This window comes from Malus domestica, chromosome 05 (assembly GCF_042453785.1).
Source record: "Malus domestica chromosome 05, GDT2T_hap1".
Lineage (NCBI taxonomy): Eukaryota > Viridiplantae > Streptophyta > Magnoliopsida > Rosales > Rosaceae > Malus > Malus domestica.
The window spans coordinates 39,005,994-39,150,172 of record NC_091665.1 but is presented as its reverse complement, the minus strand read 5'-3'; the positions used below and the strand labels follow the sequence as shown (position 1 = coordinate 39,150,172).

The window sequence follows — 144,179 nt, the reverse complement described above, 5'->3', positions numbered from 1 at the left end:
TGCCCTCAAATAAAAAACATTATTCATGAGGGTTTGAGGATTTTAAAAATCTAAACGATAATGTAAGTGTAACCATTATTTACTCGTGAATGAATAATGATGAATCACGAGTGTTTATATATTCATTCACATTTTTCAGACTTGTATGCATGTCTTCTTAGTTCTTACCTATACAAATACTATACTAGTTTATTTTAATTTTGGACAACAACATGTTAAGTAAAATTTATCCTGGTAATGATAATAAGGAACTCTTATAATAAAAATAAATAATGACTAAAACATTTTTTTTAACTTATATAGAATAATAAAAAAAAACTATATATTTAATATAGAATATATTGTATATATTAATATGGCTATTGTACTTTATAATAAATCTTTTGGTAATTAAACTTTAAAATTATCAAAATAATTTTTTTCTTAATAGGTCGAAATGGGTTACCCACGTGTATACCCGTTAAGAACCCGTTATTAACAAGTTCTTAACGGGTCACCCGATAATAACCTGATTAGTTATCGTGTTGACCCGAAACCCGTTATTTTCGTATCGTGTCAGAAACTGCTGGGTCTATCTTATAATTTGACATTTCCTTTGAAGATGGTCTAAAATGCCAGCTTTTCTCTCTCTCATTCTCTCATTTTGGTATATCAATTGTTAAAAGAGACACTGAGCATGAGTTTAATGATTGATATAATGGTGTTATGAAACCTCTATAATTAATTCCTAGCCTTTTTTGTTTATTTTCTCGTCTTATACCCAACAACTTACTAATGTACTTGCTAATGTTGTCTATGAAGTTTAACTCTCCCTAGATTTCTTTTTAGGAAGATTTTACGTTTCTACCAATTTCTTCACGCTTCAACTCTTTAACTATGAAGAATGTAAAGAGTTGGTATATGGATTTGGTGGGCATGCGCTGTATTATTTTATCATGATGGGTAAAGATTAATGCTCTATATGTTAATGGATTGGTGGGTAAAACAGTAAAAGTAATTAAGTGGGTGAATTAGTACAAGAGTAATACTAGGGAGACACATTTTTAAACTAAATTTTGTAAACTATATGACGTGGTTTTTTATGATTGAATTATTACTTAAGTATTGATTAACGTGTTTATTTTTTACAATAACATATCATATGATTTACAAATTTAATTTAAAAATTTGTTCAACCTAGTATTACTCTTAGTACAATATTCCCTAAACCAAATGAAACTCAGACAAAAAAAAAAGAGTAGAAAGAGGTCTTTTTTTTGGATGAAAATCGAAATTCATTGATAGAAGAGGTTTAAACAAGCTAGCAAGAGAAGTAGGGAAAATGTGAACAGCCTCTTACAAACTCAAACTAGAAACATCCAAAATGGCATCTGGAGGTTCCTCGAAACAAGTTTTCTCTGAGGACAAGGCCAATCCAAAGAAAGCAAAGCGAGGAAAAACTTTATTGGCCTCTCAACGAATATACGGAGCGAGAAGTTTAGAGAGGAGTATTTGAAATTTTTGAAATTGCCCAGTTTATGGAAAAATTAATAGGCACACAACCTATACAAGGATTTATACACAAAATTGTATTAATATGAGGTCATAATATTATGGCTAAATAGTCAAAATGGTCACTGAGATTTGCATAATCAATAGAAACAGTCCCTAAGATTGAAAATCAATAGAAATAGTCTCTCAGATTGTCCACCATCCATGATTTTGGTCATTCCGTTAAAAACTCTTTGGACAATTTTCAAAGCTTCATAACTCAATCGATTCTTAACCAAATTCGACTCATAATATATCAAAATGAAGATAGAAAAGTGTAGAACAAGATTATACCTATTTGGAAGCTCAATGATTGCCGGTGATGACCGGAAAATAGCCTGAAAGGTGACCGGTCCGCTGGAAAACGAAAAACTCGCTGGAAACTAGGTAAACTTTAAACGTTCATAACTTCTTCAATACTCAACGAAATCGAGTGATTCAGAAACTAAAGTCATACTTCTTGACGAGATGAAGAGAATAGTATCTTTTTAGATGGCTAACTTGCCGTGGTTTGGCCGGAAAATGGCTCGAAAGTGGGTAACTCGAAAATAGTTAGCCACTTTTGAGTCGTTTTCCAGCAAAAAAAAGGCGAGTTAGCCTTCGAGAAAGGTACATTCTCTTTGTCTTGTCAAGAAATATGATTTTTGTTTTAGAATCACTCAATTTCATTGAGTATTGAAGAAGTTATGAATGTTTAAAGTTTACTTAGTTTTCGGCGAGTTTTCGAATTTTCCCGTGGACCAGTCACCTTTCAGGCTATTTTCCGGCCATCTCCTCAGGCTATTTTCCGGCCATCTCCGACAATCATTGGGCATCCAAATAGGTATAATCTTGTTTCACATTTTTCTATCTTCATTTTGATATATTATGGATCGAATTTGGATAAAAAGTTTTTAACGGAATGACTAAAATCATGGAGGGTGGACAATCTCAGGGACCATTTCTATTAATTTTTAATCTCAGGGACATTTCTATTGATTATGCAAATCTCATGGACCATTTTAGCTATTTAGCCTAATATTATTGAGTAAACTAAATATTTGTATTGGGAATTTTGACTAGGTAGAGGCAAAAACTAATAACAGGACACTGAAGGGGGAGGTCCTCGATTACCAAAAATTAATAATAAACCATGTGGTGGTCACAGTATTTGAGAATATCAATAAGGGAAAGAGTATGTATGTATGGATTGGGGGTGGTTATTGTGGAATCTCAATTTTCTTTATGGTATCAGTGTATGTTGTCTCACATGTGAAGTTAAACGATTACACGTGCTTTACGTCATCCGATTGTGTTGTCTACATATTAGGCTTGAAAATTCGCCACACGTGTGATGGTGTGTTGATAATGAATCTCATATTGACGAAATGAGGGACCTTGCATGAGCTTATAAATAAGTTGGGCTACTCCTCATATTGCCAATTTGTTTTATGGTGGAACCTCAACTTTTTTCATTGTATCAGAGCATGTTGTCTTACGTGTGAAGTCTAACGGCTACATGCGCTCCACATCATCCCGTTGTGTTGTTCACGTGTTAAGCTTGAAAATTCGTCACATGTGTGAGGGCGTGTTGAGACTGAATCCCACATTAACGGAATAAGGGAACTTGTATGGGCTTATGAGTAAGTTGGGTAATCCCCATATTGCCAATTAGTTTTATAATTGAACCTCAACTTTCTTCATGGTATCAGAGTTAGGTTGTCCCATGTGTGAAGCCCAACAGCCATACGTGATCCATGTCACACGATTTGTCTTATCCACATGCTAAGCTTAAAAATTTGCCACGTGAGGGGAAGTGTTCAATGTATGAATCCCACATCAGCGAAATAACGGATTTTGCATGTGCTTATAAATAATTAGACTACTTCTTATATTGTCAATTGATTTTACGGTGGAACTCCAATTTCTTCAGTTAATTATGACTGTAAAATAATTAATGTGGATGTTGATGTCTTCAACTCACTCGTTTATTTTGTGTAATAGTGAAACTAGTGAATATGAGTTGTATTGTAATGAGATTTGAACTGAAAATCCTTTTTAAAGTCCGCATATGAGGCGCATTTTTTACTTATCTGAACTTCAAAGGCATCCCAAAATAATGCATCAAATAAGGTAGGGGTATTTTTTTCATTTTAACAGTGTTTTTTTAAATAATTAATTTTTTGGTGCTTTTTTTTAATTAGTACCTCACAATAGGCTAGCAATAACGTGATTCAATTTCTTTATTTTTAAACACGTTCAAAACATCTTAGGAGGCGTGTCGGTTATAAAAAAAATATTTCGCATGCTGATAATAATGTAATTAAATTACTTGTCAAATGATTGTTTTTTTTTAACAAACGATATTATTTACACTAAGGGGGAGGGGGTGGGCTTAGCCTCACAATGGACTAGCAATAATGTGATTCAATCAGTTGTTCATTCAATATTATTTTCTCTATTTTTAAACACGTTCAAAACATGACAAGAGGCGTGTAATGCTGGTTATAAAAAAAAGATCTTTCGCAAGTGGATAATAATGTGATTAAATTAGTTGTCAAATGATGATTATTTTTTTTTAACAAAATTAGTTGTCAAATGATTTTTTTTTTTTAACAAACGATATTATCTACACTAAGATGGAGGGGGTGAGTTTAGCCTCATAATAAGTTAGCAATAATGTGATTCAATCAATTGTTTATTAAATATTATTTTCTCTATTCTTAATGTAAATTCTATAGAGACAGATTTTATTATATGAATTTAGCTGCTTTAATTGGTTTATGAGTGGTTTCTTCTAACATGATCTAAGATTATAAATTTACTTCAAATATTTGACTTTCCTTTTGTCAATTTACGTACATAATTACATTTAAAATGTGTAAGTCGTCCGTAGCATGCCGTGATTTAAAAAATACCGTCGTCATTTTAATTAGTTTTTTTGTGCTGTTTAAAAAAAAATTAGTATATCACAATAGGCTAGTAATAATGTGATTCAATTTCTCTATTTTAAAACATGTTCAATACATCTTAAGAGGTGTGTAATGCTGATTATAAAAAAGGTCTTTCCACGGGGATAAAAATGTGATTAAATTAGTTATCAAATGATTTTTTTTTTAAACAAACAATATTATCTATACTAAGGGAGAGGGGGTGGGCTTAGCCTCACAATGGGCTAGCAATAATGTGATTCAATCAATTGTTTATTAAATATTATTTTTTCTATTCTTAATGTAAATTCTATAAAAATCGATTTTATTATGTGAATTTAGCTGCTTTAATTGGTTTATGAGGGGTTTCTTCTAGCATGATCTAAGATTATTCATTTACTTCAAATATTTGACTTTCCTTTTGTCAATTTATGCATAAAAATACATTTAAAACATGTAAGCCACACGTAGTACGCAGTGATTCAAAAAATGTCTTATGCACGGGTGTAAGCGTGTGCATGAAGACTAGTATCTTATATATAAAGCCGATATGCTTTTGAATAGTGATTTTTGGTGTCACATGCTTCACCAAAAATAATTGGACATAAATGCCCCTCAAACAAAAAACTTCAAAAGCAACGCAAAATAATGCATTAAATGTGATAGGGGTATTTTCATCATTTTAACATTATTTCTTTTAATAATTATTTTTTTTGTAGTTTTTTTTTAAATTTTTTATTAGGGCCTCACAATAAGCTAGCAATAATGTGATTCAATCAGTTGTTCATTAAATATTATTTTCTCTATTTTTAAACACGTTCAAAACATCTTAAGAGGCGTGTAATGCCGGTTATAAAAAAGATCTTTCGCATGCGTATAATAATTTGATTAACTTAGTTGTCAAATGATTATTTTTTTTAACAAACGATATTTTTTTACTTTCCTTTTGTCAATTCACGCATATAAATACATTCAAAACGTGTAAATCACGCGTAGCACAACGTAATTCAAAAAATACCTTTTGCACGCGTGTGGGGGTGTGCATGGAGGCTAGTTATATATAAAGCGAATAGGGCAATGAACAGTGCCAATTTGGTCTCACGGCTTCGTTAAAATATTAGGATAAAATTGCCCATCAACAAAAAAAAATCCAAAAGCAGCCCAATATAATATATCAAATAATGCGGGGGTAATTTGGTCATCATAAATATAATATAAATATAAATGGAAAGAGAGAAAATAATTAAAAAATGGAAGGATGAGTGAAAGTTGATGGTGTCCACGTGAAGGGGAAAGAAAAATATAATAAAAAATTAGGAAAATCAAGAATATTGTGTTCAAAACATCTTAAGAGACGCATAGCGCCGGTGATAAATTAGTTCAGTTTTTTTTTAATTAGTACTTGACAATAGGTTAGCAATAATGTGATTCAATCAGATTGTCACGCCTCGGATCTGAAGTCAGTAAAAAAAACTCGAATCCAAATCCGAAACGCGAGTTAAAAGTAAAAATAGATAAAAAGAAATTGACACGGGTTGGAAAATATAAACTCCTCTTATTAAATATAACTTCAAAATCCTTACAGGGTGTACAAAAATAATAAATTAAAATCCTTAAACTTCTCTTCAATCACAACCTCAGCTTTTCCAACACTTGTCTTGCCAAATAACACTTGTCTTGCCAAATAACTCATCTGTAAAATAATAGGTGAGGGGTGAACAACAACCACCGTCGCTCAATGAGTAGAATATATAATATGCCAGTCAAGCTTACCATTTTAATCACACTATAAAATAGAATAATAATATCAAAGTTTTAGGCACGTAATTCCATATCACATCATCCCTTTACGTGTCCATTATATCCTTCATAAATTGTAACTCACCACGTGACTCTTAATGGCCATCTGCCCTAATGTCCCCGTGTGCAGTTTACATTTATCCCTCAGATTAATGCAACACTAAAGTTCTCATGCTCCATGAACATTTCCAAATAATTCACACATATCACTATATTAATAATTCCAAAACATTTCAACAAATCCAACATGCTTGACTTGAATTAGATAGAGATTTATAAATAAATAAAACCCACAATAGTTTGTGGTTTTCGTTTATCAGAAAATAAGAAATAATTTGAACACATTAGATAAACCACTCACCTTGATTATCCAAGCTTTGGCAAGACAACCCAACTAACATCTCCACACACCTTAAACTCTCTAACCCTAGCTCGCTATCTCTCTCTCTACATATATAATACACACACGCACACACACACGTACATATATATGTATACATAGATATATACTATATGTACATCACCCCTACGTAATGCATGCATTGCATGTTTCTGTGGTTTCAAAAGAATGGAGCCTTTGCTCCTATTTATAGGAGTATAAGGCCGCTACCCAAACGTAGTGGCCAAGAAAACTTAACCAAGAAGTAAACTATATTAATAGAATACATATTTATAGATAGACATAGAGGATGGCTCTTATCTTGGTTATCGAAACAAAGGAGGAGGTATAAATAAGTGATGGATGTGGTAGCTGGGAAGGGTAATTACAAGCACCTCAAAATGCAAATCTAAAATTACTATAGATTACTATGAACATGGTCATGACACGTTAGACGCAATAACTTGACAAGTGTAAGCTATGAGATGGAAAAATGAGATAAGATAAAGGCAGTGAAGATAGGTGAGAAAATGTTGTAGGTTCAAATAAATAAATAAGGGTTAATCTCTGTTTACTACCCTAACGTTTCGTGGTTTTCAACATTTGGTACATGAAGCTTTTTTCATCCCAGAGTCATACCTCAAGTCTTAATTTTAGGACAATTTCATACCTCCGTTAAGTTTTCCGTTAGAATTTCTGTTAATTGATGACGTGGCGCTCACGTGGACAATAATTGAACGTCACGTGTCAATATGGACCCATTTTAATATTAAAAAATTAAAAAAAAACACAAAAATAATGAAAAAAAAGCCCAACTTGTCCCTCACCCCCGCACCATTCTCTCTTCTGCAAATCCCAGCACCTCACCCAAATCCCACCCCACCCAAATCCCAGCACTTCTCGATTTCTTTCTTTCTCTCTCTCTCTCTCACTACACTCACTTTCTTCCTCCACCTTATTCGCCGTGAAACGAAGACGACGAGAAACATCCAGCAAACCTCACCACCGCCGCCAATCTCTCTGCCAATCTCTCTGAACCCACACCTTACAAAACCCCGCAGAAACCCAGCAAATCAATCTCTTACTGTGATTCCCTAACCTTTCTGGTTCTCCATGTCCTCCGAATCGAGAGCTTTGACTTTCGACAGCAAAGCCTCTGAGCCACACCCTAACCCTGACCATCTAGATCTTGAGTGAAGAACACTCATTGTCAACACATCTAGTACGGTCGTAAGAAAAGAGAGAAAGAGAGCTCTAAGCGCCGGACTCGACAAAATGCAAGATCCGGCCAACCCGAAACCGGATCCGAGCTCCAGCTCTCAGGACTCTCACCACCCACGCATGGCGCCCGCCGTTTCCAGACACGACTCCGAGCACCCCGTTCCAGGGCTCCTACCACCGTCGAACCCAATCCGAGGCCATTTCCAGATCCCTGACGACCTGGATCTGCTCCAGGACCCGTTCGACGGCCTGTCCTGCGGCTTCAAAGAGTTGGGCAGCTCCGATGACGACATCTTCGACACCTACATGGACATAGAGAAGCTCAGATGTGCTTGGAGAGAGAGAGAGGTGAAGAGGGAGGTGTGGGAGAGATCGGGAAAGAGAAAAGGAAGGGATCGGGGAAGAGGGGGGGCGGGTGGGTTTTCTTTCTCGTCGTCTTCTTTTTACGGTGAATAAGGCGGAGGATGAGAGTGAGGGTAGTGAGAGAGAGAGAGAGAGAGAAAGAAATCGAGAGGTGCTGGGATTTGCAGAAGAGAAAAGATGGGTGCGGGGGTGAGGGGACAGGTTGGCTTTTTTTTTTGTATTTGTTTTTTAATTTTTTAATATTAAAGTGGGTCCATATTGACACGTGGTACTTAATTATTGTCCACATGAACCCCACATCATCAGTTAACAAAAATTCTAACGGAAAACTTAACGGAAGTATGAAACTGTCCCAAAATTAAGACTTGAGGTATGACTCTGAGATGAAAAAAAACTTCATTTATCAAATGTTGAAACCACGAAATTTTAGGGTAGTAAACAGAGATTAACCCAATAAATAACTATAGATATTACTTGCTCAAATAATAAAATTGTAAGTAAATATATATAATAATTAAAAAAAATAGGCAAAAGTTTTGAAAATAAGGGTCATCACACAGATATTCATGAAATATTATTTTCTCTATTTTTAAATATGTTCAAAACATCTTAAGAGGCATGTAATGCCGATTATAAAAAAGGTCTTTCCCACACAGATAATAATGTGATTCACCAATTATGAAAAAGGTTTTTCCCACGTGGATAATAATATGATTAAATTAGTTGTCAAATTTTTTTTTTTTTTAACAAACGATATTATCTATACTAAAGGGAAAGGGAATAGGCTTAACCTCACAATGGGCTAGTAATAGTGTGATTCAATAAGTTGTTTATTAACATTAAATTAGTTGTCAAATGATTTTTTTTAAAGGATATTATCTACACTAAGGAGGAGGGGGTGTACTTAGTCTCATAATGGGCTACAATAAAGAGATTAAATCAGTTGTTTATTAAATATTATTTTCTCTATTCTTAATGTATATTCTATAGAGACCGATGTTATTATGTGGATTCAGCAGCTTAATTGGTTTATGAGGGGTTTCTTCTAGCATGATGTAAGATTATTTATTTACTTCAAATATTTGACTTTTCTTTTATCAATTTACACATATAAATACATTTAAAACATGTAAGTCGTGGTAGCACATCGTGATTCAAAAAATGTCTTTTGCACACTCGTGAGCTCGTGCATGAAGACTAGTATACATAAAGAGAACACAAAAGGTGAATAGTATTTTTGGTGTCACCAAGCTTCAACAAAAATATTTGGACAAAAATGCTCCCAAGACTAAAAACTTCAAAGGCATCCCAAAATAATGCATCAAATAAGGTAGGGGTATTTTCATCATTTATCATTATTTTTTGGGTTTTTATCACAAATGGTCCCTGACATTGATCAAACACATCATTTTGGTCCCTGACATTGAAAATCAATAGAAATGGTCCTTGACATTGATCAAACACATCACAAATGGTCCTTCCGTTAAAAACTTTTTGGGCAATTTTCAAAGCTTCGTAACTCAATCGTTTCTTAACCAAATTCGACCCATGATATATCAAAATGAAGATAGGAAAGTGTAGAACAAGATTATACCTATCTGGAAACCAAATGGTTGCCGGAGATGGCCGGAAAATAGCCTCAAATGTGACTGGTCCGCGAAAAAACTGGAAAACTCGCCTGAAATGGGGTAAACTTTAAACATTCATAACTTCTTCAATAATCAACGAAATCGAGTGATTCAAAAACGAAAATCATACCTCTCGATGAGACTAAGAGAATGGTAGCTTTATTGATGGCTAACTCGTCATAGTTTGTCCGGAAAACGACTCGAAATTGGCTAACTCAAAAATGGTTATCCAAGTTCGAGCCATTTTTCGGTCAAACCATCGTAAATTAGCAGTCAATAAAGGTACCATTCTCTTTTTCTCGTTGAGAAGTATGATTTTCATTTTTGAATCACTCAATTTCGTTGAGTATTGAAGAAGTTATGAATGTTTAAAGTTTACCCCATTTCAAGCAAGTTTTCCAGTTTTTTCGCGGACCAGTCACATTTGAGGCTATTTTCTGGCCATCGCCGGCAACCATTGGGCTTCCAAATAGGTATAATCTTGTTCTACACTTTCCTATCTTCATTTTGATATATCATGGGTCGAATTTGGTTAAGAAACGATTGAGTTACAAAGCTTTGAAAATTGCCCAAAAAGTTTTTAACGGAAGGACCATTTGTGATGTGTTTGATCAATGTCAGGGACCATTTCTATTGATTTTCAATGTCAATGACCAAAATGATGTGTTTGATCAATGTCAGGGACTATTTGTGATAAAAACCCTTATTTTTTTTAATAATTAATTTTTTTGTGCTTTTTTTTAATTAGTACCTCACAATAAGTTATCAATAATGTGATTCAATTTCTCTATTTTTAAACACGTTCAAAACATATTAAGAAGCGTGTAATGCCGATTATAAAAAAAGTATTTCGCATGCTAATAATAATGTGATTAAATTAGTTGTCAGATTGTTTTTTTTTTAACAAACGATATTATCTATGCTAAGGGAGAGGTGGGTGGGCTTAGCCTCACAATGGGATAGCAATAATGTGATTCAATCAGTTGTTCATTCAATATTATTTTCTCTATTTTTAAATACGTTCCAAAACATCTTAAGAGGCGTGTAATGCCGGTTATAAAAAAGGTCTTTCGCAACGGATAATAATTTGATTAAATTAGTTGTCAAATGATTTTTTTTTTTAACAAACGATATTATCTACACTAAGGTGAAAGAGGTGTGCTTAGACTCACAATCAACTAGCAATAATGTGATTAAATCAATTGTTTATTAAATATTATTTTCTCTATTCTTAATATAAATTCTATGGATATCGATTTTATTATGTGAATTCAGCTGCTTTAATTGGTTTATGAGGTGTTTCTTCTTGCATGATCTTGTTGAATATTTGGCCAAATTCTAGGGGCCTTTATATGTAAGCCCAACGGCCCATTTAAAGGGACCTTTTTATTTGGCCCATTTGGAAAGCCACGGGAATGGCTAGGTTTTTAATTAGGGCAACTGCTGCCTTTTTGTTTCTGAGCAGGAAAATAGAAGAGCAGCAGGGCAAAACAAAAAACTGCCGCAACCCCACTTTTTGGAGAGAAGAAGAAAGTGTGATCTCTCATTGGTTAACTATCACTCCATCAAAGTTGTATTTATTGTATTAGCTTTGAGCTTTATATAAAGAGGAAATTATTCATTATATGTCATTCTCTATTTGTTTATTTGGTGAGTGAGAGTTATTGGGTGTATTGGGGTTTTGGGTTGTGAGATTGCCAATACTTTGTAAACTCTCATTTGGTTGATAGCGGATTATTGGGTGAACTCTTACTGCTTCGAGGACGTACTCCAGTTACACTGACTGTTGAGGAACCTCGTTAAAATCTTGGTGTCTTTTATATTTTGTTCTTGCACTTCATTTGATATTATCTGTGGGTTAGCTTGAGTTGGTTCCAATTGGTTTGGTGTTATCCTAGCACAACAGATCTAAGATTATTCATTTACTTCAAATATTTGATTTGTTTTTTGTCAATTTACACATATAAATACATTTTAAAATGTGTAAATTGTAAATAGTACGCTGTGATTCAAAAATACCTTCTGCATGTGTGTGAGCTCGTGCATGAAAGCTAATATATTTTATCCCTTCAAACTAAGCAGCCAACTTTCAAATATCAGCTGCACTCTCCAACAAAAAGTAGGTTGTTCCATAAAATATCTACCAATAAAGCTTAAAAATTGAAGCTAAAAAAAATCATTTGGCTAAAAGAAGAAAGATGAATCCAACTATCCAAGTTCAAACCGTTCTCAACCCCTCCATCCTGTCCAACTTGGTAAGCATAGGTCGACGCCAGTGGCAGCAGGGATGTGATATGTAATGCAACCCACTTCGACGACGAGGTGGCTATCACTGTCACGAACAGAAAGACAGACCAGTTTAACCCAAAGTGTGCGTGTTATTCGATCGTTTGATACCCAACTTGCAGTTTTAGGTCCAAGAGATCTCTCCGGATCCTCTTTATGAGGATCCGCCTAGTAATCTTCAAATCGTGTCCGTTCATTGTATATTATACGGTTAGTTTTCGTCAGGTACTATTTATATTTAATTTAAAATAAAAATATTTAAAATAACTTCTGATTACACGATATACGATAAACGATCATGATTTGAAAATCTCTAAGATTCTCACAAAGAAGATTATGAGATGATCCTCATTTGTTTTAGATTAGGCCAAGGGACTAGTCGGTCAGCCAGACAGCCACCACTCTCCGACAAAGGGACCCTTCCAAAGCTGTCAATTCACAAAAGCAAGTGGAACACTTTGTTCCTTCCCGCCCTTTTTTCTGACATCAACTGACACTATCACAAGCCACACTTTTTATTCCAGTGACACCATATGCATCTTAACCTAATTTCGGAACTGTCATATATAACAGCGCATCAAGCGTTGCCCAAACTAAAAGATCTTTTGAAATCCGTCTTATTTTTCACAAGCGGAATATATCCGTAGGATTATGTGACCACATCATCTGCTATGTTTTTTTTTAAGTGTGCGCAAACAGGTTGATACTAGCTCAATCACAAACTAATTAGTCTTACTCACTTTATGATAATTTTGTCCGATACAAAAACTGCTTTAATTAGACAATCGTAAACAAGATATGGAAAATACCTAATTAGGTGGAGATAAGACCATCTCTAACAGATCCGGCTAGAGGGTCATAGGGCCGAAAATAACCCGAAATGACACGAAAACCGTCTCCAACCGAGGGCTAGGCCAAATGGCTTGTGGGCTCAACCGGGCCAAAACCAGCTAATCAAGCCAGCGGGTTGGGCATCTCCAGCCAGCCCTTTTTTTTTTTCCTCTTTTTTTTTTGTTCTTTTCCATTTGCCTAGCCCACTTTAGGGTTTAGGGGTTTTTTTTTTTGCCTAGCCGACTTTTTTTTTTTTTGGATTTTTTTTAATTTCTAATTTTTTCCTAGACAATTTCTCACATATTTTTCACCATTCCATACTATCTTATCTCATTTTATTTCAATTTTTCACATTCCATACTATAGCCCTTTGACCCTTGGTTGGAGATGGTTTTTTTGTATAGGGCCATGTTTGGCCTATGGACCTTTGATCCCTCGGTTGGAGATGATAAGAAATATGGCCATGTACTATTCATTAAAATATTAATTTCTTAGAGGGCTATAAGGCTAAAACGAGCCATATGGCCCTCCTTTGGTTGGAGATGGCCTAAGTTTGTAGGGATCCTTGGCTTTCAAGGTGACCAAATATTATGTGTACTAATTATGAGGAGAAAAAGCAAAGTAGCTAGAAAACTAAAAGGGAGGGTAGTGATCACACTCGGTTTCTCCTTCTGCACTCTTTCTCTTGTTTTCATTGCCTGGTCTTTTTCTGATTTATTAAATCCTAAGGCTCAAAATAAAAGAAGAAAACGAAAATAAAAAAGAAGAGTGTAGAAATCACTTCACCATAGAAAATGGATTTCACTGGTTGACTTGGTGAGAATGATCCTTCTCATTCAGTTTATTGACCTGACCCATCATGCTCATTGGCTGTGCAACCAAGCAACTCCTTTCAATAAAGGGAGCTTTAAGGAAAAGTTTCCGGTACTGTTTACTTTAACAAAAAACCATATTTTTACTCTAAAAAGTCAATCCTTGTACAATTCACTTACAATACTTTTTTGTCATTTTCGTTAAAACTCAAAGTTTTCAAACTTTTTTCATTAGTTTTCATTTTAATAAATTCTTGATAGTTGAACGGTTAATAGCCAGTTCACCCACTTCATCACACTTATTGAAAGATATATACACACATTTAAAAAAAAATATTTGATATATTAGCATATAGTTTTGTTGCAGGCCGGCCTTAGCAGGGCACTTCATAGATTAAGCTAAATTAACCAATGTTTGACAAAATAATTAATTATTAAAAAAGGATTAAAGAGAATTAGTGAGAACATCGTGGGGAGGGTAAAGAAAAAGAAGTAGATGAGCATTCTTTATCAACTAGCCTTCATGCACGCGTGTGCATAATGTATTTTTTGAATTACGGTTTGCTACACACGACTTACACATTTTAAATGTATTTATAAAGCGTAAATTGACAAAAGGAAAGTAAAATATTTGAAGTAAATGAATAATCTTAGATCATGCTAAAACAAACATCTCATAAACCAATTAAAGCAACTGAATCCACATAATAAAATCGGTCTCTATAGAAATTACATTAAGAATAGAGAAAATAATATTTAATAAACAACTAATTGAATTACATTATTGCTATCCCATTGTGAGGCTAAGCCCACCCCTTTTCTTCTTAGTGTAGATTGTTGATGCATAAAACCGGAGGTCTTGGAACAACATAAATCTGACCATGAATTTGCAAGAAATGTAAATAACACAAGATGTATCGTGGTTCACCCCAAGGTTGGGCTACGTCCACACTGATTATGTATTTATTTGAGGGAGAGAGAGCTCTGAGAGTGAGAGCTTTGAGAGGGGGTGAGAGGGCCTAGGAATTGGCCTCAGAAATGGCCTCCCCTAATTGTGAGGGTGAGGGGTCCTTTTATAGAATAAGGACTCCTCACTTATTACATATTTGCCCATACCTTTATCACATAATTACATTTAAGTCCCTCAAGTATTTGTACGAGATCTAAATACGAGGCCCTGAATATGGTATAAACAGTAGTCCCCCAAGTCTTCAGTCAAGAGAGTCTTTTGGCTGGAAACTTGAAATTTAGTCCATGTGTGGGCCGAAGTAAATAGATGTTGTCTTAAACTGATGTTCGATATGAGGCAGTGCTTAATCTGAAATGATGCTCCACTAGAAGTAGCACACGCTGCGAGGCTGCTCGGCTCGTGGCTTATGTTGCCTTGGTTGGCTCGACTTGTGGCGTTTGAAGGTGAGGGAGTCATTTTTATAGAATAAGGGCTCACTCCTCAATACATGGATGATGGGTTAGAGTTGATGCTCTCTAATGATGGTGAGGGAGTCCCTTTTATAGAATAAGGGCTCGCTCCTCAATACATAAATACGGGCTAAGTCCCCCAAGTATTTTTCATGAGGCCCAGTTGAGGCCCAATATATAGTACATAATGTAGTCCCCCAAGTCTTTGGTCAATAGAGTATGTTGGCTGGAGACTTCAAATTGAATCCACGTATGGGTCAAAGTGGCGGTTGTTCGGAGGCGATATTTGTATACCCTGCACTGAGGCTTTGTAGGTGAAGCTTTGCAAGTGAAGCTTTGAAGCTAGAGCTCTGTAAATGAAGCTTTCGAAGCTGGAGCTTTTGTAAATGAAGCTTTTGAAGCTAGAGCTATGTAAATGAAGCTTTTGAAGCTAGAGCTCTGTAAATGAAGCTGATTGACATGAGTGATGCTCATGAATATTTATGTTGTTTGACATGAGTGATGCTCATGGATGTTGTCATGAGTGATGCTCATGGATGTTAACATGAGTGATGTTCATGAATGTTGACATGAATGATGGTCATGAATGTTTATGTATGATTATCATGAGTGATGCTCATGAATGTTTATGTATGAATGACATGAGTAATGCTCATGTATAATTTGGAGTATTGGGCGTACTTTTGATCACCTGGTTGGTGGCATGAAGGAGAGTAAAGGTTGTACATTTCATCACCTGGTTGGTGGCATGAATGGCTAGTTACCAAATGATATTAGAGTACGGATTGTACATTTCACCACCTGGTTGGTGGCATGAATGACTAGTTGCCAAATGATATTGGAGTACGGGTTGTACTTTTCATCACCTAGTTGGTGGTAATAGCGGCAGGTTGCCGAATAATTTTGGAGTACTGGGCGTACTTTTGGTCACCTGGTTGGTGCTATTTTGGGCTTATGGGCCTTCGCCCTTCACAACATGCCAACCCATTTATTTTGGACTTTGCCGTTTTTTATTTATTTTTATTTTTTTATTACCTTCTGATGGGGTTTATACAGATGTCTTTCGGTGAAAAATGAACACAGTGGAAATGGATCTCTCTCTCCTGGTCTTGATCGAAATCAAAAAATGGAAGCTGGGTGAAGGAAAGAAACAAAAGATGACTTCACCGCCCATGAAGGATTTCCAACTGTCATTTTGGTGTCCATCTGCAGGTTCATTGCCACCCCGCTCTGCTTCTTCAGATCTAATCTCAGTGACTTCACCGACTCCATGTCGAGATCCTGCGAGTCTAAGACTGAGACTTGGTTTTGAGGCGATTGACGAGGATGTCGAGAATGACGAGGTAGTATGGTGTGAAGTACTGGAGAATGCGTTGCCAGGTGGACTGGTCGGTGCCGAAGCCGTGGGCGAAGACGACGTACTTATCATTGGAGCCAACGACGCAGACATTGAGAACGTCGATGATGGTAGTGCTGACCATGTTTGATTGTTAAATTTTTAGGGGATGATTCAAGTCAATGGGAATTAGGTGGAGAGTGGCCTTAAAGAATCATCAGCTGAGAGATCTCGATCTTCAACGGCAAGATGGACAAGAGCAGCGTCCATGATGTTGTGCTTGTCGGAGGATCCACCCGTATTCCCAATCTGGTCTTGATGCATGCTAAGAGATCTCGATTTTCAAAAAAGGAAAAAGAATGAGGACTTAAAAAAAAAAAAACAGAGAATCTTTGGGGCTCTTTTAGGGGATGACATGATGGCTTTGTGTTTGTGGGGGTTTTCTGGAAAAGCCCAAGGAGGTTCTGGGTTTCTGCAGATTCACAGTGGAGTGTGAGATTTGATGAAAAAATGAAAGAGACCGACATAGTTTTTTGTGTCGATTCCCACAGACGGCGCCAAATGTTGATGCACAAAACCGGAGGTCTTGGAACAACGTAAATCCGACCATGAATCTGCAAGAAATGTAAATAACACAAGATGTATCGTGGTTCACCCCAAGGTTTGGGCTACGTCTACACTGATTATGTATTTATTTGAGGGAGAGAGAGCTCTGAGAGTGAGAGCTTTGAGAGGGGGTGAGAGCGCCTAGGAATTGGCCTCAGAAATGGCCTCCCCTAATGTCTTCCACGTGAAACACTTGATGGCCAAACCTTAAAGCTCGTTCACTATTTTTCATGGCCTTGTTGGAAGATTTAGATATGGGTGTGCTACCACTTATGGAATATATCACATTCACCTAGCGTTGGTTACGGTTACCCCTTGAAGGGTGAATGAGGAATTGATCAATTTTTCCTTCACGTGCCAAAGCTTCAATATGATTGTGAAAGGTGATACACTTATCACCGTCATAGCAGTTATGCTCGTGGTAGCAGCAAAACGTGCCCGTGCTCTTCGTAGGCTTGTAATCCGGGTGCCTTGGCTTTGGCTTCGGTATCAGGTGTGCTATGCTGGGGTAAATGGCCATGCATGTGGCGTTCAAAGGTGTGTATGCCTCATACCTCGGGGTAGGGGTTGTCCTGACACGTGCTTGACCCACTGTGTTGACTGCCTGGGGTCAGGGATTATCATGGTGATACCCTTGGTTATCGCGGTAGTGTCCCTTACTCCTTTTACTAAAATGAGACTGGTGAGGATGGAAATCTTTCCTTTTTCCTTAAGATTGATATGTCTGTTGACTTGGCAAAGTATTAAGTAAGGCAGGGGAAGGCACTGCTGTTGTTTGGAAGGTCGAGGTCTTCTCATTTGGTTGGATCTGGTTTCCACTCCCTACTTGCTGATAAAGGGGTGTTTGTGGGGGGTTTTCCTTGATATGTCATTGCCTCGGTGGAGGCATGGTTGTAAGCTTGTGCCATTACCTCAGATTAAGTCTTCCAAGTGTTGGTATTGATCATGTACTTGAAGAAACAATCACGTAGGCCTGCCGTGAAGGCCTTGAGGGCAGTCTTGTCATTTGCCTTAGCGCATCGAGAATACTCATGGCTGAAACGACCGGCATACTCTTGTAGTGACTCGTCCGACTTTTGGCGAATAGTGTACAAGTCATCTGCAGAATGCAAGCGATCAATCTGGAATATGTGTTGAGAGATAAACAATTTCCTCAGTTTCTCAAATGCGTCTACTGTCTCAGGTAGAAGACGGTAATACCAGTTTAGAGCTCCGCCAGAGAGGGTGAAGGGGAAGGGAAGACATCGCTCTTCGTCGGTGTGCATCCGATATGCCATGGTGGACTCAAAGAGGTTAAGGTGTTCAATTGGGTCTTCCCTTCCAGTATAGAGTTGTAAACCAAGCTTTTGTTTTGTCTTTGCTTGAAGGGGGTGTCGAGGATCCTCCTTGTGAGAGGGCCAGGCCTGGGTTGGTTCCAGTCAGGTATCTCGGCTTGACGTTCGGCATTCAACTTGTTTACTTCCTCAAAGAACTGTAGGATAAAGGGGTCCTGAGTGGAGTCATGTACCACTGAGATTTTCTTTCCTAAGTTTTCATCGCCTCTTGGAGGTAGGAAAGTTTGAGCAAAGGCGTGTGATTTTTCCTTGGACTCGCCATACTGACTTCTAGGGCGAGTCTGTCGGAATACCTCAGAGTCCCATGTACCTTCATGTTCCTCGGGGACCTGTCGTTCCTTCCCTAGATTGGCAGCTAGCCTGGGTCGTGAGAGGGGACCGAGTCTTTCAAAAACCCTTGGGTCATTGATCTTCGAGTATATGTGGAGGGGATTCTCTCGATGTTGCTTTAGGAAGTCTCGGCAGTCACGTTAAACGGCTTTCGATCCTTCCAACCCTTCTGCAAGAAGGTGTCTTCCTCCACTTCTCCTGCTTCGGGTCGAAGCAGCTGGGTTGAGAGATGTCTTATGTTGATCAATGTTTTGATGATTAACTCGCTCTTCATTAAGGATACCCATGTCGAAGGAATATGACCCTCCGTGTTGGAGGGCACCCAGATGATGGTTGATGTCCACAGGGGCAACGAGCTCGCGTGTTTCAGTATGCCTAGTTTCGTGGAGCGTCTTAAATAGCCTCTCATACTGCTCTTGGAGGACCTCATTCTTCATTGTTATCTTGTTGTTCTGAGCTTCTAGCTCATCGACTTTAGCTTGAAGAGCAACCCTTTTTCCTTCTTTCTTTCGTTGCTTCGCACTAGGTGTAAGAGGGGTGTCATTCTATGTGTTATGGCTTCCTTCGCTCCCCATGTTGGAGAGGGATGCCTGGTCAAAAGAAAGTGTACGAATGGTGGAAACTAGCCTGACAAAGCTGAAGAGAGTGGGAATAAGTGTCATTCCCACAGACGGCGCCAAAATCGGAGGTCTTGGAACAACGTAAATCCGACCATGAATCTGCAAGAAATGTAAATAACACAAGATGTATCGTGGGTCACCCCAAGGTTTGGGCTACGTCCACACTAATTATGTATTTATTTGAGGGAGAGAGAGCTCTGAGAGTGAGAGCTTTGAGAGGGGGTGAGAGGGCCTAGGAATTGGCCTCAGAAATGGCCTCCCCTAATTGTGAGGGTGAGAGGTCCTTTTATAGAATAAGGACTCCTCACTTATTACATATTTGCCCCTTCCTTTGTCACATAATTACATTTAAGTCCCTCGAGTATTTGTACGAGATCTAAATACGAGGCCCTGAATATGGTATAAACATAGATAATATCATTTCTTAAAAAAAAACAATTATTTGACAACTAATTTAATTACATTATTGTCCGCATTCAAGAATTTTTTTATAACCGACATTACACGCCTCTAAAGATGTTTTGAATGTGTTAAAAATAGAGAAAATAATATTTAACAAACAACTGATTGAATCACATTATTGCTAGCCCATTGTAGAGAGATTTTCCAGTGTGACCGGTACGTGGGGTGGTACACCACGTGTCACTAAACAAATGGTGGGATATGTGTGCTAAAAAGTTAATAACTTAAAAAATAAAATTTCCCATCATTCCTATTAAAACACGTGATGTATCACTTGTGTTCCCGTCACAACTAAAAATTTCTCCCCATTGTGAGGCTAAGCCCACCCCCTCCCCCTTAGTGTAGACAATATTGTTTGTTAAAAAAACAATTATTTGACAACTTATTTAATCACATTATTATTCGTGTGCGAATCACCTTTTTTATAACCGGCATCACACGCCTCATAATATGTTTTGAACATGTTTAAAAATAGAGAAATTGAATCACATTATTGCTAGCCTATTGTGAGGTTCTAATTAAAAAAAACCACAAAAAAATTAATTATTAAAAAAATACTGTTAAAATGACAAAAATGCTCCTACCTTATTTGATGCATTATTTTTGGATGCCTTTGAATTTTTTTTCTTAGGGACATTTTTGTCCAAATATTTTTTGTTGAAACTTGGTGACACCAAAATCACTATTCACCTTTTCCATCGGTGTTATATATAGATAGATGTATTCAAAGTAAAGAGCCGTGTGACTAATCTGATGACTATAACCCTCTTTTTTAGCATTTGTTCACACACCAGACACGTTTTTACTTATGTAAGCACATCAAAATGTATTCAAAGTAAAGAGCCATGTGACTCGTGTGACATCTATAGACTGTAACCCAATTTGATCATATATCGATTGTGCTCTCTTTGTACGTACTATCGATTATTTAGTAATGTACTTCACTATTCAGTCTCACATGTTCATTTTGTTCTTCTGAAATAAGTTCCTCTTTAACTTCAGTCGCACGTCACATTTGTAGTTTCATGTTGTGTATTTATACGAGATATATCACTAAAATTGATAAATTTCAGCTAGATTTGTTGCAGGTGTTAAAAATGTATGGGGAAATACACATACAGGAAAGATTGGCAGTGTTAAACTAATTTTCAGGAATGGAGCCTCCCAGGCTTTGCTCTAACGAAATAGATTTCTCTTAGAATGAAAACATATATCAGAAGGTAAATTAAGACTGAAAACATATATGAATATGATTTCACCTAATAACCTGAGTAACTGAACAGTGTATGGGACTTCAACAGACAAGCATTCCAAATTCATGCAAACTTTAAACTTCAGACAGATATTTCACTCATGAAGTGATCACAACGAAACCAAGATGTGTAACTTCAAGAGGGTGAAGGCACAACCTGTACAGTCACAAAAGGTGATGAAAACACAGATCAGATTGACAAAGTGACTAGAAAAAAAAAAAAAAAAAAAAAAAACCTCATATCATTGGCCTAGAAATATAAAAAGTGAAGCAACGATATCGAAAATGTGCTTCTGTAGTTTGGTTACATTTTCACTGCTTTGACAACGGAAAATTATATATCTTGGAAGGATGGTGCGTTTGCCAAATTCCTTTTCTTGTGTTTGGTTTGTCTTTAATTCTGCAAAACATTGAGAAAAATCGGAGTGAGTCCGGCCTTCATATATATTGTACCCACAACGCTTATTGCATGCCCCTTTCCGCACTAGTTGGGGGGAAAAATTATGTATAAAAGAAAGCATTTGTTGCGAACCATGAAGCATCCTTCCTTCCTATTGCTAGACCTCACTTTCATCCTACTTAATTAGGGGATTTATTTTGATTTTTTTAAGCCATAAACTACAACAAATGTCCAACAGTAATAACAAGTAAAATATCATAATTGTTGTAAAAGCAATTGAATGTGGATGGCTACAACTCATCCCACTCATCCCACTCATCCTACTACCATTCATCTCACTAAGGTTTGCCTACCACTAACTTACCTGCAAAAAGGAACTTATACCAAATGAGAGGAGAATGAGAGAAACACACGGCAGAAATTGTAGAGGAAGGAAGAAGAAAGAAAAGAGAGGAAGAAGAGAGGAAGAAGAGAGGAGAGAATAGAGAGTTATATTTGTACTCCTATTATTTCAAATTATAAATGAAAGCACCATTGTTGCCCTGAGCACGTACTCCAGTCACACTGACTGTAGAGGAATCTCGTAAATATTGCATGCCTCTTGCCGCACTAGTTAGGCGGACCAATTATGTATAAAAGAAAGCATTTATTGCGAACCATGAAGCATCCTTCCTATTGCTAGAACCTCACTTTCATCCTACTTAATTAGGGGATTTATTTTGATTCTTTTTAAGTCATAAACTACAACAAATGTCCAACAGTAATAACAAGTAAAATATCATTATATGTTAATGGGAAAATGCAATGGGAAATTGAAGATTTATAATTTATTCTGTTACATAAATCCATGTAGCTGTTGACATTCTATTTCTTCCCGGAGTGTAACACAGGGATGGTTTGTTCATCTCTAAAGAAGTTACCGGGATCGACTAGAGTCTTAACTTGAACAAGTCTCCTAAAGTTATTCTTGAAATACTTCAAACCCCAAGCGCTTGCTTGTGCATAGCTTGTATTGCAATCACCATTCCTTCCCAAGTCAAGATCTCTATAGTTTAAATAGGAAGCTCTTGGAGACTTGGAAACGTACGGTGCCAGGTAGGCATACACCATTCTCATCCCGCTAATATGTTTCTCAGTTTCTTCGGCATCACCCCAATTGTCGAAATACTGGATCTCAAACAAATTTCCTTTTCTATGTGGGAAAGGAATTTCTGAATCAGAAATCTCACTCATTCTTCCACCGAAAGGTGTCAATATCAACTGGAATGAATCCAATTCAAGCATTGTTTTCCATAAACCTTCCAAGGCAGCCCCTGAAATAGGTTTTGTAACATAATCTGATTTGGCTTTGAAGAATCTCTTAGATTGTTGAGTCCTCTGAAGCAGAACTTCTGTTTCGTTTCTTGGAATGTTAGCAATGTATAGAACTGATGAAATCCAACTCATCTCAATGAAATTCTTCCGCTCTAAATCTAACTCCGGGAAATTTTCTTGCATCCAAGGAAGAAGTTTCTCAACACTCTCGAAAAACAAGAAATTGAATAAAACTTGTATAGTTTTTCCACCATTTTTACCAGCTCCATTTGCAACTTGGATAACCAAACGCAGGAAATACTCTTCAGGCATCCTGTCAGCTATAGCTTGCCATTTAGATACAAGTTTGGTTGTACCTTGTTCTATGGTCTTCGATACCGTGTAACCTGTTACAGTTGGAGGAACAGGAACCAACCTGAGTTTCCAAGCCACAATGACTCCAAAGCTTGAGCCTCCGCCTCCTCGAATAGCCCAAAAGAGCTCTTCTCCCATGGATTTTCTGTCAAGAACTCTGCCATTAACGTCGACAATCTTAGCATCAAGGACATTGTCAGCTGCTAGACCATATTTCCTGAACAAGGGACCATGTCCACCTCCACTAATGTGTCCTCCCACACCAATAGTTGGACAGATACCTGCTGGAAAGCCATAGAGTTTGCTCTTTTGTGCAATTGCGTAGTACAACTCTCCGAGAGTAGCACCTGACTCAACCCAAGCCCTCTCCTTCTTTATGTCAATATCAATGGATCGAAGATTGAAAAGATCAATGATGATGAAAGGAGATTCGGATACATAAGATAGGCCCTCATAGTCATGGCCCCCGCTTCGTGTTCTTATTTCTATGCCCTCTTTCTTGGAGCATACTATAGCTGCTTGAACATGAGAGTATTGAGAAGGGGTAATGATAGCTTTTGGTTTCGGTGTTGTGTTCAAGAATCTGAGATTTTGTATGGAAGATTGCAAGACTGAGGAATAAACCGAACTGTTTTCGGTGAGAATGATGCTGCTCGTTGAGTTAGAGTGTATGATGGAGGAAAAGCATTGAACAAAGCTTTCCGAAATCGAGTTAGAAGTTGTGGAGCAAACCGAGCTTAGAAGGATGAGAAGTAGTAGGGGAAGTAGTTTTATGTGTGAGATCTCCATCTTTATTTGTTCTAAATATATGAAATTGTATGATCTCTGAGCTCACTTATGTAGGTACATGAGTTGGAAGAATTGAAAAGATCATGCCCTTTATGCAACGTGGTTCCTATTTTTTTTCAAAAAATAGGGATTAGGTGTGATCCATGTGGAGCCCACTCCACATTGATTTTCAACGATCTGAACTGTCTATTTTGTAAATCTCGATTCATAGATCATCCTTGCAAAACTTTAATTCAATTTGAAATCATTTGTTTATTTAATTATCAAGATCAAATATCATTGTTTCTTATATAACAAAATATTCGTTCATTTCTATGAACCCAATTAGATGTCTTAAATATTTTTAATTTGGCTAATATTTTGCAAAGATGATCTATGAGGTACAACTTGAAAAATAAACGATTCACACTATTAAAATTTGATGTGATGTGAATTCAACAACTAATTTCAATTTTTATAAAAAAATAGAAATCCTTTATCTTAAAAGCTTCCTTGAAAAGAAATAGGAGACTTCTCCTAAACGTTTGCCCACCAACAGAGACTTCTCATACACAATTATGTTGAAATCGGAGATGCAAATAATTTAATATTCTTTACAAATAAAAATATTATAATCTGTACGATCTGACACATGTAATTTAAATTAATAATTTTTCAATGCGAATCATGATCCAGTTCTATTTTTTAGTATTTGCTGATTATGGATGGATATGAGCATTTTGATCGGGGAATAGTTGTGAAACAATAATTTTATACATTTGGGTCATCAATGCATTTATTTTAAAGAAGTATATTCGTAGAAGTAATTTTCATTTATTTCAAAGAAGCTTCTGAGATGCAAGTCAAGTCAAGGACACGTTTAATTTAGCTCATCTCGTAGCAACTGCTGCGTTTTAAACTTAGTTCCCGGAAGTTGCCTAGCATGAAAAATCTGAACTATTTTTAGAATGTATGTGGGAGGCGACATAATGAGGCTTGTTTTGTTCTTCCGAGATTGGATTAAAGTACTCATAAGATTCAAGGAATACACCTTGGACTGGATTGGATTCATCATATATTCATAAGATTCAAGGTATACACCTTGGACTGGATTGGATTCATCATATATGTTGAAGAAAAAGTTAAGTAGTAATGAATCCAACATTTATAAATCGTCATCGTAGTAAATCATAAGTCATAAATTATAAATTATAATTTATAAATCTGTTAAAGTCTGTACTAAGAATTGATCATAAAAATATCATATTCCAAACTCAGAGACATGATACACCATTTAATTTTATTTAACCTTATGGCTGCATCTAACTTTCAAGTTGGATTGCCTACGTACCATCCGAAGAGATCGAACCAATTATTTATCACCATTTTGTTAAACTCAAAATAGAAATCTTGTGTTTGCAATGACTTTCAAAATTTCTTATTCAATTCTCATTTTTATTTCTTAGGTCGATTATGTTGGGGCTTAAAAAGACTTCACTACTTTGGAGATGTTTATCTCACAAAGAGGAATGTAATGCAGCAGAATTGATAGGCAAAAGAAAGAAAGAAAGAATACTCAAAGTATTACACAAGATTTTTATTCACCCACAAACTTAGTATAAGAGGAAACACTCAAACACTCAAACACTCTTAGAAGCTTTGTTGCTTCTTCTCACTTCTCACTTGGCACTCTCACTTCTCACTGCTTGCTCTCTTGGTTGTTACAAATGGTATGGATGCCTTCTCCTTTTGTAGGCATGGATGGAACCTTGGAGAAGTATGGAAGCACCATGCTAAAGATATCTAGATAATTCCACTATCTTCCTAAGTTAGAATTATCTACACTAATCTTGTATGTTGGTGGAATCCTCACCATTCTTCTAGACTCTTCTACCAACTTGAACTTTGCTAGAATTCTTTAGCATGTTCATAGATCTTTCTTTGTGCATGGGCTGGATCCATTATCTTTGGGCCAAGATAATTAAGATTACAATTCAACACATTATGCCGTAATAGACATTTGATTCAACAATAATATATCCAAACCAAGATCACGTTTACTCTTCTCTTAAGAAAACCCACTTTCTTCAAATACTTGAACCCAGACAAAATCTGATTAGAATTTCTTCATTTTTCTATACAACTCCTACACGCAAAGAACCTTAACTTTTGATTCACAATTCGTAATTTCTTATAAAGCTTCACCACCAAATCTTCCCACCATCAAACATATAGCCATCAGTTTCTTCCCCAACAGCATCATCATACCAGGCAATTGTGTTCCTACTTCTTATGTCCAACCAACTCCATTCATGCATAAAGTACAATAAAGAAACTTAATTTCTATTTAATCATCCTTATTAGCTAAAACCCAATTGCAAGTATAAAAATCCATACAAACTTCACCTATCAGTTTGTAGAAAATTAAACCAGAAAAGAAGGGTAACAAAGCAAAATTAATCCACACCTGAACCGAAGCACGACCTTCCTCCGAAACAACAACAGGAGCAATCCAAGTAATGTAAGAATGGTGCCAATTCATACTCAGATTGCAGGTGACTCCAGAAGCAATAACGGCAATTCCGTCGTCTCCCAGCTCGAAATGCTACGGGTCCACATAGATTCCATAGATAGTGACGTTGAAGCATTTCCTAGAACGGCATTCTCTTGGATTTCGAAGTTTTGGGGAGCTGGAGTGGAATTATTGAGGAAACGGCCTGAGTTACGGGCAAGACCGTAAGAAAATCGAGACCCCTTTTTGGGACGTGATGATGGAGGTGAAGGCTTGGTCGGCGACTTCCCCCCTCCCCCAAACCCAACCTAACTGCCCGCACGGAGGAAGAAGAGGAAGCTGTTGGCTTCCAGAAAATTCCTTCTAAAATTACCAAATTGCCTATTGTTTAGAAATTTCTCCTTTGAATTCCAAATTCCAATCCCTTTGCGCTCAAATGTTCTTACCAACGAGTACTTTTCAAATAAAATAAGATGTTGAGCACATGTCTCATGCTCAAAGGTTCAACAAAAATGAAATTTATCTTTTATGGGTGTTTTCCACATTAATATGAAATATTTTACTCGAAAAATTAGAGACGGGGTTACGACGTCCATGTTTATATGCATGTAACGATAAGTACATTGCAGTAATTGATGAAGAAATGTCTAATATTTCTCTTAATTATTATTTCGTCAGTTTCAGTAAAACAAGCATCCTTCATTCCCATTGCTAATTAAAACCTTACTTTCATCCTACTTGGCCAACTAATTTGATTCTTTCTAAAGCCATAAACTACAACAAACATGCAACAGTTATAACAAGTAATATCATATTATTAATTTGTAAAATGCAACTTATTATTGCGGTATAATACAATGACTAACTGAGGATTTATAATTTATTCTGTTGCATATAAGTCCATCAAGTTGACATTCTATTTCTTCGCAGACTGTAACACCGGGAGGCTTTGTTCATCTCTAAAGAAATTATCAGGATCGACTGAAGTCTTTATTTGAACAAGTCTCCCAAAGTTATTCTTGAAATACTTCAATCCCCAAGCGCTTGCTTGTGCATAGCTTGTATTAGCATCCTTGTTCCTCCCCAAATCAAGATCCCTATAATTCAAATAGGCGGCTCTTGGGGACTTTGAAACATATGGTGTCATGTACTCATACACACTTCTCACCCCGCTAATACGTTCCTCAGTTTCTTCGTCATCAACCCAATTGTCGACATACTGGATCTCAAACAAATTTCCTTTTCTATGTGGGAAAGGAATTTCCCAATCATAAATCTCACTCATTCTTCCACCGTAAGGTGTCAGTATCAACTGTAATGAATCCAATTCAAGCATTGTTTTCCATAAACCTTCTAAGGCAGCTTCTGAAATAGGTTCAGTAACAAAATCTGATTTGTTTTTGAAGAATACCCTCGATTGTTGAGTCCGCTGAAGCAGAACTTGTGATTCGTTTATCGGGATGTTAGCAACGTATAGAGCGGACTCAATCCAACTCATTTCAGTGAATGTGGACTGGTCTAAATTTAACTCAGGGAAATTTTCATGCATCCAAGGGAGAAGTTTCTCAACAGTCTCAAAAGCCACGAAATTGAACGTAACTTGAATAGTTTTTCCACCATTTGTACCAGTTCCATTTGCAACTTGGATAACCAAACGCAGGAAGTACTGTTGAGGCATCCTATCAGCTATAGCTTGCCATTTGGAAACAAGTTTGGTTGCACCTTGTTCAATGGTCTTCGATTCCATGTAGCCTGTTACAATTGGAGGAACAGGAACCAACCTAAGTTTCCAGGCCAGGATGACTCCAAAGTTTGAGCCTCCGCCGCCTCGAATTGCCCAAAAGAGATCTTTTCCCATAGATTTTCTGTCAAGAATTCTTCCGCTAACGTCGACAATCTTAGCATCAAGGACATTGTCAGCAGCTAGACCGTATTGTCTGCACAAGGTACCATGTCCACCTCCACTAATATGTCCTCCCACACCAATAGTTGGACATGTCCCTGCTGGAAAGCCATAGAGTTTACTCTTTTGTGCAATTGCATAGTACAACTCTCCAAGAGTAGCACCTGACTCAACCCAAGCCCTCTCCTTCTTTATGTCAATATCAATGGATCGAAGATTGAAAAGATCAATGATGATGAAAGGAGATTTGGACACATAAGATAGGCCCTCATAGTCATGTCCTCCGCTTCGGGTTCTTATTTGTATGCCCACTTTCTTGGCACATACCACAGCTGCTTGAACATGAGAGTATTGATGAGGAGTAATGATAGCTTGTGGTTTCGGTGTTGATGTGTTCAAGAATCGGAGATTCTGTATGGAAGATTGCAACACTAGGGTATAGTCTGAAGAGCTTTCGGTGAGGATGATTTTGCCTGTTGAGTTCGAATGTATGCGGGAGGAAAAGCATTGAACAAAGCTTTCCGAAATCGAGTTTGAAGTTGTAGAACAAACTGAGTTTAGAAGGAAGAAAAGTAGTAGGGGAACGAGTTTTATGTGTGAGATCTCCATCTTTATTTGTTGAAATGGTATGAGATCTGAACTCACTTATATAGATAACTATGAGTTGGAAGAATTGAAAAGATATATAGGTAGACTTTTCATAAGCGTTTGCCTTACAAAAGACATTTCATAGCAGTGAAATGCAAATTGGATTTTGGCTTCAAATAACCCGCTGCTCTTTTCTTATTTGCCCATAAGTCAGCATCATGTGATACGCACATGCTTAATCTGGACGGAATATGTAACAAAGTTGATGAAATTGACCATTGCTCTACATTTTGACAAGTTAAAAGACCAATGATCATAAATTTTAAGTTAATAGATTAAAGCTCCAATTGGGTTGAAAGTTTAGGAACCTTTGCTCCAATTTTCTCTTCGTTTTGTGGTGCCCTTTTTTTTTTTTTTTTTTTTGTGCTGTTGTTTTCTTTGTCTGTCATTTTATTAGGTTGTTAAAATGAATTAAGAGGAAAACCGTGAGAAGGAAGCTAAATATAAATTGTAGCATTCAATCATACTCTGTATTTTTTAGTTAAATTTGATGGGTTTTCTTAAAAAAATATATATATATACTTCAAGTATACTCTCTAGTTTAAGGAGTCATAAAACTTGTGCACCTATATGAATAAAGTTTTTTCTTTAATATTGTTAAAATATTGGTAACTCCTCTCACACTTTCCATTTTATAAGAGGTTGACGTAGTTTAAAGAGGTGGCCAGGCAATTGACCAAACCCTATCACATACCGACAGCAAGCAAGAGCTGTGTCGGCTTACCCGAAAAATTTCATTATTGTCACCCCAAATGCTACTACCTCTTTGCTAAGCACAAGAATGCTTGATCGAGAAAAGCAAGCAAAGAAGTAGCAGGATGCGGAATTGTGACTATTTAAATACGAGGGGAGGGAAGGCACGAGGGGAGGAAGGGGAGGAAAGAAAAAAAAAGGGACACAATCCTACTCCGCACTTTTTCCACTCTCAAGATTTAGGAGCTCTTAGAAAAATTCCTATGTTAGAAGATTGAGGATACATAGTTATTGATGTGCCGTTTAGCTACCCATCAGAGCCACTACCCCAATCTTTGCAACGAATGTTAGTGGTATTTTCAGTTTTTCTTGGTAGTGAATTTCAAGTTGTTCTTGTAGTGAATTTCAAGGTGTGCACCAAACTGATCAATAGAAAAGGGATGAACTGATGAAGAGGTTAGTGAATATGAGCTGACGAAGGGATTAGTGAAGTCTTTTCACAAGAGCGTGAGAAATATTTCACGTAGAGCATTGAAGATCCGACGCCTAGGTGCTAGGTGGTGAAGATCCGCCGCGATTTAGAGCAAATTGTTTCAAAAAATTGGTTTGGAGCTAGGCGGTCCTAGGCAGATTTTTTTTTTTTGGGTTTTAAAGAAACACTCTTGGTAGAACCCACTTTTAACGAAAATGACATTTTTACTCTAAAAAGTCACTCCTGTTACTATTCACTTACAACACATTTTTGTCAATTTGATTAAAACTCAAAGTTTTCAAGCCCTTTTCATTAGTTTTCCTTTTTTTTTAATTGTGTGTGTGTGTTTTTTTTTAGTTTCACGGTGGTATACTTATAGAAATGGTGTACCTAATTTGCAGAGGATGGATTGACTATAAGTTCATCCAATTGTGAAATGAATTGAAGAACTTTTGAGGGGATACATACAAAAAAAAAAAAAACAAACAAACAAACAAACAAACTAGATAAAACAACGTTAAATAATTTAGTCTATGTCCAATCCAATGCAAGGATCATGAACAAAAAGAATTTAGTCTATCATCCAAGAATACTCCTCATTATGATTATATGTTTACTGTTTTTTAAATATTGAACTTGTTTGATGGATGTACTTTGTGTATTCTTCTGCTTCTATTTTTGCATTTTATCATTTTTTTATTATCCATACAAGTATAGTTTTTTTTAAGTGTAAATATGCACTTATTTACAATATATATATATATATATATATATATTAAATTTACATAAATCCGCATAAGCGCCTGCCTAGCCGCTAGGTCCCTACCCGCTGTCCGACTAGCGCTTAACGTTTTTCAGAACCTTGATTGTTTGTTGCGTTAAAGGTTGTTTTTTTCAATATTGTCTGCAACTTTTTATTTCTAAGGGGAAACAACTTTGCTACTGAAAAGATCAGCAGCAGCTACTGCTGATGGCCTATCATACGCGGACACGTGTTTGAGCTTTTTATCAGCAGCTGCTGCGGATCTTTCAACAGCTAAGTCTTGTTCTTTATAAGGACACACATGCTCGACCTAGCTTGATCCTCTTGTAGAATCCAATTGCAACTATAAGGGCATGTTTACATATCTGTAATTGGAATCAAAAGTCGGAGTGCGATTTTGATTACTAATTATTCTTGTGTTTACTAAAATTTGGAGGAATCAAAATGAGTGAGTGCACTCGAAAGGTAGGTATTGAATTCTTGATTTTGGAGGAATGGAACTCCTGAGTAGAAGGTGCCATTTGAATTTCGGGACAAAGGAGGAATCCGTAATACAATTTTCTACCTATTATAACCCCATGTAATTCCTAAAAACTCCAACTCTGCCACTCAAATCAACAAGCCCAGACCTATCTACCTGCCTCCCCTTCACCTCCTTGTGCCCCAGTGAACCAATCTCAAGAATCCCAGGGCGTCTTTAGATGTCGTAGTGAGCTGGTTGTTCTTTGGTTGTGGCATCATGGTCGTGTGGGGATGGAGGTGCGACACGCGAGAGAGATCAATGGATGCGCTGGAAATGATGATGAAGGATCCATAGAAAATAAAATGGAGGAGAGGGAGGGAGAGAGTGGTGGCGATAACAGTTGGTGAGGACTGACGAAGGATACTGGGGAGAAGAGAAAAGACGTGAAAAATTAGGTTTCAAAAGGTAGAAAACTTGGGCTGCTGGCTTGGAAAGTTATGGGGGGGGGTGTGGGTATAAAAAATTAGGTTTGAAAAGGTCAAAAAAAATTTAAAAAATTAGTTTATAATGAGATTGAAAATTCAATCATTTATGGGGTTAAGATTGTATGAAAATTAAATTTTAACATAAAATAATTCAATCACGCCACCAGGACTCCAATCCAATTACTTCACGCAATGGTATGCTACTACAATCTACATGTCCGCAAGCTAAGGGCCTGTTTGGTATTATATTAAAAAAAATTCATCATTATGCAAAACACTTCTTAAAAACATGTCTTAAGAACAATTTTCTTTAAAATTCAAAAACTTGTTTGGTATGAAATTCGCAATTGTTTTTAAATAAAAAATACTCATCCTATAGTGTGAACTTCTAAATTCAAAGAGAGAAAAATGAGAGAGAGTAGAGAGGAAAAGGAGAGAAGGAAAGAAAGGGAAGAGAAAGAAATAGGAGAGTGGATCGGAGGAGAGAGAGAGAGAGAGAGAGAGAGAGAGAGAGAGAGAGAGAGAGAATATGAGAGGATTGAAGGAGAGAAAAATATGAGGAGTGAGAGAAATGATAGGGATAAAAGATAAGGGATTAGGTGTGAGAGAAAAGGGAAGAGAGAAAGAGTGATCTTTAAAGTTAAAAATTCTAAAAACACACTTTTGGTGTTTTTAAGAAATAGGTTAATTCTTAAGTTAGTTTTGAATCCAATTTTTTAAAAGAATCATACCAAACAAGTTTTTAACACTTAAAACTTGAAAACTGTTTTTGAGTTTAAAAAGTTGGATTTAAATAGAATACCAAATAAGCCCTAAAAATCCCAAACTAATTTGAACTGCAATGCTTGCTTACTTTTGTATTAGAGGTATAGTTTGCATCTTAATCCTATCTATCTTGCGTACAAAAATGTTAAAGATAATTTGATACACTATTAAGAGATAATTATCATGCCTAATAAAATTACAATATTACCCCTCAATCCTAACTACAAAATCATCTTAAAAGCTCTCACATTCAATGATCTAGAACTCTTCTCATTCAATGACCTCGTTGCTAAGAAGTTAATCATAACTTAAGCAATGTTATTTTAAAAAATGGCCTTGTTGCTCAATCCGATAGTGTAATATTTAGTCCAAACCGAACCATATGATCTATACCATATCATTAACAAAAAACATGTCATGTCACAATTGTCCAAGGAGTCGAAGACTATGCTGATAAATACGTTATCTTATAAGCTGACTACATTGGTTGAGGCATTGGATGAGACAGCCCAACGGCGAAACGTGCTTAAGTCGCCTATGGAAAGAGCGTAACTGACCAATATAAGCTTGTCCAAAACTTGTCAAAGTCTCCATAATTATTTTCATTAGCTTATGGCATATTTAGAGTTCAACATATACGAATCTGGTTGACGTTTCCACTTTGTGCTATGAGGGTGAAAGAAAATTGCAGTCATTGGATGCACATTGGAAAGCTTCTACGTGGAAACTTCAAAGTGAAGAAGATTCTGGTATGAAATTTAGCATATGACATGATTATGTCGTGGAGACATCAGCAAATAACTCATCGCTTCCAAGATGGCTGCAATGATCAGCTTGTCGCCTACTATTAAGTGCCGCCTTCTCACAGACCAGTGAACTATTTTCTTGGTTTACATATCTGTCCTAGCTTAACCAGAAAATCAACTAGCCGCCCTCGGCTTATTTGAGGTTTAAAGTGGGGCACTTCAGATGATGATTTTCACCTGTGGCTCAAAACGACTTCGTTTTAGACAACGAGAAAATATGCCAGCGCGTTGTTGCAGGACTTGAATGTATTAGTTGCAACATGCATGAATAGTTTCCACATAAAACAACTAAAAAAACGTAGCACCTAAGAATCAATGAACAATTGGGACATCTTACTCATATGTTAAAGAGTCTCAATCCCTATTGAACAAAAGTCCTATTTCTTCTTCAAATTGAATCGACATCATTGATCAAGCAATTAAACATTCCTACTGGCAAATAATTAACCCAAGATTTGAGCAGATATATAGGGATTGGAAAAAAGGGACGCAATTAAACTATATAATTTAACAAAAGTAAATGTCAACCGAACTCTTCGAATTAAACTATATATCTAATTTACCAGAAAACTTTGTAAAATTGACAGTTTACCTAATATAAGCACTTAATTTTCCTATTTAAAACAGTTTACCCATTCTTGATAAGTAAAATATAGCTTAAGCTTAATTTATTAACAGCTTAATGTAGTTCAAAAGTATTTCTGTTGTGGCGAGAAGGAAAAGCTACAGCCAACCCGCTTTAACTTTTTTACTTTTTCCAGATGCATATGTACAGTTTACCTGCACTGTCATACCATGTGTCTTGAGCTGTTATCTATCCTCCACTTGCAGCATTTTCGCTCTTCTGCACAGGAACCTCAACAGCAAACGATTTCATCTGTTACCGGTTAATGGAGATGTCTTCTGCATGACTAGACTACAAAGAGGGAGAAAAACAGTATTAAGAAAACACATTATACTCAAAATCATCACACTAGAGATATTTTCAAACAAATCACAATTCATTACACAAAGTGCATCGAACTGCAAGGCAAGACCAAGCAAACACACAAACGGTATAAAAACCCAATAAAAGTAAAAGTGTAACAATATTGTTATGCATCTGGATTTATTCTCACAGACAATGAATATAACAATTTGAAGATCTTGTTACTCAAGCTCCAAGGAAAAATGAAATAAAATTCAATGGTTTAAATTAATCCTTATGTAAATGTATTCCCCATATCTATATTATTCAAGTACAATGAAATTCAATGGTTTCAACAAAAAATAAATCCTGATTGACTTGAGTTCAGGATATTCAAGTACAACGTAATTGAAATCTATGCAAGAGATTCCATGAAAACATAACATACAAACAAAACTTAATTGAAAGTAGAAAGAAAAACTTGGACATGAGAACCGAAACTAATATTTGTAAGGCGTATAGTTTACTCCCATTATCATATTTTCTTTCTCTCACTGTCACAATCCCACCCACGAAATCGAAGATCCGCACGAATGGGTGACATCCTCACTCACAATTTTTCTCTCCTATCCCTATTGTATAAACACATTGTACCATAAAATGGCTTTACATCAGAGAGGGAGCGAGGGAAGAAAGAGAGGGTAGAGAGAGAGAGAGTGCGCACAGAGTCATAAATCTTGAAACATCCCAACGTTACAAAAGCAGTAGTACAAAGTGAGCACCAATGATACCGCAACAGTATAAAGAGCATATCACTCACCAGCTAATCTAGCTTGAAATAATAGGGAAAGAACCTTGAATGAGATCTTCAATCCACTGAGACAACCCAAATGAATAGACAAAAACACAATTAATTAACACGAGGACAAAGAACCTGAGAAGCAGAAACAAACTTGTATGCACAAAATTTTTATGCAAGTAAACAAACATCCAGTTGTACTGAGACTTGAATGATCCATGTTTTCTAATATAAGTTAAACCCAACCATGAATTTACAAAAAAAATAGGTAGAATTATTAACATAACTCAGAAAAAAAAGACTCAACTTTGCTATTAAATTTTTTGCATAACTTAAACCCAACAAATTTAACTAATTAGATTCATCCACAAAATAGATTTTAACATAACCTCAAAGAGTTTCTTCTAACCAAGTAAACCATTACTTAGAGACAGGGAGCCGGCATGGGGCCTGGGGGTTATTGGACATTCACTAGTGATTGTTATATATACAAGTTATGATTTGAGACAGTGCACGGCATGCTAGGTTTCGGAAAACCTATGTTTATCATGATATATATGTGTTTTCATAAAACCTGGGGGTTAGTACGTTTATAACTGTTTTAGTATATATATATATATCAACTTGGTCCACTCATGTTTGTTTTGCGCTCCCTTCAGGACTTAGAATCGAGGCGTACAATCCCAGCATCCAAGCACTTCCGCATCGGCATCTTTGAGTCTTTTCGGTGTAGGATCCATTCTTTGTTTCATTCAATTTTATATTATTTCTTTTAGTGTTCTAGTTAGTTGTATGCTCTAATTGCGTTCATTAAATGCATATTCATTATTCTTTTATATTTATAAGTCTTATACATCCCTTGTTTTCAGCATTTGCATTCAATAAATGGCTTTCGTCACCCTCGGGTGTCGGCCAGCACGTGCCTATCCTGGTATTCGGGGAATATTGGGATCGGGGCGTGTCACGTTAAGCAAACACCCATCTTATCAATGGTTCAGAATGATAGTTTGACCACATATGCCAAACTATAAATCTAAACCATTGATCAGGTAAACTTTTGCAAGAATGTGTGGTCCATATACACTGTCTGGGAACATAACCACCTATGTTGCCAAAACTTGGAAATAAAATATGGAAATCACAACCCAAAACACAGATTAACAAATGGTATCATTTCAGATTTTCACAAACAACACAGCAGATAAGGAAGAGTAAAGAAAATTAGAGAGAAATTCGAACAGAGTAAGGAAAACTAACTATGCACAGACTTACCATAATCACAATAAGGTAGATTAACAAATGCTATCATTTCAGATTTTCACATACAACATAGCAGATGAGGAAGAGTAAACAAAATAGAGAGAAATTCAAACAGAGTATGGAAAACTAACTATGCATACCATAATCACCAATAATATTCCACAATTATCAAAGAAAATCAAACATGCATGGAACAAAAATTAGAAATTAAACACTTATCAAAACTTGTGAAGAATGCTAAATCCAACTAATTCGAAACATAAAGTAACCAGAAAGTAATAAAACTTTTAAATTCTATATAAATTATAATCCTTTGGAGAAAATCTCCAATATCCATTATCCAATTAATTGTATTAAAAAACCTAGCAAATCTCCATTAAATTAAACACATTTTCCAATAAAGTATCCATCTTTTCACAGCAAAGCAATACAAAGATCATGAGCAAGTAAATCTGGAACACTACCATCAAACTTCCATCAATCAATAACCATAATTATAAATTTTGACAAACTTATAGTTGCTACAGCGTTTGACAATGATCAGGCAAAATCTGAATCTTTCGTGGAGCCACAAATGTTCTATCAGAAAAAAATGAATAATCGAATTAGTTGATTAAATTTACGGAAGAGAAAGAGAAGAGGGGAATAGAGGAGATCAGCAGAAGGAGACGAAATCAGATTCAGAGTTTGAGAGTCAATTGCTGAATTTAAATTAACTGACCATTTTAATCACAGACAGTCAAACTGGAACGCACAGGGAAAAGCGGAAGAAGAAAAAGAAGATGGTTCTCAGATCGGTACATCAGCACTCCCTTCAAAACCCCAAAATCAGAAGATTAGAAAAAGAACCCAAAATCAGTGCCATGGTCCTCGTTTCTCCATTAATCAATAGCTAATGACCTAATAAAAAAGAACCCAAAACAGACTGCTTAAATTATGGAAAGTGCTTTTAGAGCCTGCATAGGAATGGTATAGCGCAGATAACAACAGACAATAAAATTATGCACAGTATAACCTAAATCCGATATGTTACATTCCACACACACACAGATATGTCGAAAACTCGAAATTATTATAAAGTAAGGACAACTATATTATACAATCAACTTTGAAGTGTTATCCATTGGTAAATTTTCAGTATTAATTCTATTGGATTATCCATAAGAAATTAAGAATCCAAAACTGCATCAATTCTTACATTTTCTGAGCAACCAAACAGGGGATAACACAAACTGCATCAATTCTTAGTCCATCTCCACCACGTAACTAAATTGGATGGGCAATTAACTATAGTTTTTTTATATTAAAAAAATAACATTATGTTTAATTTTGATCAGGACTTTTAACTAATCTCTTCAAGCCAAGTGTTATTATTCGAAATTACAATTCCGTCCCAATCATGCCACGGTTGTGCCACGTGGACAACAAAGTGTTTTAGGAATTTTTTTTTTTGAATTTTTACAATCAGGATTAAAAAGGACCGGTGGATTTGGGAAATCCAACAGCCCAGATTCGTAGACAGGTGCAGTGCAGGCCCCGCCACCTGGATTTTGTCAAACAACTCGCACCTACACACCTGGCGCAAAAAAATTTATAACGTGGGTGGTTGACATCAGATAACCTCAAACAAGGCCTCATGCCATTCTTACCCAACTACTTGGTTTGTGAGAGATGAGCCCACCCAATCGGTGGGGCAATGGGCATGGGCTGAAGCAAATTTTGAAGAAATCGGAGGATTTAATCACTCCATAAGTGGGCAATTTGTAGAAATGGAGTTGCTCATCTAAAGAAGATTCTGCCATTTCTATTTCTGTCTAGCTACACGCTAGAAAACCAAACATGCTATATGCACGAGGCATTACCAGAAGGCATATAATGTGAGCTATCTCGGCACGGCAGGTACAAAATTATATAGAATCCGAGGCATTGTTACTGAAACTAGAGTTGTTTTGAGTGACACTTCTTATTCAAGTGACACTTCTTGTTTATCTTTAGTTCCGTTTACTCCATTTCACGCAATAATGAAAATCAAACAAATTATGAGCCAAATGAGGAAGCAAGATCAACTTAGTATCACCACAATACAAATGCTAAGAAATATGGGTATACACATGGGTACAAACACAAATAAAACTTTAAAAAATATGGGCACAAAAAGAAACTAATATATGGGTACAAATTAAAAATGAAAAAAAAATTGGTACAAATTAAAAAATATATGCAAATTAAAAATATGTACAAACTAAAAGTAAAATATATGATAAAAAATTTAGCCATAAATATAAATATACTAATTGTAACATTTTTAACACTAAAAGAATATATTTAAAAATAAAAATATTTTATTATTCAAATAATTAATGATGTTATTAATACCAAATGACCTTGATAAAAAATTAAAAAATGAATAGGATTTTAATCAATGGAGTAACAAATCTGGTAAAGTCTGTACTAAGAGCTGATCATAAAAATATCACATCCCAAACTCGGAGACATGATACACCATTTAATTCTATTTAACCTTATGACTGCATCTAACTTTCTAGTTGGATTACCTACGTACCATCCGAAGAGATCAGACCAATTATATACACCATTTTGTTAAACTCAAAATAGAAATCTTGTGTTTGCAATGACTTTCAAAATTTCTCATTCAATTCTCATTTTCATTTCTTAGGTCAATTATGCCGGAATAGACATGTGCTTAAACAATAATATATCGAAACCAAGATCACGTTTACTCTTCTCTTAAGAAAACCCACTTTCTTCAAATACTTGATGGAGGTGATGATGGAGGTGTAAAACTTAAGAACACAAAGTTTTTACTTCAATTGCATACCATTCAATGAGTGGGATGCATGTATTTATAATTACTAACAGATTACAATCAGGGTTTGAACTAATCCTATTTACATGGAAGTTCAAAATTCAAAAGATACTGTCTGAAATCTATAAGGATTATAACCAGTTCTAGTTAGAAGGATAATTAAAAAAGAAGTCCTATAAACAAGGAGATAAGACTCCTAGGCGCAGCACAAGTCTTCAAGAGACGTTGGCTACCATCAACGGTTGACTTCATCTAACAGCCCACCGCAAGCTGACTGGGGGTGGAACAACATGAAGCTTGGATACCAGCAACTGGAAACGCGATGATGACAGTCCTTTGGTAAACAAACCAGCTAGCTAATCTCGAGAACAAATGTAATTAACTAATAATTCAGCACAAACAACCTTTTCCTGCACGTAATGATGATCAACCTCGAGATGTTTTGTGGGGGAATGGAAGACAAGATTGGATGCAAGTGCAATTGAAGAGACATTATCACACCAAATTGTTGGTTGACAAAGATGCAAATGTAGATCCTTAAAGAGAGATCGAAGCCATGATAACTTAGCTGCAGAATAGGCCAACTGTCTGTACTCAGCCTCTGCACTAGACCGGGACACCATCTTCTGTTTCTTAACTCCATGAGACAAGATTGGGACCCAAATAAATACAATAGCCACCCGTGGAATGTCTGGTATCTAGATTACCAGCATAATCAGCATCAGAAAACGCAGACAACCTAGTATTTCCAGGTTTGTAGAGAAGTCCATTATTATGCATGGCTTTCAAGTAACAGAGAATACATTTCACAGCAGCCTTCCAGTGAGCAAGTTTAGGTGCATGAATAAACTGGCATACTTGAGGTACCGTTTGGTACGTGGGACGGGATGGAACGGAGTGGAACGAGGCGTTCCGTCCCATGTTTGGTGCACCTAAAACGAGTGGAACATGCTGTTCCACGGGACGAATTTTGGGTGAATTTTCGTTCCGCCTCACCCCTTAGAACAACTCATTCCACATCCGTAGAACACAAAATTATAACCTCTCAGTTTCTTTTTTCTTCCTCCTTGTTTCCATCCGAGAGCATCCTAGGCGGTGAAGTCACAGCGGGGTTGTCAGTTTGAATAGGTGAAGAGGGTCTAGGTTGTGAAGTCACATCAGGTTGGTCTGTTTGAATAGGTGAAGAAGTAGGAGCAGGGTGGGAGACAGTTTGGCATGGGTTTGCATGTGTGGATGAAATTTGTGGTGGAGTGTGATTAAGTGTTGGTATAGGAGTAGGTAACTCGGTCAAAGAAGGAGGTGGGTTTTCAGGGAAATTAAATGAGAGAGCTGGCGAAGAAGGATTACCTTGTGTTTGAACGCTCTCAGAGAAAGATGTGAGTCCTTGAAAAGGATAAAAGTCCTCATTGAATAGAACATGGCGAGACAAATAAACTCATTTCGTAGACAAATCCATACATTTGTAGCCTTGATGATTCAAAGAGTAATCTAAGAACACACATGATTTTGATTTTTGTTGAAGTTTATTTGCTGTGTATGGCATTAACCACGGAAAACATTGACAACCAAAAACTTTTACGGTATCATAGTTTGGTGGTTTATGAAATAACTTCTCATAAGGTGACAAGTTAAACAACACACGGGTTGGCAACCTATTGATGAGATATGTTGTTGTGTTGCAAGCATCAAACCAAAACTTAGTAGGCATGTGTGACTGAGAAAGCATCACAATACCGGTTTCAACAATGTGTCAATGTTTACGCTGTGTGACTCCATTTTGTTCTGGATGTTTAGGACACGAAAATCTTTGAGAAATTCCATGAAGTGCTAATTTTTTTTTTTTTTGAAAGGCAATGCTTTTGTATTCACCATCTTCATCACATTGAAGGGCTTAAATTTTTAAATTGAATATATTTTCAACTTTGGCCTTAAACTGCATAAATATTTCAAAGACTTGAGATGTATTTTTCATGGGAAAAATCCAGGAATATCTTAAGTAATCATCAACAAACAACACATAATAACGAAAACCTTCATTGGAAATAATTGGAGAACACTAAACATCAGAATGTAGAAGCTGCAAATGACAATTGGAAATAGACTCGGACACTTTGAAAGGCAACTTGGTACTATTTCCTAAGGGACAGGACTGACAAAAGGTTACATTGGAGGTACCATGAACTGGAACCAATTTATTTCCAATTAAAAACTTTATTGTAGACTTGGTAGGATGCCCCATACGTGCATGCCATTTTTTAACAGACACTTGAACACCTATGAAGGCTGTAAATGGATTTGGAAGTTGTCCACCACCACCTGAAAACGGCTATAAGCCGTTCTCAGATCTCTCTCGGAAAAGCGTCCTCCGCGTCTTGAGGTCCTTGACAAGAAAGAAGTGTGGAAAGATTAATAAATAGCAGTCATCGTCTAATGTGAATTTATGGGCAGAAATGATACTAGTTGAGGCTTTAGGGCAGTGTAGAATGTCTTGTAACTTAAATGAGCAAGCATCAGTATGAAGTTTATTAGAACCATAATGTGAAATCAAAATACCAGAATCATTACCTACATCACCAACACCATCATTACCATTATATTCCTTCGGGTTTTACCAGGTTTTGCAGATCCTAAGTGATATGCACATTAGCTCATGTGTCTAGTAACCAATTGCCATTTTGTTGTTTATTGAGAGTGATAGGAGCCGACGCCGTTGTAAAGAGTCTTTTGGTAGGAATGCGGCTTTCAAAGGTAGCGTTCATTCGCTGAAAGCAATCCAAAGCTGGATGACCAGGTTTGCCACATATATGGCAGATAATACGCTCACCAGTGGACGCACATCGTTCCCCATTTCGAGCGGCATAACGCGGATTGTTGTTGTTATTACGAAAGTTGTAACCTCGGTGAGTGGATGTACCACCACGATTTGAAGGAGATGCATTGCGCCCAACACCACTAACTCGACCTGCACCTCGACCTCTTACAACAACAAAGGCATTGACTACAGGTTGTTCCATCACATGAGTAGCATGCTCCAACATTCTTCTTTCCTTGGTCAACAATAGCGCCTCAAGAGTCAGATACGTGATAGGTGTATCACGAGCTTGAGCAACACTAACTATCATCTTGAAGGTTGGTCCAAGATTGTTCAACACAATCTGTACTAATTCATCGTCACTCACAGGTTGCCCAGCGACGGCAAGGTCGTCAGCAGTTGCATTCATGCGATCCAAGTAACCCGCTATAGAGAAATTACCCTTCTTTGTCTGTAGCAATTCATTCCTAAAAAACAAAATCCTATTCTGGCAAGAAGAGGCATATCGCTGTTCTAGAGCCTCCTAGGTTGCTCTAGCACTTCGCTTACCGGCCACAACAAACAAGAAGGACGCAGTAAGTAAGCCATTGATCCAACTGAGGATCATTTGATCCTACTGCATCCATGAGGTATAGGCAGGACTAACAGTTGTCACACCAGTCATGTGCTTAGGGGGACACACCAAAGTGCCATCAACATACCCCATTAAATATCGACTCTTGAGAATAGGGAGGATTTGAGCCAACCATAGTGGGTAGTTGGTCCTATCTGGCTTAATGTTTACCACGGTAGTCATGGAGGAAAATGGATGGGTGGGATTGTTTGGGGAAACGGGAATGGATGTTTGAGAAGAAGCATTGTTGATTTCAGCCATTGGATGCGAGGAAAAAAAAAGGATCGTTGTCGTTAGACAGTAAAGATCAATACCATGTATAACTTAAGAACACAAAGTTTTTACTTCAATTGCATACCTTTTAATGAGTGGGATGCATGTATTTATAATTACTAACATATTACAATCAGGGTTTAAACTAACCCTATTTACATGGAAGTTCAAAAATCAAAAGATACAATCTGAAATCTATAAAGATTACAACCAGTTTTAGTTAGAAGGATAATTAAAAAAGAAGTCCTATAAACAAGGAGATAAGAGTCCTAGGCGCAGCATAAGTCTTCAAGAGACGTTGGTTGACTTCGTCTAACAGGAGGTGAAGGCTTGGTCGACGGCGGCTTCCCCCCTCCCCCAAACCCAACCTAACTGCACGCACGGAGGAAGAAAAGGAAGTTGTTGGCTTCCAGAAAATTCCTTCTAAAATTACCAAATTGCCTATTGTTTAGAAATTTCTCCTTTGAATTCCAAATTTCAATCCATTTGCACTCATACGTTCCTATCAACAAGTACTTTTCAAATAAAATAAGATGTTGAGCACGTGTCTCATGCTCGAAGGTTCAACAAAAATGAAATTTATCCTTTTATGGGCGTTTTCCATGTTAATATGAACTATTTTACTCGAAAAATTAGAGACGGGTTACGACATCCATGTTTATATGCATGTAACGATAAGTACATTGCAGGAATTGATGAAGAAATGTCTAATATTTCTCTTAATTATTATTTCATCAGTTTCAGTAAAACAAGCATCCTTCATTCCCATTGCTAATTAAAACCTTACTTTCATCCTACTTGGCCAACTAATTTGATTCTTTCTAAAGCCATAAACTGTTACTGATCAACACCAGCCCATTAAGATTAGTCGGTATAAGGGAACTAGATTGTTCTAGTTCAAACATGCATGGAATTGTTCTAGAAAATTCTAGCATGCAAAGTAGGGTGGCTGGTCTAGAATTATCTAAGCTAGAGATTTGTAGAATATACTAAAAACTAGATACTAGTTCTAGTTTGTAGAAAGAACTATAAACTAGTAGAATGTCATGCCCTTACCTATAAATATGGGCGTGATTTTGAACCAAACAATCAACCAATCAAGCAAGTAGCAAGAGTAGTCTTGTAGGAGTGTGAGTGGTCTAGAGTGTGTCTCTAGAAAGAGTGAGTGTCATAACTTATAAAGAATGTCCTTGAGAGTTTGTGTGTTGTAATATTTTGTGTGTGTAATACAAATGATTTGTTTACTTGTGTTGTGTCTCCAACACTTGTGTTAGAGTTATGTACTCTAAGTTTTTCCCAACAATTGGTATCAGAGCGGAACGATCAGGGACCGTCTCTAGTGAAACTTTCGAGAATCGTGAGAAGTTTAGTACTTCGCAAGATTGTTGATTAATCTTGTTCGGCTTATCGAAGTTTTGCTGACACGATGAGAAATCTTCAAGTTGTTGGAGGAATCAAGAAGTTGAACAACAAAAATTACAACACATGGGCAACATGTATGGAGTCTTACCTACAAGGCCAAGATTTTTGGGCTGTCATCGGCAATAATGAAGTTACGCAACTGGATGAAGACACCAGCAGCACTTTGCGGAAGTGGAAGATCAAGGCAAGTAAAACTATGTTTGCCTTAAAAACCACAGTTGAAGACGACATGTTGGAGCACATACGGAAGGCCAAGACACCAAAAGAAGCGTGGGATACCTTCGCCACACTCTTTTCAAAGATGATTGATACAAGACTACAACTTCTCGAGAATGAGTTGTTATCGGTGGCCCAAAAAGACATGACGATTGCAGAATATTTCCACAAGGTAAAGTTTATTTGCCGTGAAATCTCTGAATTAGATCCTAGTGCTGCCACTGTATAATCCAGGATAAAAAGAATAATTATCCATGGATTGAGACCCGAATATTAAGGCTTCATTGCCGCTGTACAAGAATGGCCGACCCAACCATCACTTGTTGAGTTTGAGAATTTGCTTGCCAATCAAGAAGCTTTGGCAAAGCAAATGGGAGTGGTCTCATTAAAAGATGAAGAGGAAGCACTCTACACCTAAAGGCATCTTTAAGCAGCGTGCTGATGGTGGATCTAAAACAAATGGTGACAAGGCGAAAAGTCATCAAGGATGAGGGAGTTCTCGGCCAAGGGGAGTTTCGAATTATCACGGCAACCGTGGTTAGTCCCAAAATAATAAAAGGTTTGAGGAAAAATGTTACAATTGTGGAAAGAATGGCTATATGGCGAATGATTGTTGGTTAAAAAAGCCCGCAGAGAATAATGTCGCCAGCTCAAAGGAGAAAAGTGAAGATGATTGTGACGCCGTAGCATATCTAACTATAGAAGAAGAATGGGACGCTGAAGCATCTTCTTGGTGGTGCTCAGAAAATGAAGTGTTGCCTGACTCGAGAGATATTGAAGATATGTTGCAGGAGAAAATAGGAGACCAAGTTGCCCAAGTCCAATCGAGTCCAGATGAGATCGAGGAATTGCTAGATGGTGACGATGTCAAGCAAGAAGTACCTAAGAGTCCTTGGAAAACTGGTGTGTATCAACAATCAGGAGAAGAAAGACCTAGTGAAGTGAAAGTATCAACTCCACGATCACAACTAAGAAGGTCAACAGGAATACCGAAGCCAAATCCCAAATATGCCAACACAGCCATAGTAGAAGAAACAGTTGAAGCTAAGATGCGTAAAGAAGCATCACAAAATTTTGAGTGGCACAAAGCTAGGAGAAGAGGTCTCTACGTTAAAGAAATATCAAACTTGGGATCTAGTGGCAAGTCCAAGAGATGTGAAACCCACATTATGCAAATGAGCGTTCAAGATAAAGCGTTGTCAACTCAGCGAGAAGAAAAGAACGAGCTGGTGTTGAAGGGGAGTGTTACTGATCAACACCAGCCCATTAAGATTAGTCGGTATAAGGGAACTAGGTTGTTCTAGTTCAAACATGCATGGAATTGTTCTAGAAGATTCTAGCATGCAAAGTAGGGTGGCTAGTCTAAAATTATCTAAGCTAGAGATTTGTAGAATATACTAGAAACTAGAAACTAGTTCTAGTTTGTAGAAATAACTAGAAACTAGTAGAATGCCAAACCTTCACCTATAAATATGGGTGTGATGTTGAACCAAACAATCAACCAATCAAGCAAGTAGGCAACCAAGTGAGAGTGAGAAGCAAGAGTAGTCTTGTAGGAGTGTGAGTGGTCTAGAGTGTGTCTCTAGAAAGAGTGAGTGTCATAGTTTCTAAAGAGTGTCCTTGAGAGTTTGTATGTTGTAATATTTTGTGTGTGTAATACAAATAATTTGTTTTCTTGTGTTGTCCCTCCAACACTTGTGTTAGAGTTGTGTACTCTTAAGTTTTTCCCAACATAAACTACAACAAACATGCAACAGTTATAACAAGTAATATCATATTATTAATTTGTAAAATGCAACTTATTATTCGGGTATAATACAATGACTAACTGAGGATTTATAATTTATTCTGTTGCATATAAGTCCATCAAGTTGACATTCTATTTCTTCGCAGACTGTAACACCGGGATGCTTTGTTCATCTCTAAAGAAATTATCAGGATCGACTGAAGTCTTTATTTGAACAAGTCTCCTAAAGTTATTCTTGAAATACTTCAATCCCCAAGCGCTTGCTTCTGCATAGCTTGTATTAGCATCCTTGTTCCTCCCCAAGTCAAGATCCCTATAATTCAAATAGGCAGCTCTTGGGGACTTTGAAACATATGGTGTCATGTACTCATACACACTTCTCACCCCTCTAATATGTTCCTCAGTTTCTTTGTCATCAACCCAATTGTCGACATACTGGATCTCAAACAAATTTCCTTTTCTATGTGGGAAAGGAATTTCCCAATCATAAATCTCACTCATTCTTCCACCGTAAGGTGTCAGCATCAACTGTAATGAATCCAATTCAAGCATTGCTTTCCATAAACCTTCTAAGGCAACTTCTGAAATAGGCTCAGTAACAAAATCTGATTTGTTTTTGAAGAATACCCTCGATTGTTGAGTCCGCTGAAGCAGAACTTGTGATTCGTTTATCGGGAGGTTAGCAACGTATAGAGCGGACTCAATCCAACTCATTTCAGTGAAGGTGGACTGGTCTAAATTTAACTCAGGGAAATTTTCTTGCATCCAAGGGAGAAGTTTCTCAACAGTCTCAAAAGCCACGAAATTGAACATAACTTGAATAGTTTTTCCACCATTTGTACCAGTTCCATTTGCAGCTTGGATAACCAAACGCAGGAAGTACTGTTGAGGCATCCTATCAGCTATAGCTTGCCATTTGGAAACAAGTTTGGTTGCACCTTGTTCAATGGTCTTCGATTCCATGTAGCCTGTTACAATTGGAGGAACAGGAACCAATCTAAGTTTCCAGGCCAGGATGACTCCGAAGTTTAAGCCTCCGCCACCTCGAATTGCCCAAAAGAGTTCTTTTCCCATGGATTTTCTGTCAAGAATTCTTCCGTTAACGTCGACAATCTTAGCATCAAGGACATTGTCAGCTGCTAGACCGTATTGTCTGCACAAGGTACCATGTCCACCTCCACTAATATGTCCTCCCACACCAATAGTTGGACATATCCCCGCTGGAAAGCCTTAGAGTTTACTCTTTTGTGCAATTGCATAGTACAACTCTCCGAGAGTAGCACCTGACTCAACCCAAGCCCTCTCCTTCTTTATGTCAATATCAATGGATCGAAGATTGAAAAGATCAATGATGATGAAAGGAGATTTGGATACATAAGATAGGCCCTCATAGTCATGGCCTCCGCTTCGGGTTCTTATTTGTATGCCTACTTTCTTGGCACATACCACAGCGGCTTGAACATGAGAGTATTGATGAGGAGTAATGATAGCTTATGGTTTCGGAGTTGATGTGTTCAAGAATCGGAGATTCTTTATGGAAGATTGCAACACTAGGGTATAATCCGAAGAGCTTTCAGTGAGGATGATTTTGCTTGTTGAGTTAGAATGTATGCGGGAGGAAAAGCATTGAACAAAGCTTTCCGAAATCGAGTTTGAAGTTGTAGAACAAACTGAGTTTAGAAGGAAGAAAAATAGTAAGGGAACGAGTTTTATGTGTGAGATCTCCATCTTTATTTGTATGAGATCTGAACTCACTTATATAGGTAACCATGAGTTGGAAGAATCGAAAAGATATATAGGTAGACTTTACGTAATAAAGTTGACGAAATTGACCATTGCCCTATATTTTGACAAGTTAAATGATCAATGGTTATGAATTTTTAGTTCATAGATTAAAACTCTAATTGGGTTGAAAGTTCAAGAACCTTTGCTCCAATTTCCTCTTCGTTTTGTGGTGCTGTTGGTTTTTTTGTTTTTTTTGGTGCAGTTGTTTTCTTTGTCTGTCATTTTATTAGGTTGTCAAAATGAATTGAGAGAAAACCGTGAGAAGGAAGCTAAATATAAATTGCAGCATTCAATCATGCTTTCTATTTTTTTAATTAAATTTTAGGGGCTTTCATAAAAAAAAATATACTTCAAGCATACTCTCTAGTCCAAGGAGTCATAAAACTTGTGCACCTATATGAATAAAGTTTTTTTTCTATAATATTACTAAAATATTGGTAACTCCTCTCACACTTTCTAGGGAAAAAAAGAAGGGAGACAATCCTACTCCACTCCTTTCCCACTCTCAAGATTTAGGAACTCCTAGAAAAATCCCTATCTTAGAAGATTGATGATACATAGTTATTGATGTGCCATTTAGCTATCCATCGGAGCCACTATCCCAATCTGTGCAACGAATGTCAGTGGCTATTTTCAGTTTTAATTGCTAGTGAATTTCAAGTTGTTCGTGTAGTGAATTTCAAGTTGTGCACCAAACTAATGAATAAAAAAGGGATGAACTGATTAAGAGGTTTAGAAAATATGAGTTGACGAAGGGATTAGCGAAGTATTTTCTCATGAGTGAGAAAGACTTCACGTAGAGCGTTGGGTTGTTTGTTGCATTCAAGGTTTTGTTTTAATGTTGTCTGTAGCTTTTTATTTGTAAGGACATACATGCTCTCTAAGATCCTACATTGATCAACAGAGAGGCTGTGATGTGCCTTATATGTACATGCTCTTCTCCCTATAGCACGAGGTTTTTTGGGAACTCATTGACTTCCGATTCCATCAGAACTCTAAAGTTTAAGCGAGTTTGGGCGAAAGCAATCCTAGGATGGGTGACCCACTGGGAGGTTCTTGTCTGGGTTCCCAGAAACAAATCTATGAGGGAATGGTAAGCCTAAAGTAGACAATATCGTGCTACGACGGAATCGAGTGGGATGTGACATGCTCGACCTGGCTTGATCCTCTTGTAGAATCCAATTGCAACTCTTAAGAGTCTAACTCATGGAATTTCAATTGATTTGTGCGCCATAGGCTGTCATAGACTCAAGCCTATCCTATGGTTGCTTTTTGGTTAGGGAAATGGCAAGTCCTCTCCATCAAACAATTCGGATCTTTGAAATTTGATTTAACGACTAAAGTTATTATAACTTTTAAAGTGGATTCATGTTTCTAACCATTTGATTAAATTTTAAGGACTCAAATTGTTTGATTTTGAATAAGGGATCCGGAGAGGATCCCCTTCCTTTGGTTAGAATCCCTTAGCTGTTTACCCAAGGACTATTCCAACATAGGCTAAAGCTTATCACATCACCACAATATATCAATCACACCACCAGGACTCCAATCCAATTACTTCACGCAATGGTATGCTACTACAATCTACACGTCCATATGCTAAGAATCCCAAACTAATTTGAACTGTAACGCTTACTTTTCCTATCCTTTAGCTGTTTAACAATAATTTATGTGTCATAGACTCAAGCCTATCCTATGGTTGCTCTTTGGTTAGGGAAAGGGCAAGTCCTCTCCATCAAACAATTCAGATCTTAGAAATTTAATTCAACGATTAAAATTATTATTGTCACAACCTGTCCTGAATATTTAATTTTCAGTGATGTCAAATGACAATTTTACCCTTGAACGTTTCGTGGTATTGTGTGTTTGTATTTTGGGTTAAGAAATTGGGTCAATTAGTTCTATTCCTAACTAATTGGACCCAATTAGAACTAAAAGATTAAAGAGTTTTTATTGGTGTGCATTTTGGGACTACACACACACCCATACCCGTTCTCTCTCTTCTCTCCCGTACACTCTCTCTCGGACTCTCACTCTATCTCTCTTCTTCCTCGTACGGACCAAGCTTGAGGTGAGCTTCTCAGTCACAGATCGAAGATTCTAAAGGCACCATTGCATTCCTCGTGCCATTTCGAGTTGATTGGTACCCATTTCAAGTAGGAACTCGTCCGATATCACGTTGAAAACTCAAGCTCCGAGTTGAGCACTATTCATGAACTTTTGGAATGGTTATGTTTTAGGACAATCCAAGCTCACGGCAAGCTCTAGGAGGTTCTCATGAAGCTCGAAGTGCTTCGTTGGCTCGGTTTTGACGTCGGGATCATGAGGTTTGAAGGTGGTCGATTTTGCTAGGATTTTCTCGACGAGTTTTCGAGGGATTTGAAGCTCCAAAGAGGTATAACCTTCTTCCTCTCGTAAATTGTGGCATTTTGGTGAAAATTTTGTGGAAAATGGTGCAAAAATGAGCGAGAAAAAGGCAATTGCAGGTCTGCCTAGAATCCGATGTCAGCGACACTGTTCTGGGGTCTGGAGGTTGAAGGTGATGCGCGTGAGGCCATGCCCTCCCCGGCACGTGAGCCACAGAAAAATTATTTTAAAAATATCACGATGTTCGTGAGGTTGTGTATGGCACGTTGGTATATTCAAATACCAAAATTGAGCTTTGTATGAGAAGTTATTAGCTAGTTTTACCTATGTGCTTTAAAATAACATTTTTATAGTTAATTCGCATATAGGTGAGACTTATCCCGATGACGAGCGTATCCAAGGGTGACTCGGGGGCTACGACCCTTCGACTTATCAGTGAGTGGGCTTTTGGTTTTCAGTATATATTATATACTTGATATTTTCCCAGAAATATGTGTTTAAATAATAATATGCCATAAATGCCATGCATATAAGTTTATAATTCATACATGATTTGGTATGTAATGCTTTACATATATAAATGTGGTGATGTGGACGCTCAGGTAAGCTCATGTAAGTTGTGTTTGGTTATGTGAATCATCGATGATGCAATATGTGATTGAATAATGTTGAGCTCATAAAACTGCACTTAGGGTGATTGTGATTTAGTCATAGATATGGCACATGGCTATTTATTACGTCACCTCTTGCACCATATGCTTATATTGGATCCAATTTAGGTGCACAGTCTTGTCGTACAGACCTTATTTATGGTTCCGACTCGTAGGTGACTAGCAATTTATCGCCTAGCTATTAGGTGAGAGTAGTATTGAGCATGATTGTATTACACCCATTATTGTCGTACAGACATTTTTGTTTGGTTCCAACTCTTGTGCAGTATATTGCCATATAGGTCATAGTAGTGACTCCGGCTAGAGTGACTTTTGAGCTATGAATTCAGCCATACAGACTACCATAGGGGTTCCGGCTCACATGTTATATTTCTATGAAATTATTCTTACTTGAATTACTTACTCTATTATATCTTGGCATGACATACATTTGAAAATGATTATGTGAAGCATGAATGGAATTGATATGATTTCATATATATATTTATGTATATGCTTATATCTTGATTCTGGGAAAAATTATACATGTTTTACAGCGAGGGGTTAGATATGTTGTTAAATGAAATGGTTTTGTAAAACATTTGTTTTTGCCCACTCACGTTTTCTGTTTTGCGCCCCTCCGGGTTTTAAGTAAGCTTGTTGTTGGTGGTTTGAGAGCGTCGGTAGTTCTAACCTATCTAAATAATAGTAGGACATTCCTGGTACTGTATAACTGGTACTTGTCCTACTGGACTGCACCTAGACTTATTATGCTCTGATTAGGAGTGTTTACTTTTGTAACTAACTCCTATCACTTCCTGTTTAGTAGTACACTCTAGTAATTTGGTTTTTAATTATTTGTATATTTCTTATCTCTATTGCTTCCGCACTATGCACATGGCTACGTCACTCTCACGTGATGACCAGCATGTTTTGATCTCGGTCGGGGTGTGTCAATTATAATTTTTAAAATAAATTCCTGTTTGTAATCATTTGATCAAATTTTAAAGGTCCAAATTGTTTGATGAGGAGGATTTGGAAGAAGGGATCCGGAGAGGATCCCTTTCTTTGGTTAGAATCCTTTAGCTGTTTACCCAAGGACTATTCCAACATAGGCTAAAGCTTATCACATCACAACATATCAATCACACCACCAGGACTCCAATCCAATTACTTCACGCAATGGTATGCTACTACAATCTACACGTCCACATGCTAAGAATCCCAAACTAATTTGAACTGTAATGCTTACTTTTGTATTAGAGGTATAATTTGCATTCTATTTATCTTGCGTACAAAAATGTTAAGGATAATTTGATACACTATTAAGAGATAATTATCATGCCTAATAAAATTACAATATTACCACTCAATCATAACTACAAAATTATCTTAAAAGCTCTCACATCCAATAATCTAGAATTATTCTCATTCAATGGCCTCATTGCTAAGAAGTTAATCATAAACAATGTTATCTTAAAAAATGACCTCGTTGCTCGATCCGATAGTGTAATATTTGGTCCAAACCGAACCATATGATCTATACCATATCATTAACAGAAAACATGTCACAATTGTCCAAGGAGTCGAAGACTATGCTGATAAATACCTTATCTTATAAGCTGACTACATTGGTTGAGGCATTGGATGAGGCAGCCCAACGCCCAAGCGTGCTTTAATCGCCCATGGAAGAAGCGTATTTGACCAATATAAGCCTATCCGAAACTTGTCTAATGTCTCCATAATTATTTTCATTAGCGTATGGCATATTTAGAGTTCAACGTATACGTATCTGGTTGATGTTTCCACTTTGTGCTATGAGGTTGAAAGAAATTTGCAGTCATTGGATGAACATTGGAAGCTTCGACGTGGAAACTTCAAAGTGAAGAAGATTCTGGTATGAAATTTAGCATATGACATGATTATGTCATGGAGACATCAGCAAATAACTCATCGCTTCTAAGAGGGCTGCAATGATCAGCTTGTCGCCTACTGTTAAGTGCCGCCTCACAGACCAGTGAACTATTTTCTTGGTTTACATATCTGTCCTAGCTTAACCAGAGAATCAGCTAGCCGCCCTCGGCTTATTTGAGGTTTAAAGTGTGGCACTTCAGATGATGATTTTCACCCGTGGCTCAAAACGACTTCATTTTAGACAACGATTAACATAGTAGCATAGATATTATAACACATGGTTCTATATCCGAAAGTCATTTCCAACTACGCTCTAAGAGCAACTCCACCTCTGAGTGTGATAATTGCCCAGGCTATTGGCAATTGACAATTATTGCCTTAGTAAACATGAATAGTCCGAGTCCATCTCCACCCTTAACTAAATTGGCTGGGCAATTGACATTAATTTTTTTTTATATTAAAAAATAACATTATGCTTAATTTCGATCAGGACTTTTAACTAATCTCGTCAAGCCAAGTGTTATTATTCGAAATTACAATTCTGTCCCGATCACGTCATGGTTGTGCCACGTGGACAACAAAGTCTTTTAGGGATTTTTTTTTGAATTTTTATAATCAGGATTAAAAAGGACCGGTGGATTTGGGAAATCCAACAGCCCAGATTCGTATACAGTGTAGAGCGGGCCCCGCCACCTAGATTTTGTCAAACGATTCGCACTCAAGCGCCCATCGCAAAAAAATTTATAACGTGGGTGGCTGATGTCAGACAGCCTCAAACAAGGCCTCAAGCCATTCTCACCCGACTACTTGGTTTCTGAGAGATGAGCCCACCCAATCGGTGGGGCAATGGGCATGGGCTGAAGCAAATTTTGAAGAAATTGAAGGATTCAATCGCTCAATAAGTGGGCAATTTGTAGAAATGGAGTTGGTCATCTAAAGAAGATTCTGCCATTTCTATTTCTTTCGAGCTACACGCTAGAAAACCAAACATGCTATGTGCACGAGGCATTACCAGAAAGCATATAATGTGAGCTATCTCCGGCACAGGAGGTACAAAATTATATAGAATCCTAGTCATGATTATGAAAATTCTCACTACACCATAGCTATTGCTGCCATTGTTACTGAAACTAGAGTTGTTTTGATCTCCCCGGCCATAATGCCTTCTTATTCGAGTGACACTTCTTGTTTATCTTAGTTCCGTTTACTCCATTTCACGCAATAATGAGAATCAAACAAATTATGAGCCAAATGAGGAAGGAAGATCAACTTAGTATCACCACAATACAAATGCTAAGAACTAACACAGAATTAAAAATATTTACATACGAAGGATCGTAGTCTTAAGTCTTACCTAGGAAAACAACTTTCACTCTTACGGTCTTAGCAACCTCCGATAAGCAATTATATCAGTAGAGCGAGTAGCTTCCCCGTTGGTATGTTGGAAATTGACCCGCCAGTCACATTTGAACTCTAATCAGCAACCAAAGTCAGTAACTTCAGCGAAATTCATGGGGGAGGACAACAATATGTATGGGAAGATTATTGCAACTCTAACATCATTTTTTGTTAATTTCAGACTATCTAAAATCATATCTAACACTCTAATGAAGTGGGTGCGTAGGGCATCGAGAAGCTGGTGGTGGTTGAATTAAAACTGTTCACGATTTGCAGTGCCTAAATTTGGAGACCAGAAATGTGCACCGCAACTTTTCCCTTCGAGGGCAACGTATGATGATTCTTTGGGCTTAATAACTACTTCAAGTGCTAATTGGTTGCGGAGTCTTGAGTGCACTGATCAACAGAGTGCAATTCACAATTATTACTGACAGGAGGGAATCACCCAACAGTTTGACTAAACATCAATCTTTACAATTAATTACGTGGTATTATGTGAACAATGAAACATCCATAATCATAATCAGGTATGTTAACAGGTCGTGTTTGTCGTATTCAGATCGTGTCGTATCAAATTCGTTATCTTAATCGGTTCTTAACAGGTGACCCATTAACGACTAGGTTCATTAATGGACGTTTCATGCCAGGTTAACGGATCATGCAAGAAATTATCATGCTTAATGTCTAGAGTTAGCAAATAATATCTTATCAGGCTTTTAATGGATGACTCGATAACGAACCGACTCATTAATATGTTCTTGACGGTTGACTCGTTAACGACCTGACTCATTAACATGTTAACCCGAAACCTGTTATTTCGTGTTAAGTTAATGAGTCGTGCAAGAAATTATCATGAGCGGTAGGTCTCGGGTTCGAGACTTGGGAGCAGCCTCTCCATAAATGGGGGTAAGGCTAGCCGACATTCACCTCTCCCAGACCCTGCGTAAAGCGGGAGCCTTGTGCACTGGGTACGACCTAAACATACACAGTAGTGATATGATATCCCCAAAAGGAGAAGACCAAAATCCAAAAGAGTCATCAGCAATGGAATAGACTTACCTACACTTGATATGTTATTATAGCATATATACAAATTAATAACAGATTGTCATTGTAAGTGCTTTTTGAGATACGGTTACAACATCGTGCCCACTAAAGATAAATTTATAGGAAAACTAATGAAAAGGGTTTGAAAACTTTGAGTTTTAATGATAAGGACAAAATAAAGGGTAAAGTGAATAGTACCAGGATTGACTTTTTTTAGTGTAAAAATATGATTTTTCGTTAAAGTGAACAGTACCAGGTGCTTTTCGTTAAAGTTCCCTAAATTTATTCGTTTGTAAGTGCACTTAGACTATGAAAAGAAAAACTCTTAGTCGTCTCTTATCGGACGTTTTATTGTGTCTATATGTCTCGGAGTGACTTGAGACACATCACATGATGTGAGATTTTTACCAAGTAAAAAGGACCGCGTCACAAGGGACCTTGAATGGTCGGACTCCATCTAACAGTAAATGGGATCCACACCCTTTAAATCCAACAGGGTCACAAAGACTCACAACCACAAAGTCAAAGACCCACCCACCTACAGAAGCTTCTTTGCAATTACAGTTTTCAATGATCGCTATTTTAACTCGACTTAACTAACCTTGTGAAAGGAACGGATACTGTGATTTTTGACAGGAAAGATTTTCTATCAAGGACGAGGTGAAGAATCTGCATATAGATGGTTTAATCCAATTAGACGTACTTTTCAAATAAAATAAAATAAAAAATTAGTCATAAGCAATAGTTCTTTAAAATTTTCACATTTTCGTTTTCTCCTTATCCATTTTTTTTCATGCAAAAACAGAGTGCAAGAATAACTTCCTTTCAATTCAACTCTCTTTTTTTTTTTTTTTTTTTTTTTTTTTCCGAATGAGACTAGTCCTCTCTGAGATAAACTAATCCAATGAAAATGACATTCACAGCAAGCGAACTCCCACCATTACGGAAGGCAGAAATGAAATGGTCAAGACAGCCTTTAACTAGAATAAATGACATTGTTTCAACTTTCTTATACATGTCACAATCTCTCATAAATCCAAAACCAAAATATTAATCTGGAGCAGGATAAAAGTAAAAACACATTGTATATATTCACTGTGACAAGAACTGAATCAAAATAACCCAATAATTTAACCTTTTCATAATAATTTAATCTTTTTAACTTACTCCAATGAATCTATGATCAATCAACAACCAAAAATCCATGCTTTTGTATCAACTTCCTATGCTCTCCGATTCTTTTCTTGGAAGGATTGGGATGCTTTGCTCGTTGTAGAAGAAATTTTCTGGATCGACGGCGGTCTTCACCTTCACCAGCCTATCGAAATTGTCATTGAAATACTTCACTCCATAAACCTTTCCTTCTTCATAAGTAGGAGCCCCAGTTGAAGTAGCACCAATGTCAAGGTCTCTATAGTTCAGAAAAGCACTTCTTGGATTCTTTGACACAAATGGGGTCATGTAACTGAAAAGCCTCTTGCTTTGTGTGGTGTAGTTCTTCTCCAAGTCTTCCCCTGCATCCTCCCAGTTCACCGAGTACTGAATTTTGTACAAGTTTCCGGCACGGTGGGGAAAAGGCGTCTCGGATGGTGCAATCCGGCTCATTTCCCCACCATACGGATTGAAAACAAGTCCTGTTTTCCCTAGCTCGATCATTTTTTTCCATAGCCACTCCAACCCGTCCTTTGAAATCGGGGTTTGGACATAATCAGACTTCCTCTTCAAGAAATTTGCATCGTTTGGCATTCTGTCAAGCAACGCCTTGGGAGAGGTTCCAATGTCGAAATTCGCCCACCAGAGGACGGATTCAATCCAGCTCATCTCAGTACAATTCTCCTTCTTCAACCCCAATTCAGGAAACTCCTCACCCAACAATTTCACAAGCTGATCAGCATTGCCTAAAAACTCGGCCAAAACTGAGGCTCTAATAGTCTTTTCCCCCTTCTTCACTTTAGAACTCACAGGCTGCAACAACAGCCTCAAAAACAGCCCATCATCCGTCGTCGGCGCCACCTCCTGCCACCGAGAAACGAGGGCGGTTGCATTCTGCTCCAACGTTTTCTCAACCCGAAAAATTGTAACAACTTCCGGGACAGAAACCAATTTCAACTTGTACGAAATAATGACACCAAAGCTTCCTCCACCTCCTCCTTTAATAGCCCAAAACAAGTCCTCCCCCATCGATTTTCGGTCGAGAAGTTCGCCTTTGGCATTGACAATCTGAGCATCAAGGACATTATCAACAGCAAGACCATACTTCCTCAACAAGTTACCATATCCGCCACCACTTATGTGCCCACCAACACCAACCAGTTGGCAAATCCCCGCCGGAAAGGCATGGACTTTACTCTGCTCCCAAATCCTATAGTACAACTCTCCGAGCGTAGTGCCGGACTGAGCCCAAACGGAGTTGTCCTTAATGTCCACCTTGATCGACCTGAGATTAAACATGTCAAGAACAATAAATTTCTGGCTAGACCAGTAAGAAATGCCCTCATAATCGTGCCCGCCGCTTCGGATTTTGAGCTGTAAACCGGCGAGCTTGGCGCAGAGGACGGAGGCCTGGACATGGGATTCAGTTAAGGGTGTGACAATGAGGAGTGGTTTTGGGGTGGAGGTTTTGTTGAACCTGGAGTTTCTGATGTAGGCTTGTAAAACTGGTGTATATGAAGGGTTGTTTCGGGCATAGACTATGTTGGATAATTGGGATGTGTTGGCTGAGTTTGTTTTGGTTTTTAGGCATTGGAGGAAGCTGTCATAGACAGAATCCGAAGCTGCCCATGAAGCAGAAGCTTGAAGAAAGACAAGCGAAATAAGAAGTTTAAGAATCCTCGGCATTGCGTCTCTCATCGGTTTTGTTAAATTTGTTGGATGTTTGTAAGGGTTTTGGTCCTCTTTTATATGGACAGAGAGGCACCAGCGCCCCCGTGTGGGAATAGTATTTGCACTCGTTTATTCTTATTTCCGCGCACTATTTTTTTCTTTGAAGAAAAATCACTTCTTTTTTGTAATTGAAATTGTAATTCTCATTTTGTTGGTCACTTATTATGACTAATAATTCATGGTCTTTTTTGGAGAGATTTTTTTTTAAGTATCGGGTATTCAAGCAATATTTTAATGTTATAATATTAAGTGTTGGAAAGAATATTTTTTTCGTGTTCCTCTTATTTTATGGCATGTGGAGTCCTCGCTTGAATACTGGACACTTAGATAAACTAATTCTTTGTTATTGGATTCGAGATTAAAATATTAAAAGTGTATTTCGTTTTATTTCGTTAGGCGGCGATTTTTAGAACAGGGACCACATCCAACGAGTAATGTCTCGTTTAGTGAGTGATGTGACACCGCTTGTGAGTGATAATTTTAATGTGATCTCGCTTGCAAGAAATGAGTTTGGTGTGACTTCGGTTGTTAGCGATGACTTGATGTGGTCTCACTTGTGTAGCGGTGACATTACGTGTATCCCTTACATTTATCGCAAAGGAAATCAAGTGGCAGAGTGATTGGGCAAATTGTCATCCTCTCTTCCATGCATGTTCGTTTTCTCATCGTGAAGGAAATCAGGTGACAAATTGTTTGGAAAACTATGGTGTTGATCATGTTGGCATTCATTGGTGGGATTCTTGTCTGACGTGTGTAGTTGCATCTTTTGCTCATAATTTTTCAGGGTTTCCAAATTTTCATTTCTCTTAGAAGTTCTCTTAATTAATTTTTTGTTTCTAATAATTCTCTTCTTCTTGTTAGGGTTTGGCTTTATGTACCCTTTAACTTATTGTATCTTTACTTTTTCTTTAATATATTTTCACAATAATATCTTTTCCCATGATAGCAATGCTGACATTATTGTTCTAATTAAAAAAAAAAAAAAACATTACGTGTATCCGGTGTGGGTCTGTTGCGTCTGCTGTCTTTGTGGCATGTTTGACTTGCCAATGTTTGTGCTAGTTGTATGCATTTGTGGTAGCCAATTAAGGGATTATTATTATTGTTTGCTTGCGCAAATTACCTTTATATTAAAATTTGATTACTAAATATTGTAACCATTTGACAACCCTTCATAAAAAAAATTTATAGAAAATTTTCTTTCATGGTGTGACTGCTGAGTAGAAAATTCAATGGAAACTTTTAGGAAAGTAATCTGGTTTGCCGTACCAATCATTCATACAGATCTCAGGTATCATACTTTTCCTAAAACTCGGTGCCGGTGGGATTAATCATGAATGTCATATTTTTGTGGGAAAACGATCTTCGTAGGAATTTTTTTTGTTTCGTGATCGTGATCGTTTATAATAAATCGTGTGGTCAGAAATTATTTAAAATTTTAAAAATAAAAATAAATATAAATAGTATCTAATGAAAACTGACCGCACGATATACAATAAACAGTTACAATCATGGAATCCCTCAGATCTCAAGATTCCTTTTCCATTTTTGTGTGGTTCAAGCACACTGAAATTGGGTCCATTTTGACTTTTACATGGTTTATAATTTGACTTAATATTATTGACTTTTATTTTGTTTTAAATTGAAGGTTTTAATGGGAAAAATCAAACTAAAATCAAATTGAAGATTCCTAGTCCTACAAAATACACATAATTCACAGAAAAAAATCGTACCTTCCTGTTAAATCGGTGAAATTGTTTTAAGGAACTTTTAGAAAGAAAAATAATTATCAAGATATTATGCCCATTTTTAAGAAAGTCAGAGTTTTGGACCTTTCTCAAAGACAAAAACAAACCCATGATTTGTTAGAAAAAAATAAAAATACTAAACCCAAGATTTAGAAAAGGGCTATGTCGGAGTAGCTGTTCAGGCTTTAGTTATTGTTTTACAAACAGGGAGATACGAATCAACGATAATAGTTTTAGAATCATAGAGATTGTTTTCAGGGGAAAATGAAATATCTGACATACAAGTAAAAATAATTATTACAAGACAGATAAGTTGTATTAGATGATAGAGTTTAACCCTAAATGTAAAATATTTTTTTCAATTGCATAAAATTGGTTATTGGTTAGGTCATATTATTTGCCCATTTGGCCTGCAATTATTGCATAATATTATATCCCGTGAAACTTTATGAATTAAACATTTGTAAGAGAATGGACCTTTTCTCGAATCTCGACCTATTGTTTAAATACTACATAAGAAGATATATAGACAGCATGTAATGACAATTATCGCAGGTTATTTTATCACTTACAAAACTATTAAAACCTTGGAGCATACCAAAGTGGATATGTTAGTAAATATGTCAGTTATTCTGGGTATAATTAACAAATTTTTATAACTCAACTTTTAGAAGGAAAGAAAAATGTTCCAACTTTGGACCATACGCATTTATGTCAAACAAGTTCACCTATATTAAAAAATTCCTCGTTTTGATTTTTCCAACTGAGAATGCTTTGTCTTGATAACGAAATGCATGCATATCCCTATGTAGTTGTTCAGTTGTAGGTACAGGTAACATGCGCTTATTATGGTCGGTATGCATCTAGATGACTGTAACATTAATCATCGATTACGTATGTCATTAAAACGACTTAGTATTACAATTTAATGATATTTTTTTTCATTTGTAAGTGAGATGTTTTAGATTTGAATCTTGTGAATGACCTCAACACCAACGTAATTTCATCACTCTTTAATGTAAATATATTGTGTTATTAAAAAATAATACCTTAAGCTAAACAGTTGACCTGCTAAAATAATTTAGTATCGAACTCGTCATCCACATGAGTTGACATAAGACTAAATAGAGAAAATTACCATTAGACTATAATGCCAAAATGACATGAGATTGAATTCATATTAGATGTACGCAGTTTGTTTGTTTTTTATTTTTTATTTTTTATTTTTTTTGTTTTTCTTAAAAAAGAGGACAACTGGTAGCAAGCCACGATTATCCACTCCTTTCGGGGGCCGAGAAGACTCACAGAGACATTTCAACCTTCCCTGGCCACCAGTCTGGCTTCTACACCTGCATCAAGTTTCAAACCCGAGACCTCCACTTTTTAGTCTTAAGGAAGCCTCGTAATCCGCCTTTTACTACTGGGCCATCAGCTCGTGGTTATTAAATGTAAGCAGTTTCAATAGACCTAAACAATGATAAAATTTAGGCCTGATTTGGTACTGAGATGATTCTGAAAAAAAGGGGTATAAAAAAAGATGGGAGCTTTTTTGTGTTTGGTAAACATTCAGCTTCAGTTTTTTTTCACAGTTTTGGGTGAAAAAAGCTAAAAACACAAAGCTGCAAAACCCAGCTTTGAAAAACTGGCTTTTTTTCACATCTGTTTTACATAAAAGTTTACCAAACAATATAATACTGCTTTTTTTTTTCAAAAGCACTTTTACAAAAAAGTTTACCAAACACTCTGCTGTTTTATTTCACAGTTACTTATTCTCACAACATAGCAGAATCAGCTTTTTTTCAAAGCACATCGATACCAAACCAGCCTTTAAAAATATTGATCTAGCTAAGAACACTTGTACTCATGCAATCTTTTATTAAAAAGCACATCAAATTTTTTTAAAATAAAATGGATGATTAACGCGGAACTTCCAGAACATAGTTCAAAATTTCTACATTGTACAAGGAAATTTTTTTAACTTTATTATACTTGCCGCCTCTAATTTATAATTGTTCTTAACTACAATCCAGAAACCTATTAATCGTTTTGTAGCAAACCTTTTAAAAGATAAATGCTAAAGAAAATAGTCTGTCGTGTTGAGATTCTGAGTGCAGTTTTTGGAGATAAGCATTGCAGCATTATTTAGCACTAGCTAGGTCAATGATCATACATAGTGTCGATTCAGTGGGCGAAGGGGATGGAGCCTAACCTAAGTTTTGGACATTTCAAATCAAGGGACCACTGCTTTAATAAAAAGGATTGACTTAACAAAGTCATATAAACTTTGTCTTCCCACTACACATTCTCTTCTGAATATTTAGAAATATTAATGACATACTTTTTCAATTCTCTCCAACCACAGAATCAGCGAATATGCCTCAGATTTTTTGGAAACACACGTATCTAGATTAATGACATACTTTTTCAATTCTCTCCGACCACAGAATCAGTGAATATGCCTCAGATTTTGTTGGTTTAGATTAATGACATACTTTTCCAATCCTAATGAATGTATCTTGTCCCTGTGGACCTTGATTTTCAACTTGAACAACTTCACATTGTTCTTCCTATCCCCCAATGAATGTGCATCCTATGCAAACAAGGTCCAAGAATGATATCAGGAAGGCTTTCTTAGCTAGTGTTGGTTCCTCTCAATCACCTACCTTAGAACCAAAAACATTCAAAGCTGCATCAAAAGTACCAAAATGACAGGATGTAGTGAAGGAAGAAATTGATGCCTTGTACTCTAAGAATAGGTGGTCTCTAGTTCCTCTTCCACATGATAAGAACCTAGTTGGGTGAAAATATGTTTACAGAGTTAAGAAGAATGCAGATGGATTTGTGGCAAGGTACAAAGCGAGGTTTGTAGCAAAGGGTTATAGCCAAGAAGAGGGTGTAGACTATGAGGAAATCTTTAGTCATATGGTTAGGCCAACAACCATTAGACTAATCTTTGCTTTAGCTGCCCAATCAAAGTGGCCACTCAAGTAATTGGATGTAAAAAATCCATTTTTACATGGCATTCTTTTAGGAAGAAGTATATATAGAGCAACCTCTAGGTTTTCAAAGTTCACAATTTGTAGGCTTCAAAAGTCATTATATGGACTTAAGCAAGCTCCAAGAGTCTAGAATGAGAGGTTCACTAGCTATTTACCAGCATTGGGGTCCAAACATTCTCAAGTTGATCTATATTTGTCTGTCCAGCATGCACTCTTCAAAAGGCATTGTTGTACCGCTTCTTTATGTTGATGATGTGATTCTAACTGGTAGTTCTTCTTAGTTAATATCACATGTGATTATAGAGCTTACTACAAAATTTGAAGTGAACGACTTGGGCACACTGCACTATTTTCTTGGCTTACGGATCAGTAATACACCAGAAGGGTTGTTTGTGTCACAATCAAAGTATGTGAATGAGTTGATTGACACAGTTGACTTGCAGGATTGTAAACCATGTGCTACTCCATGTCTACCATATAACAGGTTACTTAAAGATGGTGGTAAACCATGTCATAGCCTTGTTCAATATGGAAGTGTAGTTGGAGCACTTTCATTAGACTAATCATTGCTTTAGCTACTCAATTCAAGTGGCCACTCAGGTAAGTGGATGTTTTACATGGCATTCTTCATGAAGAAGTATATATGGAGAAGCCTCTAGATTTTCAAAGTTCACAAAATCCATCCAATTATGTCTGTGGGCTTCAAAAGTCAATATATGGACTCAAGCAAGCTCCAAGAATCTTGAATAAGAGGTTCACTAGCTTTTTACCAGAATTGGGGTTCAAAGCTTCTCAAGCTGATCCATCTTTGTCTGTCCAGCATGCACTATTCAAAATGCATTGGTGTGCTGCTTCTTTATGTTGATGATGTGATTCTAACTGGTAGGTCTTTTCAGTTAATATCACATGTGATTATAGAGCTTACTATGAAATTTGAAATGAACGACTTGGTGCGATGGCAAGTGCCTTCGCCCATGAGCGGTAGGTCTCGGGTTCGAGACTTGAGAGCAGCCTCTCCATAAAATGGGGGTAAGGCTAGCCGACATTCACCTCTCCCAGACCCTGTGTAAAGCGGGAGCCTTGTGCACTGGGTACAACCTTTTACATATTAGTAATACACCAAAAGGGTTGTTTATGTCATAATCAAAGTATGTGAATGAGTTAATTGTCAGAGTCGACTTGCATGATTGTAAACCATGCGTTACTCCATGTCTATCATATAATGGGTCACTATGAATCAAGCTTGACATAGCCTTTTCTATGAATCAAGCTTGTTAATTCATGCATAACCCTATGGAATCTCATGTCATTGCAGTAAAGAGGATTCTCAAATACCTCAAGGGCACTTCCATGTATAGTATTCATTTTAAACCACGTCCTGTGCATTTACAATCATATAGTGATATAGATTGGGCTGGTGACCCCAAACGACCGAAGATCAACCTCAGAGGTTGTGCTATTTCTTGGTTCGAATCCTACTTCATGGGCATTAAAGAAGCAGCACGTTGTTTCACGATCTTCAACAGAGGCTAAATATAGGGTCCTTGCAATCACAGCTGCAGAAATTGCTTGGATTAGGCAGTTGTTCTATAACCCTTATGTTTCTCTTTTTCTACAACCAATGATCCACTGTGATAAAGTCTCAGCTATTGTTTTATCCATTAATCATATGTTTTTCATGATAAGTCCAAACACATTGAGATAAATTATCACTTTGTCAGAGAAAGAGTCACTAGAGGAGACCTCCATGTGCAACATGTTTCTTCTGATATACTTAATAGGGGACTGTCTGCACCCTTGTTTCAACAACACTATGGCAATCTCATGCTCAATTCCCTCAAGCATGACGACAAAGCTAAGGATCGAAGTCAAGATATATCAAGGGTCTAGCTATTGCCACTTGTCAATAGATAAAGTAGGTAGTTATAAGGATTGTTACAAAGTTGTTATAAGTTTTTAAAAGTGGTTAAGGAAGTTAGGAGAGAATATTATCCATAGACTTAGCTTCTATTACAAGTTGTGTAAGAAAGCAATATATATAGCTGATGTGTAAGATTACTTCATCATCAAGAAATACATTTTATTCTTCCAAACTCTCGAGCTCTCCTTTCTCTGCAATCTCTACAAATTTGTCTTCAATTTCTCCAAGCTTTTCTTCAATCTTCGCATCTAACACACCAAACCATAGAAAAATAATTAAACATGGCAAGTTTGGTATACATTGTAAGTTCATTCTTTAACATGATAACATCTTTTGCAGTTTGTTAGTTGTCTAATTTGGTATAGAGAGCCTTGTTTACAAGTACTTCTTACTTTGATTCCAGTTCGTCACTTCTTTAAACCCTTTTAGGTGCAAAGCTGCAATGTAAGTCCGTTTCCACTAAGAATTTGAATTTGAACTTTCTAGGAAAGTTTGTGTTTCCACTTGCAATAAGAATTTCCTTTTATATGTCATTTTTCTTTGTGAGAAAAAAAAAAGTTTAGGAAGGAGGGGAGGCTACCTCACATCTTAGGTCATGGCATATTATAAGCCTTTTTGAGAATTTACAGATGAGATCTTAGCCATTTTTTTGTTTTTACAGATTGCGCATCAAGAGGTATTGCCGGCAGCGAGACTTGAACTTAGTCCTTTGGCCTAGCGAATAGAATGATCCTTATCTACTCAATCAACCCTTGTTGGCTTATATGCCATATTTTCATGTTCAATTAATGATTTGCCTGCAATTAACACTATGATTTAGCTATATTTCTCTTCATTGTGAAGAAGTCTAAGGTTTGAATTCCATGAATGATGAATGTCATACCAAATTATTTTGGTTGGCGCCTTGGTGTAATATAGATATTTTACTGATCCTATTGTTTCATTTGTTAATCAAAATTTTCAAATAACTTAACTTGGATATTTAATTAGGGTTCAATGGCGGAGCTAGAAAATTTTCATTAGGTGGGCTATCATAAAGATTACATGTAAAATTTTATTTTCTACCGAAAGCTACCTGGACTACAGCCCAGGTAGCCTTTAATGTGGCTCCACCGGTGTTAGGGTTTGTAATTCTTTTTATTATCTGGATTTGATAGAATCATAACCTTTATATACATAGAGAATCCCTCGGAAAAATGAACCAAACTTCCCGGAAAACCTATAATGTGAGGAAATTCAGTGGCATCTGCAAAGGGCGAAAATTCAGTGCAATGTGAGGAACTAGCGTTGGATTTCAAGCTGAGCAACTAGCTAGCTATGTGACGGAAATTCCATTCGTCTTTATTTTCACTGGGATGGTTTTTCTCTCGGCTTTTCTTATTATATAATATAACACAACTATTTCGATATATAACAGGCATAAGGTTATTATTTATGTCTAATACAGGCAGATGAACAAGCCGGGCCACTTGTATCGTTCGACTGTCTCACAAAACAGAATCATATGTATTGGATTAAACACAGGGTAAACTTTTTTCTTTCTTTCTATTTCTCTCATTTTGGAGGAAATTAGAATGGATAAGCTTCTTGAGCAATCCATTTTCTATTTTCAAGTTCGACACAATTGTTCTTTATTTCTTCCTTCAACATGTTATGCATTTAATATAGAAACAAGACAATGGCTGAGAGTGAAAAATTAGAGGAGTACATCAAATATGAGCATTTGTGTTGGGCTTGAAGCCTAGTAGACTGATAGGGCTCTGGCCCAAATTGAACGCAACCCAATCTTTGTAGAAAAGTTTACTGCGCACTAATATTGTCTTAAATCTTAATGCCATCCACAATATCTTTATCAGAAATAAATACTCATTTCTTGATCTTTACAACTTCACAATCCAATCGATAAGTAATATATATATATATATATATATATATATATATATATATAGAGAGAGAGAGAGAGAGAGAGAGAGAGAGAGATAGAGAGAGAGAGTATAAACAAAGCAGCCATTACTCAGCCATTTTACCCTCCCAAGCTGTAAGAGATGGAATACTTTGTTCATAAGTAAAAAAGTTTCCTGGATCTACTGCAGTCTTCACTTGTACCAATCTGTCAAAATTCCCATTGAAGTATTTTCTCCCCCAAACCCTAGCTTCTGAGTAGCTTGCATTGCCCTTTCCATTTGTACCCAAGTCAACATCTCTATAATTCAGATATGAACACCTTGGTGACTTTGAGACATAAGGAGTCATAAACTCATAAAGCCTTCTTATCAGATCAATATTTCTATCTGCAGCCTCCACACCCTCTTCTTTCCAATTCACCGAGTACTGGATTTTGTACACATTTCCTGCTCTATGTGGAAACGGGGTTTCGAGCTCTGAAATTTCGCTCATTTTTCCTCCATAGGGATTGAATGTTAGCACTGGCTTTTTCAGTTCCATCATTTTGTTCCAAAGTCCTTCAAGACCTGCCTTCGACATTGGCTCTTGGACATAATCAGATTTCTTCTTCAGAAACTTATTTGATTTTTCTTGTCTTTCAAGCAACACATCAGCGGGAGTTCCAATTGCGTAATTAGACCAATACAAAACCGATTCGATCCAGCTCATTTCGGTATAATCCTCATCCTTCAAACCCAATTGGGGTAAGCTCTCATCCATCAAAGCATGAAGCCTTTCTGCATTTCCTAGAAACAATGCCACAAATTTGGCTTTCACTGTCTGATGTACCTTCTTATTCACTGGCATCACAACCACCCTAATGAAAAGGTCTTCATGAATTCTATCAGCAACATATTGCCACCGATGAACAATGTCGGTGGCGCCTTGTTCTAAAGTCCTCTCGACTCTAAAAACAGTAACAATTTCCGGGACGGAAACCAATTTGATTTTCCAAGAAACAATCACACCAAAGCTAGCTCCGCCTCCACCTCTAATAGCCCAAAAAAGGTCTTCTCCCATTGACTGTCTATCTAAAATTCTTCCATTAACATCAACAATTAAAGCATCAATTATATTATCAACAGAAAGGCCATACTTTCTCATCATATTACCATATCCGCCTCCACTCAAGTGCCCTCCAACCCCAACAGTTGGGCAAACACCAGCTGGGAAGCCATGGATCTTGCTCTGTTCTGCAACTCTGTAATAAACTTCACCGAGTGTCGCACCAGACTCAACCCAAGCACTCTCATCTTCTATGTCGATACTTATAGATCGAAGACTAAACATGTCGATGATGATGAACGGAAGTTCAGACACATAAGAGAGGCCATCATAGTCGTGACCCCCACTGCGGATTCTCACTTGCAGGGCATGGATTTTGGAGCAAAAGATTGAAGCTTGGATGTGGGAAAAGTTCGTCGGGGCGACTATGAATAAGGGTTTTGGGGTTTGGGGGTTTGTGAAGCGAAGGTTTCTGATGTAAGAACATAAGATGGATGTGTATGAAGGGTTGGTGGGGAAATACGTAACTGCAGAGATTGGTGGGGAGGAATCTTGGGAAAATTTGGAAAGGCATTGGAGGAAGGTGTCTTGGGTTGGATTTGGATCTGAAGCTGCCATTGAAACGTGGAGAAGAAGGAAGAACCCAAGTGGTAAAACTGCAGAAGTGGCTGGAGTTTCCATGAAATCTGAATTGGGGTTTGTCAGATTGAATACCATGTGTGTACTTAACAACTAAGAAATAATAAAAGGGAAGTAGGTAGGAAGTTTCTGCTTGAAAAGGTGGGTGATCGATAATTGAAGAGAGAGATATTGCAGAGGCACGCAAGATTCTAAGAATGACTTGTATGCCACGGACGCCACATGACCGACATGTATTAGTTTTTTTTTTTTCTTCACATTTTCTTGTATTATTAGCACGAGATATTATTATAATACAAATTGACCGTGCAAGCAAATTCTTTCATCCGTCTATTGCTCCATGTCACCCAAACAACGGAGATGCATGCTTTCGGGTCCCACACGGGCTCATTTTGGTGAACTCAAATGCACAGGTCTCTTGCTTGTATCTATTACTGCTTCCCATCATCTTATAATCGAAGATATATACAAAAAAGGATAATACTTAGATTCTCACTCGTAAGAACTTTATGTACTCATTTTCTAATTTGGCTCAATAAAAAACATCACGTGTTCCTAGTTTTTCAAAGTGCAAGAAAAATTAATAATATATCTATTATTTTTTAAAATAATAAAATATGTGAAAATATTTATTAGAAAAAATTGAAAAGTTGGTACTCACTATTATCCTACAAAAAGACCCTTGCATTTGGATCTCGAATTGCCCCACTTTGGTAAGCCCAATATAAATACCCTTGTTTGTATTTTCGGCCGACGGGTGATGTCGAGCGGATTGAAGAATTTCTTCCACCTATTAACAAAAGGAAAAATAATTACTAAAGTAAATCACGATTTAATTACGAAATATTGAGTAATCCTGCACTTATCATCTATTTATATCATCTATCTAACAGAGGTAGGAAAAGAAAAGAGAAGAATAGTTATATGGATTGGGGTTTCATAACAAGAAATATATGGTTGTGATTGTTTATTAGTTAGTTTTCATTTCTGAGTTCTTGTAGATGGTGTTTCTGTTAAGCTACTTTTTATATTAGCTTCTGGTGTGATCCTCCTTTAAAGTCGCTGAATATAATGATCTTTTATTGTTTAGCCCCTATTTCTCCAAAAAGAATTGTTGTAAAACTGTAAAAAAACTTCTTTGTACTTTATTTGTTGTGACTTCGTTAGTACAGTTTATCTGGATCGGTAATTATATTGGCTAATAGTGATGGTCTTGCTTGTGTTGAAGTTACTCTACCAAATTAGAATGAAAACTAGAGAAGTAAGAGAAGAAAGAAAGAAAACAAGAGAAGAAAAAAAAGAATGATTATATAATTCATGGAAGCTTGAGCTTTCTCTATGTTGTAGTTTCTCTAATCTCAACAAAATCTTCATCTTTTATTTTTGTATCTGCAAAATACCAAAAAAAAGCTCCCTCTGCTTCTCCTTCATAGTTCCATAGATTTATTAGTTGGAATACTTTGTTCATTTCTGAAAAAATTCTCAGGATCCACTGCTGTCTTAATACGCACTAATCTTTCAAAATTACCCTTGAAGTACTTAGTTCCATACACTTTTGCTTCAGTGTATCCACCTTTTAAATTCGTACCAACGTCAAGGTCACGATAGTTGTAAAAAGCCTCCCTTGGATTCTTGGACACATGAGGAGTCATTGCTTCAAAAAGTTTTTTCATCAAACGCAAGTACTTTTTGGTGGCCTCAACCCCTTCCTCCTTCCAGTTAACTGAATACTGAATCTTGAATAGGTTGCCTGCTCTATGAGGAAATGGAGTAGCTGTCTCGGGAATCTCACTCATTTTTCCTCCATAAGGATTCCACAGCATCATAACTTCTCCAATCTCAATCATCACCTTCCACAAGGCTTCCAAATCCGTCTTTGAAATTGGTTCTTTCACGTAATCAGATTTGCGCTTCAAGAACACTTTTCCTGAGCTGGGGACCCTGTTGAGCAGAACATCTGGAGGAGTAGTTCCATTTCTGTAGTCAGCCCAAAACAAAACCGATTGAATCCAACTCATCTCTATGCAATCTTTTTTCTCCAAACCCAACTGAGGAAAGCTTTGGTTCATCAGCTTCAAAAGTCTATCGGAGTTCCCCAAAAACAAGGAAACAAAAGAAACCTCAATTGTTCGATTGACTGGTTTAGGAACGGCTCTTATGAAGAGATCATTATCTAGCTTATCAGCAATTTGTTGCCATTTCACAAGAATGTCTGTTGCACCTTCTGCTAATGTTTTTTTGACATCAAACACCGTTACCAGGGCCGGAACCCGGACCAGCTTGATTTTCCAAGCAAGAATGACCCCAAAACTTGATCCACCACCTCCTCTAATGGCCCAAAATAGATCTTCCCGCATTGATTTTCTATCAAGAATTGTACCATTTACATTTACTATTTTTGCATCAACAATGTTATCAGAGGAAAGCCCATATTTTCTCATCATGTTACCATAGCCACCTCCTGTGAAATGCCCACCAGCACCAATTGTAGGACAGACCCCAGCAGGGAAGGCATGGTACTTGCTTTTCTTAAAAATTGCATAGAAAATTTCACCAAGTATAGCCCCAGATTGAACCCATGCACTTTCATCTGCCAAATCAACGTAGATGGACCGGAGATTAAACATGTCGAGAAGGATGAAATCTTTTGCGTCTCTGGATACATAGGAGACGCCTTCATAATCATGTCCGCCACTTCTAATTCTAATTTCCAAGCCAAGGGTTTTGGCACATGTGACTGTGGCTTGAACATGGGATTCGTGCTTGGCTGCAATAATTACCATCGGTTTCGGGATTGTGGGAGTCATAAATCTGAGATTTCTCACATATGACTGCAGAATAGAAGAAAAAGAGGCACTTTTGGGGGTGAAAAGTGCCTCAGAGATTGGATTTGAGGAATGAGAATGATTTGAAAGGCATTGGAGAAAATTGTATTCAACTGAGGATGAATTGGTACATGACACTGAAATCAAACTAAAGATTGGAAATGCTGCACATAATAGTATTGCATTTTCTAAGGCCTTCATCTTTTTGTGAGTTTTTATGTTTCCGATTCTCTAAAGCGAAGAGGGCCCTTAAAGAGGAGGAAGCAATGACAATGGTAATTATGGAATTGAAGTTAGTTTAATAATGGTTGATTTTTGCGAATTGTGTTTGCCAAATAGAACCCAAGTGGATATGTTGACATTAATTGTAGGAAAGAAATCTTTGTGTAATGGTCAATATGTACGGTTCGTAACTTTTAGTGAAAAGCAAAATCATGATTACTGAACATGTGGCAATCGAATTTGAAAGTACCATAATGGTACACATGTACACGTTTGTTAATATCAGATCCTACGATTGAAACAGATTTGCAATCCTAGCTATTCGCAGTAACGAAATATAAAATTAACTAGCAATGCACAATTAATATACAACAATGAAGGATTTAACGAGATAAAACCTAGGAAAAATTCTTGGGGAACATTGCCTTGCAGAAAACAATCTACTATAAGTCAAACAAATACAAAAGGGACTTCACAAAAACTCAATCATACTAGACACATATACTAGAAGGTAGCTTCGCCCTTCACGCCCTTGCTAATTGAGTACTCGGCAAATTTTCTTTCTCTGTATGAAAGTGGCAGGACAAGGTCGCGGTCGTTGATCAGTCCAACACAAACTTTGCTCAATACCTCTTCTCAACACATATGAGATCCGCAATCATGCAATATGAATGATATGAATATGATTTAACACAATGAATCAATTACAAGAATCACAAAGAACATTCTCATATTGATATGCTCTATGTTTCCAGTGAAACATGCGGCAACCCTAATGCACATATATATAATAAACCTTGTTTACACCTAGCTGCGGCTAATGCACACATATATAATAAACCTTGTTTACACCTATAGCTGCGGCTACATTTTTAATGGGCTAGACTAACCTAATCAACAAAGCCTTATCAAATAAACGCACCACAATTCACCAATTTAAAAACTACAGCCCATAGTATATAAACAATAATATTTAATTAACATTTTGAAATCAATATTAGACCTTGTCTATATGAATGCATATGACAAACTTGTGATGTCTTTGATTTTGCTTGACTTTCTTGCTAGTGTTAGCGCAAGAGACTCAAAAATTACATATAAAAAAATGATACAAGTCTAAAAAAAATATGAACACGTATATTGTCAGAAATTGCCAATTCTCGCACTAACAATCTCCCTCTTTGACATTTATTAGACAAAAGCAAAAGAACGTCAACAAACTACAGTTGACTCAAACCGACTCACTAAACTAATTTGCTTCCAATGAATGATGTAACCAACCTGCAAGTCACTAAACAACGGAACCCGTGAAGCATGTATGGCATGAGAAGATAAACGAATCCAAAGTACCACATATGAAAGAAAAACTATGATCCCCTTAATGTCATATCCCTGTAATAAATACATTCTCCTCCTTTTTTGTCAAGGATATCCAAAACAATGATAGAACCAACCAAACACAACCATGTAATTAAATTCAACAAGAAACTATCGAATGCCAATGCATAACATGAATGCCACACGTAAGCATTGAACAACATAACCAATCCTAGAAGACTTGAGAGATAAACATGAACTAATATGAAACTGATAAACAAAAAACTCCCCCCACCCCTAAATAATGCCAATCATCATGCAAATGCAAACACACATGATATGTGTTAAGATAGCTACAATTGCAGAATCTAAGATAGAGAGAGAGATGAGGGAGAAGATTGTATCAGTGAAATGCTTTCTTCATTAATGCCATATGGTTTACATTGCTCACTTATATAGGTGTTTTCGGTACAAAACTTACAGAGCAAGTAATCCTTTTTAACTACCTCCTTATATCAACTAACTCCCTCTAACCAAAGTTATTCAAAACCACCAAATTCCAACTAACTAACTATATGTATAACAACCTATTTAATCTCTTGACAAGTGGCTTTGTCTTGACATTGATTATCTCCTCACTTGGATCACACTCATGAACTTAATCCTTCTTACATCCCCCCTCAATCTGATGCTCGAGGACACTAAGCATCATATTGCTGCAATGCTGCTGAAATAATGGCGCAAACAAGCCCTTTGTTAGTATATATGCTGACTGATCTGTCGAAGACACATGTTGAACTTGAAGATCACCTCGAGTGACTCTCTCACGGACAAAATGATAGTTGATCTCAATGTGTTTGGATTTAGCCTGGAACACAGGATTTGTAGAGAGTGCAATAGCTGAGACATTATCACAATGTATCATTGGATAGGAATATAAAGGTATGCATATTACAGAATAGTTGTCGAGTCCAGGTAAGTTTTGCAGCCGTGATTGCCAGAGCTCGATATTCAGCTTCTGTGGATGATCGAGATACTGTGTGTTGCTTCTTTGATGCCCATGAGATAGGGTTTGAACCAAGAAATACAACAAATCCTGAAGTTGATCTTCGATCATTTGGATTGCCTTCCTAATCTTCATCACTATAAGATTGCAGATGCATTGGTCATGGTTTAAAATGAATGTCATAAGTAGATGTCCCTTTGAGATATCGAATGATTCTCTTAACTGCAATAACATGAGAAATCATGGGATTGTGCATGAACTGACAAGCTTGATTGACTGAAAATGCTATGTCGGGTCTCTTAAAATTAAGGTACTGAAGAGCTCCAACAACACTCCTATATTGTTCATGACTGTGATAAGGCTTCCCATCATCATTGAGTAGCCTGTGGTATAGTAAACATGGTGTAGCACACGATTTAGAGTCCTGTAGGTCAACTTTATCAACCAACTCATTAATATACTTTGTCTGTGACACAAACAATCCTTATGAGGTGTAACTAATCTGCAATCCCAGGAAGTAGTACAATAGACCCAAATCCTTCATTTTGAATTCTGCAGTGAGAGCTGTGATAACTTGGTTGATCAATTGAGAGCTACTACCTGTGAGAATGACATCATCAACATACAAAAGTAATAACACAGTTCCACTTGAAGACTGTTGTACAAACAAAGAGAGACCAGCCTGTGAAACTTGAAATCCCAAACTTGGTAAGAAACTGGTAAATCTTTCATTCTAGGCTCGAGGAGCCTGTTTTAGACCATATAATGATTTGTGAAGTTTGCAAACATAGTTTGAGGGATGTGTTGCACTCTCAAAACCCGGAGGCTATGCCATATATACTTCCTCTTGAAGTATGCCATGTAGAAAAACATTTTTAACATTGAGCTGCCTAAGAGACCATTTGAATTGAGTAGCTAAGGCAAAGATCAGCCTTATAGTTGTAGGTTTTACCACAGGACTGAAAGTTTCCAACTAATCAACAACCTCTTCTTGGCTATACCTTTATGCTACAAGCCGTGCCTTGTACCTTACCACAAACCCATCTGCATTTTTCTTTATTTTGTAGAACCATTTTCACTCAACTAAATTCTTATCATGTGCTAATGGGACTAAAGACCAAGTTTTTTTAGAGTGAAGAGCTGTTATTTCCTCTTTCATTGCAATCTGCCATTCTGAAATTTATGATACAATTTTGAATGTTTTAGGTTCTGAAGTAACAGTAGCTAAAAAAGCTTTCTTTTTTAACACCGCATTATTAGACCTTGTTTGCATGGGATGTACATTCATTAGTGTTGGCAGAACCACACTTAGTCTCTCAGGGTGGAAATCAGGATCCACAGGGATATGGTGCTATGTATTGGAACTAATTGGGGATAATTGATGTAGTGAAGAGTCATATGGTATGTGTAATGTAGTGTTGTCATGTATAGGTAAAGAATCAAACTCTGGAGTACTAGATGCAACTGTTTCCAAGGATTTTGAGGCTCGAGATGCAGAAAGAGATTCTTAGGCACTAGATGAATGCATAGTCAAGGAATCTGTGGTCTGAGATGATATTGAATGAGATGAGGGTGATAATGCTTGATTTGTTAATGTGATTATTGGAGTTAACTGGGGTGAATGCACTGGAATATGTGATGATGCAGAAAACAATTTGGAAGTTTAAGACAATTTAAAGGTTGAGTATGGAAAACTAGCTTCATCAAACAAAACATGTCTAGACACATGAATTTTACCAATAGCAATATCTAGGCATATGCACCCCTTGTATTGGCTTGCATATCCCAAAAACACACAAGTTGCTGTTTTAGGCTGAAGTTTAGAGGTATTATAGGGTTTTAATAGGGGAAAACATGCACAACCAAAGACCCTGAGATGTTTAATCTTAGGAACAGTATTATATATCATTTGAAAAGGTGACTGCATATGTAAATAAGCATAGGGCATCCTATTTATCAGGTAAGCATCAATAGCACAAGCATGAACCCAAAATTGGTTAGGCAGTTTTGTAGTTTGAAGGAGTGTTATTGCCATTTCTACAATATGTCTATGTTTTCTTTCAGTCAAACCATTATATTCAGGTGTATATGGACATGATTTGTGATGTAAAATCTCATGTTGTGCTAAAAATTGTTGAAACTTAGTACTTGTATATTTATCACCACCATCACTTAGGAAAAGTTTAACTATAGCAGAAAAATGTGTACTCAAATAGGCATGAAAATGAACAAAAGTTGCAAAAACTTCTGATTTATTTCTTAATGGAAAAATCCATATGTAACGAGTACAATCATCTATGAAGGTTACATAATACCGAAATCCTTCATATGATAGTAAAAGGGCAGGTCCCCATACATCATTGTGGATGTTCTCTAAAGGGTGTACTGATTTGTTTACAGGAAAATTAAATGGCAATTTGGTGCACTTTCCCTCTTAACATGGTGTACAAAAAATTAAATAGTAATTTGGTGAACTTTCCCTCTAAACATGGTGTATAGATTGATGAACATGTGTCTAGTGATGCAGAGACTTGAGATTGATGTAGAATTGCAGAAGTAATTGCATTTGATGTGTGCCCTAGCCTTTTGTGCCATATGCTTGAATGAACTGGTTTTGCAAGGAAACATGAATAAGATGCAGGTGGTGAAGGTAACTGCTTCTGTGAAATGGTGAATGGTATAGGATAGTAACCAGCTCTACACAACCCCTTGAGTAGTATTTTCCCCGTGGATTTGTCCTGAACCCAAAAAGAAACATCATCACAAATGAATCTGCACCTATTGTCTTTGCAGAGTTGATAAATGGATAACAGATGCTGAGAAAGCTTTAGAACATGTAATACATTCTTAAAAGTGAGGGAACGATGTGGAACAACCAATTTAGAAGTGCCACTATTGGAAATATGCAAACCTACACCACTTGCAGTGTTAATTGTATCAGCTCCTTGATATGGAGTAGACATATCCAAATTCGCCAATTCAGATGTCATGTGGGATGTAGCACTAGTGTCTGCAAGCCAAAACTGTTTAGATGGTGTTGAAGGTTGATGATTGGCATGCGTAGCAGTGGGATTAGTAGTTGAGGGCCTTCATTGATAAGAAAAATTACTTCTGTGGTAGCATTGAAAGGTTGAGTGTCCATATTTCCAACAGATTTGACATTGAATAGGAGAGTTCGATGCTATGTTGGTATGTTTTTAAAAGCAATCTGTAGCAACATGACCCTTCTTGTTACATATTTGACAAGTAGGAATCTCATAAGGGTGATCCAGGTAGTGAGACTGATATGGCTTTGGAGTACCAAGAATGCCAAGATTACCATTGGAAAATCTTGGGCCTAAATTGTATTGAAATCTACCTCTCCTTTTGCCTCTGAAATTGTTACCTTTATAGTTGCCATAGTTGTGATAACCCCCATTGAAATTGTTATAAGATCCAGTACCATGATTAGGATTAGAAGAACTTGACCTTCCATTGTGCTTGAAAGATTGATTAGAGAATAACCTTGGTTGATCTTGATCAAGGGCAAGTGTTTTCCCTTTGTCAGATTGAATTCCAGCAACCATGGCACCACCAAAAGACAATCCAGAAAAATTGTCAAAAGACTAATCAATGATAGCTTCTTTTGCTAGGAGTTGAGACCTGAAATCTTTGAGGGCTATTCCATTCTCCCTTCCTCTGATTACACACCGAAATGTGTTGAATTCTACAGGTAGCCCTTTCAATGCAAGTATTATAATATCTTCATCATCAAAGATTACTCCAACTGTAGCAAGATGATCTCTTGCATCTTTAATCTTTTTGAGATAAATAGAAATGGATTCTGACCCTTTCTTGATATTTTGAAGTTCTGTCTTCATCTGGAAGATTGTTGCTTTTGTCACTGCAAAGAATCGCTCAGTGAGATTCAACCACATCTTAACAGAACTCTTGCACCCAATGATGCAGGAAATGGCAGTCGTTGATAATGTGGCGATGAGCAACTGCATCAGTGCACGATTATGCATTTTCCATACCAGGTAGTCATCAGTTTCAACCCCTTCAATGTTAGAATCATTGTTAAATCTTGGTGGGCACTTTGTTGAACCATCAATAAACCCCATAATTCCATGACTTTCCAGAAGCAATCGAACCTGAAAGCTCCAAGTAAGATAGTTTAAATCATCAAGGTTTACTGTAACAGAAGTGGAGACTGTGGAGAGAAGATTAGTAATAGGCGACTGAATAATTTGCAGCTGAGCAGCAGTGACAATTTTGCAAAATTCGTGAAAAATCTTTGGTTGAGACTTTTGATTGAACAGTTAGTGGGCAGATGAGAAGAAACCAACTTTCTGAGCGACTAGTATATTTTCTGACGCCAAAAATCACAGAGAGATGCAAATTAGAGGGTGGAAAAGAGAAAGAAATGCTTTAAAGGTTGAGCAGAAGAACCGGATTGGCCGGTGATGATACCATGTTAAGATAGCTACAATTGCAGAATCTAAGATAGAGAGAGAGAGATGAGGGAGAAGATTGAATCAGTGAAATGCTTTCTTCATTAATACCATATGGTTTACATTGCTCACTTATATAGGTGTTTTCGGTACAAAACTTACAGAGCAAGTAATCATTTTTAACTACCTCCTTATATCAACTAACTCCCTTTAACCAAAGTTATCCAAAACCACCAGATTCCAACTAACTAACTATATGTATAACAACCTATTTAACTAACTATATGTATAACTAACTATATGCAAGTTGTGAAGTTGAATCTCTTCTTTGATGATTGTCTCTCAGGCAAAGCTTTTCAGGATAAGTGTTGAATTATTGCTTTACACAAGAGATAATAAAAAATTTAAAACTAGAGGTTTAGTTATCTTTGACTAGAGTAAGGTGGTCAAAACGAGTATTGAATCCAGTGATTTTAGTGTGGGTGTGATTCAGAAACATGTAAGAGAATGCAATCAGGACTTTGTTCTTTCCTCTAACTTGTAAGAACCTACACTAAACCAATCATTAAGTGTTTGCTCGCCGACAAATTTTGCTTGGCCTGCATAAAATATATAACCGGAAAATTAAAAGTTGGACACCTTCTTTCAGTAGTTGCTTACACTCCAACCCAGTAGGAACCGTTCGCATAAAGTTTAGACGTTTACATATCCTGGCTGTGTCGCCGACAATTGGTATCAGAGCGGTACGATCAGGGACCGTCTCTAGTGAAGTTTTTGAGAATCGTGTGAAGTTTAATACTTCGTAAGATTATTCGTTAATCTTGTTTGGTTTATCGAAATTTTACCGACACGATGGGAGATCTTCAAGTTGTTGGAGGAATCAAGAAGTTGAACAACAAAAATTACCAGTGGCGGAGTCACATGGAGACTAGGGTAGTCCAGGGCCTATCCTGGAAATAAATTTATATCGATTATGTAGTAAATTTTGCAGTAATGTGCAAGTGGTGTGTTGGTATGTTAGGTTTTAAAGGTTTCATTAGGTCTTGGGGTCGATGCTTGCTGACGAAAAGCTATTTTTCGGTATTTTTTACCAATTATCATATATAACTAACCTTCTGCTAACATTCTGATTTCTTTTAAACCAATTATTTTTGTGTTAGTTCATATAAAACAAGGTATATATATTCGGGAGGAAGATTAAATGATATTAAAAAAAAAGTATCGTAATAATAGCTTATTATTTTGTTAGTTCATATAAAACAAGGTATATATATTCAAGAGAACGATTCAATAATATTAAAAGAAAAATATCGTAATAATAGATTGAGCTAGTTATAACATTATTATTAATGTTGCGTTAGATGTCAACACATGTTCTATTTACTATGACATCTCTCAATACTCATTTTTTCATACAAATTTTAAAGCTCCATCACTCTTGTTTGATTCAAATTTTCCATGATATTACTATTTTTTTTTCTAATTTCTTTCATTAGTTTAAAGGCCCCTTGTGGCATGAATTTCTGGCTCCGCCACTGAAAATTACAACACATGGGCGACGTGTATGAAGTCTTACCTACAAGGCCGGAAGAAGACATCAGTGGCATTTTGAGGAAGTGGAAGATCAAGGCAGGTAAGGCCATGTTTGCCTTAAAACCCACAGTTGAAGATGACATGTTGGAGCACATACGGAAGGCCAAGACACTGAAAGAAGCGTGGGACACCTTCGCCACACGTTTTTTCAATATATGACTGCAGCTTCTCGAGAATGAACTGTTATTGGTGGCCCAACAAGACATGACGATTGCTGAATATTTCCACAAGGTAAAGTCTATTTGCCGTGAAATTTCTGAGTTAGATCCTAGTGCTGTCATTGTAGAATCCAGGATAAAAATAATAATTATCTATGGATTGAGACCTGAATATCGAGGTTTCGTTGTCGCTGTACAAGGATGGCCGACCTAACCATCACTTGTTGAGTTTGAGAATTTGCTTGCCGATCAAGAAGCTTTGGCAAAGCAAATGGGAGGGGTCTCGTTAAGAGGTGATGAGGAAGTGCTTTACACCAAAAGTAAAGGCAGCTTTAAGTAGCGTGCTGGTGGTGGATCTAAAAGAAATTGTGACAAGGAAAAGGGTCATCAAGGAGGAGAGAGTTCTCTGCAAGGGGGAGGTCCAACGTATCACGGCAACCGTGGTCAGTCCCAAAATAATAAAAGGTTTGAGGGCAAGTGCTACAATTATGGAAAGAAGGGCCACATGGCGAATGAGTGCTGGTTTAAAAAGCCCGCAAAGAATAACGTAGCCAACTCAGAGACAAAAAATGAAGATGATTGGGACGTCGTTACGTCTTTAGCCCTGGAGGAAGAATGGGACAGTGAAGCATCCGTTGCTATGGAGAAGCAAGAGTCAGCTCTCACATCAGCAAGTTCGGACTCTATTGACTACCAAAATGATTGGATCATGGATTCAGGCTGCTCAAACCATATGACAGGTGATGGGAAAAAGTTACAAAGTCTGACTAAGTACAAAGGAGGCCGCTTAGTGGTGACGGCTAACGACTCAAGGCTACCGATTGCTCACATCGGTAAGACAGTAATTGAGCCCCGATACAACACTAACCATGTGCTGCTTCAAGATGTCTACCATGTTCCAGGTATGAAGAAAAATCTGCTTTCAGTGCCGTAACCAAGGTATTAAATATCGATGATATCGGCAATATCGGTAGTCCGAAAACACGGAAATATCGATGGAAATATCAGGATATTATCGATATCGATAAAAATAATATGGAAACCACGGAAATTGTAAGAAAAACTTGGAAATTTTTATTGAAACTTTGCAGGATGTTTATTTAGTCAATTATCTATTAGTTTATCACAAAAAATTGGAAGGAAATGCATTGCATGATGGATTTAACATTATCAAGTTGATTATATAGCGAGCTGGCAAACATTGTGAGTGTAGAAAATATGTAGTAATTAATGAAAGAAGTTTAAACACACCATAATCATTTATATATAATGAATTAGTACAATATTTTACATTTTATACATTGCATGGTAAGATACATGAGTGACTTAGTACCACATAGAGTTCCTATGAGGTTCAAAATTTTGACTATCTTCATCATCTCTATGTGTAGAGTAAGTGTATTGTGAAGAGTAATCATCAAATGATAAATCCCCAAAATAGTTTTGCATGTAATTGTTAACATGCCACCATATGGATCCGAGATTAATTATGACCATTTTTTTTTTTTTACAGAAAATAGATTCGCAAACTAAACACAATCCAAATTTTTTTTAATTTTGTTCTACAAAAGATTTAAGAGAACCAAAAATTTTAATTTTGTTCAACAAAAGAAAAGAACATTAATGTTTTTGTTCTAACATGTGTTGAAACATTGGATCCCCTTTCAATTGCCTTGAGCCATGAGCCACTCTCATTTTCAAACCAACCCGTGTAGAAAGAAAAAGGAGATGCTTTTCAGATTCCCAACCACTCTCTCACTCTCTCACTCTCTCACTCTCTCACTCTCTCTCTAGAATATGAGAGATGCTTTCATTTCTCCAACCTCAAGCCCAGCGCCCATTCTTACAACCTTCTCTCTCACAGCAGCTCCATTTTCTCTCATAGCTCTTCATTATCGTCTGCAACTTGAAGCCCAGCAACATACACACCTCTGTGTCTCTATAATCATGAAAACTGAGATGCATGAAGGTAAATCCCTCCTCCATGTGTGTTAATTTTTTTTGTTCTTTCGTTTCAAATTTATGTGTTGGACTGAAATAGAGCGAGATCTAACACATGCATGTGCTTTCGTTTCAGATTTATTTCTATTTCTATTCTTAACCTCTGAATATTTCCATCAATTCTGGAGGGTTTTGATTTAGTTTGGTGAAGGAATAGAACTTATTCTAACCCTGGACAATTTCTACATCTTCTCTGCAAAATCCGATAAGCTCCGGGGATGTTAAAGATCTGGAGGATGAGCGACAGAGCAAGTCCGGGAGGCGATCCAAACGATGCAGCCTCGGCTGCCTTTCTGACGAGGGAGCCATGACGACTTTTTCGATAATATCGAATATATCGCGATATTATCGATAATATCGAATATATCGCGATATTAACGATATTATCGATAATATCGCGATATTTTGACGATAATGAGATGGATACGTGGGAAAATATTTGTGTCTCTAAAAAACGATAATATCGGCGATATATCGTCAATATTATCGATATTTTAGTCATTGGCCGCAACTGACGTCATTGGGAAATTATGTCTTGTTTGGTCCACAAGATGTGAAGGTGTATCGACACCTCAAGATCTTAGGGACTCCAACAATGAAGGGACGGCGACTGCAGTCAATCTATGTAATGTCAGCAGAAACTACATACGTAGACAAGACAATGAAGAACGAGACAGCAGATTTATGGCACATGAGATTGGGTCACGTTAGCTATCATAAGCTAAATGTGATGATGAAGAAGTCAATGCTTAAGGGGCTACCTCAACTTGACATGAGAACAGACATGGTTTGTGCAGGATGCCAATATGGTAAAGCACATCAACTACCATACGAAGAGTCGAAGTTTAAAGCAAAAGAGTCGTTGGAGTTGGTTCATTCTAATGTGTTCGGGCCTGTCAAGCAACCATCGATAAGTGGGATGCGATACATGGTGACATTTATTGATGACTTCTCCAGGTATGTGTGGGGTTTTCTTTATGAAAGAAAAATCTGAAACATTTTAAAAATTTAAAGAGTTTAAGGAGACAGTTGAAGGAGAAGTGGGAAAAAAGATATGTTGCATACACACGGATAATGGAGGAGAATATATCTCGAATGAGTTTTCCCAGTATCTAAGAGATTTTATAATACGTCACCAGTTCACATGTGCTAACACGCCACAACAAAATGGTGTAGCAAAAAGAAAAAATCGACATCTTGCAGAGATATGTCGAAGTATACTTCATGCCAAGAATGTACTAGGAAGGTTTTGGGCCGAAGCTATGAGAACTGCAGCTCATGTGATCAACATGCTTCCTCAACCAAGGTTAGAATTTGTGTCACCCTTTGAGAAACTGTGGGATATGAAACCTACAGTTAGTTACTGTCAAGTATTTGGCTGTGTGTGCTACGTATTTGTTCCAAGTCACCTAGTAGCAAGTTTGACAAGAAAGCAGTTCGATGTATCTTTGTGGGATATGACAACCAAAGAAAAGGGTGGAAATGTTGTGATCCTACGAATGGAAGATGTTACACATCACGAGATGTGGTGTTTGATGAAGCATCTTCTTGGTGGTCATCAGAAAATGAGGCGTTTCCTGATTTGAGAGAGATAGAAGATAAGTTGTAGCAAAAGATGGGGGAGCAAATTGTTCGAATCCAGTTGAGACCAGATGAGTCTGAAGATTCACTTGATGGTGATGGTGTTGAGCAAGCAGTGCCTCAAAATCCTTGGCAAGCTAACATATATCAACAACCAGAAGAAGATAGACCTAGTGAAGTGGAAGTATCAACTCCACAATCACAACTAAGAAGGTCAACAAGAATCTGAAAGCAAAATCCTAAATACACCAATGCAACCATAGAAGAAAAAGCAGCTGAACCTGAGTGGCTCAAAGTTGGGAGAAGAGGTCACTGCAGCGGAGCTAAATCAAGCTTGGAATCTAATGCCAAAGCAAAGAGATGTGAAACCCATATCATGCAAATGGGTGTGCAAGAAAAAGCTTCGTCGTCAACTTGGCATGGAGGAAAGAATGAGCTGGTGTTAAGGGGGAATGTTGAAGATCAACACCAGCCCAATTGGTGTTTGGATTCTAGAAGATTCTAGCAAGTAATATTAAGGTGGCCGGTGCATGCTTGAACATGCTAGACAATTCTAGCAATCTTTGTCATCAAAAGTAGTTGGAAAATTCCAGCAATCTAAGTCGGTTATCCACCTAAATATCTAAGCTAAAGAATATACTAGAAGGTAGTGTGTGGATATTGCAAAGCCTATGTCGGTGGCATGCATAATAAGTAGCTAGAATGATCTAGCAATGTCCAATGTCGGCAAACATGCCTATAAATAGGTGTGTGATGTTGTGAAAGCAATCAACCGAAGTAAGAAATCAAGAAGTAGTAGGCAACCAAGTGAGAGTGAGAGGTAAGAGTAGTCTTGTAAGAGTGTGAGTGATCTAGAGTTTGTCTCTAGAAAGTGAGTGAGTGTCATAGCTTCTAAAAGTTGTGTCCTTGTGAGTGTTGTAATATTTTGTGTGTGTAATACAAGTAATTTGTTTACTTATTTTGTCTCTCCAACACTTGTGTTAGAGTTGTGTACTCTAAATTTTTCCCCAACATTGCTCATGGTTAAAAAAAATTCTGAGGATCAACCGCAGTTTTTACACGTACGAGTCTATCAAAATTGCCTCTGAAGTACTTTCTCCCAAAAACCTCAGCAGTCTGAAAGCTAGTTTTGTTAGGCAGATTGGCGCCAATGTCTAGATCCCTGTAATTTTGGAAGGCCTCTCTTGGGCTCTTAGAGACAAATGGAGCCATTCCTTCATATAATTTTCTTGACAAGTCAATGTACTTGTTGGCGATCTAGGACCCTTCTTCCGACCAATGAATCCAGTAGTGAATTAAAAAAAGGTTTCCAGCCCTGTGAGGGAACAGAGTGTCTGACTCGGAAAACTGACTCATTCTTCCACCGTAAGGGTTCCATTGCAGCATCACTTTCTCTACTTTAAGCATCATCTGCCACAAGGATTCTAATCCTTGTTTTGGAATTGACTCTTTTACATAGTCAGACTTAACCTTGAAGAAAAATACCGATCCGTTTGGCCGTTCAAGTAGAACATTTATGGGAGTTCCAACAGGGTAGTTACCCCAGAATACAGTCGATTCAATCCAACTGATTTGAAAACAATCTTTTTGCTGTAAACCCAGTTCTGGGAAACTTTCATTCATCAATGGAAGAAGCTTGTCACTTTGACCCAAGAAAAGACCAATGAATGATACTTTCACGGTCTTTTTGCCTTTATTCGAAATCACTATCGGTTGTGCTCTGATGAAGACGTTGTCAGGCAGCTTCGGTGCTACATATTGCCACTTATAAGCAACATCTGTAGCACCTTGCTCTAAAGTCCTCTCAACATTGAACAGTCACTTTAGCTGGAACTGGAGCCAACTTGATTTTCCATGACAAAATGACTCCAAAGCTTGCTCCACCTCCTCCTCTAATGGCCCAAAAAAGATCATCTCCCATTGACTTTCTATCAAGAATTGTTCCGTTCACATTAACTAGTTTTGCATCTTCAATATTATCCACGGTAAGCCCATATTTTCTCATCGTAGTTCCATACCCGCCACCACTGAAGTGGCCACCGGCACCAACAGTTAGACAAGCTCCGGCTGTGAACCCATGAACCTCACTTTTATTGGCGATTTCATAATAAAGTTCACCAAGAGTAGCCCCAGATTGCACCCAAGCGCTCTCATCCGCAAGATTAACATCAATGGCTCGAAGATTGAACATGTCAAGAATGACAAAGGGAACAGCAGATGCGTATGATAGACCCTCATAATCATGGCCAGCACTACGGAGTCTAATCTGAAGCCCGTGTTGTTTCACACAAATCACGGTTGCTTGCACATGTGATTCGTGTTTGGCTGCTACAATAGCCAAAGGTTTTGGGGTTGTTGGGGTCAAGAATCTGCTGTTTCTAATGTAATGTTGCAAAACGGACTGAAATGAGGTGTTGTCATGGGTGAAGATGGCTTCGAAGATTGGGTAGGTGGGCTGTGATTGTTTTGGAAGACATTGGAGGAAGCCAGTAAGAACTGGATCTGAAGTTGCCCATGGTAGTAAACACGAAAGGACAGAGTGGATGGAGACTACTAATGCAATGGAACTGGGTACTTCATCGTTTGGTTAGTAGCAACTTTCTCTACTATAAATTTTTACTTTCTTCTTGGCCACTTCTGTTGTATTTATATTACAATTATATCAGAGCATTAGACTTCTTCTATGGTACATGCATCCAACACATTTGGATTTTATGGTAAAAATTAAGGCTTAAGGATTTAAACATTTATTGTTTGGTACATTGAACAGAAGACGTTTGCATTTACTCACATCTGATTCAACTAAGCAAAAATTTATGACAAAAAATCGTTTAGATACAACAAAATGACCCATATGATTAATATGGCATTATGTTGCGCGAAAAAAGAAGAAGATTAATATTGCATTATTATGTAGCAAAAAAGTTAATCAAGCTAATTAAAATGGATAGATATATTTCCGAATGAAACATAATCCATGTCTTCATGTTAGTGGCATATTAATCCCCTTTTTCCGCATTTTACACCCACCCATAAGCTATTTGATTTACATCATCGATAAAAAAAAAATTATTTTCGTTGACCAATATTTTGATATCAGGATAATACACGTGATTTATTATCTTCATATTTTTACATATATTTTCATAAATTTCATTATCTTATTTGATAAATTTTCAAAAGCCTCCATTTATAAGTGAAGATAATAAGTTTAAATTTCGTGAATTCGATAAATCTCGCACATAACGAATTCGATACCAATTTATGTTTTTAAGGTCAAGAGAAGAGAAAGTGTGTGAGAAAAACATAATCAAAATATAATGCGCCTTATACTCCTAAACCGGGAAACAAAAAACTTAATCAAAACCTAATTGAGACTCGTGACCTATGTTTTGATCGTTGGTGTGTTATGAACTACAATTTAGTGATTAGCTTAATCACTATTAGGGACTTCATTCTTGTTTATTAGTGAAGTTTGTTATACGGCCAGCTGGCATGAATCAGTATTATTGTACAAGAGCACTAGCTCTGTGAATGAAAAGGTTAGAACGAATTTTACAAACAGAAATACAACAACAACAACAACAACAACAAAGCCTTTTCCCACTAAGTGGGGTCGGCTATATGAATCCTAGAACACCATTGCGCTCGGTTTTGTATCATGTCCTCCGTTAGATCTAAGTACTCTAAGTCTTTTCTTAGGGTCTCTTCCAAAGTTTTCCTAGGTCTTCCTCTACCCCTTCGGCCCCGAACCTCTGTTCCGTAGTCACATCTTCGAACCGGAGCGTCAGTAGGCCTTCTTTGCACATGTCCAAACCACCGTAACCGATTTTCTCTCAACTTTCCTTCAACTTCGGCTACTCCTACTTTACCTCGGATATCCTCATTCATAATCTTATCCTTTTTCGTGTGCCCACACATCCCACGAAGCATCCTTATCTCCGCTACACCCATTTTGTGTACGTGTTGATGCTTCACCGCCCAACATTCTGTGCCATACAACATCGCTGGCCTTATTGCCGTCCTATAAAATGTTCCTTTGAGCTTCAGTGACCTACAACGGTCACACAACACGCCGGATGCACTCTTACACTTCATCCATCCAGCTTGTATTCTATGGTTGAGATCTCCATCTAATTCTCCGTTCTCTTGCAAGATAGATCCTAGGTAGCGAAAACGGTCGCTTTTTGTGATCGTCGCTAGATTGCTCCGGTCATTAGTGTGGATAAGTATATAAATGGATATAGAGATAGGAAAGCAAACACCAGATGTACGTGGTTCACCCATATTGGCTACGTCCACGAAATAGAGGAGTTCTCATTAATTGTGAAAGGTTTACACAAGTACATAGGTTCAAGCTCTCTTTTAGTGAGTACTAGTGAATGATTTAGTACAAATGACATTAGGAAATATTGTGGGAGAATGATCTCGTAATCACGAAACTTCTAAGTTCCGGAGTGTGGTATCGTCTTGACTTGCCTCATCTGTCTCGTAGGTAGATGTGGCATCTTCTCTGGAAGTACTCTTCCTCCATCCAGGGGTGGTATCTTTAACTGGTGGAGATGCACAAGGTAATGTATCAATTTCACTTGAAGCTTACTTGTAGTTTCAGGCTTGGTCAAGCGCGATACAAACCATGTAGTAGGAGTCCTCCAAGTCGCCGAGCTAGGGGATCTGCTGAAAGAGGTGACAGACAAGGTAAGCAATCAGAGCTCCAAGCAATCAGTCCCAGATCAGAACTTTGATTTCGAGTTCCGGCTGATTGTTCACATTCTCCTTATCTTGCAGGCAGCATGAAGGATAAAGAGAAGAAAAATGAGAAGAGATGATATGGGATACTTTTGCTTTTGAAGAAGTAACTTTCCACAGGCTTATTCTTGAACTGGGCTGGAGGGTTTTCTGGTTTCCTCCAGAGTATAAGGCCGACTGAAGAATTTGAGGGTCAAAACAAGTCCATCAAATCTATAGTACGTTCGACCCTACTGATATGGGATACTTTTGCTTTTGACAGAGTAGTGGATGTATCGGCACGTGTGCTGTTACGCTTGTCTCCACATGCTTCCTTGTATCCTTCTCACTTGCCCTATATGTTCCTCAAGCAGATGCGGTATCTTCCCTAGAAGCATAAGATGTTGAAGATGAGTACTCGAGAGCAATGCCAGGTAAGTAGTCAAGTAAGGGGTTCCAGGCAGTCAGTTCTTGACTGGAAGCTTAATTCCAAGTGCTGACTGATTGCTCTCTTTCTCCTTGTCTTGCAGGTAAGAACAAGGCCAAAGGAAAAGACAGGGAAAAAACATGATATGGGATACTCTTGCTTTTAACCCTGATGATATGAGATATTCTTGCTCTAGTATAGCTTGTTTGCAGAGGTATTATCGGGGGGAAAGAAAGCTGAATATTTCGAAAGGCTTCTTTGGGAGTGCCCTCTCAGATATGAGGAAGGGTTGAGCATTTTTGCAGGTCTGCCTGTCTGTTAGGGATGGAGGTCAACATATATAGGAGTCTCCCTAACAACAAGTAGTAATGCTATTCCTTTACCCTGCTTGGTCATAACACGGTAGTGGGAGCTGCTAGCTTCACATGTTTTAACTCTGTCAGAGCACTTTGAAAAAGTGGTCTGTGGTATCTGGAAAGCTGATGTTGCGTGTAAAGATTACAGACAAGCTTTATCCAAGGATATCCGGCTCTTGAAGTTGGGAAAGTGGTGCCTCTTCGGTTTTCGAACAAGCAATCCTGTCGGAGATCTGGCTCTCGAGATTCGGAGAACGATGTCTTTTCGATTTTTGAGAAAGCAATCCTGCTAGGGGTCTGGCTCTCGAGATTCGGAGAGCGGCGTCTCTTCGATTTTTGAGAAAGTAATCATGTTGGGAGTCTGGCTCTCGAGATTCGAAGGGCGGTGCCTCTTCGATTTTGGAGCAAGCAATCTTGTTGGGAGTGTTTTCTCGAATGTGAGAAAAGGTTGGGCATGTTTGCTAGTCTATCTTGCCACGAAGCACAGAGGTTGACACACAGGGACTTTCCAATTATCCAGCAGTGGTACTGTTCCTTTACCCTTGTGGGTAATAATATGGTAGCTAGACCTTCAAAATTTATGTGTCTAAACTTTGTTAGTGCTGTTTCTTTGCTATTCTTTTACCCTTCTTGGTCAGAGCGGTGTAGTGGGAGCTGCAAGCTTCACGTGTCTCAACTTTGTCAGAGAACTTTGGCAAAGTTATCTGTGGTACCCATGAGCTAATGTTGCGTGTGGGAAGTGGGTGATTGAACAGTAAGATTCATGTGCTTTCTACTTCACCAGAAATCTTCGACATAATGCCCATAATTTCCGCAAAGCTGACAGGTGCTGACAAGGTTGGAAAAGTAGGTGCCTCTTCGATTTCTGAGATCGGCCCTCGTGGTCTCTGAGCAGCCCAGCTTTTGAGAAAGCAAGCGCCTCTTCGATTTCTGAGATCGGCCTTCGTGGTCTTTGAGCAGCCCAACTTTTGAGAAAGCAAATGTCTCGTGGTCTCTGAGCAGCCCAGCTTTTGAGAAAGCAAACACCTCTTCGATTTCTGAAGCTCCGTCGAGTGCAGATTTTTATAGAGGCTGGCATTAAGTTCCAAAGCACACTTGAATCTCCACCAGTAGAAGCTTCATTCTTGCACTTCTAAGATCTTGATTTGTCCGACCTCTTCTCTCTTCAACACCTTTGAAAATGTCTGGCCCCTCCGACCGTCGTTTTGACTTGAACCTTGTTGAAGAGGCAGCCATGCCTTCTCCAGACAACATATGGCGTCCATCCTTCGTCTCCCCTACTGGTCCTCTTACCGTTGGGGATTCCGTGATGAAGAATGATATGACCGCTGCGGTAGTGGCCAGGAACCTTCTCACTCCCAAAGATAACAGACTACTTTCCAAATGGTCTGATGAGTTGGCTGTTAAGGATTCTCTGGCTCTCAGTGTTCAGTGTGCAGGTTCTGTGTCTAACATGGCCCAACGCCTATTTGCTCGAACCCGCCAAGTTGAATCATTGGCGGCTGAAGTGATGAGTCTCAAACAGGAGATTAGAGGGCTCAAGCATGAGAATAAACAGTTGCACCGGCTCGCACATGACTATGCTACAAACATGAAGAGGAAGCTTGACCAGATGAAGGAATCTGATGGTCAGGTTTTACTTGATCATCAGAGATTTGTGGGTTTGTTCCAAAGGCATTTATTGCCTTCGTCTTCTGGGGCTGTACCGCGTAATGAAGCTCCAAATGATCAACCTCTGCTGCCTCCTCCTTCTAGGGTTCTGTCCAGTACTGAGGCTCCAAATGATCCCCCTCCAGTGCCTGCTCTTTCTGGGGCTCTACCGACTGCTGAGACTTCTCCTAAGCAACCTTTGTGAAGGCTCCCTCTTGTTTGTTTATTTTGACTCATGTATATGTACATATTTGTGACTTATCGGGGATATTAATAAATAGCTTTCCTTCATTTCAACGTATTGTGTTAAATACACCAAAGCCTTCTTCGCTAAGTTCTCTGAATTTTCTTTTGTTGAAGCTTGTATGTTGAAGCTTTATGAGTGGAGCATGTAGGTTGAGGTAGTATTCCCTTAATTTCCCGAGTGAGGAAAACTTCTCGGTTTGAGACTTGAAAAATCCAAGTCACTGAGTGGGATCGGCTATATGAATCTTTGAACGCCATTGTGCTCGGTCCTGTGTCATGTCCTCCGTTAGATCCAAGTACTCTAAGTCTTTTCTTAGAGTCTCTTCCAAAGTTTTCATAGGTCTTCCTCTACCCCTTCGGCCCTGAACCTCTGTCCCATAGTCGCATCTTCTAATCGGAGCATCAGTAGGCCTTCTTTGCACATGTCCAAACCACCGTAACCGATTTTCTTTCATCTTTCCTTCAATTTCGGCTACTCCTACTTTACCCCGGATATCCTCATTCCTAATCTTATCCTTTCTTGTGTGCCCACACATCCAACGAAGCATCCTCATCTCCGCTACACCCATTTTGTGTACGTGTTGATGCTTCACCGCCCAACATTCTGTGCCATACAGCATCGCCGGCCTTATTGCCGTCCTATAAAATTTTCCCGTGAGCTTCAGTGGCATACGGCGGTCACACAACACGCCGGATGCACTCTTCCACTTCATCCATCCAGCTTGTATTCTATGGTTGAGATCTCCATCTAATTCTCCGTTCTTTTGCAAGATAGATCCTAGGTAATGAAAACAATCGCTCTTTGGTATTTCTTGATCTCTGATCCTCACCCCTAACTCGTTTTGGCTTCCATTTGCACTGAACTTGCACTCCATATATTCTGTCTTTGATCGGCTTAGGCGAAGACCTTTAGATTCCAACACTTCTCTCCAAAGGTTAAGCTTTGCATTTACCCCTTCCTAAGTTTCATCTATCAACACTATATCGTCTGCGAAAAGCATACACCAAGGAATATCATCTTGAATATGTCCTGTTAACTCATCCATTACCAACGCAAAAAGGTAAGGACTTAAGGATGAGCCTTGATGTAATCCTACAGTTATGGGAAAGCTTTCGGTTTGTCCTTCATGAGTTCTTACGGCAGTCTTTGCTCCTTCATACATATCCTTTATAGCTTGGATATATGCTACTCGTACTCCTTTCTTCTCTAAAATCCTCCAAAGAATGTCTCTTGGGACCCTATCATACGTTTTTTCCAAATCTATAAAGACCATGTGTAAATCCTTTTTCCCATCTCTATATCTTTCCATCAATCTTCGTAAGAGATAGATTGCCTCCATGGTTGAGCGACCTAGCATGAACCCGAATTGGTTGTCCGAAACCCGTGTCTCTTGCCTCAATCTATGCTCAATGACTCTCTCCCAGAGCTTCATTGTATGACTCATTAGCTTAATACCCCTATAGTTCATGCAATTTTGTACGTCGCTCTTATTCTTGTAGATAGGCACCAAAGTGCTCGTTCGCCACTCATTTGGCATCTTCTTTACAAACCAAAAAATATATTGGAGCCCTGCTCCCTTCTACTTCATCTTCTCCATTGCCATTTTATTGCAGCTTGTAGGTTGAATAGGGTCCTGAGATTTGTGATCCCATCATGGTGGTATCACTGCTATGTATGGTCGTCGCTGGTGTTCTACCTCCGGCGTCCCATCGCTGCTCATCTCTACATCCTAATTCCAGTCACCTCCAACACTTCAGATAAATTTCCAGGTTCTTTGGCTTTAGGGTTTAGAACTAATCCTTAATGGGGGTTTGATTTACGCTTAAGTACGGCATTTATATAAACTTATTTATACATATGCATATATTACAGTGATTTTTTAACTGTGTGTTGTGCATCATTAGACAAAAAACAAATCAACATATATCGAAACAATTAGGAATAATTATTGAGAGAACTTAATTGTTCTGACTAATTTTTTCAAGACTTTCAAAAGAAACTGAGAATAACACATTCAAAGTAATATCGAAAGAAGGAAATTGGGGCATACAATTAGTTCCATATCCTTTATCAGTCTTGTATCTCCCTCTCTAAAGAGGTGGGATGCTTTGCTCATGCTTGAAGAAATTTTGGGGATCAACCGCAGTTTTTACACTTACCAATCTTTCAAAATTTCCCTTGAAATACTTGCTTCCGTAAACTTTAGCAGTTTCAAAATTTGTCCGATTATCCAGATTGGCGCCAATATCAATATCCCTGTAATTTTGGAAGGTCTCCCTTGGGCTCTTGGAAACAAAAGGAGTAGTTCCTTCATACAACTTTCTTGATAAGCCCACGTACTTCTTGGTAGTCTCAGCTCCTTCTTCCCCCCAAAACGTCCAGTACTGAATCAAAAATAGGTTTCCAGCTCTGTGAGGGAATGGTGTTTCCGACTCAGAAATCTCACTCATTCTTCCACCGTAAGGGTTCCATTGCATCCACACTTTCTCTATCTTAAGTATAATCTTCCATATGGATTCTATTCCTTGTTTTGGAATTGGTTCTTTCACATAGTCAGACTTGACTTTGAAGAACACTGCTGGCCCATTTGGCCTGTCAAGTAAAACGTCTATGGGGGTTCCAACTGGGAAGTCAGCCCAGAATATAGTCGATTCAAGCCAACTCATTTCAAAACAATCATTCTTTTGTAAACCCAATTCTGGGAACCTTGCATTCAGCAATTGAAGAAGATTGGCAGTTTGTCCCAAAAAGTGACCAATAAAAGACACTTCCACAGTCTTCGTTCCATTAGTAGTATTCTTCACTTGCGGCATTGCTCTGATGAAGATGTCTTTGGGCAACTTGGGAGCTATGTATTGCCACTTGTAAATAACATCCGTAGCACCTTGCTCTAAAGTCCTTTGAATATTGAACACTGTCACTTTGGCTGGAACTGGAACCAACTTGATCTTCCACGACAGAATGACTCCAAAGCTCGCTCCACCTCCTCCTCTAATGGCCCAAAAAAGATCTTCTCCCATGGACTTTCTATCAAGAATTGTCCCGTTCACATTAACTAGTTTCGCATCTTCAATATTATCCACTGTAAGCCCATATTTTCTCATCAAGTACCCGTACCCGCCACCACTAAAGTGGCCACCGGTACCAAGACTTAGGCAAGCTCCCGCAGGAAACCCATGAACCTTACTTTTATTGGCAATTTCATAGTACAGTTCACCAATAGTTGCCCCAGCCTGAACCCAAGCGCTCTTATCTGCGACTTTAATATCAATGGCTCGAAGATTGAGTAGGTCAAGAATGACAAAGGGAACATCCGATACATATGATAGGCCCTCATAGTCATGCCCACCACTTCTGATTCTAATCTGCAACCCATGTTGATTTGCACAAATAACAGTTGCTTGCACGTGTGATTCGTGCTTGGCAGTTACAATAGCCAAAGGCTTTGGTGTTGTGGGGGTAGAAAATCTTCTGTTTCTAATGTAGTGCTGCAAAACAGATTGAAATGAGGTGTTGTCTCGGGTGTAAATGGCTTCAAAGATTTGATAGGTGGGCTGAGATTGCTTTGGAAGGCATCGGAGGAAGTCAGAGAGAATTAGATCTGCAGTTGCCCGCGGTAGTATAAGGGAAAAGACTGAGAGGATGGAGATTAGTACTGCAATACGGCTTTGTATAGTCTTCATTGTATGGTTGCAATTGTACTTCATGTTTTCTTTTATTGACTTTGTGGTATTTATATTGAAACCATGGAAGGACGAGGAGTAGTGTAAAGCTGGGTAAATTCATTTTTTTTATGGTACATATCTCCAACACATTTAATTTTCGGTCAAAATCAACGCACTAATTGGTAAACTCATTTTTTTTATGGTACATATCTCCAACACATTTAATTTACGGTCAAAATCAACGCACTAATTAAAGGATCCCTAATTAAACAATCGTTATTGCACCCAAGGTTTCGAGTAAAATCTGGTGTTTATATCAAGTATTTACTTCCCTTCCAAATACATGAATGTGAATTTGACATTCTACGTGTCAAAATGTTATGTATTCAATTGAGAATTTAAAATATTTTAATGGATTTATAAATCTATGAATTTTTATGAAGTTTAATTGATTTGTAGAGATTTCATATAAAATTTTGATTCAATTCCTTCGAAATCTCATGAGTGTAAACCATTGTGTATGTTGATGAAGAAAGAATATGCAGGAAGAAAGACAGAGAGAAATGTAGAAGAATAAGAGAGTAAGAGAGTTTAGAGAGTAGAGAGAGAATCAAGAATTGTATTTTCTTTCTAGTTAGTTACAACTGACTATTACAACATGTATTTATTTGTATTGGTAGCTTACACTCTAAGCCACACAATAACCACCTTAACTAACTCTTATATCACAGCTATAGAATCTTAGTACACCTATCATCCCCCCTCAAGCTCAGGGGCAGAGAAATTGAGCATGAGATTGGCACAATGAGTCTGAAAGAGTGGTGCAGAAAGACCCTTGGTGAGGATATCTGCAAACTGCTCAGTAGACGATACAAACTGAACATGTAGTTGCTGTTTTGCGACCCTTTCTCGAACAAAATGGACATCAACCTCAATATGTTTCGTACGTTGATGTTGAATTGGATTGCAAGTCAGTGCAATTGCAGACAGGTTGTCACATAAAAGTAATGGGGGCTCGGCCAAAGGAATCTGCAAGAACGACAACAGAGATTTAATCCAATCCAATTCAGCCGCTGTAGTAGAGAGAGCTCGATATTCAGCCTCAGTTGATGAGCGAGAGACAGTGTGTTGTTTCTTAGACATTCATGAAATGGGATTAGACCCCAAGAACACCACCATTCCAGTTGTGGACCGTCTATCATTCGGATCACCCGCCCAGTCTGCATCACTATAGGCAGTAAGATCAAGGGAACCTCGGATATACTGAATACCACAGCCTCGAGTAGCCTTTAAGTACCTAAGAATCCGTTTGACAGCCATAAAGTGGGAGTCCATTGGTCGCTGCATAAACTGGCAGACCTGATGCACTGCGAAAGCAATGTCAGGCCGCGTAAAAGTCAAGTACTGGAGAGCACCAACCAAGCTCCTGTACATTGTAGGATTATTATAAGGCTTGCCATCATTGCTGAGAAGACGGTTGTAAGGCAAACATGGAGTAGCACACGGTTTGGACAGTAGCATATCAGATTTAGTAAGCAGATCCGTAACATACTTGTCTTTAGAGAGAAACAAACCATTCTTGTTCTGTACAATTTGAATGCCTAGAAAATAATGAAGAGGTCCCAAGTCTTTCATATCAAACTCATGAGTAAGAGCTTGAATAACCTCAGTGATAGCTTGTGGATGGCTGCCTGTGATGATAATATCATCAACATACAACAACAGAATCACCACATATGTGTCAACAGTTTTTACAAATAAAGATGAATCTGCAAATGTAGACTTGAACCCTAAGGAAGGTAGAAAAGTAGTGAACCTTTCATTCCAGGCCCGTGGTGCCTGTTTCAACCCATAAAGCGATTTATGTAATCGACAAACATAATCTTCATGTTTAAGATCAACAAACCCAGGTGGCTGTGTCATGTAGACCTCTTCTTGTAATATGCCATGGAGGAAGGCATTTTTCACATCTAATTGTCTCAATGTCCAACCAAAGTTTGCTGATAAAGCTAGAACGATTCTCACTGTTGTAGGTTTAACAACAGGGCTAAAAGTCTCTCCATAATCGATTCCTTCTTCTTGATTAAAGCCTTTTGCCACCAGCCGTGCCTTATACCTCCCAATTGAGCCATCAGCATTCTTTTTTATCTTATATACCCATTTACACCCGATTAAATTCTTGTGACGGGGCAATGGAACCAATGACCATGTTCCCTGATTATGCAAAGCCAATATCTCATCTTGCATAGCATTAAACCAAACTGGGGATTTCAACGCAGACTTATATGTTGCAGGTTCCACTTGTGTCAAATCAACCCCCCCATGTTCATGAACCTGAGCAAGTAAAGCAAGCTTCTTAATAATACCACTTTTGGATCGTGTCTGCATAGGATGGAAGTTCACTGGGGGAACAGAGAGAACCACTTGGAGCTGCTCAGGTTGGAATTCAGGTACCACAGGAGGTGCAGGGGAGAAGGGCTGTGTAGTTGGAGAAGTAATGGAGTGAGTAGCAGTTGAATTTCCTGCACTGTCAGGTGAACCTGTAACTGGAACCGTAGTGGAGGCTGCTAAAAGTTGCTGGAGTACCAGATTTGGCATGCCACTAGAGATAGAATCTGAGCTTAATGATGCAGGACACTCAGTGTAGGGATTAAGTGACTCGGGTAACACAAGTACATTACTATGATTGGGAACTGGAATTGGTGTTTGAGAATGTGATGGAGGTGGTGAAATAGTGGTCCAGTGAGATTTAGAGACCAAAGAACGATAAGGAAACTCTGTCTCATCAAATAAAACATGTCTAGAAATATACATTTTGTTTTTAGAAGCATCATAACAAAGATAGCCTTTATAGTTAGATGCATATCCCAAAAAGATACATTTTGCAGTGCGGGGATCTAACTTGGTATGAGTATAAGGCCTTAACCAAGGATAACAAGAACAGCCAAATATTTTCAGATGTGTTATACTGGTATGGAATTGTGCAGCAATTGAAATGGAGATAAATTTCCCAAGGAAGAAGATGGCATTCTATTAATGAGGTACATTGAGGTTTTGCAGGCAAAAGACCAAAACACTGAGGGTAAGGAAGCAGACTGTAGCAAAGCAATGGAAGTTTCAATAATATGCCTGTGTTTTCGTTCAGCTATTCTATTCTGTTCGGGTGTGTAAGGACAGGAAAGTTGGTGCTTAATTCCTTTATCAGACAAAAACTGTTGAAATGCTTTGTTTATGTATTCACCACCACCATCACTGTGAAGAGTTTTAATGGCTACTTGAAACTGATTTAAGATGAAATTGTATAAAGAAACAAATATACCCGAAACATCATTTTTATTGCACATGGGAAAAATCCAGCAATATTTTGTACAATGGTCAATGAAAGTGACATAATATCTAAATCCATCTAGAGACACACAAGGAGCAGGACCCCACACATCACTGTGAACAAGATCAAAAGGTTTTACAGATTTATCTACGGAGGAAGGAAATGGGAGTTTACTGAATTTGCCCTCTAAACATGGGTGACACAGTGAAGGTGTTTGATCAGCAACACAAGGAACATGTGAGGATTCTAAAATGCGGGAAACAATTGAATTAGAGGGATGACCTAATCTCTTATGCCAAATACTGGTAGTAACTTGTTGTCCCAGAAAAGCTGCAAGGTTCCTTTTGTGGATGACTGCAGGAGAACTTGGTGAGATGATCGGATACAAACCATTGTTACACAGCCCTTTGTAAAGCACCCTCCCTGTGGCTTTGTCCTGAATCCAAAAGGAAAAAGCATCGAAGATCAACCAACATTTATTATCCAAGCAGATCTTATGAACAGATAATAAATTTTGGGACAATTTTGGCACATATAGAACAGAATTAAGCCTAATAGGCTGCATTGGAGTTCGAAGAAGAGTGGAACCAACGTGAGAGATAGCTAAACCTTCACCATTTGCAGTCTGAATAGTCTCATTAGACGGATATGGAGTGGACAAGGAAAGATTTCCCAAGTCTGAAGTCATATGATTATTTGCACCTGAATCAGTAAGCCAAATTTGCTGCTGTGGAGGAGGAGATGGCACTGAGAAAGAAGGATTAGGACCATTGAGTGTTGCAGCATGCATAGCACTCATTTGAGGATTGGCATTCTTTTGAAAACATGTTTCTGCAGTATGATTGGAGTTCCCACAAATAAAGCAGCCTGAGGGACCACTTGTATTTCGAAATCTACAGGTATCAACCATATGGTTGTGCTTCCCACAGATTTGGCAACCTTGTGAAACATTCATGTTTCGAAAATGACATGTAGAAGCCAAATGATTTGACTTCCCACATATTTGACAAAGTTGAGGCTGAAACCCATAAATCTGTGTTCTTGGCGGAGAAGCACCAAGAATGCCAGGTGCAGGATTTGAAGAGAAGTTCTTTTGATTACCATATCTCGGATTGAAATTAGAACCAAAACGATTTCTGCCTTTACCATTGTGATTAAAAGACCTGTATGCATTTGTATTGGAACTAGGATAATTTCCACCAGAACCTGAAAAAGACTGATTCTTGGACACCAAGTCATTGTTCTGTGCCATTAGTGCAGACAAAACAGGTGATGCAGGAATGGTTTCAATCAATGCTTCTTCAGCCAACAATTGAGAACGAAGATCTTTCAACGATATCACATTTTCACGACCCCGAATCACAGATCTTATAGTATTAAATTCAGCAGGCAGACCATTCAATGTAAGAATCACCATATCATCATCATCAAAGAAAACACCAGCAGCAGATAGTAAATCCCGTGCTTCTTTAATCTTCTGCAAATACACAGTGATAGAATCATTACCCTTCTTTATATTTTGCAGTTCAGATTTGAGTTGAAAGATACTGGTTCTTGTGATAGTTGAGAACTGTTCTTTAAGCCTAGTCCACAATTCTTTGGAACTGGTACTACCAATCGCACAAGAAATCCCAGCAGGAGACAAGGTTGCAGTGATCAACTGCATTAATGCTTTATCATGCATCTTCCATACTCTGTAATCATCCGATTGAACTCGGGTAGTAGAACCCCCAGATAATTCTTGGCAAAATTGGTCAGGACAAGGAATCGAGCCATCAACAAAACCAATTATACTATGGCCTTCAAGCAGGAGCTCCATCTGAAAATGCCAAGCCAAATAATTTGTTTCATCCAACTTCACATTAACTGAACTTGAAACCGACGAGATCAAAGAAGCAATCGGAGACTAAAGAATCTGTAACTGAGTAGCAGTCACCATTGTTACCAATTAGGAGAAAAATCCCAAGAAATCTTGACAGAGGAATAACCACAAACACTTGGTGGGTGTACTTTGATCGAGAACGAATCAAAGGAAGAAGAAGACTAAACCAGCCCAAATTTTAACACAAGAAATCACAGCAAGGAGAAGTAATAGGGTAGAAGCGGAAGCAACCATAACCAAGATCGAAATCCATCAAGCTTTCATGCTTGTTCCGGCGATGATACCATGTAAACCATTGTGTATGTTGATGAAGAAAGAATATGCAGGAAGAAAGACAGAGAGAAATGTAGAAGAATAAGAGAGTAAGAGAGTTTAGAGAGTAGAGAGAGAATCAAGAATTGTATTTTCTTTCTAGTTAGTTACAACTGACTATTACAACATGTATTTATTTGTATTGGTAGCTTACACTCTAAGCCACACAATAACCACCTTAACTAACTCTTATATCACAGCTATAGAATCTTAGTACACCTATCAATGAGAAGATGTGATATTTGTGAATGCTTAAAATACACTATGAAATCTCTCCAATTCCCTCTAATTCCTTAACTTTCACAAGTTTTTTAAAATCAATTTATAAGTGAATACACCTGAAATGTTATAAACTTCTTTAAAATCCTAATTGAATACACCTAGATTTCTAAGGATTTTAATAAACTATCTTAAAATTCTAATTGAATACATCTTAAATTTCAGAGAATCACTTAAAATTTTAATTGAATACCCCTAGATTCGTTAAAAGAATTAAAATACCTCAAAATCTCTATTGAATTTCAGCAAAATTTTCCCTCTCCCTGATTACTCTCCTCCCTCAACTACATGGAATTAAAAATCCTCTTAATTCTAAAACTGGTACAAATTGAGGACAAGTGTTCCATGGGAAGCCTTGTATATTTGTTGCCAGAAAAAGCAATAGATTTTTTTTAGCGATCTCTCTCCTTCTCGGTGATGTACTTGCTATAGTAGAAACACTCTTGTCCATCGCATAAGTCACCGTAGGCAGAATTCCGTGGTTTGTTAGTTTGTCTTCAGCAATTCCATATCAAATTTTTGAGATCTCATTGAGTTTTGTTTTGTTTTCATGAATTTTTTTTTTTTTTACAATGATTTCCAAATTTGCTACCAACTACTTGTATTTGTTTTTGCAGTTCTACAATAGCATGACTACGTTCCTCTTTCCCCGATAATTAACTCCGCGTGGTGATGAATTTCTACTGGATTTAATGGTGAGACAGTACGAGAAAAATGAGCTAAGAATACAATTCATTTGTGCCCTCATCATTTTTATTTGTTAAATTTCATTGAACACAAAACTATCTCAAATGTGGCATTTGAACAAAAAAGCACATTAGTTTGTGTCGTAAAAGAAAAATAGAAAAACGTTATTCCGCCTTCTAAATTTTGAGCACAGAACTTTATGTCCAACTTGCATGTGTCCTTTTGGAATGGAATTTGACACAGCAGTTGGCAATACACCAGCGACAGACAAATTTAATTTTATTCATGTATTTGTGCAAAAACAGTATTTATATATTTGGTGGATTGTATTATAGGGTTGGCAATGGATTGTTTTTTGGGATTGTGACAAGAGTTTATTCGAGTCAACAACTAATCTCTAGTCTGAAGTTGTAACTTGTATTGTATGTGCGACACTCTTTTTCTTATCATAAAGTTTTGTTTCACATGGTTTTCAATAAAACGTTTTTTTACCGAGTCCTACTTCACCGTTTGACTACGCCTTTTGAAAATATGGTTTGGAACATATTTGTTGAAGGGGCGTTTGTAATTTGTATTCACTTTTGTATTACCCTCGTGAAGGGTCAGGCAGTGCTTCTTTTAAGATGACACTTATCTTCCTCATTTTCACATTTGAATTTTGGATGAGCCGTTTCGGTAATCTATTGTATTGATCTTACGATGCTTCTTATTTGTAATTGAATAAAGTATATAGTCCAACAAAACTTGAGACCACTGTGATTTCGCATCACAACCCCCACTCCACAGGAAAAACCCTCCCCTCAAACGCCTTATCAACTTTCAGTTTCAGTTGATTAGAAGGGGTGTGCCATTTCACGTTTAGCTGTACACAGGGGAGTCTTACTATGGCAATTTCCTTGCGATACTCTTCGGTAGGCCAAAATTCAGGCACTCTTGGAATAAGTGTTAAAAGAGTATTCGGGCAAAAGCTCCTTGAGATTTTGTAGGAAAGAGATCCATCACCACTTCACATATATCAAAAGTCCGGTGAAGAAATTCATTTCAGTAACAAAAGTTTAGAGTGTTCAGAGTTGTCTCACATCGGTGAGGGACAAAGTTTGTTATGTGCTTATATGGTATTGGGCTACTCCCCATATTACCAATTGATTTTATGGGGAAACCTCAATTTCATCATGGTATTAGAGCGGGTTGTCCTCGTGTGAAGCCAAACGGTCACACGCTCTCCATGTCACCCAGTTGTTGTCCACGTGTAGGCAAGCCAAACAGTCACACGCTCTCCACGTCACCCAGTTGTTGTCCACATGTAGGCTTGAAAATCCGCCACACGTGCAGGGGCGTGTTGAGAGTTGTCCCATATCGGTGAGAGACAAGGTTTGTTTTATGGTAGAACCTCAATTTTATCATAGAGTTTTCGGGACTCTCCTTGCACTTGAGGATAGTGCACCTTGCCTATCATTTCGTTTTTACACTTATCTATCATTCCATATCGTATTTTTATTCTTTCTATTCCCTCGTCTCCTCCACCTATTCTCTCCGCCCAAATTCCCCATCCTTACTTGACTCCCTAATAGGCAGAGTCTGCGAGCTTGACTGGCGCGACTACGAAGAAGTCGTCTACATCCGCATCGGGGGCGGTGGAGCCGACGGCTTCGGTGTCTCCCATTCTGGCGTCGTCGCTGGCGTTGAATAAGATAAAGACGAGATCGGGTCCGCTGCCGCAGGAGAGCCTTTTTGGGTTTAGGGGTAACAAAGGGTCGACGCTAGGCTCGAGCAATTTGTCGAGGCTGGGAGTCGGCGATCAAAGTTTAGGATCTGGAAGTGGGGGAAGAAGAAGGATACCAAGTTGAATATCAGAGTATGCAACAAACAAGACTAACAAAATAAGAAATATTATTGATAGTAAACGAGAATGCCGAAACGGCTACAAAACCCTAAGATGCTACATTGTGACTAACTTGATTCCTCAAACTAAATTACAAGCTCTATTTATAGAGCAATAAACCTAAGAAACCCTAATGCGTAAATGCCAAAAATACCCTACTACAAAATCAAAACAAATCTCTAATTAATTTCCTAAATAAACCTAATAAATTCTAACACCCCCCGTCAAACTCATGGCGGTACGCGACATGAGTTTGCCAACAAGCAGATGTGGATGCAAGCCTCCAAATTCCGATGCTGATGCCGATGCCGATGCCAATGCCGATGCCGATGCCGATGCCCATACCAATATCGATACCGATACCAATTGCGAGCTTCCAAACAAACCTGAGCAAACAAACAAAAAACATATTTTTTTTCTTTGCCCGTGTGGGGGCCTCAAAAACTCCAAACAATTTTTTTTTTCCTTATTTTTTCTCTCTTCTTATGGGCGAAGAGGTGCAACATCGCACCTTCTTCCTTCTTTTTCATTTCCATGGGTTTTTTTATCTCTTTCATTTTTCTTTTCCTTGCAAACAATCAATACCAAATAACAAATCTAAAACGAAAACACAAACAGCGGAAGATGACGGAAACAAAACTGATACAAACAAATTGATACAACCGAGAACGGATTGAACCCTAAGGATCGAACCCGTTATGATACCAAGTTGAATATCAGAGTACGCAACGAACAAGACTAACAAAATAAGAAATATTATTGATATCAAACGAGAATGCCGAAACGGCTACAAAACCCTAAGATGCTACATTGTGACTAACTTGATTCCTCAAACTAAATTACAAGCTCTATTTATAGAGCAATAAACCTAAGAAACCTAATGCGTAAATGCCAAAAATACCCTACTACAAAATCAAAACAAATCTCTAATTAATTTCCTAAATAAACCTAATAAATTCTAACAGCTGCGAGTCAAGAGTATGATTGGGTTTGGGATAGGATGAGATGGTATGAGGATGAGAGAGTGAGGGGAGGGGGGTGTGATGGAGGAGGAGGGAGCGAGGATTGGGTTTGGTTTGGGATGAGATGTTTTTTGCGATCGGGGAAGAAAGGAGAGAAATGTTTTTTTTTAAAGTATTTTTAATTAAAAAAATTATTAAATTATTAAAAAGTAATTATTTTTAATCATTAAATAAAAATTATTAATTAATTAATTTTTTATCCCAGTTGGCAAAGAAATGGGCCCTGCTTCTGCCACATCATCATTTACCAGCAAAATTAACAGAAAATTTAAAGGATGTCTAACATTGCAATGAATTCATAAATTGAGGTATGACATTACAATGTTTAAAACATGAGGTATGAGATTGTGATTCGACTCATAGTTGAGGTAGTTTTGTGTAATTTATCCAACAAAATATTATTAAAAATATAGATAGAAAACACTTTGAAAATAAACTTAAATCGTCAAAATCAATTCTCCAAATTAGTGCATGCGTTCGCTCCTCTCTCTTTCGAAACCCTAATGGCTAAAAAGCCTTATTTATACTGCAATACAATTAAAATCCTTAATAGAAAATGTCTTCTAAAAACTAGGAAACATAATAACTTCATAGAAACTAGGAAATATAATCCTAATCAAATATGGCAAATCTGTCCAGCCACATTTTGGACCCATATCTGCTCCAAAACAGGCCTAAAATAGCTCTATTTAAAGCTTAGAATATTTTGAACACTTCTCCAGAAGACCACGAACTCATCAAAGATCATCTTGGGCTCCAAAACTCGCAATTAAGCCAAAAAACGTCATTTTTCAATGCCACACGCTGCACCTTTATTTCATCGCCATAAATAAAACGCTTTGTAGAAAAATATGAAACTTTGATACATGCAAGATGAGAGACACATGAACGTCCTCCAAATAAAATTACTCCAAAATTCATCCATTTGATCACTTTTTGCTCCAGAGGAAGTCGGAAATCCTATATTGAAAATACAATTTAAAGTATTAAAATTCTTCCAAAATAATAACCAAAATAAACTAAAATTAGGATGATATATACAATATAATATTGACTCATCACCGACGTAGGCCCCCTTTTCTACAGCAAGATGGCGTCATGGCTCGCCAGCGGGCTCAAGGCTCGACAATTATTGCAAGGGCAGTCCAACGGGCTGCTGCCCTTGATCCAATTGCCTTTCCTCTTTTAGGACGGGTGGAGAAGAATTTGTTGTGTTGAGGGCAATTCAACCCAAATGTCCAAACATTTCAAGCTCTGCTGAACTTGCTCTTAAGAGAAACCAATTTTTCTGCTGATGCCTTAGCTAATTTAGGTCATCAGAAATCCCCGAATTGTATTTAGCTCGACTCTTTTCCTGCTTGTGCCCAACAAGCTCTTCAACTGGACCTATCCTTTACTGATTGCCCTAGACGCTTTTCTATTTATGATTCTTTTGTTAAAAATAAAATAATGGAATCCCACATTCTATCGAACTATGAAACTGAGAACAAAAAATAATAATTTCAAGCCCCTGTTACAGCACTCGGAAAAAGAAAAGAAAAGAAGGTAACAAAGTTTCAATAAATCTTGTACCAGCCTTATAATCTTGTTAACTATATACGATCCCAACTCTCAGATACATAGATTGAAAAAGTTAGAAGGTTGTTTTGGCCGGGACCATATGCTCTTACTTTTTTGTTGGGTCGACCGACAATATACTTACATAGATGCTTGAGTCACATCATCACATCGAAAACGTGCATCATTTTTGGACCACGACTTAAAATAGTGACACTTACATGCCCTCCCATGACATTAATTAGTGTTTGTGCAGAAGACTAAACATTTGTGGCCAAACTGGCTGCACCTCTCCGGTATTATTCGATAAAAAGTTAGATTCTCTTCCACCAAACAAGTAACAGATATGAATTCCACGCCACACATGAAACTCCTGCGCTCAATAGATTGATTGATTTTTTAATTTACCATGGACAAACGAAATCACAGTTTGGTGCGTTGGCTTCTTTATAATTTTTTTATTTTTTATTTATTTATTTATTTTTAGAAAACTTTGACGAGAGATATTTTATTGATAATGAAAAGAAAAAAGTTGCATCTAGTCAGATGGAAGACATAAACTTTACCCCTCATAATACCAAGAAAAGAAGAAAAAGAACATGAATAAGAAGGGATGACTTAAACTTTACCCTCTAGAAATCAAAATCAAAACGATACAAGGAAAAGAGGGGAGAGGGACATGAAAAGAGGTAGGGCTTCTTTATGATTACTCCCAAGTCTTTTGTTTTGTCACACTAACTACCATAAATTAGGGGTTGCCCTACCAAACTATGTGCAACGTGAGGAATTTTGTCGGTTAATAAATGTTTACCCAACGGATAATTCATTTGGTAAGGCGAAGTCGGTCAACATATTGTGTTGACCGAATATTTTTACCCGACTAAGAGAGTTCGTAGGTTAAAAAATTCGTCGTTGGGTAAACTTTTGGCGCAAAGAGGGGAAATATTGATTCCTCATTCTACTATGTGTCTTCCTATTCATCTTTCTCCCTTCTCCCATTCTTCTTTGGTTCAAGACCCACTACACCCACTACTCAAACCTTACCATTTGACCAATTTGCACAAGTTTATGAAAAACAGCATCAGCAAAGGTATGTATATTGTGGTCGGAGGTCTAGGGAGTACATGGAGAGAATACTACCGTAATGTGCAAGAACATGGTGAGGATACCACCGTAAGGTCAAAGAAGGTGGTGAACAAAAGTTGGTCAGATTCTTGCATGTGGAAGAACATGGAGAGAATACTACCGTTATGGACGAAAGCCCTAAATCGTCAGGCTGAGCCGTTTAAGAAAAAAGACTCAGCCCTGTTTGTAAAGCTAATGCGGGATTGGTTTTAAAAGTGTTTACTTGTGAGTTCACGACTGAGCTTTTATTTTAAATGTTTTGTAATTCCTAACAAATGCATTAGGCGCCGTTACAAAATCAAATTTGTCTTGTATCACAACATTGGCTGGTATTATGTAAAATTTTCTATATTCGTCAGTATTTTGTAGTGGATTATAAAGCTATAAACCATATGGTTGAGCTTTTGTTTAAAAAAATTTACGTTTTACTTAATAAAAGTAAAGAAAAAAAAAGACCAAGTATTTTAGAATCCACGATTAGAAGGAGAAACAAATCCTACTAAACTAGTTTACACATTCCAATTATATTCGTATTACGGTATCCAATTCGATTGGCATATGAATATCATAATGTAATAATGGTAGAAATTGAATCACTTTATGTTTTGATATTATATAAAAAAAAATTCGTATGTGTAAGTAGAATTTGTTAAGATTCCTTCCAAAGTTAAACCCATAAGCGTTGTCAAAAGTTCAATTTTCGAAGTTTCACAAATACCCATGGGTCCAGAAAATCAATTTTATGATAATTGCCTGATGAACCTTCGTCGGTTAGGTCATCAACTGTCAAGAAAAGCTACAGTCCCAATTTTCTAGTGTCACATAAATCCAAATAAACGTGTTGGGAATCCATTGACATAGTTATTGCCCAACAAACCTCCGTCGGGAAAAACGTAATTGGTCAAAAGTTTTCAACTCCAATTTTCAAAATGTCACAGATTTCCAGTCATGGGCCTTGGAAATCCACTCAGATAGATATTGCCCGACAAATCTCCGCTGGGGAATGCATATGGATTAAAAGTTTCGGGTAGGACCCTCTTCTGAGATAAGGATGAAAATCTTTCTATCAAAGAATATAGGTCATTAGATGAAAATTCAAATGTTATAAACAGAGGAATCTCTTTAAAGTTATAATAATTATAGCCGTTGGATTTTCATCCAACTGCCCACATTCCTTAGTCGGGAGGATGCTCATCTTTAGCTCAGGAGAGGATCTTGATCCAAAAGTTTCCAACTCCAAGTTTCAAAGTGTCACAGATATCTAGTCACAGACATTGGGAATCTACTAACAAAGAGATTGTCCGATGAACCTCCGTCGGGTAAATCAGTATTGGTTAAGAGTCGAAGTCTTATTTTCAAAGTGTCACAGATATCCACCTCACGTGAGGGTAAAATTCCACCGACACGACTTAACCGATGGAAGTCCATTGGGGAAACCTCTATTCATTAGCTATAAATACCTTTCTTCCTTTTCATTTTTCTCATCAGTATCTTCCTCTCATTTCTCATGTATACTAGTTTCATAGAATGCGAAAGAGTGGTGGGAGGAACAATTAGAGAACACATCAGAAAGTTGTGTGAGTGGTTGGAGGGTTTGGAGCGATAGGTTGTTTTTAAGGATATCATAGTATGTGGATGGATGATATAGATGTAATCTTAGGTGAGTTAATTGTCGGGGTTCGCAGTAACTGTAAGATTTGAAAATATAATATTATAACTAATATTTTGAAAGGAAATAAGGACACCTCATCACCGACCCAATGAATAAAAGGACTCGGGGCATTTATCGGGGCACTCATTGTATACTTTCCAGACCACCGCCGAACGTGTGCCAGTCAGTGGCGGATCTATTAAGGGACCACCCGAAGCTCAGAAAAATGACCGTGAGGATCTTCAAGGACCACCCAAGTCTGGGCAGTGATGGAGAAGAACAGCAGCCATGGCTGCTCTAGTCGCTGTGCATTTCAAAATGAGGAAGAAGAAAGCCAATTTTTTTTTTAAAATGACTTAGCCAAAACGACGTCGTTCTGAGCCAAACCATTAAAAAAAAAATTAAAACCTCACTGCTCACTCACGTGAGAACCCTCAGACTCAGCTCCTTCACACAGCAATCACAACTTCACTTTACCAAATTGTTCAATTCTCTTCGTTCTCATTACCAAATCCTTCACACAACAAGGTCCGCTCTCGTTCCTTACGGCGTTGGCATCAATCAACTCTCTTCTGCACTGCACTCTAGTTTCTGAATCTGAATCTGATTGCCTGCACTGCACAACAATCAGAACTTCACTCTCTTCTCGCTCTCGTTCCTTCAGGTTTGTACTCTCTTCTTGCTCTCGTTCCGTCTTGGGTGCGCGGTACCTTATTTGGATCGATACTTTGGTTTGCTTCGCCATGCTGTTTGATCTCTCTTTTGGCCTCTGCTTTGCTTTGGTTTGCTTGTATGGTGTTGGCTTTGGGGTGCTGTTTTTAATTCACTTGATTCGATCAATCTATGGATTTCGTTTGATGATGAGCCAAACACATCCTTCACAAATAAACCAAACCAAGCACTTGAAAACCCGTGTTGTGATTTGAGATCAAAGTGTAAGAAAGATTGGTTGTCACGACACAAAGAAAATGTATCATGGACGGAGATTGCCTTATTATATTTTTAATTGCCTTATTATTATCTGTTAGTTGTCTCTCTCTCTCTATAAATTTGTAATTTTGGTTGCTTTTGTGAAATGGGTATTGGATGGAAACTATGAAATGCAAATTATTTAATCACATTCTTAAAGTTTCAAATTGAAAGAGTTTATAGGATGATTTCATTGTTTTCGGCTGGAGTTTCAGTATGTTAATTGGTATTTTGAAGTGTTGAAAGGCTATAATGTTGTGCAATCAGTTACTTGGTTTAAGCAGCTATTTCGTTTTCCATTGTTGGTCAATCCTTCTGTTTAATTTCTGCAGATTAAAAACAAAGATGTGCGAAATTTGGCAAACACTGAGTTTCTTCTAGTGAAGAAGGATTGGTCTTCTAAAATTCAGGTGATTGATCACAAGGAGTGTTCTTTATACATATTTCTATTTGATTTGTAGCTATTTTAAAATTTCCGTTTGATCCAAAGGCCATTGTTAGGAGGTCAAATTTGAAATGCAAGGTTTATTAGGAACTAAAACTTAACTGTGTCAATTATTCTTTTATTTTCTTCAATAATGTAATGAGGTTGTATCGTATTTATTTTACTATTTAAGTGGTCTATTGGACTGTTAAAGATGGTAATTGGTTGATTTGATAATATGGTTTGATCAAGAGGACTAGGAATTGGTTTCCTTTAACATCCAACTGCCCCGGTAGTGTAAATTATTTTGAACTTGATAACATACTTAAGTTTTGTTATCACTACCTTATTGGGATCATAATAAAGGAATAAGGGCAGGGTTCATGTACAGGCATAGTGTTCATTAGGCAGAAATTGTCTAGAAAAGGGTGTGTAATGTGTTGGCTATATGTATTGTGAATTGGAGTGTCCAACTAGTTTGTGATGCTAAAAGGGTGTGTAAAAATCTGTGCTTTCTTTCAATATTGTTTTCATGCTTGTTTTCTGAACTTGAGGTGGTAGTGGAATTGCAGGGACTATTTCATAGAGTATAGTGAGTTGATCAAGCTGCAGCCTTTGGAAGGCGTAAACTATATATTCTACAATCTATGCGTTTATATTGAGAAAGATGTTTTTTCTTGTATTGACAATGAAACTATCATGACACGTTTTCAAAGTATGAGATCCCGTCGTGGACAAATTTAGTATTTCTAGCTTGTTTAGCACAAAGATTATGAATGAAATTTGTAGTTTGCCATTTATTTGTTCAATGATATTTTCGTCTTGTTTTTTTTTTTTGGAACTTTTGTATTGGGACCACCCTAAATTAAAATCCTGGATCCGCCACTGGTGCCAGTGTCTACAGTTTGTTGACTCATGACTGCGGGGCACTCATTTGCAGCAATGCCCCATAGACACTGATTCCTGGATTACGCATAAGGCATCGGTTCATGCCGAGATGTACGGCCAACTTTCGGTAAGTTTACAACTACTTTCTCAATGTCATGATTTTGTTTTTTAAAATTGCAGTCCAAGTTCTAGTGGAACGAGCGGGACAAAGCTTGTGTGGATTATATAAAGAGTAAATTGTAGCTATGGTCCCTTAACTTTAACTCAATTGGAGCAATGGTCCCTTAACTAAAAATCCATTACTTTTGGTCCCTCAACTTATCAAAACGTGCAGCTATGGTCCCTCAACTAAAAATCCATTACCATTGGTCCCTGAACTTTAATTCAATCGGAGAAATAGTCCTTTAACTTTAATCCAATTGTAGCAATGGTCCTTACAATATAACTCGTTTTGACAAATTTTTTAGCATAGTTGACGAAAAGAACCATAATTATACACTTTGATGAGTTGAGAGACCCTAATTATATAAATGGTCATTCCAACATAGCTTATTTTGACAAAATTTTGACAAAATTGATGAAAAGGACTATAACTACACATTTTGATAAGTTGAGGGACCAATGGTAATGAATTTTTAATTGAGGGACCATTACTCCAATTTGATTAAAGTTGAGGTACCATTTGTACAATTTACTCTTATATAAATTGAGTCTAGAGCGGTCGGTAAAAAGGTGAAAGCACGAGCTCCACAAGTACTACGAGGCTTGTACGACACTTGAGACAGCGCGTGCAGACCGTCCTAAGGTGTTTCTGGAGAAAGCGGGCGAATGGCTATGGCTTCGTACTAATATTTAATTTTGACTTTTATTTAATATTTAGATTTTTTTTTCTTAAGTTAAACTAATATTTTTTAATGGACAAAAAAAATCGGCCACAAATAGAGGAAATCAAGACAAAAAGTCGTACGAGTACTAGGTAATTAAATCTAATTTTAATTTTGACTTTTATTTAATATTGAGCTATTTTATCTTAAGTTAAACTAATATTTTTTAATGGAAAGAAAAAATCGGCGACAAATAAAGGAAATCAGGACAAAAACCCACGCCAACTATGGCAACGAGGTCGCAAACGAGATTTTTGTAAGTATTTTTTTTCATAATCTTCATTTATGGTTTTCATTACTAATATGGTTTAAATAATAATTAATCTAACTTCGTTTTCTTCGTTTTTTTTATAGGCTTATTGTGGAGCCAAAAATATTCACTAGGCGACACGTGGACTTTGGACAAAAGAGGACAAAAATACCCTCGAGGCATACCGGTTTTCCTACACGCAAGCAGTGGAGAATCATCCATCAACCAAGTCAGGAGTACCCAAAATGGGTAACAATTCAAAACCTATTTTATTCCATATATGTTTTTACCTCATTTTTTCCTTATTCAATTAGCCATTTATTCAAATATTCCATAACATCCTCAACCAATTAATATATTTACCTAAATAATATATTAATTGTTAATTGAAAGTCATCCATTTAACCCCAAAACTCCCAAATGGCCGGCCATCCTAGTAGATCTCTCCATATTTGCCCATTTCATCCCACTAATTAGCTAATTAATTTGGCAATAATTCTATTTAGCCAAATTAATTAGTCAATTAACTATATAACTCCTAAAATTACCATCAATCATGAACAAAAACCCAAAAAACCCTAGCCACCTCCTATCCCTATAAATATACTTTCATTCTCACCAAAAAAGCTAATTCCAACACTTTGGCAAAAATCCCAAAATTCTCTAAACACTTTCTCTCTAAATTCTAACTTTGGCATCGGAGGTTCTTCGGCCAAAGCCCCCCCCATTCATCGTGGGCGCGTGAGGCCTTTGGCCTTAACCTAAGGTGCTAGTTGTTTTGTAGGTGCAAAATCGTCCAAGATCGAAGAGGAGAAAATTTGCATCCACAAATTGGTGCTTTCATTGAGAGTTGAAATCCATACTCGTAGAAGACTCTCGCACAAAAAGGTTTTTTCTTTATTTTCTAGTCCATTTGAATATTTTTTCATACGTTCTTATTATTAGAATTTTTTACTTGCAAAGGTTCTTTGATAAAACGTATAAGCAAAATATAATGGCTAGAAATTTAGAAAATTCCACAAGTGAAAATTCTAATGTTCAAGAAATGGGATTGCGGAGATCCGTGAGGCTAAATGCGACAATAAGGGGAGCGGCATCATCATCACGAGCTTCCACCATGGGAACCACCGTGGTGGCCCGCGGCGAGGTCCATGGTGCCTTCACCACGGCCACCATGGGAACCACCGCGGTGGCTACTTCGGTAGCCACTCGTGGCGAGGTCCATGGAGCCTTCACCATGGCCCGGAGATCCGTGAGGCAAAATGCAACAATAAGGGGAGCGGCATCACCACCACGAGTTTCCACCATGGGAACCACCGCGGTGGCTACCTCGGTAGCCACCCACGGCGAGGTCCATGGTGCCTTCACCACGGCCACCATGGGAACCACCGCGGTGGCTACTTCGGTAGCCACTCGTGGCGAGGTCCATGGAGCCTTCATCACGGCCCGAGCCGTGCCATCCAAGGCTCACGGTACCAAGACCACGATCCAAGCCGTGCCATCCAAGTTTACGTGGACCCAAGCCCAAGCCTCGCATTCACATGCACCGCGCATTGAGCAGCCTGCTTCCGTGATCCAGCCTGCTCCCGTCAAGCAACCCACTATCACGGCCCAACCTGCTCCTGCCGAGCAGCCTGCTCTTGTGACCCAGCCTGCTCCCGACGAGCAGCCCACTCCCGTGGCCCAGCCTGCTTTCGTCGAACAGCCTACTCCGGTGGCCCAGCCTGTTCCTACCAAGCAGCCCACTCCCATGACCCAGCCTGCTTTCGTCGAGCAGCTCACTCCGGTGGCCCAGCCTGCTCCTGCCAAGCAGCCTGCTCTCGTGACCCAGCCTGCTCTCGACGAGCAACCCACTCCCGTGGTCCAGCCTGCTTCTTTCGAGCAGCCCACTACGGCCCAGCCTGCTCCCGTGGCTTTCCAAGCAACCCAAGTCGGCCCAAGACTATCTCAACCATCCGGACCTACCATCGAGCCGGGGGCATTCTCACCACATTTTTTCGTGGATTTGACATTTCCCAACTCAAATCTCGCGCCCGGAGTCTACCACCCTTCCACTGCTCAAGGAGGCGCTTTCCTTCCAAGCTCTTCCAATCCAAATGGCGAACAACACTTGTCTCGACAAGTCATAGAGTTGACGAGCGCCCTTGCACAACAGACAACCTTGGTGAATCAACTTTTGCAACGCATCGGGATCCAACGTGCCCCGGACGAGGTATCCCGAAGTAGGACAAGGGCAGACGGACATTTCCAGCAGCGTCCCGGCAAGCAGCCACTCGACCAGCCACGAGCCGAACGTTTGGGCAGTGTACATTCCCGTCTTAGAGCGCGAAGGAACGTTCACTCTCGACTAGGCCCACGGAGGAGCATACATTCACGGTTGGGGTCATACTCCGATAGTCAACATGAGCAACCTTCTGGGCAAAGTGTCTATTCGCAGCTAAGCCCACAAGGAGCGTCCTCCACCTCACATCAGAGTAGGCAGCACGACGGACGGAGAGAAGCAGACACTCAATCCAGCTCAAGTTCAACCAGCAGCCTGCGAAGAACTCGCTCGCCTGCTAGGAACACACCACATGCACTGCATCTGCGGCATAGACGAGCCAAACACATGGAAGAGGAGCCTAGACCAGCAAGTCATGGCTGGGGGCAGCCGAGAGCTCCGCTACCCCAACAAAGGCAAATTCAGGAAGAAGTAGAGAGACTCTTGACCAAGCGATTGCATGATTTCCAACACAACGAGGTCACCGACGAGGCACTACGACGGAACATGACCAACATAAGCAGGTCACCATTCACGGACGAGATCGAGCAGGCAGAGCCTCCACGAGAGTTCAGCATGCCACATTTCACATCTTTCAAAGGGGATGAAGACCCGGAGAGACACTTAAAGCGCTACCGAAGCGCAATGATCCTTTATCGAAACAACGATGAGCTTATGTGCAAGATATTTGCCACCACTCTACAAGGCGAGGCGCAAGATTGGTTCTACACCCTGCCGCCACAATCCATCCGGAATTTCTACGAACTTTCTTTGGTTTTCACCAAAGAATATTCATCCTATCGCTCGATCAAAAAGAAGTCTGATCATTTGTTCAATGTCAAGAAGAACCCAAAAGAGTCGCTTCGCGACTATGTGAGGAGGTTCAAAGTAGAGAAGGCAAAAATAGTCGGATGCAACGACTCGATAGCTAGAGCAGCCTTCCAAAAAGGACTTCCAGCAGACCACCCGCTATTCGGAAAATTGATCATGAAAGAAGATCTAACTCTAGCAGACTCTTTTGCTTTGGCAGAGAAGTATGCACTTTGGGATGAGGCTCGCCAATGCACATTCAAGGACTTGAAGAAGTACCCGACATCACCTCCCTAGAAGCAGCAGAGGACTTATTCACATGTTTGACGGTATCTAAAGTAGCAATAAGCTCTACCATCATGCAAGAGGAGATGAGGGCCCGACTACCTGTATTCCACAGTTACCTGTATTCTACAGTTCAAAAGCTCTCCTCGATGTTATTAAAAATTCAAAAGCTAACTTTGGCGATAGTTGTTGCAACCCAGAAGCACAAGTTTTACTTTCAAACGCATGCAATCATCCTCATGACGTACTATTCTGCCCAATCCAGACGCGCGACGATAAAGGCGTAGACCTTGGCGGATGTAAAGTTTTCTGACGAACGCAACATTGGAAGGACACACTCGAAAGCAAGTTTTGTCCTCATCACCCTAAAAGATTCTACATAGGAGCAACATGTACCGGCAGTTGAGTACCATTTCTTGCTGCGCATCACACGGCCCTAGCCGACCCTTGCTCAATGATTCAACTCTAGAGTGGCCCAATACCGGCAGTTGAGCATCTCCTGTTGCGTATGACATGGCCCCATCTCCACAGCTCCCTACTGCGCCTTCACGCCGAGCCTAGGTGACGCAATAGAGCGGCCCAACGATGCCTCAGAAGTAGCCGAGCACACTCTAGCTGTGCCTACTCCACCCGATGGAGACTTCTGACATTTGCATGTCGACGGCGCAGAAAAGCCTTCATCACTGCCGGCAGAGAAGGCTCCAAAAAGATGGATCCCATCTGGGAAGGTTCGTACAAGATCAGCAGAGTATGGGGCAAGAGTAATTACACCTTCACCACCATGAAGCGGCAAAAAGATTGAAAAAAAAATGGATGGCCTACAGTCTGAAGAAGTACCATGTGTGACCTTCCGCTACATCAAAACCCGAAGACTCAATAAGCTCGACGGGCACCACCTCACAAGCTGAGGACTATCCAGTTGTTATGCAGTTCCTACCTTACAGCTAAAGTTCTCGTTCGTTTCACTCGTTTTTCAATGAGGAATTTAGAAGTAATCACAACTTGGCTTGGTTGCATGCTTACAACAACTAATCACTCTTGCACTTCAAAAGAAGACTGCACCCTTCTTAGGTACTCATCGCAGGAATTGCGCCCCCCGAGGGACCAACCATGCTCTCCAGTGCGAGAGGGTAAACCAATTCTCCGACACCCATATGGGTCAGCTCTCCAAGATGGGAGGATAAACTTTACACTCCGAATATCCAGACGTGGATGAGCCTGGCTGCCCTAGTATAACTAGATGCGCGATGGCTTGCGCCGGGATTCCTAGAAGTAGCCGCAATGGTCTTTTTCAAGGCTTAGCTAACTGAAGGATTTTGGGTCTCTTGGCCTAATCCGTGGGGAACCGGGCCCTAGAGACGGAGAGGGCACATTACGCAGTACATCCGATGGACGGCTGCCCTGGAATCCTAAAGCTGCTACCGAGTGCACTAAGGTAGCCTACGGATTCCGGAAGACTGCCTACGGCTTGCCCTTCGAGCAGTGAAGCCGCACTAGACTTATACAACCGCACATTCTTGTGAAAGGTTAAACAAGCTAGCGCGCATATACGAAGTTTTATCCACTGCCGACATGCTACGTAGTCGATAAGCTTCACCTCTGCCAAGCGCGGAACAACCTACACCAAGTCCTAAAGTGTTGTGATACTTGCTACGCAACCTACGGAATTGAAGAAAGTCAAGGTTAACAGCCTAGTGGTTACGCGGACTTGTCTGCTTCTGTAAGTAAGGCATCCGGCTGCCAACCCTATGGCTAACAACTTTGCAAAGTTCTACACCAACATCTACGGCTACATAGGCTACGCGAGTTTGTCTGCTTATAAAAAAGTAGCATGCCTGCCACTGGTCTATCAAGTCTAAAGGTTAGGGCATGAACAAAAGAAGTGAAGATGAAGAAAAACGAAGGAAAACATGTTTATAAACAACTAGCAAAGGCCGAAGGAGTTCAAGCAAAACAAGAGCTACAAGGAAAAACAAAGAAAATCCTAAAGGCTACCTAAAATACTACACTACAGCAGCTTGGACATCCCACTACTACTCGGTCGCTACACCTTCAACAGCCATAACGCTCTTAGCAGCGGCATCATCCGGCGCTTCACCCCCGGCTGCCCCAGTCTACGCACTAACTTCTCCAACTACTTCACCAATGGAAGCCTTAAAAGTAAAAGCAAGCAAGTCTTCCGGAGAAATAGAGAAGCTCACCCACTCCCTTCTTAGCATAAGCAGCAAAACGAAACTCAGAAATTGCAAGCTTAAGATCTTAAATCTGAGGTGAATCAATCTCAGCAGCAAAGGGAGCAGGCTTTGGCGCCACTTTAGCAGTAGAGTCCACCTTACCACTCTTCATAATAGCAAGTCTCTACAAAGGTGAACCAGACTTGGCTCCCAAAAAACGTCCTGGTACAGACTTCGGCACTGGGGGCATGATAAAACCTTTACGCTAAGCAATCTTATCCACAATTGTACTAGCCATTCTCAACATGGAAGACGCCACATGCTCAAATCTAGCAGCCTTATTTTTCTTCCCATTGGAAGAAGTCATGTCAATCACATACCTCTCGGTAGTAAGCAGACCCTCATGAGCAGCAGAAGAAGTCTTCAGTTTTTTCTTAACTGGCATCTCATGAGCAGGCGGGGTAGATCTCTTCTTTCCATCTTCATTCATAGTAAGCTCCACGACAGCAATCAGACGAGCCAATGCATCCGCCTTGATCCTCTTTACCTCATCTTTCTGGAGCAGCCCACCTTTCTTTCAGCAAAGAGGACTAAGCAGCCAACGACATTCATGGTACTTAGCAGGGGAGCTCAACCCAGCATTCCAACAGGCAGGAGGCCTGCATGCCCAACATTCCAGCAGCCCATGAGACCCGCAATCTCCTTATCTCTCTCAATCGCCAGCCTGGCCCGAGTCAGGTCCAAGAGCCCAAAGGACATGAGCCATGCGGCTCGCCTAGCACTGCGCCTCAGCGCCACAATCCTCGACCCCAGCTGCATAAGCTGCCCTTGGCTCAAGCCAAGCCAAGCTACCCAAGCAGTGGTCCCTGCCACGACATCTCCTCAACCCATGCCGAGCCAGCTCCTGGCCCCTGCCAGCCGACGTGCCGCACCACCCCGACGGATACCCCGCAATAGCACTATCCAAGAATAAGGCAAGAAAAATTAAATTTTTCTTACATTGGTGCGGCACGAAGAAGACGAATAAATCAACGAAAGACGGTCCTTTGCACGGGCAAGATGTAGAAGATTGCTAGAGGAGGGAACAAATATCCTCTAACTTTCTCTCTCTTGTAGGGTAGAATAAATCGCTCTCCAAAGTTGATTTAATAACCCACTTAAGGTGGACTTAAATAGGCTTTGAGAGAAATTTATTTCCTTTTCCTAGAAGGATCTAATTTCCTATTAAAGAGAGAATCAACATCAAAATAGGAAGCAGTCTTAAGTTTCCTAAAGCAAGAAGATCTTTACACCTGATGCCCTTTTCTGCGAGCAGCCCAACAGGTGTGGGGGCATTTGTGGAGCCAAAAATATTCACTAGGCGACACGTGGACTTTGGACAAAAGAGGACAAAAATACCCTCGAGGCATACCGGTTTTCCTACACGCAAGCAGTGGAGAATCATCCATCAACCAAGTCAGGAGTACCCAAAATGGGTAACAATTCAAAACCTATTTTATTCCATATATGTTTTTACCTCATTTTTTCCTTATTCAATTAGCCATTTATTCAAACATTCCATAACATCCTCAACCAATTAATATATTTACCTAAATAATATATTAATTGTTAATTGAAAGTCATCCATTTAACCCCAAAACTCCCAAATGGCCGGCCATCCTAGTGGATCTCTCCATATTTGCCCATTTCATCCCACTAATTAGCTAATTAATTTGGCAATAATTCTATTTAGCCAAATTAATTAGTCAATTAACTATATAACTCCTAAAATTACCATCAATCATGAACAAAAACCCAAAAAACCCTAGCCACCTCCTATTCCTATAAATATACTTTCATTCTCACCAAAAAAGCTAATTCCAACACTTTGGCAAAAATCCCAAAATTCTCTAAACACTCTTTCTCTCTAAATTCTAACTTTGGCATCGGAGGTTCTTCGGCCAAAGCCCCCCCCCATTCATCGTGGGCGCGTGAGGCCTTTGGCCTTAACCTAAGGTGCTAGTTGTTTTGTAGGTGCAAAATCGTCCAAGATCGAAGAGGAGAAAATTTGCATCCACACTTATATGGTACAGAAAAATGACGAGTACCTCACCAATCACTCGCAACAGCATCCTAACGTGCGTATGAAGGAGCTGACACTTGACCCAGAGGTAGTGCTCCAGGTGTTGATGGACGGGGTTGGGCGAAGGAAAGGCAATGAAGTCTACGGCCTAGGAATGGGTTGCGTTCAGGAAGTCAGGTCTTGTTCTTCATCGAGCTACACTACAACGATCATGATTGATTTCAAACTTCAGCAGATGGAGGCGGAGTTGGCATGCCAAATGGAATTAGTTTGCCAATGCTTCATCGTCGTATCTCAGAGCTTATCAGCTTCTAGCATTACAATTCCTCTACCGCGCTCAAGCTTGTGTAGTCGTCCCAATAGCCCCTCTGCAACTATCCCAGAAACCGCCCAAGCAATGACCAGACCCCACCACAGTAGTTTACCCTTCCTTTTTTTTTCTTTTCTTTTTTTAATATAGTTGAAAGAACAATTATTTTGGGTTGTATATATATTTTTTTAAATATTCGGATTTAATAATTTTATTTCTATAATAATTTTTTTATTAATTCATTAATAAAAAATTATATATTTTATTTGTCACATCTCGGCCCGGGTCCCTACCACATTCCAGGCTCTACTCCGCCGTAGCACGATATTGTCCACTTTGGACCCCGACCACGCCCTCACAGTTTTGTTTTTGGGAACTCATGCAAGAACAACTTCCGAGTGGGTTACCACTCATGGGATTACTCTCGCGCGAACTCGCTTAACTTCGGAGTTCCAATGGAACCGAAGCCAGTGAGCTTCCAAAAGGTCTCGTGCTAGGTACAAATAGGAATATACATATAAAGCTTAGATGATCTACTCCCTTGAATGATGTGGGATGTTACAATTCACCCCCCTTAAGGGCCCGACATCCTCGTCAGCACACATCCGGGCAGTGATTGGCTCTGATACCAAATTGTCACATCCCTGCTCAGACCCCTACCACATCTCGGACTCGACTCCGCCTTAGTACAATATTATCCGCTTTGGGCCCTGACCATGCTCTCAGGGTTTTGTTTCTGGGAACTCACGCGAGAACAACTTCCCAATGCGTCACCCATCATGGGATTGCTCTCGCGCGAACTCGCTTAACTTCAGATTTCCAATGGAATCCGAAACTAGTAAGCTCCCAAAAAGCCTCGTGCTAGGTAGAGATGAGAATATACATAAAAGGCTTAGATGATCCACTCCCCTAGACGACGTGGGATGTTACACTATTAATATTATAAAAGGTTGCCCAATGGAAATTCCATCTCTTAATCCTTTCTTCCCAACGGCGCCTTCCGTCGGAATACCCTACACCATTATTTAATTAGCACATGCCGACGAGTTCTTTTCCATCGATTTAGCTTCTTTCCGTCGGTAAATAATAATTTAACCAATGATGTTATTTGTCGGTTAAACATTTACTTAACCAACGGAATATTGATGCGACAAGCTTAGCCTTACAAATTTTTGCCTACGAACTTCCGTCTGGTAACATCTCTGCCGACGGATGCGTTTTTCCTGTCAATAAATTGCATGCAGTATGATCTGTCAAGTCATGCTCGATAATTACATTAGTGTTTGTAATATTATTGATTTTATGAATTGTAAAGGAAGCCCTAGTGTACAATTAGTTAGGAGTGGATTTGCTTAATTGACCTAAATTGTGTAGCCTATTGGGGCATTGTCTACTTTGACTTGGAGACCTCGTTTTGTTTCAAGGAAAAATAAAAATTGACATGGAAAATGTGATGGATCCCATGATTGTTTAGCATTGGTTTTCTTTGGCCTTTTATTTTTTTAAACAGATGGTTTTCATTGTCCATCTAACAAATAATTTTGTTAGAGCATCTCCAATAGGTGACATAGTAGTCTTCACCACCACTCTTAGGATCCTTCAAGAAATATTGTCTTCAATAGGCGTGTTCATCTAATATAAAATCGTAAATCTGAGGTTTAAATTAATTTGATACGATAATTTAATTAGGTGCTAATCACAACCGTTGGAATTGTATTTCATGTTCTTTGGTTTAAATCACAACTGCTAGAACTATAACCAGGAGGATCCTCGTGCGGATTCTCTTTGTGAGGATCCTAGGGGTTCTCCAATCACATTCGTTCATCGTATATTGGTTATAAATTATTGTAATTTTTTAATTAAAATTGAATATAAATAGTACCGACAAAAACTGACCTCACGATATACAATAAATAAATGTAATTAGAGAATTCCAGAATGCCCACAAAGAGTATCCAAGCGAGGATCCTCTTTTGAACTATAATGGTTAAACAAATAAATATATAATAATAAAAGCAACACGTGAATGGCAAGGTCCCCCGCTGACAAAACCTGATAAAAAAGAGGTTTTATAATTGATGGGAGAAACTTTCAAAGAGTAGGGTTATCATCATCGTGGTATCTCAAACTACTAATACATTGTTATTTTAAAAGAAAGTAGAAAATTTGTTTATTAATTTTTTATTGATGTGATTTAAATGTAACCGTTAAAATAAGAGAGAACTAAAATTGAATAAGATCCGGAGAGAAGATTGAGAGGGGCCAAAGGCCTGTGAATGGCTCCGCTTCGACCTTTAGTGATAGGCCTATCAAAATTTTAGAAATAAAGACACATGCCAAACAATTGGGATTTTTCTATCACAACTAATTGAGATGCGCACATATTTCCTTGTAGATTTTTTTTGAGAGTATTTCCTTGTAGGTTAGATATTAAGCAACTTTAATAAAAAGTTTCTGGTACTGTTCACTTTAATGAAATACCACATTTTTACACTAAAAAGTTAATATTGGTACTATTTACTTTACCCTTTATTTTGACATTTTCGTTAAAATTCAAAGTTTTTAAATAATTTTCATTAGTTTTCCTTAGATATTAATATGGTCCCTCATTTGAAGCGGACTCAGCGGGTCTGTTGTCCCGATTTTGGTATCTTATTTATGTCTCTTTTTATTTGGTTCACATGTGTCTATTCACTTAAATAAAAAAGGCTAAATTGAATTAATAGTTCATGTGGTGATAGGTTAATCAGATGATAACCCCCGTGATGAAAAAATTCGAATTTAAACCCTTGTGGTAAAGTTCCGTTAGGATCCAAACCCAAAATTAATATTGATGTCAACTTCTGTTGACATTTCCACCTTGGTTCTTTGGTTCTGCCTCTCCCTTCCTGGTTCTTAGCATCCCTTCTCCCTCTCTCTCATTTTCTCTCTAGATTTTCGGCCTGGAGCAAACCAATGGATATTTATCTGCATCCCAACACCCAAATCATAGAGTCATAGCTATAGTTATGGAACATATGAGTTAATTACATTGTAGCTGTAGTTTTACCGATCGAAATCACAGAAGTACAGAACTTCTCTTTGTTCTGGAGCCGACCGAAAATGTCGTGCTTAACACAACATTGTTCTTCTTCTCTTCATACATGCCTCAGAAATCATGTTCCTTACTCTCTTCTCTCTCTTCAGCTTCCCTTCGTTATTTTTTTTTCTTTTGAGATAAAACAATCAAACCTTAAACAAAGATAATTCTGTTAGCCTTATTGGGTTATACAATTAAAACACAAACGAATGAGTGACTGACCTGATTCCAATGGTAGTTATCGAAGATATAGCAGCCATGCAAGCAAAACGTGATCGATAAAACTCCAATCTTTATGTTTGCCGTGACAAACAAAAAAAACACCAACTCTTCTGTAAACTCCTAGCTTTATGACAATGCTCTATGGGAAGCCTTAGTTGTCGTGTCTAGGGTTAGCAGGGACCGGTGTTTATATACTAGCCAAAAAGTCTTAGATTCCGTCCATAAGGGAAAACTAAAACTCTCCTTTCTTGGCTCTCAAGTAAAATATCATAATCATATATTATTAAGGATTCCATCAATCCTATTTCCAATATAAGACACCTTATATAGGATTAATATCTTTAAGAGATCAAATCACAATTAACATTATTCTCCAATATTACATTCCTGTTACATATAGTAGACCACTTAAAGGTTGATTTATATTGGATAAATCCAACATTCTCCCACTTGGTCTACAAACTGTAATATTCATGTTTATACTTGAGATTTGAGACTAATGTCACTTTAGTGGCCATGTAACAGTGATTATATCTCGTCCTTAATGCAGCTTCTGTCAAATGCATTTCTTAACATGGAACTAACAAGGTTGTAAAGTTGACACAACCCAGAACCTTCATAATCACACATGCTAAGATCCTCATTCACATGAAACACAAATTATGATCAAGAGATGAAACTTTAAAATTAAACTTTAAATTAACCAAAATGTCTTACTTTATATCATCTCAGGTCCACCTTATTGTAACTCACAAGTTACACTTTATGCTTCTTCGAAGCCTTAAATCTGCCAATGCAGATATCCTTCATCTAATGAAACCACCATAACCTGCAGGTGTGAATACATCTCCAAAACAATCATGCATCACTTTCATTAGATCAATAATAATACAAACGATGTTTGTAGCCAACGGACACAACTGAAAATACCAAATAGGCACATGTCCAAGTAAAATATCCCAAAAACTTCATAAAACAAATTAATTCAACACTTGTGAGCAAGATGAATTAATATGTTTTTGACACTAATCTATGCACCATACCAGTTACTTTCATAGTGATTTCCAACACCTGCGGGTAAGATGGAAATCCTCACAACTGAGGTAGTGCACAAACCATGCCATGACATTTAATATGCAATTTGATAACAACTTGAAATCTGATATATATTTCATCAGATGATTGACTAGCACACGAAAAATGTGACTTAATGAATCCAACTGGAGATTAATATGAATACATGGATTCTATACATACTTTATAGGTCATCTGCAAATGTAAGGCATTACTAACACGAAACTCAAACTCCCACTGATCTGCAACATCGTTACTTAATTTGCAAATCAAAAGTCACTTAAATCATACTGCCTTTGGGAATAGCCTTACTTAGTCAATGAATGCATATTACCTCAATAAAAGGTATAACTAAGCATGAAAGCATTCACTGCTGTTTACACAAAAAATGTGCATCCAACAACCATCTTATATGTATTAATAAGTCCATATTTATGCTAAGTCCTTATGAGCCCCAAAACAATATGATCAATCGAGAAATCTAAATGATTGCAAGTAATAGAAAATGTACGCATATACCAAGTATCCATTTTTGCAACTTAAACATATTATAGACATTCAAGTAACACAAATTCATGGAAGATAGAATAATGCTTTAATAGATTCATGCAAGTCCACTTAGTGCTCAAAATTTTAGAACAACTCCCACTAAGTTATCAGAGTTTATGCTTGCAAATAAGTTAATGAGTGTGAAGCCCAATTTTCGTTCACTAATTCTCCCACTTGGGTAAACACTCATTAATATATTCTTTCAAAGATGTACCTAAAGAAAATGTCTTTATATATTAGACATAATAAAATAGACAGCACAACCAAGATAAAGTTGTCAAACAGAATTTCAGCAATGAGTTACACTTACTTTAGAATTTATCATAATTCATTTACAAGCTTGATTGCTACCAAATTTATATTGATCAAAATAGACATACTAATCTTCATAAAATAGAAATAGAGAGCCATTTTGGGTCAAAATAGTAGTCTAAAGTCACGTCTCAAAAAACATCACAATCTGCCAGTAAAAACTGTCTATACGAGCATGGGTTACTAGTAAATTCACCATAATTAACATACATGGCAGAAAATTACGAAACTTTTCAGACACATAGTAGACATTTATATGTTGAACATATCCAAAATTCAGGTCATTTGGTGATCATTAGACGTGTCATTCACCCGATTTAAATCAAGACACGCAATCTGCCAGAAACAATTATGTGCATCTATCATGAATTTATATAACAAATTCAATTTCATATCATTTCAATTTCGATGTCCAAAAGAAACTTTAGTAGTCAAATTTCATCCTCTAAACCGACATCATAATTCAAATTGAAAAGATTTACAAGCATAAGACTTAAACAATGCGTACCTTAGCAATCATTGATTAACCTTCATGGGTCCAATACTTTGCATCAACAAGTCTCATAAAGAGATACAAAATACATCATGATGCAACCGATTTCCATGCCTTCAAACCACAACCTTTTATGGGGCTCATTGTGGAAATATTTGTCACTAATGGCGTGGAACTTTATCCCAATAAACTTCATGAAACTAAATTAATTTACACCTGTAGGCAAGAAAATTAACTAGTTTCTAGTACTAGATTTTATGTCACAAAAGTTCCTTCATGAAAAACTTCAACACCTGTAGGCAAGATGAAGGTTTTCACAACTTCTGTGAAATGAAACCCATACTATGCCATCTTAATTAAACTAAAAGAAGTAATCCAAACCTGTAGGCAAGAAGATTATCCCTTTTATTCTAATTAAGATGCAAAGTTGACCGAAGTAACTCAAAAACATAGTCCCATTGCAAATTAAGCCGTTGCGTCTTGCTTAGTTGAAAAGGCATTGGTCAACTCCGCCCTGAAACAATACAAGAAGTCACATGGATTAATTAACTGTAAGTGACAAAATTATGATAACCTGATTCGAGCTTTGAGTTTTTGCCAACAAATGGCACTAATTCCTTCATGACTCCCTTTGACATCAAATTAATCTCAAAAATACCTGACAGCATACTTGAAAGAGATTAATCACATATAGAACAAGTTTTATTCCACCACAAGAATGTCAAAACTTATCATTATGGAGTCAATTACTCAATAGAAATACTTTATGTAATGGGAAAGAACAATACATTCCTTTAATTTAAAAACTAAATTGTTCAAATGTTTTCTTAAGTCAAACGGGTTCCTTTTCTTTTGTACATTTCTTTCCGTAGTACAAGGCTCCTAAATCATTAGCATCAAAATCGTGCATTAGCCTTGTAAATACCAAATTAAACGAAGGAACTACCAAAATTCTTTTCTTTCAAAAGAAACATCTCCAATACATGCCATACATTAGGCTTGTATAAGTTTCTTTTCTTCTCCCCTTATGACACATAAAAATTACTAATCAAAGTACTGTTTAAATTCTTTAGGAATAGGAAAAACCACAAACAATAATACATGTTTGAAAATTCATGCTTATCAATTAAGCCACATACTTGAAATGGATTACATACCTCATGCCTTCATATGTTCACCACTTCTTTGTAAACATATGTATAATCACATGACCAATCAAAATTCTCATATAAGAATAGATAAAAATACAAATGAGAATGGTCACATAATTACTACAAACCTTATTCATTTGTATAATACCCTTGTTCTTGTCACTGGATGCTTTCTGTCATTCTCAGTCAATTTACAAATTATACATCAATTTTTCACAAGTAACTAGTCATGTATAATTTAAATGACTTTTGAGATAAGAAAGCAAATTGTAGACAAACTTTATTGATTAATCATGCATATTTCTTGTGCTATTAATGGCATAAAAGTTCATTCACATCTCGTGAAAATTAGTGAAAACAACACTACAATTCACTATAGTCCAAAACCCATGGCAATATTAAAAATATGTTATCTCATGCTTGAACCAAATTAGCCATACAAGCAACACTATACACGCCATTTGCTTAACAATATTAAAATTTGGTTCAAGCAAATTAGTTACAATTTATCATATGCTACGGTCATGGAAGAAATTGTGTCACCTTACACATCTTTGAAACATATCCGTGATGTTATAGATGCAATAACAAAAATTGCCAAAATTTATATTGACCTGCTTTTAAATATAGACATATATAAACTTAGCATATGCATTCCTACAACACAACTTTAACATATGTTATCACAATCATAGGCACAACATATCCCAATAGTATTGATAAATTATAGAATATGACTAATTCCGTCTCCTACAATCAGTAAGACGTCACGACATGGTTGGATTGTGGGAATAATATAACACTTTATGAATCCAACATAACCATTCCTTATATAATTTATCATGAAGACCAAAAGGAAAGATCATACCAGAATTTCATATACCGATGTATATACGAACCTCTTCATTGGGCTTGCTCGACGAAGAAATCTCAAGAAATTCTCCAATGCAAGGTTAGAACATACATGTTTACAAAACTTGAGATTATAATTGTATATAACCTACACTTTTGCCGAGCTCATTAACGCTAGTTTGTGACCCAAATATGAAGACACAAAAATGCCGCAGAATAAATTCATGAGTCGTACTTCACAAAAGGAAATAGATCTCCAGTGCTTACTATTTGAGGTATACTCATCACCCCCAAAGGCTTGTTAGCATTTGTCTTCTCTCGGGAAGTGTTTTCTTGAGTATGGTTGGTTTTAACTTTAAGAGAGACAACCATATGGGCCTCTTTACTAAGACGGCACTGATGGTTGAAGTATCTACAATATTAGCACATCACTCATGCAAGTATATTTTAACCTTATAACCAATTTAAGCTTCAGGGATCCAACCAAATACATATCAACCAAAATACAATACCATAAATCATCATGAAAATTGAAGTCAATGAAACAAACCATTATGCTATGGTAGATGACTTTATTCAGCCTGAACGAAAACATGGTGATATGAATATGATTTTAATTAGCATAATCCAATAAAAAATGGCAGAGATTAAAACCATGCTCTGTGATTTGTGACCCTATGTTGTTGAAAGAGAAAAGGAATACAGCGGTCAAATTTGATGATTTCACTCACGGCAATTGATGTTATGGGTTGCACAAATTTTTCAAGACATGTGAATTGTATTTCTCCACACTTAATAGTACAATGAATTATATATATATATATATATATATATCAAAAAGTCTGCGCAATGCTATTGCCTAATCATGATTTCCCTTCTTAATCAGCTCTTAGTCATTGCCGAAGAAACCTGATTCTGATTCAATTTTGTCAATTTTTTCTCGACAACTTTAATCAAACTTTAATCTTAATAGGTTTTAATTATATAACCAATGGCTCTGATACCAATTGTTAGCCTTATTGGGTTATACAATTAAAACACAAACGAATGAGTGACTGACCTGATTCCAATGGTAGTTATCGAAGATATAGCAGCCATGCAAGCAAAACGTGATCGATAAAACTCCAATCTTTATGTTTGCCGTGACAAACAAAAAAAACACCAACTCTTCTGTAAACTCCTAGCTTTATGACAATGCTCTATGGGAAGCCTTAGTTGTCGTGTCTAGGGTTAGCAGGGACCGGTGTTTATATACTAGCCAAAAAGTCTTAGATTCCGTCCATAAGGGAAAACTAAAACTCTCCTTTCTTGGCTCTCAAGTAAAATATCATAATCATATATTATTAAGGATTCCATCAATCCTATTTCCAATATAAGACACCTTATATAGGATTAATATCTTTAAGAGATCAAATCACAATTAACATTATTCTCCAATATTACATTCCTGTTACATATAGTAGACCACTTAAAGGTTGATTTATATTGGATAAATCCAACAAATTCTTCAGTGGATGATGATGAGGTCTGCTTGCTGCTCATCTTTTCGTGTTTCTTGGGTTTTGTTTTGCTTGATTGGTGTGTGATTCTCAACGAATTAATCCGACCCATCGATTGGTTGTTGGTTGGTTCAGATTTCATCATTTCTACAGCCAACAAAACCAATCAAGAAATGTTAATCTAACAAAACCAGCCAACAAATTAATGATTAATTTACTGAACTAGATTAATAGTTAATTGCAAGCTAAATGTTAATAGGGTAATCTAGAAAAAAGACGGAGTGGGTCAACAAAAATGTTAATTTTGAGCTTAAATCATAACATAACTTCATCACGGGGGTTTAAATCTGAATTTTTTCATCACGGAAGTTATCTTCCTATTAACTTATCACGGGACCATTAATTCAATTTAGCCAATAAAAAAAATTAAATGAGCATATATAGTTTGCGAGAACATTAAAGCCACCATCTTTGTTGCTCTTGATGTCAGAAGGATCGTATGTGAACTGGGCTACGGCTGAAGGCATGTATTGCCGGAATTTGTAGAGAGCGGTGGATTGGAGGACTTTGTATTTTGGAGTTTCCACGCTTGTTTTTTCCAAAAACCATACCCATTTTTGAGGAATTAGAGTTAGGTGGTATCTGGGTTTTCTTATTTGGATTTGGTGCTTGAGAAGGGCATGTAAAAATGATAAGGTCATCTCCAACCGAATGATTCACAGGCTAGAGGTCCGAAAATAACCTGAAAACCGTTCAAAACCAAGAGCTAGGCCAGAGGGCTCGTGGGCCCCATGGAATCTGAAAGGGCCAAAAGATTGGCCCATTCCAACCAGCTAGCCAACCCTGGGCTGGCCAAAATTTTGCTTAAAACTGTCGGATATAACCGACATGAATAATTTTGTTTATCACAATAGTGTCGGTTATAACCGACACAAATAGTAACGGCGAGACAAGAAAAACTTTGATTAATTACAATCGTGTTGGTTATAACTGACATGAATAGTATGAAAATTTTGAATACAACGGTTAGCTGAGTCAGCTAGCCGTTGTATTCAATTTTTTTTTTTTATGAATTTAAACCTTTTTTTTCTTTTTTTTTTCTATAACTTCCTATAACTCCTATTTTACAAAAATTTTTTCATATATTTTTTTTAAATTCTATTTTTTTCCTATAACTTCTATTTTACAAAATTTGTTTCATTTTATTTTAAATTCAATTTTTTTTCATTTTATTTTAACTTCTATTTCACAAAATTATGTTTGGCCCTCAGTTGGAGACAGTTTTTTTATGACAGGGCTAAAACAAGCCATATGGCCCTCGGTTGGAGACGGAGGCAAATATGGTCATATATTGTTCATTAAAATATTAATATCTTGGAGGGCCAGAGGGTTAAGGTCATCTCCAATTGAAGGGTACAGAGGGCCAGAGGGTCGAAAATAGCCTGAAAACTGTCTCCAACTAAGGGCTAGGGCAGAGGGCTCTGGAATCTGGAAAGGCCCCACGGAATCGGAGAGGGCTGGAAGCCTAGCTGCATTCAGCCAGCCAGCCAGCCGGGGGCTGGCCTTTTTTTTTTAATGTTTTGTTATTTATGTCAGCTATAGTCGACATGAATACATTCTATTACTTAATATAAATGTATTACTGTCGGTTAACCGACAGTAATACATTTATACTAAATCATATAAATGTATTCCTGTCGATTAACCGACATTAATACATTTATATTAAGTAATAGAATGTATTCCTGTCGGCTATAACCGACATGATTTCTTAAGAAAGAATTCAAATGCAACGGCTAGCTGACTAGCCGTTGCATTTGATTTTTTTTTACAGTTTTATTATTATTTTTTATTTACAAAATTTTTTACATAACTTCTATTTTTTCCTATAACTTTTATTTTACAAAATTTGTTTCATATTTTTTTAAAATTCCATTTTTTCCTATAACTTCTATTTCACAAAATTTGTTTCATTTTATTTTAAGTTTTAGTTTTTAAATAATAAATTATGTTTGGCCTTATGGTCCTCTGATCCTCGGTTGGAAACTGTTTTTTGTGACAGGGCTAAAACGAGCCCTCTGACCCTCGGTTGGAGACGGAGGCAAATATGGTCATGTACTGTTCATTAAAATATTAATATTTTGGAGGATCTTGGAGGGTCAGAAGACTAAAACGATCCCTCTGGCCAGCCATTAGTTAAAGATGGCCTAAAACGAATCATTTGACCAGCCCTCGGTTGGAGATGGCATAAGAGCAGTTCCAGCCTTGTAAATAGGCGCGGGGGACAAGGGAGAAGAAAAGGCCCGAGGGCCTGTCAAGTTGCTCCAACCATGAAGAGCCCGAGCTCGTGGAGAAGGCCCGAGCAGGGGGCCTGTCAATTTGTGACAGCCCCGGAGCCCGAGCTCCAAGCCCATTTTTTATTTTTTTCTGTCAGGTGCGTGCACCCCACTCTCACGTGGGGGCACGTCGCCCGACAGCTTTTCAGAAAAGCAGACGACTTTTCAGAATGTCACAGTTACTGTTGGGAAGCCACGTGGCTTCCCACGGTCCGTTCGATCTCAACGGCTCCTTCATTTGGACCGTTGGATCTCAACGGTAAAAAAAAATTAAAAAAATCTTATTTAATATCAACCGTTCGATCTGAGATCAATGGTCGATATTAATATGCTTTATAAATAAAGAAAAAATAGTTTTAAAATTAAGAAAAGTTACTATTGTGACACGTGGCACAATCTGGAGTGTTGGAATTCAATTTTTTTTTAAATCCAACGGCAGAAATTAATTATTTGAAAAAAAATTAAAAAAATGGAAAAAATCCGAAAAAATTGTTAAAAATCTGAAAAAAAATTTGTAAAAAATTGTTTTTACTTTTCTATAAATACCACTTCTTCTCCATCTACCTTACACCACAATTTCATATTTTCTCAACCACTTTCAATCAAATTTTTATTTTTCTCTCAAAGTTTGAATCCAATTTTTTTTCCACAAAATGACTACTGATGCAGGTACGAATTGGTCGCTTCTTGAAGATGTTGCGTTGTGCACTAGCTGGGTTGAAGTTACTCATAATTCCCTTACGGGTAATGAGATGCAGTTGCGAGAAATGTGGAGTTTAATTCATACCAAATTTCTTGAGCAAATGAGTGGGAAAAGAACCAAAGAATCGATGTACAGTCGTTGGAAAATACTTTGCCATTCCTTTGGTACGTGGAGAGATGCCTTGACACAAGCTAGTAGTAATGTTCGAAGTTGAGCAAATTATGCGGATGAGGTAAGATTATTTGTTTGTATTATTTATTTGTTACCTAATTTCATTATTATTATTATTTGTGACCTAATTTCATTATTATTATTTGTTTGTATTATTTATTTGTTACCTAATAATTTCATTATTATTATTTATTTGTGACCTAATTTCATTATTATTATTTGTTTGTATTATTTATTTGTTACCTAATAATTTCATTATTATTATTTATTTGTATTATTTATTTGTTACCTAATTTCATTATTATTATTATTTATTTGTTACCTAATAGTCTCAATATTATTATTTGTAGCAACTTCAAGCACAAGCATGATATGGTGCCAAAATCAAATCAAGAAACAAATCATTCACCCGATGGGAATGTTGGAATATTGTTAAGGATTGTCCTAAATTCAAAGTTGTGCCTGTTGGTCCAGAAGTATGCATGAACAGCATCCCTCTACACATCACCTTTGTACACAGCACCCCTCCACACTCTACACCTGATCATGGCTCCCATGTTGATGAAGAAGATGGAGAAGAAGTGCCTGAAACGCCCATTCCTGAACAAGCGTCGGGGTCGACCCGTTATCCAATTAGGCATCTAGGTAAGAAGGCTTCAAAGAGGAAATGGAGTGCTTCCAAGAATGATTATGGAAAGTACATGCAAGAACTTGCTCGTCAAGGTGAATTGACGTTGGCGCGGGAATTGGCGAAATATGAAGCTGACAAGGCTAGAGATGAGGTAAAAGCTGCAGCTATTCAACAAGCATTTCAAGCTGAATAGAGGGAAAAAGAGCTACTTAGGCAAGAAAGGGAGTTGCTTAGAGAAGAAAGAATTGCACAACGAGATTGTGACATTATGAACACGCGTTTAGAAGGGATGTCTCCAAATTCTAAATATTTTTGGCAGTTGGAGAAAGCGGATGTGGTGCAAAGGAGGCGTGCAAGAGAAGCGAGATCAAAACAAGATGGTCCTAGCACAACAAGACAAGATGATCCTAGCAACACAGATTTGTTAAGTGGTGAGGAATAGGGTACTTTTGTAATCGGAGCCCATAGTTTTCCAATCACTTTGGGTTATAATTTATTATTTATGTTGTTTCCATGTAATCGGAATAGGGTACTTTTGTAATTGGAATAGGGTACTTATGTAATTTATTATTTATGTTGTTTCCATTTTATTGAAGTTAGTACTTTATTAAAAGTGAGAGTACATGTATTTAATTTCGTAATATATTTATCCTAATAATAGAATCTTTATTCATCAAATTGTTCACGTATAATGAAATTATAAAACACACCAAATAAAATTACATAAACATACGAAATAATAAAAAACTCACTACAAAAAACACACCAAATAAAATTACATAAACATACCAAACAATTCACACCAAATAAAATTACATAAACATACGAAATAATAAAAAACTCACTACAAAAAACACACCAAATAAAATTACATAAACATACCAAACAATTCACACCAAATAAAATTACATAAACATACGAAATAATAAAAAACTCACTACAAAAAACACACCAAATAAAATTACATAAACACACCAAATACAAACAAACATACTAAATAAACTTAAGTATCTTCAGCTTGTTTCAATGCCCACCGGTGCTCTATCAAGTCAATTTGCCGATCATTGTGCATAGATGACCTTTGAAGTGCAGTATATCGTTGAATGACCATTTCATTGTAACGTCCATCCTTTTCTAATGGCTCGTGTTGCACAGGTTCTTCGGTGGCATCATGCGCACAATATATCCGTGTTCTTGAATTATTCATCGTGTCTGGCTCTGGCTCATATTCATCCACCGCATCATAATCGAACTCATATTCCACAATCATGTTGTGAAGAATGACGCACGTCATCATGATGGATCGAAGTGACTCTACATCGAACATTCTGGCAGCACCCCTGACGATCGCCCAACGAGCTTGAAGGATACCAAAACAACGCTCCACATCCTTCCTGCAACCCTCTTGACAGCTTGCAAAGTGTTTTTCCTTTGCACTTCGCGGATGTGGCACTTTTTTGACAAATGTTTCCCACCGTGGGTAAATGCCGTCAGCTAGGTAGTATGCCTCGTCGTACCTACGTCCGTTGACGACGTACGTGACTTTTGGTGCCTTTCCTTGCAGGACGTCGTTGAACACTGGGGATTGGGCAAAGACGTTGAGATCATTTTGAGCCCCCAGAACCCCGAAAAAGGCGTGTCATATCCATGTATCAAAAGATGCCACTACCTCCAAAATGATAGATTTTGATCCTTTTTTGTCCCCGTATGCGCCTTACCATGCACTTGGACAGTTTTCCACGTCCAGTGCATACAATCGATGCTTCCTACCATCCCAGGAAAACCTCGCATCTCGCCCTTCTTCAGAAGCCTTTGCAAGTCCCTGTGAGTAGGTTTTCGGAGGTAATCTGCGGTGTACAAAGATTCGATTGCTCCGCAAAACCTCATTAGGGCCTCAAGAATGGTTGATTTCCCCATCCTTGTTATCTCATCTACTTGGTATGCAGTTGCTCCATACGCAAGCATCCGCAATGCAGCAGTGATTTTTTGCTCAGGCAGGAGACCCATAACACCACAAGCATTCTTCTTTTGCACAAAGTAAGAATCATGGTTGCAAACATCAGTCATGATTCTGTTGAACAAATGTCGTTCCATTCTAAAACGGCGTCTGAAGTACGTATCAGGAAATGCACTGTTATGGACAAAGTAATCGTCCAACAGCTTTTCACCCCGTCGTTGCCTGCTTCTATCAAGGTTTCTTGAACGGTTGGGCCTGCATATCTGAGCAACAGTCTGGATGACTCGACAGGAATGTGAGGCTCTGGCCATTCTTGTTTCGTCATCTCTCATTCTACGCTCCTCATCCTCTTCCATCTCATTTTCGGCAATATGAAGGTTGAACATTCATTCAGATTGGTTAAACAATTCTTCCTCTTGCTGATCGATTTCCCACATCATCCTTGATGAAGAAGAAGACATTGTAATGATGGATGGTGAAGAAGAAGCAGAAACTATGAATAATGAGATAGATATGTTGAGAAAATTGGTGTGAGATTTGTGAGGATGGATAGTGGATTATATGGACAATTTCGAAAGGATTGGATTGTAGATAAGGCCACGTGGCATGCCGTCAATCGTTAAAAATCTAATCGAAATCTATCTTCAAAGATTCTGAAAAGATAATGACACGTGGCACGATCGTATTGGATAAATTTTTTATCGAAATCGATCTCCAATAATTATCTTTTCGGATAATGACACGTGGCGGAATTTTGAACGAGTTAAAATCTGATCAAAATCTATCGTCAAAGATTCTCAAAAGATAACGACACGTAGCACGATGACATTGGATAAAAATCTTATCGAAATCCATCGCTAAATAATTTTTTTTATAAAATGACACGTGGCGCAACGAGAACGATTTAAAAAAATTTATCCGAAATTACAAATAATTTTATTTTGTATTATTTAAACAAACAAAAAAAACTAATATTTTATTGCCTATTGCCAGGAGGGAAGGTTCCAAGGATGGAGATGCAAATGACAATTACTATTCATTAATGGCAGTTACTGTTCAAAATGGTGGATTCAATAGTGGATTGCCAAGGGGAAATGCTCCATGGGTGGAGTTGCTCTAAAGAGATGCTTCTATGTTTGTCGGTGGTTTTCAGATTGAAAGTTAACAATCTGGGGTAGTGCAAGGACGGAAGGAGTTAATGCTTGTGTGTTTTTATCTTTTATTTTATTTTTTATTTTTTATTTTAATAGATTGAAAGTTAATCGTGTTAATTTTTGGGTTAAGTGAATAGATATATGTCAACTCAATAAAAAGAAATTATAAACTAAACACTAAAATCGGGAGAGCAGACCCACAGTCCTCTATATACGCTATTTATCTCCAAATCAAGAGAACGAAGAAAATGAAGTGCCGAGCTGTCCATATACATGAAGAATTTTCAAAAGATTTGGCTCTTTTGATTTATTTAATTTAACAACCAAAATTAAATAAAGATGTATTATGCTTATTTTTATCACTGAATTGTATGACCGAATGTCTTAAAATGAACGCGTAAATATTTTAGGGTAAATTACATAAAATTACTTTAATTGTTAGGTCATTAATAGTTTTATACCTTGTCTTTAAAAAAAAATAATGTCATACCTTATCTTTGAATTTGTTGCAATGTTATACATTCCGTCAGTTGTCTGTCAATTATTCTGTTAAATGTTGACGTGGCTTGTGATGGGACCCACTTTCTATTAAAAAATTAATTAAATATTAAAATACAATTAAAATACAATTATTTAAATATTTTATTAAAAGAAGGTGGGACCCACCCACCTTCTTCCCTTCCACCCGTCTCCCCCCCCCCGCACCCCCACCCGTCTTCCCTCACACCTCTGCCCTTTTCTCTCTCAATCTCTCCCCCCGCCCCCCACCTTTTTCATATCTCCTTACCGTTCATCAACCGTTCGACGACATCGATCACATCAAACCTCAAACAAAAAATCAAACCCAATCAAAAATCAAATCTCATCATCCCACCCCCAAAACCCCCAAAAATCAAATCCAAAACCAAAATTTCATCACCTCCAAACCCATCAAGAATCAAATCGCATCCCATCTTCCTGAGCAGTTGCTGTTTTGGGTTGTCAACACCGATGCCGTATGCATCGCCCTTACAACCACAAGATAAGGAGGAGGAGGAGGAACGCCCACAACAAAACAAATTGCATTCTCCATGAGGGGGAACACTAACGCCATCTCGACTATATGCGTTTTTCCCTGCGTGGGCCTCGAACCCGGACCTGGTCATGTTCGGATTGGCCTTTTGCTCTTCCATTCTTTGCTCTGGGTGTGGAGATTCGAAGAGAACAGAGAAGACTGGAAGAGAAGGGGGAGAGAGAGACCGAGAGAGAAAGGGGGAGGGGTATGGGGAGGTTAGTGAAACAAGAGGAGGGGGAGGAGGCCATGGGAAGGAGGAAGAAAGGGCGTTGTGGTGGAGTTCTGGAGTGAATGGAGGAAGGGTGTTGGGGGGGGGGGGACGGGTCGGAGGGAAGAAGGTGGGTGGGTCCCACCTAGGGATGGGCAAAATACCCATGGGTTTGGGTAACCGTGGTTACCCGCCAATTTAAAGTTCACGGTTATGGTTATGGATAACCGTTTAGATGAACAAACGGTTATGGATATAACCGTTATCCGTGAAATTTAAATGGACGATTATGGGTATTTCCCGCGGTTATAACGGGTATCCATTGGTTATAGGTATTACCTGCGGTTATAACGGGTATTCATTTACCCATTTAATTTAATATATGTAAAATTTATAATATTTTTAACGGTTATAACGCGTTTTTGAATTCGTTGCTAAAATTTTCGTATACAAAAAGTTTGAAGCACAAGAAGCCAACAAGGAGAAAGATCAAAGAGCTGGCTTCAAGCTTATGATCTATCTTGTGGTTAACAGAAAGTACTGGTATTAGTGTAGAAAAATGTTTGTTTTTAGAAGCTTTACTTTGTAATCATATGGATTATAATTAAAGACTTGCTTGGGTGTAGTAGAAAAATATCGTTTATTATTCCAATTATTAGAATTGTATGATGACCTAAATGATTAAAATAGAGAAATGCATGCTAAAATGTACCTATAATGGTGTTTAATTGTCAGAAAACGAATTTTTTTTTTTTGTAATTTTCAAGTTGTTAAAAAAAAACATGTAGATAGGTGAAAAAAAGGAATAAAAAATGATAAACGGGTTCAAAACGGGTAAATGATTATGGTTGAATGGGTAAACGGTTATTGGTAAATGGGTACACGGTTATGGGTATGGTTAACCATTTATAAACGGTTATGGGTATGGGTATAACCATTTATGCAATTAACCAACGGATAAACGGTTATGTGGGTATGAACATAAACAGTTATGGGTAAATAACAGCGGTTACCCGCCCACTATAACCATTGCCCATCCCTAGTCCCACCTTCTTTTTATAAAAATATTTAAATAATTGTATTTTAAAATTTTTAAATATTTAATAGAAAGTGGATCACGTCTCAAACCACGTCAGCATTTAACAGAATAATTGACAGACAACTGACGAAAGGTATGACATTGTAACAAATTCGAAGATAAGGTATGATATTGAAACTTTTTAAAGATGAGGTATGAAACTGTTAATAACCCAATAGTTGATGTAGTTTTATGTAATTTACCTAATATTTTAACGAGTTAAAAAAGCGAAATCCCAAAAAACCTACTAATTTGTCAACTTGTAGAGAATTTTACTTAAACTTGAAATAGTTAAGTTCTAACAAATTGCAATCTTGTAAGCAATATCTTTCGAGTAATACTATTCATATCATCTTTTTGTACCACATTTTCATACCACCTTATGTAACACTTGATGTGGACAGCCACATCATTTGAATTAATCAGATTTCTAAATTTAGTTCATTATTTAATAAACTAATAATTAAGAAAAACTAGTTAATTAAATGATGATTGTGGTATTCCAGGAGTCTTTCTCATTTCTTTCCTTGGGTTTTGCAAATTTTTCAAATGATGTGGCTGTCCACATCAAATGTCATCTAAGGTGATATAGAAATGTTATATAAAAATATGGTATAAATAACATTACTTATATCTTTCTTTATATTTCTTTGCTGAATAAAACATAGAGTATAATTATTTCTTTAACAAATAAGTATTAAAGATGTACATAACTAACCAAAGCAATAGAAAAAAAAACACGCACAAAAAAACATGCTAAACAATGATCAAATCAATCACAATGCTAGTTATAACAATTTCCTCTTGGTGAGCTAGATGGGGTTCGGCCTTAGGAATAAAATTGGATTGACATACATGAATTACATAACTCATGTGTGTAGTTGGGTTACATAATCCATCTTATTTTGCTCTTATTACGAATTTTTAGCCAATTCAGTCGTGTTACAATTTTTCTCACCAAACATTGGTTGCACTACAAGTCAAATTTAATTGAAGATAATCCATCCCATCTTGGCCACCAAATGGGGCCTCATAGTATGGAAGAGTTGGGATACTTTGTTCATTCCTAAAGAAATTACCAGGGTCGACCTTGGTCTTCACATTCACCAACCTGTCAAAGTTATGCATGAAGTACATAATGCCAAAACCTCTCCCCTCCAAATAGCTTGCCATGCCATTAGCATTATGGTTGATCCCAATGTCAAGATCCTTGTAGTTGTAAAAGGCTTCCCTTGGATTCTTGGAAACAAAAGGAGTCATGTACATGTGGAGCTTTCTTGTCAAATCAATATAATGATCTGATGCCTCAGTCCCCTCTATGTTCCAGTTTGTTGCATACTGAATCTTCCAAAGATTCCCAGCTCTATGAGGAAATGGAGTTGCCAACGCTGATATCTCACTCATTTTTCCGCCGTAGGGGTTAAAGGTCATCGTTGGTGCCTCAAGCTCAATCATTTTCTGAAAAATCCACATCAAACCAGTTTTTGGAATTGGTTTTTTGACATAGTCTGATTTTCTCGTCAAGTGTGTAAGCACTTGAGGTGTTCTAGAAAGCAAAGCTTCAGTAGCTGTCCCAGTTGGGAAGCTCGTCCAGAAAAGCACAGATTGAGCCCAGCTCATTTCATTGCAATCAGATTGCTTCACACCCAATTCAGGGAAGCTCTTGTCCAAGATTGAGAGGAGCCTCTCAGAGTCTCCGAGAAACATGGCAATAAATGAAGCCCTAAGAGTCTTATTGTTTTCTCCACTACAATTTGTAGTACCATTTACAATATCCATGGTAAGCCTGATGAACAAGTCATCGTCAAGCTTATCCGCGATATATTGCCAACGGTAGACGATGTCCGTCGCATTTTCTTCTAGTGTTCTTGGAACTCTGAAAACAGTAACTGTTTCTGGAACGTGTACAAGATTAATTTTGTACGCGATTACAACTCCAAAGCTGGCTCCTCCGCCTCCTGTAATGGCCCAGAAAAGGTCTTCACCCATTGTTTTTCGGTCGAGAAGTTCACCATGCACATTCACAAGTTGTGCATCAACTATGTTGTCAACTGACAAGCCGTACTTTCTCATCATATTACCATATCCACCGCCACTGAAGTGGCCTCCAACACCAACTGTAGGGCAAACACCAGCGGGAAAGCCATGGGTTTTGCTTTTCTCGGCAATTCTATAGTAAACTTCACCAAGAGTAGCCCCCGTCTGGACCCATGCGGTCTCGGATTTGATGTCTACGTGGATGGATCGAAGATTAAACATGTCGAGGATGAAGAATGGAACTTCAGCCACGTACGATACACCCTCGTAATCATGGCCTCCACTTCTAATCTTCATTTGCAAGTTATGGATCTGGGCACAAACAACGGATATTTGCACGTGGGACTCATGCAATGCAGTGAGGATGAGGAAGGGTTTTCGGGTTGTAGATGTGTTGAATCGGAGGTTTCGGATGTAAGATTAAAAAACGGATGAGTAGGAAGCATTGTTGGGAGAGTAAATATAAATATTGTTATTTATTTCTGTGATCATATTAGTACAAATTTATGGCTGTATGACTTGCAACCACATCTACACATTTCAAGGTAATGCTAGGAAGATAAAATTTAGAGATAAAATTTACAAACTAAATGATGTGTTACCAATAAAAATGAGCATGTTTATCAATACTTAAGTAATAATCTAATCATCAACTTCCATATCTTTTAGTTTTCAAATTTTTGTGTACAAATTTCATCGCTTTAGTATTATCTTGTGCAATATTATATATTTGTACAAGCTTTTGTAATTGGAGGAAAGTAGGTGGCATGTGGAAGGTTAGATCATAAGGTCATCTCTAACCGAGGGCTGGCCAGATGGCTTGTTTTAGCCCTCTGGCCCTCCAAGATTCTCCAAAATATTAATATTTTAATGAACAGTACATGGCCATATTTACCTCCGTCTCCAACCGAGGGCCAAAGGGTCAGAGGGCTCGTTTTAGCCCTGTCACAAAAAACCGTCTCCAACCGAGGGCCAAAGGGTCATAGGGCCAAACATAATTTATTATTTAAAAACTACAACTAAAAAATGTTGTTTAAGTTTCATGTTGTATAATTTTTATGTTGGTTAATGTTATTTAATGTTGTTTCATGTTACTTAATTTAATTTAATGTTGTATAATGAATTAGGAAGTTATAGGGAAAAAAAATAAAATTTAAAAAAATATATGAAACAACTTTTGTCAAATAGAAGTTATAGGAAAAAAAATGGAATTTAAAAAAATATATGAAACAAATTTTGTGAAATAGAAGTTATAGGAAAAAAATGGAATTTGAAAAACAATATGAAATAAATTTTGTGAAATAGAAGTTATAGGAAAAAAATGGAATTTAAAAAAAATATGAAATAAATTTTGTGAAATAGAAGTTATAGGAAAAAAATGGAATTTAAAAAAAATAATAATAATGTAAAAAAAAAATCAAATCAAATGCAATGGCTAGTAGCCGTTTCATTTGAATTTTTTTTAAAACAAACCTGTCGGTTAAAATCGACAAGAATACACCATTATTTAGTATATTAAGTAATAGCATGTATTTCTGTCGGTTATAACTGACAGGAATAACAAAACTATAAAAAAAAAATTATAGCCAGCCCGTGGCCCTTTGGCCTTTTGAAATTTCGTGGGGCCCTCTCAGATTCCCGAGCCCTCTGGCCTAGCCTTTGGTTGGAGACGGTTTTAGGGCTATTTTCAGCCCTCTGGCCCTCTGGACCCTTCGGTTAGAGATGGTCTAAAGAACTAGCTAGGGGCTGCGTAGAGATTTGCGCAGCTTCCTACTTTTCCTTTGGCATATTTTGATAGAAACTTCAAGTGTAACTATCTTTATTTTCTTGTTGCTTTTCCCTTGTCATGTATGAATATTCATCTTGATTTTTCTTATGGGTAATGTGAGGAAGACCGAATTTTTTAAACAAAATAAAATGGTTGTAAACGATTCAATTATTAATTAAGTGTTAATAACTGTTTATTTTTTTATTAATAACATATTATTTAATTTTTAATTTAATTTAAAATTTTTGATCTTTCTATAATTATTATTTTCTTATTGCACAATAAAACACAGCCATAAAGTCAAGAGTGGACGTTCCAATATAATTAGTTAATCACCATTTGAAGTCGAGTGCTTACATACACATTCATGTGCTGGGCCTTGCTTACGTACACATTTTTGTGGCCGTCATATCTCCACCCATGCTGCCTACAACTTCGGTGTCACCCACATGGCCAGAAGACCCCAAAACTCGGCCCCAACCCCACCCTGTGACCTCTGTCTCTGTGCCCCACTAGCCCTCTTAACAGTATTTACCATAGTCATTAGTGATGACATGGTTACTTAGTAATGAAGAATATAGTTAGTTGAAATGTGTTGGTAGGTTGTCATAAGGATAAGATTGGTTAGTATAGTTAGAAGGGTATTATTGTAATTAGGTTATGGCTATATAAGGAATTGTATAGCTATCATTTCCTTAAGTTCTTTTGTATACATTTTCTCCATTTTAATCAATACAATCTTTCTGGTTTTTCTCTCTATCATCTTCATCTTTCTTTGTACCAATTCTTCATCTTTTACAATGTAGTTAATATGGTATCAGAGCCACCAGGCTCATGCCATGGATTCTGGTGGTTCCACTTCTCATTAGTCTATTTCTAGTTTTACTTCTTTTCTCATTAGTTTCTTTATATTTTCTTGAATTTTCCGTCAAGCCCTTCGGTGCTTCCGCTCTCCACCAGATAAGCAATACGACTGTAATCGACAAGAAGGTCCTGAACGAGTGCCTCAATGAGATCACTTGACGATAGGTTCTTCATTTTCGGAATCGATGACGGGTTCTTCGACACCGACTCGGATTCTCATTCCAGATTCGTTTTGTGGATCTTCATCCCCACCGCCCTCTGTCAACGGCACAGCCACAACTGGGTTTCCCGGAACTTCCTGGTTTGAAGAAGCGAGTTTTCGTACAGCTGGGTTTTCAAGATTCAAGTTCTCAGGTTTTGTTTTCGATTACTGGTTTTCTTTCCAGCATATCAACTGTTTGTGATAATGTCTCAGTGAGAATTTTCTGGGCTTCAGTCTTGCTGGTCAACCATTCTTTCTCTCTCCAAATCTCGGATTATTCAGTCTTGGGATTGTATTATCCGACTCTGTTCCTACTAGATTTTCTGCGCGGAATGCAATAAACAGATAGAAAGAAAAAGAAACCAAAATAGTGATCCTTTATCGCCGGACCTTTCTTACCGAGAAAGTCACATCTTTCTCTTCAACGGAGATTTTGTAGAAGACAAAGCATTCCGCAATCTCAACAACCATTACGATGGCGTTTGCATGGGAAGAAGAGCAGTTGCAGAACTTAATCCACAGAGAGATCGAATTTGGGTTTGAGAAAGACGAAGATTTGGTGATTCCCGCCTGGGTTTTGGACGCTCGATTGGAATCCATCACATGGGTTTTCCAGAGAAGAACGGGTCTTGGATTTCATCCTAGAACAACATATTTGTGCATGACATACTTTGATCGGTTCATTTCCCTGAGACAAATCCCTATTGCTATGGTTAGATTGTTTTCAGCTGGCGATTTTGCTGGGAAAGGCTGACGAACTCGATGAGACCACAATTCCTTTGGCTGCAGCGTGATGGCATATATGATTCAGCAGAGTTTGCTTTCTTTGCACTGTTGATTATCTACTTCTTCATTCATCTTGGTGGTGTTTTCAGAGCAGTTTTCTGAATTCGAT

General features: G+C 37.8%; 10 protein-coding genes, 2 long non-coding RNA genes and 1 pseudogene across 17 annotated transcripts; 2 read left to right on the top strand and 11 right to left on the bottom strand.

Moving 5' to 3' along the window:
- Nucleotides 1-5,974: 5,974 nt before the first annotated feature.
- LOC114825259 (uncharacterized) lies at nt 5,975-6,786 on the bottom strand. Its single transcript, XR_003773908.1, has 2 exons — nt 6,601-6,786; nt 5,975-6,132 (listed from the first exon to the last, which is right to left on the bottom strand). It is a non-coding gene; the product is annotated as an uncharacterized lncRNA (long non-coding RNA).
- Nucleotides 6,787-22,271: 15,485 nt separating this feature from the next.
- On the bottom strand, nt 22,272-24,024 carry LOC114824989 (tetrahydroberberine oxidase-like). Its single transcript, XM_029103029.2, has one exon. It carries the CDS (start codon nt 23,973-23,975, stop codon nt 22,383-22,385), a length of 1,593 nt encoding a protein of 530 aa, XP_028958862.1. The 5' UTR covers nt 23,976-24,024; the 3' UTR covers nt 22,272-22,382.
- Nucleotides 24,025-27,260: 3,236 nt separating this feature from the next.
- On the bottom strand, nt 27,261-29,009 carry LOC114824988 (tetrahydroberberine oxidase-like). Its single transcript, XM_029103028.2, has one exon. The coding sequence runs from the start codon at nt 28,976-28,978 to the stop codon at nt 27,383-27,385; it is 1,596 nt and encodes a 531-aa protein (XP_028958861.1). The 5' UTR covers nt 28,979-29,009; the 3' UTR covers nt 27,261-27,382.
- Nucleotides 29,010-33,114: 4,105 nt separating this feature from the next.
- Nucleotides 33,115-37,711, bottom strand: LOC114825258 (uncharacterized). Of its 3 annotated transcripts, XR_011581067.1 has the most exons (5): nt 37,629-37,689; nt 37,152-37,330; nt 35,192-35,247; nt 34,245-34,380; nt 33,115-33,641 (listed from the first exon to the last, which is right to left on the bottom strand). It is a non-coding gene; the product is annotated as an uncharacterized lncRNA (long non-coding RNA). The 3 variants fall into 3 exon arrangements; XR_011581068.1 differs by lacking the exon at nt 33,115-33,641 and having other exon boundaries at nt 33,995-34,380; nt 37,152-37,242; nt 37,629-37,711; XR_011581066.1 differs by lacking the exon at nt 33,115-33,641 and having other exon boundaries at nt 33,995-34,380.
- A 6,670-nt stretch (nt 37,712-44,381) lies between these two features.
- On the top strand, nt 44,382-44,822 carry LOC139196259 (uncharacterized). Its single transcript, XM_070821938.1, has one exon. It carries the CDS (start codon nt 44,382-44,384, stop codon nt 44,820-44,822), a length of 441 nt encoding a protein of 146 aa, XP_070678039.1.
- A 1,528-nt stretch (nt 44,823-46,350) lies between these two features.
- Nucleotides 46,351-48,072, bottom strand: LOC114824987 (tetrahydroberberine oxidase-like). Its single transcript, XM_029103027.2, has one exon. The coding sequence runs from the start codon at nt 47,412-47,414 to the stop codon at nt 46,473-46,475; it is 942 nt and encodes a 313-aa protein (XP_028958860.1). The 5' UTR covers nt 47,415-48,072; the 3' UTR covers nt 46,351-46,472.
- An 8,404-nt stretch (nt 48,073-56,476) lies between these two features.
- On the bottom strand, nt 56,477-58,498 carry LOC114824986 (berberine bridge enzyme-like 21). Its single transcript, XM_029103025.2, has one exon. The coding sequence runs from the start codon at nt 58,349-58,351 to the stop codon at nt 56,717-56,719; it is 1,635 nt and encodes a 544-aa protein (XP_028958858.1). The 5' UTR covers nt 58,352-58,498; the 3' UTR covers nt 56,477-56,716.
- An 8,341-nt stretch (nt 58,499-66,839) lies between these two features.
- On the bottom strand, nt 66,840-68,880 carry LOC114824985 (berberine bridge enzyme-like 8). The gene has a single exon (XM_029103024.2). It carries the CDS (start codon nt 68,716-68,718, stop codon nt 67,063-67,065), a length of 1,656 nt encoding a protein of 551 aa, XP_028958857.1. The 5' UTR covers nt 68,719-68,880; the 3' UTR covers nt 66,840-67,062.
- A 1,051-nt stretch (nt 68,881-69,931) lies between these two features.
- LOC114824984 (berberine bridge enzyme-like 14) lies at nt 69,932-71,739 on the bottom strand. Its single transcript, XM_029103023.2, has one exon. The coding sequence runs from the start codon at nt 71,664-71,666 to the stop codon at nt 70,068-70,070; it is 1,599 nt and encodes a 532-aa protein (XP_028958856.1). The 5' UTR covers nt 71,667-71,739; the 3' UTR covers nt 69,932-70,067.
- Nucleotides 71,740-84,799: 13,060 nt separating this feature from the next.
- Nucleotides 84,800-86,810, bottom strand: LOC114825167 (berberine bridge enzyme-like 17; annotated as a pseudogene).
- Nucleotides 86,811-93,231: 6,421 nt separating this feature from the next.
- On the bottom strand, nt 93,232-94,891 carry LOC114825166 (berberine bridge enzyme-like 4). Its single transcript, XM_029103561.2, has one exon. The coding sequence runs from the start codon at nt 94,889-94,891 to the stop codon at nt 93,275-93,277; it is 1,617 nt and encodes a 538-aa protein (XP_028959394.2). The 3' UTR covers nt 93,232-93,274.
- Nucleotides 94,892-108,406: 13,515 nt separating this feature from the next.
- Nucleotides 108,407-117,223, top strand: LOC114824983 (uncharacterized). Of its 4 annotated transcripts, XM_070822744.1 has the most exons (5): nt 108,407-109,238; nt 109,876-109,953; nt 110,863-111,831; nt 111,917-111,995; nt 112,094-117,223. In XM_070822744.1, exon 5 carries the CDS (start codon nt 112,984-112,986, stop codon nt 115,354-115,356), a length of 2,373 nt encoding a protein of 790 aa, XP_070678845.1. In that variant the 5' UTR covers nt 108,407-109,238; nt 109,876-109,953; nt 110,863-111,831; nt 111,917-111,995; nt 112,094-112,983; the 3' UTR covers nt 115,357-117,223. The 4 variants fall into 4 exon arrangements, 2 of the variants coding, with proteins under 2 accessions (XP_070678845.1, XP_070678846.1); XR_003773663.2 differs by lacking the exons at nt 110,863-111,831; nt 111,917-111,995; nt 112,094-117,223 and adding an exon at nt 110,540-110,763; XR_011581592.1 differs by lacking the exons at nt 110,863-111,831; nt 111,917-111,995; nt 112,094-117,223 and adding an exon at nt 110,529-110,763.
- Nucleotides 117,224-139,235: 22,012 nt separating this feature from the next.
- LOC103415907 (berberine bridge enzyme-like 8) lies at nt 139,236-140,906 on the bottom strand. Its single transcript, XM_070822743.1, has one exon. The coding sequence runs from the start codon at nt 140,745-140,747 to the stop codon at nt 139,368-139,370; it is 1,380 nt and encodes a 459-aa protein (XP_070678844.1). The 5' UTR covers nt 140,748-140,906; the 3' UTR covers nt 139,236-139,367.
- Nucleotides 140,907-144,179: the final 3,273 nt, after the last annotated feature.

Coding starts and splice junctions, on each gene's coding strand:
- LOC114824989 (XM_029103029.2), bottom strand. CDS start 23,975: ATGGAGATCTCACACATAAAACTACTTCCCCTACTACTTCTCATCCTT.
- LOC114824988 (XM_029103028.2), bottom strand. CDS start 28,978: ATGGAGATCTCACACATAAAACTCGTTCCCCTACTACTTTTCTTCCTT.
- LOC139196259 (XM_070821938.1), top strand. CDS start 44,382: ATGAGAAATCTTCAAGTTGTTGGAGGAATCAAGAAGTTGAACAACAAA.
- LOC114824987 (XM_029103027.2), bottom strand. CDS start 47,414: ATGGGAAAAGAACTCTTTTGGGCAATTCGAGGTGGCGGAGGCTTAAAC.
- LOC114824986 (XM_029103025.2), bottom strand. CDS start 58,351: ATGAGAGACGCAATGCCGAGGATTCTTAAACTTCTTATTTCGCTTGTC.
- LOC114824985 (XM_029103024.2), bottom strand. CDS start 68,718: ATGGTATTCAATCTGACAAACCCCAATTCAGATTTCATGGAAACTCCA.
- LOC114824984 (XM_029103023.2), bottom strand. CDS start 71,666: ATGAAGGCCTTAGAAAATGCAATACTATTATGTGCAGCATTTCCAATC.
- LOC114825166 (XM_029103561.2), bottom strand. CDS start 94,891: ATGAAGTACAATTGCAACCATACAATGAAGACTATACAAAGCCGTATT.
- LOC114824983 (XM_070822744.1), top strand. CDS start 112,984: ATGGCTAGAAATTTAGAAAATTCCACAAGTGAAAATTCTAATGTTCAA.
- LOC103415907 (XM_070822743.1), bottom strand. CDS start 140,747: ATGAAGATTAGAAGTGGAGGCCATGATTACGAGGGTGTATCGTACGTG.